This window comes from Aptenodytes patagonicus, chromosome 1 (genome assembly GCF_965638725.1).
Source record: "Aptenodytes patagonicus chromosome 1, bAptPat1.pri.cur, whole genome shotgun sequence".
NCBI lineage: Eukaryota > Metazoa > Chordata > Aves > Sphenisciformes > Spheniscidae > Aptenodytes > Aptenodytes patagonicus.
The window spans coordinates 59,053,817-59,186,505 of NC_134949.1; the positions used below are offsets into that span (position 1 = coordinate 59,053,817).

At 48.4% G+C, this 132,689-nt stretch overlaps 9 protein-coding genes across 20 annotated transcripts in view; 6 read left to right on the forward strand and 3 right to left on the reverse strand.

Annotated features, from left to right (window-relative positions):
• The window catches only part of SSTR3 (somatostatin receptor 3), a 5,778-nt gene extending 5,717 nt beyond the window's left edge, over positions 1-61 (forward strand). For both annotated transcript variants that reach the window (XM_076338231.1, XM_076338240.1), the window contains exon 2: positions 1-61. This exon is cut by the window's left edge and continues 2,158 nt beyond it. The gene's annotated coding sequence lies outside the window, so the exon portion shown is untranslated.
• A 9,987-nt stretch (positions 62-10,048) lies between these two features.
• On the forward strand, positions 10,049-13,662 carry C1QTNF6 (C1q and TNF related 6). Its single transcript, XM_076328729.1, has 3 exons — positions 10,049-10,073; positions 10,935-11,172; positions 12,806-13,662. Exons 2-3 carry the CDS (start codon positions 10,941-10,943, stop codon positions 13,351-13,353), a joined length of 780 nt encoding a protein of 259 aa, XP_076184844.1. The 5' UTR covers positions 10,049-10,073; positions 10,935-10,940; the 3' UTR covers positions 13,354-13,662.
• Positions 13,663-28,003: 14,341 nt separating this feature from the next.
• Positions 28,004-41,112, forward strand: IL2RB (interleukin 2 receptor subunit beta). The gene is made up of 10 exons (XM_076328730.1): positions 28,004-28,082; positions 29,360-29,457; positions 29,776-29,902; positions 30,987-31,092; positions 32,271-32,379; positions 33,377-33,525; positions 33,946-34,117; positions 35,936-36,032; positions 37,857-37,941; positions 39,314-41,112. The coding sequence occupies exons 2-10, from the start codon at positions 29,376-29,378 to the stop codon at positions 40,139-40,141; spliced, it is 1,755 nt and encodes a 584-aa protein (XP_076184845.1). The 5' UTR covers positions 28,004-28,082; positions 29,360-29,375; the 3' UTR covers positions 40,142-41,112.
• Positions 41,113-43,932: 2,820 nt separating this feature from the next.
• TMPRSS6 (transmembrane serine protease 6) lies at positions 43,933-65,798 on the forward strand. 7 transcript variants are annotated; one of them, XM_076338265.1, is made up of 19 exons: positions 43,933-44,366; positions 44,453-44,572; positions 46,223-46,379; positions 46,555-46,697; positions 46,895-46,962; positions 48,199-48,383; positions 51,137-51,178; positions 52,140-52,344; positions 52,700-52,836; positions 53,414-53,526; positions 54,006-54,115; positions 55,633-55,778; positions 56,751-56,849; positions 58,963-59,076; positions 59,366-59,482; positions 60,244-60,412; positions 62,274-62,545; positions 63,821-63,957; positions 64,668-65,798. In XM_076338265.1, exons 3-19 carry the CDS (start codon positions 46,232-46,234, stop codon positions 64,824-64,826), a joined length of 2,364 nt encoding a protein of 787 aa, XP_076194380.1. In that variant the 5' UTR covers positions 43,933-44,366; positions 44,453-44,572; positions 46,223-46,231; the 3' UTR covers positions 64,827-65,798. The 7 variants fall into 7 exon arrangements, with proteins under 7 accessions (XP_076194380.1, XP_076194386.1, XP_076194373.1 ...); XM_076338271.1 differs by having other exon boundaries at positions 43,933-44,070; XM_076338258.1 differs by having other exon boundaries at positions 43,933-44,661.
• A 384-nt stretch (positions 65,799-66,182) lies between these two features.
• On the reverse strand, positions 66,183-73,590 carry KCTD17 (potassium channel tetramerization domain containing 17). 3 transcript variants are annotated; one of them, XM_076338318.1, is made up of 7 exons: positions 73,378-73,590; positions 72,615-72,723; positions 70,755-70,846; positions 69,710-69,805; positions 69,212-69,337; positions 67,865-67,937; positions 66,183-66,934 (listed from the first exon to the last, which is right to left on the reverse strand). In XM_076338318.1, exons 1-6 carry the CDS (start codon positions 73,588-73,590, stop codon positions 67,887-67,889), a joined length of 687 nt encoding a protein of 228 aa, XP_076194433.1. In that variant the 3' UTR covers positions 66,183-66,934; positions 67,865-67,886. The 3 variants fall into 3 exon arrangements, with proteins under 3 accessions (XP_076194433.1, XP_076194424.1, XP_076194444.1); XM_076338309.1 differs by lacking the exon at positions 67,865-67,937 and adding an exon at positions 68,336-68,483; XM_076338329.1 differs by lacking the exon at positions 67,865-67,937.
• Positions 73,591-80,212: 6,622 nt separating this feature from the next.
• MPST (mercaptopyruvate sulfurtransferase) lies at positions 80,213-85,177 on the reverse strand. Of its 2 annotated transcripts, XM_076338352.1 has the most exons (4): positions 85,083-85,177; positions 84,574-84,647; positions 82,388-83,040; positions 80,213-81,226 (listed from the first exon to the last, which is right to left on the reverse strand). In XM_076338352.1, the coding sequence occupies exons 3-4, from the start codon at positions 82,980-82,982 to the stop codon at positions 80,928-80,930; spliced, it is 894 nt and encodes a 297-aa protein (XP_076194467.1). In that variant the 5' UTR covers positions 82,983-83,040; positions 84,574-84,647; positions 85,083-85,177; the 3' UTR covers positions 80,213-80,927. The 2 variants fall into 2 exon arrangements, with proteins under 2 accessions (XP_076194467.1, XP_076194458.1); XM_076338343.1 differs by lacking the exons at positions 84,574-84,647; positions 85,083-85,177 and adding an exon at positions 83,615-83,697.
• LOC143160571 (thiosulfate sulfurtransferase) lies at positions 83,816-92,474 on the forward strand. Of its 2 annotated transcripts, none has more exons than XM_076338364.1 (2): positions 83,816-84,440; positions 91,991-92,474. In XM_076338364.1, exons 1-2 carry the CDS (start codon positions 83,846-83,848, stop codon positions 92,287-92,289), a joined length of 894 nt encoding a protein of 297 aa, XP_076194479.1. In that variant the 5' UTR covers positions 83,816-83,845; the 3' UTR covers positions 92,290-92,474. The 2 variants fall into 2 exon arrangements, with proteins under 2 accessions (XP_076194479.1, XP_076194487.1); XM_076338372.1 differs by having other exon boundaries at positions 83,817-84,431.
• Positions 92,475-93,160: 686 nt separating this feature from the next.
• Positions 93,161-99,235, forward strand: CIMIP4 (ciliary microtubule inner protein 4). Its single transcript, XM_076328590.1, has 6 exons — positions 93,161-93,169; positions 95,358-95,433; positions 96,090-96,736; positions 97,244-97,391; positions 98,645-98,755; positions 98,965-99,235. The coding sequence occupies exons 1-6, from the start codon at positions 93,161-93,163 to the stop codon at positions 99,048-99,050; spliced, it is 1,077 nt and encodes a 358-aa protein (XP_076184705.1). The 3' UTR covers positions 99,051-99,235.
• A 6,855-nt stretch (positions 99,236-106,090) lies between these two features.
• LOC143155760 (cytokine receptor common subunit beta-like) lies at positions 106,091-121,032 on the reverse strand. Its single transcript, XM_076328731.1, is given in 13 exon segments — positions 106,091-106,256; positions 106,258-106,950; positions 108,613-108,710; positions 111,084-111,153; positions 111,443-111,533; positions 112,582-112,756; positions 112,860-113,005; positions 113,898-114,293; positions 114,390-114,561; positions 114,989-115,137; positions 115,725-115,891; positions 117,628-117,748; positions 120,945-121,032. Coding segments are annotated over 13 exon segments (2,532 nt in total).
• Positions 121,033-132,689: the final 11,657 nt, after the last annotated feature.

Below are 132,689 nucleotides of genomic sequence, written 5' to 3' on the forward strand. Positions count from 1 at the left end.
TTAGGGGAGGGGGGTGCTATAGATTTGGCTCTCCTGAGAATACACAATGTCTTTGAGATGAGTTGATCTCTGTGTGGAGTAACGTCTGGCTGGTACAGGAGACCAAGGCATGTATCAGTATGGGATGGGGGCAGGGAGCAGAGGGAGGTCGGGGGATCTCCAGTGCGTGAGAGCTATGATTGCAGGAGTCTGGGCAATACTAGGAACTGATTCGTCTTGTGGGAAATGGTAGAGTATTTGGCTCAGGAGGGAGAAGAAATTATGTGTCTGCATGTGTACAAAGGCGGTTGTATGCAAAAGTTTGATCACTGGACTGTATGTGTATGAGAATGGCTGAACAGGATCAGAGATCGAGGAGTCAGAGCTGGTGGGAGACGTGCGTGGGTTGGGCACTGATGCTAATCTGTGTGTGGCTGTGGGGTGTGTATAAATGTGTACAGATGTACATAAGGGGGTATGCATGTGCATAATTGTATACAAACACAGATGAGGAAGTGTGTTTATGTAATTGTGGGATGTTTAAGTGTAGATACGGTTGTGTAGGCATGCAAATATATATGGAAATGCGTGTGCACATGCTTGGGTAAGAGTGTGAGAGTATGTGTGTTACTGTGAGTATTGGATGGGTGCTTGCTTCTGTGCATCGGTTGTTGGAGGGAAGTTGTGGGTGGGCCCGTCTGAGTGTGCAGGCTAGAGGAGCAGCAATGTACAAGGGTGGGTGGGATGAAGGTCTCTCCACTTTGGCTTCATTCCTGCAGGCTCTGCTAAATGTCTGTCCCCACACCTTGAACTTCTCCATGAATGCTGTTGCTAAGCTACAGCCACCAAGAAGACTCTCATACCAGAGCTCTTGGTTATATCTGGGCACTTTTCTCCACAAATAATTTTGAGAAATGGGAAGGAGGGACCCACCAGGAGGAGACATGCCTCCCTGAGGTCAGGAGATGTTGGAGGAGGCAGTCTGTGGAGGGTCAGTGACAAGAGCTGGCTGGGTGATGGAAAGATGTCTCACAGGTCACTTGAGGGAAGGCATGAGATGTGAAGGGATGGCATGGGGTCAGGTGTGCTGGGACAGAAGGCAAAAGCCCTGGACTGGGAAGCAGAACAAGCTGCAGCACCTGAGGATGACGGGAACAGAACAGCTTTATGAGGAAGCAAGAGACAAGGTCACCCAAAGGCGATGTGAGAAGTGAAGGCCTGGCAGGCATCAGGGGAACTGCAGTGCAGGGCACCCGAGTTCGGGAAAGGACCGTTGCAGGGCGTCAGGTGAGGAGACGTGTCCTAGCCAGGCCAGAGAGCAGAGGAAGGGTGGGAAGGGACTGCAAACATGACCAAGCAAAAGACATTCAGCTGTGCTCTCAGCCACTGGTACAGCTGTCACCTCTCTATGGAGAAAGATTGTCTGTATGAATCCTCCATCCTCTTGTTTCCTCTTTGAGCCTGGGATGCTGGTGCCAAGCTGTCCATGCCCGTAGGCTCAGCCTCGGGAGCTGAGCTACCAGCGATACCACACAGCTATTGCTTAGCTCCTCTTACAGAGTGCGCTTGCTCCCCTGAGCGTGGGCAGTCAGACACCCAGGAGTGCAGGCTCCACTCATCGGGAAAAGAAAGTGCTTGGTAGCCAGTTTCTATCCTCTGCTACCTCTTCACATCTCCTCCTCCTTCCATCCATGCACCAGCTGCCCACACTGTGGGCCCCAGTGAGAAAAGCAGCCAAACTGTTCATGGGCATGGGATACACAGTCTGTTGGACTAAAAAAGCCTCTTTTTTTTTTTTTTTTGCCTGGGGAGCTCCCGCAGCATCCATTGGATGAAACACAATCAAGAAATCCTAGCAGAAAGAAGATGAACTGCCAAAGCTCCTGCCTCTATATGGGGCAACAAACAGTAGGAAGATTAAAAGGTCTGGCTACCAAGTGGTCAGATAGATGGACAACACAGCACTTTAAATGGGGGTCTGTGTTGCTCCTCTTGCAGTGAGGAGCAGGGCAAGATGAATGCTGGGCACCACTGGCACAGCAATCACTGCAGGACAGAGGAGAAATGGTATTAGCTGGGGACCATATAGCGCTGTTTATGGTTGATGACTAGGCACTGAAGAAGGCATGTGACAGTGAATGAGGACCTTGCAGGAGGCAGCTCAGATGGGTGGGGGGCAGATATAGGAAGGGTTTCCTTCTCCACAGAGTGGCTGCCCAGCTGCCATGGGGAGATGGGGGAGTTCCCTGGCTGCCAACATGCTTAACAGAGACACCCTCCTTCACCACTGAATTGAGCTGAGACTTCATTTCGCACGCCTTTGCAACTCCATCTGCTGCAAGTCACCACTCAAGAAACTCCACCAACTGGTTGGCTTCTTAAAATACCTATATCTCTGAAGAGCCCAAGCACTGCAATGCCAGCACCAAGCAAGTGCGCCAAGGAGACATCATTTTGATACGTGGAGTCTGAGCCCACTAGCAAGACAGCTCTGCAGGGGAGCCTGCTGGGGAAAAACCAAATGTGTTCCAGGGAGACCTGCAAAAAACTGGGGTTCTTTAGTTTAAACAGGAGTTTAAAAGAAAAGAGTTACAAGCATCATATTTTTCTGTCTTGTGTTTTCTTCTCCCCCCTACGCCACATCCTATTTTTCAGTGACAAATTGGGAAAAAAAATGGAGATGAACCAAAAATAAGACTGGAGGAGGGAAAAGAAAAGGTATTTTTTGTCCAAAATTAATGAGGAGAAAAGGAACGCTACAAAATTCTGCAAACTATCACCATTGATTAAAAGGCTGTTTTTCACAGGAACAGACATTTGGAATCACAGACGGTAACCTCACTGCCTCCTGACCCCTGCCTCTCTCCTCAGCTCTGCCTCCCTCCTGGTGAACCCCCAGCTTTTTCTGTGGTAATAGCATTAATCCGACTGCCCTTGTGATCCCTTTCCCTCTCCTGATGATGGTGCGGTTGACTCTGGACAACCCAGAGGCCACGGGGACCGTGCACAGTGGCTAAGTGAAATTCTGACCATGTTCAGGGGGATTTGTTCCAGTCAGATGTGGAAATGGATTTTTCTATTCTGGGTGCAGAGACACAGAGATAAGGGCTCCATCAAGCCCTGTGCTGCACAAAAGGTTTTATTCTTATCACGTAGAGATTGGAGCTGCAAGACTAGAAAGGGCCGCAATGATTTCAGCAGCATTGTGCAATGCCTTTTCCCAGCAAACATTTGATCATAGACGGGGTGTTAAAGACACGGCGAGCCCATTCTGCCAGCTGCTCAGGGAGTTCATATGCACACGTCAGAGTGCACAAGAGCAGATATAGAGGCATATGTATGTGATGTACATACATGCATACAAATGAGTATTCATGTGATTGCATGCCTGTATGTGTGGGTACACGTGACTGTGTGAATGTGTATAAATATATCTACATATTCATGTCTGTGGGTGCTTTGATTCAAGTATATCTATGTGTGCATGAGACCGTATGTGGCCACCCACACAGACGCACACATACCCAGACTTGCCGCACCTCTTGGCCTAAGCATGAACACAAGAACACAGCATACACACCTTCATACACACAGCCCAGGCATGAGCTAAAACTGGGAGGTGACAACTGGACCTTGCAAATGACCCTCCCCACACGTGGACCCACCATACCTGCACACCCAAGCACATTTCTGCCAGCCCAACCGTGGCCCGAGGCAGCTTCGGACCCACTCAGTGTGACCCTTTTGCTCTGCAGTGGATCTTCAGGAGAGAAACTGGAAGGGCAGTGAATGGCGATCGGGGAGGGGTTCCAGCGTGGAGAGGCGAGGGTGTGTTTCCAGGCTGTTACTAACAGCCCACGCTTAATGTCATTTGAAGCTGTTGTTAGGGAACTGCTGTATTTGTCATCAGCAGGGAAACACCGCAGCTCAGCTCAGGCAACAGCAAAACTGTCCAGGCCACGTTCTGCTTCAGCTGTTACACAGGACTGTGGAATAAGGGGGTGTGGGGAGGGGGCAGGAAGCAGTTAATCAGTTGTTGTAATAGGGTAGCCAGTAGATATAAGAGACAGGCAGATACAAGAGAGGGAAACACCCTTGAAAAGAAGATGTTCCTGGCTCTCCTGAGGATTCAGCAGAGAACTGAAATGCTTTATCTGCTCGAATGAGTGGAAAATATGCAAATATTTGCTCATGAAAACTTGGTGTTCTTTGCCTTCCCAAGCATAAAATATGCAAACGCCACACACAACGCAGCCGGCTCGCTCAGATCTCACACTTACACGTCATGCACAAACACACACACACACACGCACATACCCGGCGCGTCAATGCAGGCAGCTAAAGACACGTGCCCGGGCAGCAGCATGTCCTTCTATACATGACACACAGGGCCGTGTGGAAAGGAAATATGTATATATATATGCCTTGACTCACAAACCGTGCGCGCACGGGCTGTGCCCCATCACTGTTTCCTTCGGTGGTCTTTAACCGGAGCAGCTGCTAAGCTGCGGGCGGGAGTTCGCAGGGAGGAGGAAGGAACGTGAGCCCACCCCAGTTCCCCCGCCTGCCCTCGGCCACAGGTGCCACCCGCCGGCGGGACAAGCAGGCTGCCCGCCGTTTGCAGGCAGCCGGGCAGCGCCGGGCGGGAGGCGGCGGCGCGGGGCGCTGCGCGGCGCGTCCTGCAGGGGGGAGTCGGCAGCCGCCGTGCGGGGAAGGCGAGCGGGCAGCCGGGCGCGCTGCCGCCGAGCCCTGCCCGCTTGTCGCACAGCCGCTCTTTTCCCACCTGGAAACGTCTCGGGTTTGAGGCAGGACCGTGCCCGGCAGGGGTGCTGCGCGAACGGCTGGCCCCAGCACCCCCGCACGCCCCGCGGCGCGCGGACTGCGGGAACGAGGGATATTGTCGGGACTTTCGTCGGGACCCCTCTCCGACACTGCTCTCTTCTTGGAAATCCCATGCAGGTGTGTGGGCCTGGAGATCCATGCAGAACCCTCTGTTAGACCCTCAGAGGCATTGTAGCTACTGCAAGGCATCACGCAGTTTCAGCAGAGATCTGTTGCTGTGAAAAGCAGCAAACTTTACCGCATGGGTGTCAAACAACGCCTATGCCCTATGCCTTGAAGCCAGAGTGATGAACATGCTCGTGCTGGATCAAATGGCTAGACACCGTGGCAGGACTCTTGCCCTATTGACTGGTTTTAGGACCAGACTCAGACAGCGCTACCAAGCGATGGTGGAACCTCTCTGTTTCACCCCCGCCCCCGGTGTCACGGTGGTTCCCTTAGTGGGAAGTACTCATCACAGATCCAAGAGTTTCTGTGAGCTCTTAAACAAAAGCTTCTCCCCTCTTGCCACAAAGTGCTTGTTTCTTTGGTGAGAAAGCTCATGGGTACCTCTAAAGAAAATTTTCTTGTCCACCTTTCTCAGCACTCCTTGTGCGAGTTGAGAGGAGAAGACAGCACAGGGGTAGAAAATCCTGGGTCTACATAGGAGTGGATGGGAGGAGGAGGAGGAGGCATTCAGGTGCTGGGAAGGGCTCTAGGGAAGAGGCAGAGAAGCGGAAGGCAGCAGGCTCAGCTGAAGATTATTTTTAAGAACTAGTTCAAACAGGCTGCAATGTCACCTGCTGTCTCACATCCAGCCAAGCTGTAGGGCCTAGACGCTCACAAGGCAGCAAAGTCTTGCTGGTTGCAGTAGGGTTAGTGCTTGTAGTCACATGCCAGAGTTTGGGGTGGACACTGGCACAGTTTCTTGCCTCAGTGGTCTCACAGGCAGGTTCACAAGGTAGGGGTAGGAGATGGGACACTCAAGCTGGAAAAGCTAGCTATGGGGAGAGGGGCAGCCTGGATTGACGTGCCCTTAGCTGCAACACACCTCTGACTGACGCAGCTTGCCAGCCAGTCTCTGATACACCATTCAGCTGTGTCTGGCAGACATGCGGTGTCTCGGACTAGCTGTGGGGGCAGTGGGAAGTGGGAGACAAGCTCACCCTTTCATGCTCAGTGTCGGAGACTGCCAGGTCTAGCAACAGCTTTGCTGTAGTGATGACTACAGGTGAACGGCTCTTCCAGCTGCTCCTCAGCCACGTGGCGTATCAGCAATGCACAGCAAAAAACTGTAGCAGCTTTGCCAGGCCTTGATGTCTGTGTGAGACAGACCAGGCTGCCGAGCAGCCCACAGCAGAAATTCCTGCTGGTAGAAGTGCCCTCAAACAGCGACAGCCTGCAATAAAGCCAGGGAACGTGTCGTTCCTGGTTAGTCCAGGCCCCACATGGGCAGAAGTTACAAGAGAAATGTAGCCCCGCAGCTGATGTCCAACAGGCCTGCACATCCTCAGAGATGTACAGGATATTTTAAGCCAGTATTTTCATACTGTGTTGGTGCTCTTGGGTAACAAGGGCTGGCTGTTACACAAGCCTTGTGCACAGCCGTGGAGTCCACAGGCTGGAAAAGATTCATCTTCCCAACCCCCTCTGCAGCCTGGCCGGAGATGATCAGCGATCCCCACACAGCAGAAGGCCTGCTCCTGTTAGAGGGTAACCTGGGGGCACCCCAAAGTACCAAAGCTTAAAAACTCACTGCCACTTTCCTGTGTCTCATGTGTCCCCCTCCCCGTTTGCAGGCAGGAAAGGCAAACTGAAGGGACCCAGCCATGGTCGGGCAGTGATAGAGAGGGGGTGAGCGCAGAGCAGTGCTGCCCATCACTTCCCAGATCTTGAAACACGTGTGAGCTCTCTTTCCAAGGGTAGCAACGGCAGTAGCCAAAAGCCTGAACTTTGCTTCCAGAAGGAATTAGCTGTTGAGCAGAGCAATTTGTGATGCTGTGAGGGGTGGGTGGAAGGAGAGAGGGAGCGAGAGCCAAGCCTGACACGGGCCAGAGCAGGGGGGGGAGGCACTGACAAAGGCCTCGGAGGCAGGATGGAAAAGACAGTAATTACATAAGAGCACTTGGCGAGCATCTGGCTGGAGTCAGCTGGGCCCCGCCAGCCCTCCCTCCCCGTGCTGCTAACCAGGAGCAGCTGAGGATACGGATAACCCAGCACGGGACCCCTCCGTAGGGGAGCAGAGGTAAGAGGTCCTCCGCTTCCCCTCCCGGCTTTCGATGCTCTTGGAGAGTGGGGGCAGAGGGGTGGGGAAAGGGAAAGCAGCTGTGGTGGAGGAGAAGCAGCCCGGAAGGAGAAGAGAAGGGGTTGTTTCTCTGCCTCTTGGTGCAGATGATAACCTTTGCTCCAGAGGTTTTGGTGTGGGAGGAGCCGTGAAGGACGAGTGTGTGGGTGTTTGTGGGTGGATGCGAGTATGTGTGTATGTGTAACAGGGTAGGGGGTCCACATGTGCAGAAGGGGAGCTGAACTGCATACAGCGGGTGGAAAGGGGAGGAAACATCAAAGTCATTTCCTTACTTCCGTACCTGTGGTAGAGAGGATTAATAGGATGGAGGCAGTCCCTGGGAGACAGCCAGGCTTTATCCCCCTACTTTGCCCTTTTGGGGGGTTGCAGGAGAAGGGAGGAAATGTAGAAGGAGGATGAAGCAGCTGCTTTTGAGCAGGGATTGTTGCAGTCCAATCTGGCCAGAGCTTCCCTGGGCTGCCTCCAAGGCAGAGTGTGCGATGAGGGAGAGGGAAGATTGTTGAGCACACAAGGTGCCTTCAGGCTTGGGTTACACTTAAAAGCGTGGCTGGCACAGGGTTCTTGGATAGCATTCTCAAAACTCCTAACTTTGAGCACTTGGCCATACAAGCCAAAACCTCCTGCAAATGTGGCTGCCCTGCAAAATGTTGCTGGTACAGCCAGTTCCCTTCAGGGAGCAGGGCGATATTACCTTGGCAAAAGTGTCTTTACTGGCATAAACTGCTGCCCAGCTGGGCAATGCCACCAGTGCAAGGCTTTGTCTGCTGGCTCCCCGCGGGTCCCTGTTCAGTTCAGATGAGACATTAAATATAAAGTCCTGCTCACTGCCCACTGTGGGCTGTTCTTGCAGTTAGATGAGAAAAAGGCAAAGGCCCCAGCTGATGAGGTCCTCCACGAAGAATGTTTGCTTGGTTGTGAGCAACTCGGGAGTGCAGATGGAAACGAGGGCAATGGCCTTCCCTGCTACCTGTTCCCCTTGGAAAGGTAGAGGCGGACAGACATAAGGCAGAGAGCTGCAAAAGGGGGTAATGTCATGGTTGGAAATAAGCCAGGCAGGAAAACCTGAGGGAGTGAGCCACTTCAGTAGCTTTGATGGGACAGAGAGGAACTCTGCCTTTACTGTCAGTCTCTGAGTTTTCATGCACCCCAGAAAATTTATTGGCTTTCAACAATAATACTGTCAGCTGCTGAAATCCCCACTAGCAGCAGGTGGGAGTAGACAACACAACTGATCACAAAAACCTGCTTCTGTCAGCTGGCAAGGCTCCATTAGCAGGAAGTGTAGCCCTAACCCTTCCCCCTCTCGTTTTCCAAAAGGGGAAACTGAGGCACAGGCAGACGTGGGAGACTTGCGATGGGTCTCATTGCATGTCAGTGCTGGAGCCCAGCTAGGAACTCACGAACACAGCAGCGAATTTCTTGGTTCTCTTCCTGCCCCGGCTGGGAAGCATGTTTGCTCCATGTTCATTGAGCTCCAGGCTGACAGGCAGCCTAAGAATACGTCCAGGCCTCCCAGCCCCCCTTCCTCCCTTCCCCCCAGCTTGCAGCACATATTTTCCCAGAGTTTTCCGCTTGCTTCTCCAATGGTGCTGGGGTCCTGCCAAACGCCAGCCACTCTCTGGGAAGCGGGGCCTCCCATTCCCAAACCAAACAAATGGGAGAAGGAAAAAAAAGAAAAAGTCCAAGCACACGTAGACACACACAAAACCCTTTCCCCTTCAGAAACCTTGGAGCCTTCTCCAGCTTCTCTCGGAAACTGCAGGAGGCACAGTGCTGACTTGACACTTCTGGCCCCCGCAGAAGAGAGCTATTGCCCATCTTTCCTTCTGCCTCCCAAAGGTACATATGTGCACCCCCACCGGGTATAAGTTCTCAAATCCAGTTTTGCTGCAGGGTAGGAGCCCCCAAAATCCTCTTCCCAATCAATTCTGCAGTGTAAGAAAAATGTCCTGTCCCCCGCCCCCCGCACTCTTCCCCCCCAAAATGCCCTTCATTCCCAGGTTCTGGTACAGACACGTAGTGCTCACCCCAACAGCACAAGCATGTCAGCTTGGCGCCAGGCTGGGGCCAAAGATCACGGCCAGGGTTTGCTCCAGATCCTCAGCTTTGCTGGCAGGCAGCTCCCCACAGTGGGGCTGTGCTTCAGGCCAGGCACACCCCTCCCGTGCGAACTGCTCAGCCTGGGACCTGACCTGGGGACGTGACCGGGGTATGACACGCGTCAGAGTGCAAGGCCTGGGGCTCTGCCCAGGGAGAGGGGATGACCAGAGAGGGAAAAAACTGATGCTTCTCCCAGCTGGCAGATGAGCCTGCTAGAAATATCATGCCTGGGGCGAGAGGCCGCAGTGACATGCAAAAGAATCAATGCAGGAGAGAATGAAAGATGAAGTTTGGGGACTATGAGTGGGACAGGCACAGCTGAAGGGAGAGCATGGCCAGCCAAGTGAAGGGCTAATGCTTGGGATGAGGGACTAATGCAGGGGAGTGAGGGCAGAGTCCTCCACCATCCCACCTGAAAGAAAGTCTGTCTCTTGCACCGATGCACCCCACCTTGACCATCCTGAGATGCTCAGGGTGGGACACTGCCCTGCTGCCTATCCACCCTTTGCACAGGGTGCAATCTGTGCTGCCTGCATTTTGCTGACGAGGGCTAGGCTGTTTGGAAGCGAAAAGGCAGAGAAAAAACCCCCATATATAAGGAAAAGGCACTACATAGGAAAGAGTTAAAAGGCGCAGAAACCCAAGCCGGTTTGCAATGGAGAGCCCCAAAGCCAGGGAGGGAAAGGGAGGGAGAGGAGAGGGGAGGGAGCAGGTCCAAGCCCAGCTTGCGCACCCAGTCAGCACTCAGCAGTGCCTGTGCCAAGAGCCAGCTTTCTTAAAGCCATGGGCCCGGGGGCCGGCTTTGCAGGCGGAGGGGAGCCCGCGAGCAGGGGCTGGGAAGCACAGAGGGGAGTCCTCAGCCTCGGGGGTGAGCTGCCACGCTGCGCTGGGGTGCAGGCAGAGGGAAGGGGGGCAGAGGCTGGGAGAGGGGCTTTCTCAGCTTGTTTGCATGGCTGTCTTTCGTAAGCATATTTCTCTGCAGGCTGCCTGCTCCGAGCTTTGCTTCCTTCACCCTCTGCAGCGGAGCAGCTCCCCTCTGGTCTGTCTGCAAAGGCCTGGCACTGCCTGCTGCTCTCAGATGAGCCAGCCATCCCTTTGGGAAGGTGCTGGGGTTTGGCTGAGAACACAACTCAGCAGTGGTGGGAGGGCGCTGAGGCACTGAGAGGGATGGGATTTTGTGGGGGGAAGGAGGGGGCTGAAGTTAAGTTCCCAGCCTCTCTGCAGAGAGATGTGGGTCAGACTCTGGCTGGGACAGAAGGGTTTTTGGGTTAGACTCCCGTGAAGAGTTGATACCTAGTGACTGGAGGACTGGAGAAGTTTTTTACAGCCCTCCCCACAGATTCAGCAGCCTACCGGAGCATGCTTTTGCTGAAGGGGCTGTGTGGTTTGCCATGTCTCCTTCCTCTATCCCAGCCTGGGGACTGAATCTTCTAGTGGCTCCAGTGGTTTGCCTCATGAGGGTCAAGCCTTCTTCCAGGGTTAGCACCTAGTCTCCATTGGTCTGGGCAGAAGGGCGTGGGGCATCCTCTTTGGGCCATGCGGTTGCTACTCAGATTGCAGCCTTGAGCCTCCAGGGACTTCAAGCATGTAAACTGCCTCCACGGGACAATGCCATTTTGTCCCACCCCTGGCTCCAGCCACAGCAAGATGTTTTGTGGTGATCTCTGCTCCATCGCCTGGGTCCTCCCCTTCTTATACCTCACCCTGGTGCTTCCTCATATCTTCCCAGGTCACCATGGACATAATTTACCTGCGCACACCCCTGGCCTTCCTTCTTCTCCCTCTTGTTGTGCTTGGGGCACCCACTGATGAACCCAACCTCACAGAACCAGCCCCTGGTGCTTGCAAGCGCTGTTGTGACCCACTGGACTCTTCCACAGATGCCCCACCGCTCCCTCCCAGCCACCACCACTTGCCCTACCCTATGCCGGAGGTCCGTCCCTATATCAACATCACCATACTGAAGGGTAAGTGCCCATCTTGGCCCTGGGATGCCAAGGCCTGCTCAGGGACTGGTGCCACTGCAGTGGAGGTGACAGCTGGGTTGCTGGCATGCTGGTTATGCTAACAGACTGCCAGATGTCATCCTGAAGGGTATGTGCCCACACACACTGTGCCCAGGGTTTAGATGTTTTATGCTGTGATCAAGAGTGGCCTGGGGGGAGGGAAGTCAGTGCATATCCGTGCTGTGACCTCTGTGTCTCAGGATGCTGCCTGCTACCAGCTCTTCCTCCCTGTTAGCACAGGAGTGGCAGTGGCAGCCTCTTGCCAAGCTGGGAGGACACCTTCCTTGCCTCAGACTTCCAGAGTCCTGTAGTGCCTGAGGGAAGGAGCAGTCTCTATCCAGCTGCAAAATAAGCAAGCTTGGAGGGTAGGCATTGGCACTAGGGAAGGCTGTGGGGAAACCTTCTCCAGCTCCATGGGTCACATGCATTTTGGAGGGGGAGGAGGGCAAGAGGAGGCAGCAGCTATTTGCAAGCACCTCCAGGCTAACTGGCAGTGACCCCCAGTTTGTTCCACCCTGCTGTGGCTGGGTTGGCTAATGGGAAAATGCTCCCTAGTTTAGATCAGCTCCTCCCTTCAGGGCTCCCCTTTTAGCCTTTGCTGTGGGCAAAAGCCTGTTCCCAGCTGGATTCTGCTCTACTTGCTTATTGTTGCTCTGTGGTTCCTCTGGGCTAGCTGGGCAGATATTCCCTCTTCTCTGCCCAGCCTCGAAACAGCTGCAATCCATCAAAGCTCAGAAGTGTGTCTGGGGCAGATAGAGGCCTGGACTAGGGTGGGGTATTGCAGGGGGACCTGCAATACCATGCAGGGGATGGAGAGGAGGAAAAGAACAAGGCACAAATTTGGGATGCTGTCACTTGTGCTGGAGGCTGCTCTGACCCCCATCTCTTCTCTCTATACACAAAGTATGTTCTGGTGCTGCTCTCTCTCTGTATTGATGCCTGCCCAAGTGTGTGACAGGCAACACACAAACTCCAGAGTAGAACTGCAGTATTAATTATACAGGATGCCCAAAGGATGCCGGTATTGTCAAAGTACCAGCCCTCTAACTTGCACTGCACCATCCACCAAGTCCAGCTTGGATCTTTTCCCTCTGACCCACCTCATAGTCCCTCTCTAGTCATATTCTCCCACAGGCATTAGCACTTCTTCCCCTTCTCCAGCCTACAGCAAGAACAGTGTGCACACAACATGGATAATTGGGTCATAAGAGAGGTGTGTAGGAGGGCAGGGGCTGTGGTGGAGGTAAAGGAATGTGGAAGAGGAAGAAGGGGTCAAGAACCCCAGTGGCACTTTGCACTGCTGGGGTCCCTCTCAGGCTGAAGTCTCTTAGGGACAGGTGCTAGTGCCTCCAGCAAGGCTATATCATGTGGTGAGCAGGGAGTTCGTAAGAGAAGAGACCCCAGTCGCACCCAGAGCTCTGCTAGCTCCTTTCCCATGAAGTACAATGATATTGTGACCCTCAGGAGCATTTCTTCTTCTGGCATTGTCCCATCCTTGAGCAATCCTCTGCCTCCTCATTAGGCTTTCTCACTGCCACTTCCACCTCTCCCTCTGGTTTCACACAGGAGTTGTGTCCTCTGCTTCCTCTTGTAGGAGAGAAAGGAGACCGGGGAGAGCCTGGGATGCCAGGAAAATGGGGCAAGGAAGGACCACAAGGTGAGCGGGGTGCCCAGGGCCAGAAAGGCAGTAAAGGACAGATGGGCACAGCAGGAGACCCCTGCAAGCATCAGTATGCTGCATTCTCCGTCGGTCGCAAGAAAGCGCTGCACAGCAGCGAGGGCTTCCAGGTCTTGATCTTTGACACCGTCTTCGTCAACCTCTACAGCCACTTCGACATGTTCAATGGCAAATTCTACTGCTACGTAGGTGGACTTTACTATTTCAGCCTCAACGTCCACACCTGGAACTTCAAGGAGACCTACATGCACATCATGCACAATGAAGAAGAGGCAGTCATCTTGTATGCCCAACCCAGTGACCGCAGCATCATGCAGAGCCAGAGCCTCATGCTGGAGCTTCAGGAAAATGATGAGATCTGGGTGAGGCTCTACAAGCGGGAGCGGGAGAATGCCATTTACAGTGATGATGTTGATGTGTACATCACCTTCAACGGGTACCTGGTCAAGCCCAGCCTTGACTAACTGCCTCTCCTCCTCCTTGGGGCCTCTTAGGCCTTTTCCTTCTTCCTCTCTCTCTCTCTTTACTGCCCGCAACCACTGCAAATCACTTGGAAATGGGCCTGTCAAGTCTCAGGCACTGAGTGTGAAACTTGCCGCACTGGCTCCCACCTCACGCTCTCTTGTAGCCAGGCCTGTATGTGTCCACTTACAGTGTGACACTACCATCTCTCACCCCCTCACCTCATGACCCCAACTTAGGTTATTGGCTTCTTCCAAATCTGCCAGCGAACTGTGTCTGGCACTTAGGGTCCTAGAGCAGGAGGAAAGCTAAAATGCTGCTCCTGGGGATGTGTCCCTTCTTGGGGCTTCATACACAAAGGACTCCTGTAGAAAGGGCTAGAAAGTCCCCACTGCCCAGGTGCATCCTGGCTCCTCTCTGTCCCAACCAGACATGCCAGTTTTGCAGCCTGCAACATGGCCTTAATGTCACCTCTCACACCTGTAGTCTGGAGAGCGGACTGGGGTCTGATGGCCTCCTGTAGCACAAGGAAGGAGCGGTGAGAGACGATACTGTCTTTCCAAAAAGGGGACTGTTGGCCTTCTGAAGTATGTCATTGGCTTTCCTTAGATACCCTTCTGGGTCACAGAGTCCAGGTTGGCTGTGAAATCTAGGCCTGGTGGGATTGTCATCCTCTGTGCCAGCTCTAGCCCTTTGAAGAGATGAAGGGCCAGACACTCAGCCAGACCCTTCGGAGGCATTTGCTGTTGAATCAGTAGAGCCCAGCACTCTGTTCCCACTAGGGATCATAAGTACAGAACGAGAGAGACACAACCCTACCAAACCTCCCTCCCAAACCTCCCCTGGGGTGCTACTTGGTCTCAGTTCCCCAGCTGTGGGAAGCTAGTCCACACAGTGAACCCAAATCTGCTTTCTTCTTTGGCAGAGGTGCACCCATGCCCTTCCCTTGGTATCAGCAGTCATCCCTAACACTTGCTGATGTGAGGGGAGACTCAGGCCCTGGCTCCTGCGTGCCATTACGTTGTCCTCCTGAAGGTGGTTCTCCCACATTGGTATTGAGGGACTGCTGTTTCAGGACCTGAGCTGGAGGCTGTAAGGGCAATTGCAGTTAAATCAGTTCCAAACCTGGGCAGGTTGGCACCTCTTTGCCTCTGTGGTGGAAAAGAGACAGAGGTGAGACTACAGCACCTCGCCCCAGGGTTGAAAGCTTCCCTGCCACATGCTCTGTGCCCTTTTCTGGCAATCTCATCAGAGCGACTGAGAAAAGCATGTGGCTAAAACAAACCCTCACTCTTCTTGTCAGGTTGGAGATGTCGCAGTGGGAAAGGAACGCCAGCAGTAGGGTTTTCTAGTACCATTTGTACTGGTCTCACACTGCTCTCACTCCCATCCCTCTGGGATTGCTACAGTCCTGGGGGAGCAGGTGAGGCTGACTCAGCACTTTGGGAAACCTACTTCCACATGTTGTGATGCTCCTGTAAACAGCAGTGCCAAGAGTTGTCTCTTTCTTGAGTCTCAGGACAGGACAAGCAGGAGAAACTGTATTTCTCCTCTGCCCATCACTGATAGTGAAGTCTTCTGACTTATCTAGCTTCTGCGGTCTCATGATTAGCCATGGTGTCTGCCTACAGCACCTGGGACTACCAGAGCTCTCCCATAGGAGATACGCATCATTATACAGGACTAGGTCTGGTACACTCAGCCCAGGATGGCAAAGGCACAGGGACCCAGGCTAAATATTAAAAATGAGCTTGAGAGAATTGCAGGACATTTTCTCTCTTGCCCTGTTTACTTACCCTCCCTGCTTTGCTAAGGAAGCTGTACAGACTGGAATGAGTTTCGGGTACTTTCTGCCCTGGATCCTCCCCACCACTGTCACTGAGGCAATGGGTGTAAAAACATAGTTTCACTGAGGCAAAGCTGGGTTTTTCCCAGAGAAACATGTGATGATGGGATCATGGGAACTAAAGGAGACTGTGAGTTTCTTCCCCTCTCTTAGCAGGTCAAGCATGTGGAATTGCTCAGAGACAGGATTTCAGGCAGTAGAGAGGAAGCAGCATGCTGGAGGTGATGCTCAGGACCGAATCCCTTTCTCTCTTCCTCAACAGGGTGCAAACCCAGATATTGTCTATTTACAGTGTATAGTGCCCCTGTGTCTCCCTGAAGAGAAGCAAGCCTCTCTAACACTGAATATCTCCAGAAACAAGCTTCCTTCTTCCTCCTTTTCTATTTGATGTTTGAATGCCAGTGATAGGTCTCATGTACTACCCATGAGCAGCCAGATGGTGCCTGATGCACATGAGAGAGGAGGGCAGGGGGACCAAAGGGTATGTTTAACAGGCTTCTTGGTGCTAAACAAGGTGGCAATCCCTTGGTGCTAAATCTCATTTCAGGAGTATTGGGTGCTTTCTGGAAGGTGTAGTAGGCTGAGTTGTAATGTACTGTGGAATTAATGGTGCTTTATGTTACAAAACCAAACAAACTCCAAGAACTTTTGTATTTTTTTTTTTCCAGTAGTATTAAACTTTTTTCCCTGGTTGTTTTGCACTTAGATCTGCTTTTCCCTCCCAACCTCTTCCTTCTAGCTCTGTTTATTGCCAAATAGTGCAATAGAAAAGACACTGACCTGAAAGAGGTGAAAAATCTAACTCAGGTCTGAAACTTCCCTGGGCAATCCTTGGCAATCTTCTGTCTGTTTCCTTTGTGGAGAACCATAACTTTAAAGCTATTTACTACTTTGACACTTCTAATTACGACAACCCTCTCATCTCTGCTGGGAAAACTTTAAGCAAATTCAAGGTAGGATTCTTTGGAAATTACCAAAAAAACAGGACAACACAATGGGTTGTAGGATTAGGCTTCAAGTACTTAATTAATTCTATTGAGGAAGGCTGGGCTAATGCTGGACTTCTCTTAAGGGGGATCAGACCCTTTATCTTGTGGAATTTTTAGCACATCCTTCTGTCAGGTACTTAGTAAGCGTGTGTGTTTTCTGTTTTCCCTGTGGTGTTTCTCTTTTCTCTGCCAAGAGGTAAAAGCCAGGAAGTGCAGAGTAAGAGGGACATTAAACTGTTGACTAGACACTTGTGCTTGCTAACAATGGGGTGGGTGGCAGTTCCAGAGTTAAGCTGGACACACATTTTTGGAAGACTTGTGTGTGATGGGAAAGGCTTGAAGTTCAGGTCAGAGGTGGAAAGTCAAGTCGCGATTGCCCATAAAGTTGGGGAAAACAGGGAGACATGAGGGGGGCGTGGAGACTTGGAGGCTTGAATGGAAGATCTAGGAGCGATAGAGTCCTAAGGACAAGGAGATGCCTATCAAGGTCTCAGTACAGGTCAAAGAGGTAAGTGGGGATTTTTTTAGCATCTTTGGGGTTTGGACTGAGGGGACTCCTACTGAAGTGGAGGAATGGACAAGAAAACAAGAGGAGATGCCCTTATAGAACCTTCTGTTTTGACTTTAATTCATCTTCACATAGCTTCTCCTGTGGTTTGACATGTACCAGATGCTTTGTTTGGCAAGGGAGGGAAAACATAATCATACACATCCTTACAGGCCTCTTTGGTCCTGTGTCAGGCCCAGAGCTAGGGCTATATATATCCTAGTAAATGTGATATTCTGTCAGATCGGGAGCCCAGCCTTCTTCGGGTTTTTTATTTACTTCTGAGGAAGCAGATAGAAATGTGTCCTCAGGAAGTGCAGGGGTTGTGCTGGCCCCTTGAGGTGAGATGCTGGTAGATTGGAGGTGCCTTTATCACACTTACAAAAGGTGAGGAGTGAGGGAGGAGGGAGGAGCGGAAATGTGTAGCCAGACCTTCTAGAAAAGTTTTCTATGATTCATTCCTTCAGCCTGGCCAGTTGGAGAGGAAAGTGCCACCTAAAGAGACTTTTCAGCCAAATCCCTTGGGGCTAAGATGCATGCGTGACAAATGGAGTCTGTAGCTGGTGCCACCCATCACACCGTGGATGTCCGGCTGGGGACTTGCCACAGGTGAGGCTCAGCTCAGGCAAGGTGGACCCTGCAATGGTGTTGAAGGAACGAGGGGTAGACTGGGTCAGACCAGCCCTGCTGCCCTGCTAGTGGGTGCAGCCATGCCCTGATGGCCACAAGACCTCCAGTCACCTCATTCACCCCAGGGCTGCGTCCTTTTCCATTCAATGGGGCTGCCCTGTGGTATGTAAGCCTGGGGTTGGTGACAGCCAGCACCTCTCTCCTGGGCAAAGCAAGAATGATGCCCTGTAATGGGCAGCTACAGCACTACCCCTGGGGCCGTGCCTCTCTTTTCCCCTGAAAGACAGGTCCAAGCTCTGCTGCAAAGGGCTCTGCGGCCATGTCTCAAGCTTGTTCAAGGTATGTGCCAAGGGGTTGGCTCTTTAAACTGGCTTCCTGTGGGTTTGTGGTCTTGCAGGTATGAAAGGTGGGGGAGTGGGAGAGGAGGTAAAGGGCAGGATATGGTGCTGCCTCTGGGGAAGGAAGCGCATGTTGGGGCCAGCTCAGGAGAAGCTGAAGGCCCTGCAATCGCTCCTTGCCCTGTGATAGCTGTGGGAAAGGGGAAGAGAGAAGCAGGGCAAGAAAAGAGTATAAAAAGAGACCTGTGACCCTGCTGCAGGCACTCAGATGGACACAGGTGCACATGCCTGCACCCAAAGCGCCAGGGAGGGCAGGGGTGCAGCATGGCAGGACCTGGCTCTGCATCTCCCCTGACCCTTTGTCAAGGGTGGGCCCAGCAGATGCCAGCAGAGCACCCGCCTCACTCCATCCTGTGCATCACAGCTGGATGCCATCAATGGGTTGAACCTGTGTCAGATCCTCTATTTCTCACCCTCCCTTTCCCATTGCTGGCTGGGAGCTGCCGTTGGGCCCAGAGGGCTGGATGCAGACCCTGCCCGTGGCTGTGTGGGTGACAGGGCACAGCTGCATTGCCGAGGGCCATCATTCCACCGCCTCGCGTGGCATGGCCCTCCTCTGACCACAGTGGGAAAACTGGCATTTGCCGAGCCATGCCGGGCTTCAGAGGCCAGCTCGGTGCCGCGCTCTGCTATGACACCCACACATGTATGCAGACACATGTACCAGCCCCATATGGACATCTCTCACCTTCCTGCCAACGGAAACTGTTGCCCTTTGCAAGCCTGGCTCGCTCTGAAGATGCTATCAGGAGGTGGGTAGAGGGGGGCTGAGGCTCCAGGCCTCTTCAGTACAAGCACAGCTCCCTCATCTCATGACATGCCTCCCCCCTTGTCCCACAAGCCCGCTGTGATCTCTCTCCCCACAGTTATACCACGGTGAGTGCCAGAGCAGAAGGTTTAAATCAAAGGCTTCTGACAGTTTCTCAACGCACAGACCAGTCCCATCTCTTGAGTTTGTGTCACTTTTAACTCAAAAATGACCAGGGAATTATTGCAAAATCTCACCTTTCCCAGTCTCTGTTTGCAATGACTAAAATGGGAGGGAGCAGGATGGAGAGCTCTTGGCTTGGAGAAGCTAAGAAGAAGGGGCTCCCCATCGACCTGGGAAGGCTGGGAATCCAGCCTCGGGTGAGTGGGAGGTGGGGGGCTGGGTTGTTTCTTGACTCACTTTAACCTACTTGCATCCATGCCTTCAAGAAGTGAGGCTAACCTGCATCAACCTCAAAGCTGCTGAGGTGCCTCAACTGCCAGGGAGTCCAGGCAACGCAAACTGCAATGCACCTCTGAGGTGGGAGATGTGTCCAAGCCTCACTGGTTGCTACTGAGGACAGTTGCAATGCTTCAAAGTAGCCAGGGGAAGAAAATGCCCAGGGAGAGGAAGGGGGACAACAGGTCTCCTGTCTAACTGACTCACATCCTGTAGGCATCATTTTCACTGTTCTGGTCCCCTGCTCTAAAGTCCTGACCACTCTCCAGGTGTTTGATATAACAATGTCCTAGTGCAAAACTTGGGCAAACATCTTCCATGGGATGCCTAAGCCTCACTGCATTCTCCTGCTTGCCCCACACATGCTTTTCTGGGCTCATGGCATTCTCCCATTTGCCCCTACACACACTTTTTTTTCCCCTCATGTGTCCTCAATTCTTCCCCTGAAGTAGTGGAATGGAGCAGAGCACTAGAAAGGACTTTCCAGGCAACCAAGCCCTGTACCCTGCAGCCAGAGGCAGCAATTCAGCAGATCTTTTGGGCCAAGGGCCCACAAAACTACCATTACCACAGTCCAAAATGCCTCCCAAGCCCGTGTTTCACCTGACTCCCACTTCTCTCCATGTGGTATGCTGGTGGCATTGTTTGACTCTTTAGAAGACTTATGCAGGTTTTTACAATTGTACCACATTTCAAGCTTGGTCCTGCAAGGCTTTGAAATGTTTTTTTAAAATTCCATTTGTTCATGATATGTCAGAGTCTGAAGCACTCCCCTGACCCCAGGACAGGCTTGCTTCTCCTCCCCCATTCCTAACCCTGCCAGCTGTGGAGGCAGAACAGCTATGCCTTCATTGCAATGGCTAGACCAGGCAGGGACAGTGGTGTGTTGGGTCAGCCCATGACTCTCTTGTCCTGCAGGGTGGCAACCCAAGCTCTGGGGAAATGGAGAGAGGATCACTGCATTGCCTCGTCTTTGCTGCAGGGCTTTTTTTTTTTCTACTCCCCCCCCCCTCCTTTAAACTCCTGTACCAGCCCTCCTCACCATTGCGAAGCACTGTGCCGAGAGCTCTCTGAGTGCAAAGTGCAGGGGAAGCAGTGGGAGGGTCAGGTGAGGACTGAGAAGGGCGAGAGGAAAAGGTCAGTGACGCAAGCCCAAAGCGATGGCTCTCAGCTGAGCTGCTCTGCTGTTTGTCCGTGGTGCGCTATTTCTACTCAGCAACAATTCACACATCTGGGGACCACAACTCCTTCCACCACCCACGCTCTTCCTCCCCCCTCACGGGGGCTGAGGCAGGGGAGGGGGGAAGGAGGGAAAGATACTACACCAGGCTGCCAGCATAATTTCCAAGACCAAAGGTAAAAAAAAAACCTGAGCAGTCCTTTTCAACAGCCACCTTCCCTCTGGACACTGAGCATCTCTAATGAAGGAACCTGCTGCCTGCAAAGGAGGTGGGGAGAATAAGAAGAAAGGGGTGATCCTTTCTCTTGGGGTGCAGGGAAGGTCAGCACTGGGGAACTGTACTGACACCCTCGTCCTTGAAACATAAAAGCAACAGTGCAGGTTTCCCCTTAGAATTAAGGTCTCACCTGGGTAGACCATGGCTAAGGGAAGGGACCCTGGTGCCTGTGGGCACATGTTGTCCTTGGCCTGTTTCCAGGGTAAGCATTCAAGTGGAGCCAAGCGCTTGATCCTCTCTGTGTTTCCCCACTCAGCTGCAGCTGTGTGTGAGTGCACGTGTGTGTGTTTGTGTGCGTGAATGTGTGCACAGGTGCAGGCAGAGAGCATGCCCCCCGAGACCTTCTCCACAGCCTGCTCCCGACTGTGGGGCAAGGTACCCTGCCTAATATAGCCCTCCTAGCCCTGTGCTGGCTGTGAGGGCTGCAATTGCTCTTTTGAGCTGCAGGGAGAGGGAGGATGAAATTATGAACTGCTTCAATGCTCTGTGCCCTTCTCTGCTTCTCATGTGGGAGGTACTGGAGCAACAGGGAATGATATTCAAAAGGGCATTCCCCTCCTGTCCATGCATGCTGCTCTCAGGAACAGAAGATGAGGAAAGTGACACCCTGGTCTTGCCTTTCTCTCAAGGAACCAAGTCCCATTTCCCCTGGGACCTCCACATCCCGTTTTCCAAATACAGGCGCAGTCAATGGGGCAGATGTGGTGAAATGTGGCTTGGGCTTTGTGTTATAGCAACGAACCTGAAATATATCACTTGTAAAGGGCTCTGTGTTGCATCTCTCAAGGAGCACCTTCAGGCTCCTCAGACACCATAGTGGGGAAAATAGTAATTTCCACACTGCTTGTTTTTTCTCCAAGTGGTGGTCTTGCAGTGTTCACCAGGATCTGGTTAGTAGTCTCCAGTAACAAGCAGCCTTTCCTACTCCAGCCCCTGTAGCCAGAAACCGGGCTCTTCAGTTGTGTGCAGCCATACCCCAAAGCCTCATCAAGCTGCAGAGCCGCTCTGCTGCAGGCAGTTCACCTCAGAGGCGGGCTCCCTAGGAGGAAAAGTGCTCAGAGGAGCAAGCCCAGAGCTGAAACCCTGACAGAAGGTGGGCTCTCAAGCGGGATGAGGAGCCCTTTGGGCTGACTTATTTCATAAGGCGGTACCTCACTTGGAGTGAAGTGCCCTCAAGTCCTTGGGTCAGGTTGTGGACCTGACTTCACCTTTCCCTTCCATTCCTTCCATCCAGGCACACTGGTTGTGACCATTGCCTTTCTCATCATATCTTCTGCCTCCCAAGGTGGGGAAGAAAGAGTAAAGCACTCATGAGCAGTGATATTAGAGGGGAAAATGGGGGGGGGGGGCTGAACTTGGGAAACCACAGAGCAGGGAAAAAAATGGCTCTCCTGACTGAGCCCAGGGGAGAGACAGGAGCACTGAGCTGTGGGGAAGGCAGGCAGCTGCATCCAAACAAGTCATTTCTGTTCAGGCATTTTAATGACATGAAAGATAATAATTGCCATAGTCACAAATCAGTAACCCCTGGAAGGGCTTAAGGGGGAGCAGGGGGTTGGCCTTTGGATAAGCATGACATCATCAAGCATATTTTAAAACAAAATCAACAATCTAATTAACTCCCTTTCTAGAAACTGCTCAGGCACAGAGATGAAGAAAATGGAGAAGGAGCAAGGAGAGCTCTGAGCAGAATGCGGGTGGTTGTTGTAATGATTTTTTCCTCTAGAGAAGGAAGGGAAATGTGATTAAATTGGGAGCAAGCCTTGCTAATCAAAGCACCTGAGGGTTTATTCCCAAGAATCTCCTTGCAGTATCATGTCTTGCCTTTAAGGAATTTTGAATGTACAATAAATCTCTGAGTTCTTCTCAGTTTATTAGGTCTGGAAGCCATCATTGCTTCATATTAGGCTTGTCAAGCATTTGCACACAAGCTCCTCTAACTTTAAATAGAGATGTAACATTGGCAGGCTGCAAAACACAGCGGGGCTTTATCTTTCCAAGACCCCCCAGGTAACAAGGTAATAATTTCCCTCAAGGACGAGAGCAGTCGCTGGTGCTGAATAGCAAATCAGCCAACATTCAGCTCATTATCTTGCTCGGGCACAGATTTGGTGTAAGGCTGGTCTCTGAACCCAATGCTGCCCTCCTGTAGACCATATAACTTGCACAGGCGCTCCCTCTTCAATACAGGTCTGTGAGCAAGTTCAGGAGGCGCTCTGCTCGTTTATCTTCAGGATTCAATGCCAGGGGAACCCTCAGGGACTTGCATAGGCAGGTTTTAATAGTAAAAGTCAATAATGTCCCTACAGACCTGGGCAGTGGACACCTGTGTGTAATGCAGGATCTAGTGCCTGGTCTGCAAATCTCAGTTCTTGAAGAAGATGGGAAGATGTCCTTTATGCCCCTTTCTGTGCTGTGGAAATTGAGACACAGAGAGGATGTGAGAGCTGTACAAATACGTCAATAGTCCCATGGGTACACCACCTTCCTTCCAGTTCACACTGGTGAGTTTTCCATCGCAGGTGTGCCAGGCTAAGACCATCTGCATACACAGGTGCTGCGATTCAGCTGACAGAGATCACTTGCCACACTTCTTTGGCCCAAATGCGTGCTGTGCCTCACACACTATGTCCACAGGCTCAGACAAGGGCATAGGTACTGGCCTTCCTTCATGTGCTGACCCCAAGGGTACTGAGGAACACAGAGTGCCAGGCCCAGGGTGAGAGACCAGGTCTTCAATCAGTGTCTCTAGGGAGGGACTCCAGGTCCGAGCAGCCCTGCGGCACCACAAGCACCCGTCGGGGAGGCAGGTATCCACACCTAGGAGCTCTCTTAAGCCTTGAGCCTGCTGTGTGGGCTCCAGCCCTTCAAACCAAAGTCCTGACACTGTCTAGTTCTACCTAAACATAACGAGGAGCAGGGGCTCAGGCCCTGAGTGGAGGCATCTCGTGACTGTCCCGTGCTCATGCTCATGAGTTCATAGCTATGTGTTCACAGCCAGGCAGTCTAAGAGTGAAACTGCTCGAAAGTAGCATGCTTCCCCTCCCACCCTTGTTTCCCCAATTCTCTAGGCCTGTGGCCATCACTGGCACGGCGTGAAAGTGAACACCTCCTCCATCCCCTCCCACCTGTGGCCCCAGACTTGCCATGGGTGAGAGTGCCCACAAATGCCTCAGCTTCCTACCACTTTTATCCATGTTCTGCCATAGCCTGCAGGGCTAGGGAATCCCTACCTTTGAACATTTTGTGTATTTCTGTGTATATTTGATGTTTTCTGCTTTTATCAGGCTGATGTATCAGAACACTCTCTGTGGGACAGTAGTTGGAAGGGAAGAATCACAGGAATATCATCTGCTGTGTAGGTGGGCTTAATGCTTGCTGCCCGGCATGGTTACCCCATTGTGGTAGCTGATCCCAGAACTTAAACTCCATTGCTTAAATGCCTCTCCACTTAAACATGGTGATGGAGATTAACCTGAGGGCAGCGTTTAGCCTATAGCAGCAATATCCCTAGGGATGATGAAGCAGGAGGAAAAAAAACAGCTTGACTCTTTAATGTCGGCCCAAGGTTGCCATTTTGATACAAAGCAAAGCCTCCTTTAGACAGATAATGTGAACAAATTCAATAAAGAGCTCACTTATACGCTAAACAGTGGTTCCCCGTGGGGCCATTTTTACAGACTTTTTTCGGAGTAGAACCACAATTTAAGGGGAAAATAATGGCAGATGTAGAATAACATTGTAGTTTTGAGAAGCGCACGTATGTGAATGGCAGGAAATTCAATGTAAAGGTTATAGTTAAAACAACATTATTTGGAAAGTACCAAAAATAACCTACAGGGCGTCTAGAGATCTTCACAGTGTATCCTGTCAGGAAGCGAACTTTGGTGGCCATCAGGGCATCTCTGCCCTGATACCCTCACCTCCTGCTGGCTCTGCACCCTTTCCACTGCTCCACTCCAGAGCACCATGGGGACAGGACACCAAGATGGATCTACTGACCCCTCCACTGAGCTCACCCCTGGTGAGCTGGGTGGCTTGTAAACCACAGGCAAGGCATCCCAGTTAGCCTGGGACGCCAGTCCCAGCTGAGAGCCAGCAAAGTGAAGGGATGTGCCTAGCCTAACGACAGCTAATGAGTTGATGAATCGTGGGATAATTTGATACCACACAATACTTTTGCGCTTCACACTTCTTCACTCTCTCCATTCTCCTGTTCACCTCTGCCATTCTGCGGAGACTCTCAGTGGACACGCAACTGAAAATGAGAAGTTTCAGCAGCACTGCTCTTCTCTAATGAAAGCAGAGTGAGGGGAAAAAGATGAGCCTGTGTCTAAGCGTCTGCCCCAGCATTGAGGATTTTTAAAACTTACATTGCCCCTGAAACACCAATCTGGCCCAAACAACGCCTTTAACCAAAGCTCCGACACCACACTTTTACCTGCTGCTTTAACACTGAACAACAACGCTGACTAGTGAGTTCACCCGTCTCAGTCACCATTATGGGGACAGGAAGGTAATCACAAGAACACCTCGCATGTGTTGCTGACAATGTGGTTTTGTTTGGCTTCTCACATCACAAATGGCACCATTCCTAACAATGTCAGTGTAAAGGAGATAGATAAAAAGTGCCAGATTCTCAGTAGCACAACATCCTGGGCAATCAAGTCTAAAAACTGTGCTGACAGCAAGTGTATTTATCTGTATCAGATGGGGTCTGGACAAAATCATGGTATCATGCATGTGTAGGAAACCCTTTCTTACTTACGCCATGCAGTTGTTGCTTTAGTACATTTTAAACTGTGTTTCCAATGGAAATTAAACATACTGAGGCAGTCTGTGTCTCCAGGCATTGCTGTTTGGCTGTCTGTTAGCTGATCTGTCAGACCATTCCCCCTCTCTCCACAATTTTGGAAAAGTCAATCAATTCCAGTCACACTTGACAGAGGCATATCCCTTACTACTGTTAAGCAAAGGTGGCTGGATAGAGGAGAGCTGGCTCTCCATTAGGACCCTCATTGGGAAAGTCTTCAGTGTGACATCAGTCCTTACTAGATACCAAAAAAACTTCATGATAATCTACTGTAGACACCCAGATCTAGAAAAAAACAGTCTCCAGTGAATTGGCTGATCAGATAAATCCTTGTTTTCAGCTGTAGCAGCCGCTCATCTTCTCTAGGGACTAACTACATGTTAAGTTTTCCTTTTCCACTATTTCAGGTACCACAATGCACAACCAACCTCATCTGATTCTTACACAACAAAAAAAAGGAAAAAGGAAAAAAAAAGGGAATCAGTGAAGTTTTTTTTTCCTTGATAAACTGAACAATAAAAAATGGGTGCTTTGTGCTCTTGCTTTCCCAAAGTGATCTCTGCTCTGAAGGAAGGCACAGATTTCTCGGTCTGAAGGACAAAGACGAAAAATGATGGTTAGCATGAATACTCCATTGCAGCTGCAGAGCTGGTGATACCAAGAAGTTACTCACAGAGCACTTCATTTTTTCGGCCGAGGACTTCTGCACCAGAGTAAGCTGCATTCATTTTAAGAGTTCCTGGGAAAGGCGGCCTGTGCCCTGGTGATACATGCCATTACAGCTCCACCCTGGTGGGAGCCTCCAAGGTGCAACTACCACAGTCAGTGATTACCAGACCAGGAGAGCACGCAGCCCATCCTCTCCCCTGCTCCTCTTCAGCAGAGGCTGGCTGGTCAGATTCCCCAGTTACCCTCACATAGGGTGGCCATAACAGGAGTCTTCAGATGACTTGCAAGAGCATCCAAATTACAGCTCTCAGACTCCTGGTCCATGTCGTGTGTGGTGAGGAAAGAGGTGTTGCACTCCAGACCACTGGCTAAGTGAGTGCTTGATGCTGGATTAACTGCAATGCTCTCCCAGAAATGGCCATGAGGATCAACTGTTGCAACCTCCTTCAAAATTGCTCCACCCATGCCTTCAAATCACTGTTTTGCTCCAACACTATTTCTTTTTGAGGTCTAATATCTTCTGAGATCCAGCCTCTGGGCTGGGCTGCCTGTGACTAAAAGCTCACCCTCCTCCCACACCCTTTTTCCACTACCTGAAAGCAAGATCCCTTTGTTGTTAAAGGAGGCCTCATCCTCCAGGTTTATAGAGTCCTCAAAAGGGAACTGTCTGGAGACTTGAGATTAGCCTCTGGCAACTTTTGGTCAGCAAAACCTGCTCGCCGGACCTGAGCTTGGGCCTTGAGCTGCTCTAGGAGAGAAAGGTGAGGAGCACAGAGTGTGGTGACCAGTGTGTGTATAAAAGGAGATTCTCATCAACTGGCCCCACACCAGCGGCCATCTTCACGCAGCCCAGCCCAGACAGGAAATGTGATGTGCTGCACTTCAGAGAATTGTATCTGTGTATGGAAAAAGAGAGGTGTGCGGGGACACGTATGCATGTGCGTGCCTATCTGTGAACCGGGCAACCATCAGGCTGTGGATTTGCGTTTGTGCATCTCTCTTAGCTTGGGAGGCAAGGGCAATGTGTGCTGGGGAAGACATCTGCTTGTGGCAAAAGGATCTTCTAAAACTAAACGTTCCTGGCAAGGCCTGTGAGGGGTTATCCATCTGCAAAGGTGAGGGCACGTTAAGCTTTGGAAGAAGGTGGACATAATTTTTTGCATCCCTTCTGGCCTGTTGAATGGACAAGCCACGCCAAACAGGCACTGCAGCTACTGCAGGGCAGTGTTGCCTGTCTGGACTAGCTGCAAGGCTCAAGTCAGAGGGTATGATTCTTCTTTCTGTGGAGCGAGATGGGTGCTTGGCTGCGTAGGGAGGCCGCAGGATGGGTGTTTCTGTGGTGTCACACTGCCTGCAAGACTGAGGGTTGTGCCTCAAGCTTGCTCACACTCAACACTGCCCTTGTTCCACTCCCGCTCTGACCCAGGATGGATCCTCTGAAACTGGGGCACTGGTGGGGAGGCTGGTTTCGTTCTGGTGTTGCTTAGGTCAATGACTTGAGCTATTTTTCACAAAGTGGTCCATGGTATTTCTACTGCAGATTGACTCCTATCACTGGTTTCAGAGTGATCTGTGCACGTGTGCAGACCCTGAGAGCGATATGAGTGGTCTGTCTGGGTGTCTGAAAGAGGAAGCTATGGGTCTCTTGCCTGTGTCCCAAGAGGACAGGTCCTTCTCTCTCTCTCTTTTGCTTCCCAGCAATAGTTACAAACTGGTCCCAGTATATCTGAGCACTGCAAGCTAACACCTGATCCCTCCACCCTTGTTTCTGCACCTATTGCTTTACCAGCAGGAAGTAGGACGTGGTTTGGGGCTTTTTATTCTCGGCCTCGCTAGCCTTTTCGATACTTCAGGGCCTCGTCTCAGTCTGACAAGGCAAGCAAGCGGCAGCTTCCTGTGCAAAGGTGAGAGGGAGAAGACAGAGAGAGACCGCGCACATAGGAGAGGAACGGCTCCGCAGCAGAACTGCCGGGCTGGAGGCACCTCTGTCACTCTAGCAGCGATGGCGGATGTCTGGACATGCACTGAACTAGGATATCTCTCTCCATCCCTCTCCCTTTCTTCCCTCCCCATTCCTCTCACTGTTTGACGTCCAGCACCTGCTTCCATCCAACCTCGCGACCTGGTCCTCGGGGACTCCCTTCGTCTGGACTGCCGGGTGCCTGGAGCTGGAAGGTAAAGGGGGCAATGCCAGCTCTCTCCCACATGGGGGTGGCTGATCTGAAAAGTGTCTTGGAAGGAGTTTCGGTCTGACAAACTGAATCTCGCCGTTGGGGAGGACTGAGCATGTATTTATCTCTCTGTCTCTCCACAGTCCTCGCAAATCATACCCCACATCTCACAACCACACCACTTTCTTTCTTCCTCTCTCTTTCTCTCCCCTTTGTCTGTTAATGCGTTGTCGTTATGTTTTTCTTCCTCTGAACCTAATCTTTTATCACAATGGGAATTGATATTATGCCTCATGCCAGCCCTTTATAAACCCTCTCTTCCCACTCCCCTGGCAGTCCCAGCAGGGTCCAGCAGGACCCTGTCTTGCTCAGCTCTGCCTGGGCTCCAGGCTTACTGAGAGGTGAGGGTGGTCCCTTCTCCTGTGGGCAGAGGCAGAACTCGAGTGGGTGTCCAGGTGGATGGGGAGAGGGGCAGGATTGGATGAGAAGCCCATAAGCGCAGTCTGTCTAATATGGAGCATGGCTGTACAGGCTTTGCAAGACAAGGAGTCTCCCTGGGTGCCATGGGTGCATGAGGGGTGCTGCAGAGTTTCCTAATTACAAAGCCCAAATTTTCTGCTACACCTAAAAGCATGGCTCCTTCCAAGATAGTGCAGGGTCTACTTGGCAAGGATGGTGCATGGTTTGTGCGTGACTATGTAATATTTTGTGACACGGTAAAGCCTTAACTTTCCAGAACTTGGTAAACTCCTTCTTCGCCTTGATTTCTTCCGCTGTCACAAACAAGCCATTCAAAATCTACCTCCTAAGCCATGAGCTTTGCAGCTAACTTTTGTCAGTTGCAGCCAGAGACCCCTCTTACTCAGCAAGCATCTAGTTATTTCAGCCCTAAGGCTTACCAAAAAAAGAAGCTCTTCAAAGCACAAGCCATGCGCAACCAAGGCAGCACTCTCTACCTGAGTCAGCAAGCAGCCTGAAACAACACACACGGACTGCTGTGTACTCACACACACATTTCCAGAAGGCATTACTCTTGCAAACAGCCTATCTGTGCTGCACTGCAAACGGTTTCAGTGCTGAGCAAAGCACCCAAGGCAGGAAAACAATGAGGTGCTGAGGGAAAAGCACAGACTCCGAAGTGGAAGGGGTATGAATTTCTGAGCCTGCAATATTGGCACTGGCTTTGAGCCCTGCCCTAGGACAGTGGTTGCCTGCTGTGAGATGACGTCTTCCTAATTTGCATTGCTGAGCTACGCTGGGGGGGCATCTTCTCTCTTTCAGTGTGTCACCAGTACAGATGAAGCCCTCTTTGCTGCTTCTGTGTCACCTCTGGCTGTTCAGCCTCACGCCTCTCTCGCTGGGTTCAGACTCTCCACAAGGTGAGAAGTGATTCCCCTTCACCCGTGCCACCTGGGTGGGCAGGGAGGGGGGTCAGCCGGAGGAGTGTGTGTGCCATGGTGTGTTGCTGTGCAATGCTCGTGTTGTGACATACAGCCAGAGGAGACTGCAATAGTTAAAAGTCTCTTATGAGCATATCAACCTCCAAGGATGTAGAGAAGTGAGTGGCTCTGCCTTTCTTACTTGGAGACAGTTTTCCAGCAGAGGAGTCAGTCTGTAGTTTGGGATGGGGCGATGGTTAATGCCAAACATCATTGCTAATTCAGCCACGTTGTTGTCCATCTCTTCTCTGCTGGCAGGCGCCTCCAGCCTAACTTGTTGGTATGACTCGCGGGCAGCTCTCTTCTGCGACTGGAACCCAGGCAGGGACCTGGTTGAAGCACCATGTCAGCTGGAGATTTTATCGAAGTTAGCTTTTTGTGACAGGTGGGTGACTGGAGAGGCTGATGAAAACCAATGCTTTGAATGAAAAGTGTCCTGAAAAGTTTACTACTTAACAAAAATGTAGGCTCCCGCTCCTCAGACCACGTGTAGTGGAGTCACAGAGCCGAGGTGCTTTGTCTTGAACTCTGTCTCTAACCCCACGTGGGCTGAGATGCTGGGCACTGCTCAGTGTTTGTCATCTGACAGTCCCAAACTGTCTAGCACAGCCCATCTTCCAGCTCCATAGCTCTGTCTGTGCTTCATTTTCAAAAAAATCCCTCTTCCTTGGTAGCCACCCTCTGGACTGAAAGGCATTTTCAATGTAAAAGGATGATGTATAGAGGTGGGGGTGGAGGAGGGTGTAATTAAAGTTGTACAGGGGCCATTTGCCCATCACCAGGATGAGCTGGGATGTTGCACCCTGAGTAACAATAAATGAAGGAAAATATTGTTCACCTTATCTTCCCTGGCCCTTTCATCTCTCTCAGTTCATGATGTTTTCCTCTCCCACACTTCTCCCTGGGGGTGGGTGTGTGTCCAGCCACACTTGTCAGAGCAGAAGAGAGGTCATGGCGTAGTGCTGCCAAGTGTGACGTACGGTCCTGTCTGACTGGGACGTGACCTGGTTCAGAAAATACATCTCACTCAGTATCTGAGACCCTACAGGACTGTCAGTGGCTTGAAGGAGACCTGCAAGCCCTAGAGGGGCTGAAACAGGCACCTGTCTTCCAGGGCCATGTTAGCACAGTTGTGGGCAGCAGGTGTGTTTGGGCTCTGCATGCCCTCTGATATCAACAGAAAGCAGAGAAGGTAAGCAAGAGGGTTTTGTGAAGACTTGGAAACTGGAAACCTACTCTCATCTTTGGCTTGAAATAACTGGGATGCATTGACTCTCCATGTGCCAGCACATAAAATTTGTCTGTGTGATGCAGTGGGGAGAGAAAGTGGGATTACATCCTTGCTATAACCTGTTCAGTAAATATGGTAAGATGCAAAATGCTTTGAAAGGCCTTTAGCGTTACATAAAGTTTGACTAAATACAAAACAGCCTCCCCAGCTCACTGGAGTTCTCTTGCTTAAAACCCAGGTTATTTCCCTTACCTGAAAAATTCAAGGAGCACTGTGAATTACCCAAGGCGGAACACATGACAGGACTGAGAAGATGCATCAAGACCTTCAGCAAAAACAGTAATGTGAGTAATTCATCTGGGATGTCCTGGCTAATGACAAGGTGGAAAGGATTTGTATGTGGATTTTGGGTATATAAATGGTGTGACACCCAGGAGCAGTATAGAAAGCCCAAACCTAATCCCTGACTCCAGTTCTGCGGTTGGGCTTGAAGTTTTTTGTTGTTGATAATGCATCACCCTCGTGGGTTCCCCTGCTGGGAAGATTGGCTTCATTGTGAGCTGGGCCATGCTGTCCTGACACATACAGAAGAGTTGCAGGACAGACAGATCACATGCAGTGTCCCATGTCTCAATTACCTGGGTCTGGCCCTAATCCCTTTCTCTGTGGAGGGATGAACATCACCACCAGCTCTGAGGTCACCTCTTGACCCCATTTGCCTTGAAAAGGTCAGTACCCTTTTCCAGATCACTAGCTACTGTGAAGCCTGGTTAGATGTGTCAAATGCAAGACGCAACAGCAACACATCACTGGAGCTAATGGTGATGCAAATCCTCTAGCTATTATTCTTTATTTAAATCAGTCTTTTTAAGACTCATTATGTACTTTAGTCATATCCAGAATTACTGTAGTCCTTGTGTTTTCAGAAAAAAACCCACCCAAATAAGAGCTAGTTCTCTTTACTGATAAAGTCACAACCAGTTCTAATGACAGACAAGCTTTCTTACATTTGCACATGATGTGCAAAGACAAATTGCAGGGTTGGTAAACAGCTCCAAAATCTTTTCTTTCTAATCAAGCTAATTTCCCTATTGCTTATTTAATACTGTATGATGTATGTCACCCTTTAGTATCATTGCATTTCAAGAGTAATATTTAATACTAATGTCAGCTCGATCTTACCAATAAACACAAAATGTTTTCGTAAAAATATTTTTTCTCAATAAATGTCACTCATAGAAAGTAACCTTTTTCCTGCTTAGTCAGCACATACAGCAATCCTAGCGAACTAGCATATCACAATATTTTGTGCCCTTCTCGCCAATGAACAAAAAAAATCCAACTACATCAAGTATAAATCTTTGGTTCCTCACTGACCACTGAGGCTTATGCCTTTCAGCCACAAATATAATCCATATTTATTGTCAAGTATTCCTAAACCTCTTATACATAGGCAATGCTTAGAAATATGAATGCTTATTGATGAGGCTTCAGTGTCACTAATGGTAAATTTTCCTTGCAGACTCAATGCTTCACCACTGCAGACCGTCTTACCATGTCTGTCCATTGCCAGATTGGAGAGAATAGGTCTATACCTGTGCAAATAGAAGATTTCAGTCCACTTGCAAATAGTGAGTAGTCATCTGTCTTGCAGTCTCTGAAGCTTTCCCACGAAATGATAGCTAATTTCTCTTCCCCATCCACCCCTATGCAACACCCATAGCTGACTTTAGACTTGTCTCTTTTCCTTGTCCCCTGCTACTGCTAGCACAGATGAACGACATTGACTCCCGCCACTTGCACCTCTAACGTGCAATGTCATACCAGCCACTTCCTGTCCTGTCCTGTATCTGGGACACTGTTGAATGGGAGAGCTTTGCACTAGGAGTTCTGGCTTCAAACAGGCAATGACAGCTCCGCTGACCTCCTGAAAAATGCATGCTGCAAGAAGGAGGGAAAGTCTTGCTGCTCTTCCCCTGCCCCTCTTACCAGATATGTGCTTCCACCCTCCTTTAAGCCAGCTTTGGCGTGCATCAGCCTTTGCTGAAAGGATTCAACTCACTAATCCAGCAGAAAAGCATCTGCTTGGGTCATGTTTTTCCTGGATGTGTGAGTGTACCTGGCTCAAGGAGAGGTCCAATAGAGCTGCTGCAAGGTGAGGCATAGGAAGGCATGGCTGGAGGGGGTTGGGAAGGATCAGCCCAGACAGACTGTGTAACTCCATCCTCTGTGGCTGTAGCTCTCTGAAAGAGCAGCTGGGAAGCAGCTGTCACCCCAACCATGCTCCTTTCCTGTCTGTACAATTGCCTTGTGGATCACCCCTATAAGATAGGATGCATGGCCACGTGTGATTGATTGCACTGACTGCAGGGGCCACTCTCACAGGCTCACAGGAGGAGCTGCCTTTAACGTAGTCCAGAGACAGCAGGCCTTTTGCCTTCAGTGACAGTGGGGAAGAAGGAGGAACAGAGAGGGGGAACTAACTCACTAACAATCTCACGTGGCGTGGCTGGCTGGAGTCTGCGAGCACAGCCAAGACACCAACCCTGCAGCAATGGGGTTTGCGGTGGAGCCCTGTTATGGACAGACAGTGTGGAGGTATCAGCCCTGCTCCTTCTCTCTTTCCAGTAAAGCTGAGGCCTCCGGGAAATCTTCAGCTGGTTAGCAAAACTGAAAACACCTACAACTTAACATGGACCCTGAATATTTCCTCTCACTATTTGGATGGGGAGCGGGAATACCAAGTGCGGTACCGAACCACGAGTCAGTCCTGGGAGGTGAGTACGGAGTGAGGCACTAGGACCTGTCACCATACGAATCCTGGTCTTCTTTACATCACCCAGGACTTGCTCCTGGGCCCCCCCTCAGGACAAAACCTGTTTTGGTGAAGCTGGAGAGCGGATGACACCTCCCACCCTCTTATCTGTGTCACCTGCTGCCAGTGTTTGGTGATGACAGGGAGGCAGACGGGAATCCTATTTTACTTAGTGTTGTCACAAAGAAATCCAGATAGCTCCAGGACAGACCTGAAAGGGATGAAAAAAGCAAAGCAAAGCAGACTTGTCCTCCACGGTGAACAAGCAGTGCACAAGATGTAGGGATCTGAGACAGGTCCTCTCTGAGGGCCTTGGAAGAGATGGGTACGTGAGGCTGTAAGCCAGGGTGTTGATCATGCTCTAATTTTCCCTTACTCCCAGGAGGCCAGGAACTTCACCATTGTGCAGGACCAGATGTGGGTGGTGTTTGAGAGCCTCTCCCCTGATTTGAAATACGAGGCAGCTGTCCGTGCAAGGCCAAGTGCCTCAAGTACCTGCAAAGGCGTGTGGAGCGACTGGAGTGAGACGACACTGTGGAGGACACATGCTGACCGTAAGGCTCAGAGTCAGGCAGTCTGGCTTGGAGGGGAAAAAGGGGACTCAGGGAAAACAAAGTAAAAGGGCGAAGCAGGCTGAGAAGCTGGAGGAAGATGGGTAGGGAAGATGGTGTTAATCAAAGAGCAATAGAAAGGTCGGAAATGATCTGTCCCTCCTAATCTGTTAGGTCAGGCTGGCTCAACAGGGCTTAAGGGCAAAGACCCCCTGACCCCAAAAGAGCCCCTCTGACTTCCAGAAGCCAGGCAAAATCCACAAGATGTAAATCAAGAGCTGCTTCCCCAGATGTCTGATGTCTGACCTGCAGAAGCAGTGGCCAGGACTGGCATTTTCCCAGGTGCTGTTGTGACCTAGGAACATAAATCCAGCTTTATAAAATGGCCCAGTTCATTGGAATAATTGATCAGTGAAATACAGTGAAACAGAGCACTCAGCTCTTGAACCAAAGGAGACCTGAGCCTAGGAAGCAAAGTCTCACGGAGAATGAGAGAGTCTTACATGCATGTAAGTCCCTTCCAAAAATGTCTGCTGAGACTTGCATCAGTCATTACCATGAACCACAGCACAGAGGACACCTCCAGCCCTGAAAATAGTGCCCTGAGCAAGTCTCTTCAGTGAGTCATTGGCTGTGGTCTCTAATTTCTTTTCCAAAAAATAAGCAGATAGAGGTTATTCCTTCTCATGTCACCCCCACTCTGCCCCTGCTCAGCCCCTCCCTGTTGTGCCTGGTGCTGGTATAAACAGAGGAGCTATGTTTAGAAAGGGCACTGTGTTGCTGTGGCGATCAAATTTTGACAGTGTGTGATGTCAATGAATAGGATACAGCTGCAACCAGTTGTCATAGCAACCAAGACCCAAAGATAACCAGGGTACCAGAGGCAGAGGAGACAAAGTGATCTGAGTAGCATCTCAAGGACAGGCAAAGAAAGAATGTCCTAAAAATGTCTCCTCCTTATTTTATTTTTCTCTGCTCCCTCACAACTACTCCAGAGGAGCTCTGCAGGCCTAGACCAAGGGGTACTAGGGATGGAGGGAGATGGGGGTGGCAGACAGAGGAGACAGGCACCAGAATAGCAAGATGAAGCAAAAGCACACTGAGGAGATGTGTGTGAAAGAGACAGATTAAGAAAGATTTGAGGTAATGCCAGACAAGCCTGAGGAGTGCTGGCAGCGCTGGCAATGTGGGAACTCAGTCTCTTCCTCCTAAACCTACAATCCAAGTACCAAAATCATCATGTGGTGGAAAGCTGTAACCCTCCTAGCCTCCTAAAGCTTCCCTACACCTCTCCAAAGAAAGAAGCCAGCCCCTTGACCTCTAGCTTTCTCCATCCTTGGTCCTCCTGTCTTCTCAAAGACCCATGAACCCCATGACTCTATCTCCCCCACTGACTGATAATGGTTTTTCAAGTGCCCAACCTCACTTATGCTGATTTTAGGCTTCCTTGCTTTCCTTTGCAACAAAACAGACAGGTTGATGGACACTTCAACCAGTAGACTGTGGCACCTCATCTGTGGCAACCCCCAGCTGTGGTGCTGTTATGAACAGGGAGTTCAAGCTGTTCAGCACGAATTATCTATTAAGCCATGCCAAGTAGACTCTGAAACCCATCTCAGCTCAAAGGCATCCTACACAACACAGCAGAACTCATTTATCTGACCTGTATATTATAATTTTATAAAATATTATATATTATATAAAATTATAATAAAGGCCCACTTTGATCAGCTTGAACAGCCATGGAAGGGATGCAGCTCCTCCCTCCAGAATCCTGGCTAAATTTTCACAGCAACTCCCTCGTTCTCTCTCAACTTGCAGAAACATCCCAGCCGGTCTTGCCAGCTTTTATAGTGAGCACTTGCATCTTCGTGATCATTGGGACTGCCTTCCTTATTAACTTACGGACCCTGAAATGGTAAATGAAAATCAAGTTTTCCTCTCTGTTCCTCTCCTGTATGTTGTGTGTCTTCTCAAAACCAGGGTTATTTTTCACTTGGCATTACTCACGATAGAGAGTGACTTAAAAATATGGTTTATAGCCCAACTTTTTGAAGCTGACATTTGTCTGGGGACATATATCGCCACCCAAGATGATGTGGTTTCACCACCGTCATCGTACTGTGCTACGCTCCTGTGACCTGGTGCCGTGCCCTGGCTGAATTAAAAACAGCTGCCTCAGCACTTCTGTTGCCCACGGGTTAGAGTGCTGTCCCCTGGAAGGGATGCACCAAAATTGCCTCTTAAAAAGCAGGTCAGTGGGTTGAGCATTCCCTCAGTAGAGAGGACCAAGCAAGCCTAGATACCGCTACCTTCTCACTTACTTAAACGCTACAGCAAGAGCTCAGACAGGATGTAGTGACATTTGCTCTGTAGGCAAAAATCCTGAGTGAGGAGTACAATTCTTCCTCTCCCTGGTCTGTGCAGTCCTGAAGTGTCTCATCACATGCTGTTAAACATCTACATGATGCTTTAAAGGTCTCTTTGCCAGCACTTCTACCCAAACGCTGCTTTTATTAAGGACTGAAAGTGTCTCACAAGGTTACTCCGTGCAATAATACGGAGAGTGACCTGTCAACATGGCGAGGTTAGAAATGGCCTCATGTTTTCTCATCTCAGGACAGGGACAGAGAAGCAGGGTGCTGATGTTCATGGCAGGGAGCAGGGATAAATGTTCTCAGGGGCTGGGATGGCTTCTCTGCAAGGAAAGAAGGAGAAGCATACTGAAGGAAGATGGATACTGAGAAAGTCATTGGTCACTGTGTTTTACCTTGAATCATAACACAAAGATGAGGAAGTGTTAGCTATATGGCACAGAGAGAGATAAAAAGGCCTCCTTTCTCCACAGAATATAATTAACATGGGGGAATTGGATAGAGGATAATGCTGAGGTAAGATCCAAGGAAGGATTAGACATGCACGAATAAAAATAGCATCTGCAGCGTTGTAAGGTAGTTTATATGCAAGAACTAGAAAATTCTGACGCTTCAGAGCGTACACTGATTGCCTCCAGAGGTCAGGAGGGTCTTTCCTCAGAGCATCCCACAGCAAAGCTTCAGCAAAGAGCTGACAGGATCAGCCAACATCTCTGAGGGACTGAGGAGCAGATTAGATTACTTCATGCTGCCTCAGGTTGACAACACACTGGTTCCAATAAAGTAGAGGCCACTGGGTGGACACAAGGCATGCTCAGATGGCTTGCACAGCCAGCGTGTCCTAGCTATACCATGCAGTGTTCTGCTAACAGGACAGACAGTGGTGGCACAGCTTTGCCGGTGATGGTCCCATTCAGGTTATGTGGTTCTCTGAGTCACTGTGGTGACAGTAAAGCAAAGAGGGGGCAACTCACAGCAGCTGGACCTTGGAAACAAGGGAGACCTTCCTAGCTTGTCATCAGGGCAGGAAGGGAGGGGGGCAGGTGGAGAGGTTAAGGTGACCAGCCAAGACAGGGAAGAAACCAGTGAACTGTTGGTTGGTTGTGCTTCCCCAGGGAAAAGGATGAGGGGAGTGTATTTTCCAATGCCAGGCCTAATTGCCTCATCTCCATATCTCTCATCCCCCAGCTACTGCATTTCAGGCCACTCAAGAGCAAGGCCAGCCCTCAGGCTTGTTCTTACTTTACCTCTCCCCATGCCAGGGTAGTACCCATGAGCTGCGATGCTCTCTCCTACCCCCACCACAGTGCCAGATCGGTCAGGATCAGGCCCTGCTTCATTCCTCCTTCTCATTTTCTTTTCTCAAGGTTTAAGAAGATCCTGAAGATTCACATCCCAGACCCCGAGAAGTTCTTTCCCCCACTCGTTTCAGTTCACGGAGGTGACATTCAGGTATGGGACTGGGGACAGAGCCAAGTGGTTATGAGGGAGAAATAAGGGAAGCTGCACATGCCCAGGACAGACACCCAGTTGTTGGACCTACATGTGCACACACGACACATGTGCCTGTAGCACCAGCTGCCGGGTTCTCCCCTCAAATTTTATTTTCTGACCTTCTAAAACTTGACACTCGGCTGAGGCATCTCTAATTACAGAACCGAGAAACGGCAAACCACACAAACCTCAGCACTCTGCTCCGCTGACGGGGAGCCTGAGAGAAAACAAGGGACCTGTGAGAGGGAGCTTGGCCTCTCAGATCCCCTGGCATCCCACTTCGGTCCCTCCCTGCCTGCCCTAGGCTGCCCAGCTCTTCCCCAGATTTCCTGCTGTGATCCCCTCCTCCTGGCTGTGAGCCTTTCCTCTGCTCCTAATGTGAATTGCCATCACGCTGAATGGCACTTAGCTGTTTTCTGCATTCTTGTTGTCTCTTTCCCTTCTTTCTCCACCCCCACTTTCTCCCTTCCCCTAATCCCTCCATGAGTATGGGCAGCTGCAGGAAGACAATTATTCTGTGCAGTATTAAAGGGAGTGTCAGATGCAAGAGGTGGGAGGTGATCCCAAGGGGCATCTCACTTTAAGAAGAGTGGAAACAAACTGCAGAGGGTCCAGAGGACAGCAAAGCTTTGGAAAAGCCCAAGTGCAAAAAGCCTTAGAAAGCTTAAACTACAGGGGACGAGTGCAGAGTGGGGGGGGGGGCGGGGGCGTGCAGCAGGCACTGAAGACACTTTCTCAGTGCAGAAAGAACTAGAAAAATTGGCTTTACTGGCCACAAAGGCAATGAAGTTAGATGTTATCAAAACCAGTTTATTTTTAAGGATAATGATGCACTGCAGGATGTCACTCACGGTGAATGTGGAAATCTAGGCATAAGGGGCCTGGAAGAGCACTTTAGACAAGAAATCTGCATAGGGCCATGTAGATGTATCAGAAGCTGGTTCAGCACCTAGGAACAGATTGCATGAGATGCATCCCAGTACTGCTTTTCATGTTTCCACCTTCACTTCATCTTATGGTCTTGTAATTTTTTTTCTTCCTTTCGCTTTAATCCTCCATCCTTCATTCCCCCCCTTCCAGAAATCTCGAAACATAGGCTTGCAAGATCTGCTCTTGATTTCAAAGTGACAGAAAGATATACTTTATCTGAAAATCCTACAGATGAGACATCATGAATGTGAATTTCCCTCTTCACCACCTCTGGCAACTCTTGCTTGGACAGAGAAAAGGTCACTTGATTGCTGTAGGCGCTCAGAAGAAATCTTTGGTTCCTCACTGAGTGTTATACTTTGGGCGTAACAGTCTCTCTCCTGTGTTTCTTCCCCATCAGAAATGGCTCTCCTCCCCGTTCTCCACATCTTCCTACTGTGTGAACAGCACAACCCCAGAGATCTCCATGCTCGAGGTGATGCAGAAGAATGACCAGGAATCCCAGTTTCTACTTTCCAAGGGAACCCTGACTCCTGATCCTCCCTTAGAAACCAGTGGGCACTCTGTATCCAGCTGCTTCACCAACCAAGGCTACTTCTTCTTCCACCTTCCCAACTCCTTTGAGATCGAGCCCTGTCAGGTCTACTTCACCTATGAGCCTTTCACCCAGGAGGGCAGTGGCAGTGAGGATGGCGAGTCTTACCATGCTCTCCCCTACCCAGACCTCTGCACAGTGGCAGAGGACATGCCTGTGTTGTCCCACAACTTCTTTCACTGTATCAAGGCAACCCAGGGCTTCCAAAACAGCTCCTTCATGGAAGAGACAGAAGGTGAAGCCCAGCAGGCCATGGCTATTTCTGGGGCTCTTCAGTCAAGTGAAGGCATCCCACCAACAGCAGTTCTGAAACAGGATGAGAAGGTGATGGACAAAGCAGCTTTACAACCTGCTGAGGCCCTGTGCCAGCTGGACACCCACTTTCCTGACCCACCGGATCTGCATGACAGTGATACTATCAATGTAACGGAGGGGAGTGGGAAGGCAGGCCTTCCGATTGACCCCTGTACACCAGCAGCACATGCTACCTCTTCTTTCTCTCAGCCTCCACCTCTAAGGCAAACCCAGGATGAGGATCCATGCAGAACAGCCTTCTCCAGCCAGGTCCCAAACACTGGTGCCTACCTTTCTCTGAGGGACCTCCAAAGCCAGTACAGACATTGCTCTGACTAGGATCTGCCTGGAGGAAACCCACAGGTGGGAAAGGCCGCCTCTGCAGGGAAGGCTAGATGGACAGTTTTTCTATTCAGGACATGAACATGACTTCAGCATCAAACCCATCGGGACTGTTCTTTAATGAGGCTGGAGAACACTCTAGAGGGCTACAAAACCAGAAAACAGATAGGATGGACAAGGTGTAAATTCATGGATGGCTACATGGGTAGCACTAGTTCCCAAGGTAAAGCGTTAGTGAAACAGACCACTGGAAATGAGAGGACATTTTGCATGGATAACTGGGCTAGTGGACAGTAAAGCAACACATGGAGAATGATAAAGGCACATTGAAGCTGTTCAGTGGCTACACAGCTAATGGAGATGTAGGAGCCTTATTCTTAGGCATACAGGCCAACAAGGACTCACCTTCATAACTGAACCTGTTTCTCTGTTATTACTGGATCCAATGGCATAGAAACCCCTTCCCACACTGGTCAAGTGCCAACCCGAACCTCGCCAGCTTGTTTTTTCCTTCCCAGCTCCCAGCAGGAGGCTGTGCCAGCAATTCCATGCTCTGCATATTGGTGTAAAATAGCACTCAGCTTTGAGGCTGAGCAGACACATGGTCCATTTGCCTTGTCCCAGCCTAAAAACCTCTAATGGGAGGGAGAAGTGCCTGAAGAGGTGGATATGAGATTTTGTACAAGGGACAATAGCACTGCCGGTCAGTGCTGGGGCCAATGATGAAATGGATGAAGACATCTCCTCCTGACTGACCAAGGGTGTAATTTTTTCTGTGATGTCCCCACTTCAGGTTTTAATCAGAGATTACATTCTGAGCTACTCGGTCCAGCTATAGACTCAAGTCTCTAAGGTCAGCTCAGAGCCAAAACTGTGTCAGCTGTCTAAGCAGTGCAGTGTAAAAGAAAACCCCATTACTGGGTTAAAAATACTGGGGAAATCCCCCCCCCCCTTTCTTTCCCCAGGTCTGATGATGGCAGTAAAAAGAACGCACACAATTTCCCATTCTTGCTGCAATATTTTTCATGAAATCGAAAGCCTCTCTGCCTTGCTGGCAAAATACAGTTATTTGACTACGATAAGCTGATTGCAGAATAGTTCATCCCACATCCTGTATTAGTGGAAAACATTGCAACGGTGCTGCCCATTCCTTCCATTGCTCAAGGGAAACCATTGCCTAATTAGCAGCAAAGATGTGGTGAATGAGCCCAGAAAACTAACCCACGAATCAACACCTTTGCTGAAAAGAAAACCTCAATCCACTCACAAAGAATGGGGATAGCAAAGACTACTTTTTTTTTCTTTTTCCCCTGCATTTGCTGATCTGGGTTGAGAAAAAGCAGCACACCGCAGAAGAAAAGTGGCAAGGCAAAGGAAGACAAGGTGTTCTGGTTACATCCATCCCTGCATTCAATATTATACTGTCTGTCTGCTTTCTTGCCGTATTTCCGGACTATTCAGCAGTGGGAAAATACCAGCCCTGTGCTAGAGATCTTTCTTCTAAGAGTTTTTATATCAAAAAGGTCAAGGATATTGAACTTGTTGGTACTTCTGTCACCCCTGTGAGTATCACCCAGAACTAATTCTTCCCTACCTCTGTCTGTACAAGCGTCAAGACTCCCCTTTGTCCTGGTCCCGCACTGTTACCTGACCTTGCATTGTGCAGCCTGAATGTTATTATGAGTCCCAGATATGGGGTCACCCACTGGCTTGGATTTCACCTCAAAAGAGCTGCTTAAAGGAGTTGAGCCTGCCTGCAGCTGAGAGGCTGGGGGAGCTACACCTCTCATGAGCTTCTTCACCACTTGCATCAAGACATGGACTGTTCTGTTGTCTCCAGGAGACAGCAGATGAAGAAGACCCCACAGCTTCCCAGATAAAGAAGCACAAGGCTTGCCCAGCTGTTTGCTGTACTTTGAGAATCTTCCCAGATAGACTTCAAAAAGAGACACTGAATCCCTTGCCCCTGGTGCACAATTTGCGATCTTACATGGGCCAAGGATCCTAGTTGTACTGATAGCTATCCTGTCCCAATGTAGATCTTCATAAGCTTCTCAATTATTCTTGCTGCTAAGATGAGTATGAAAGAAAAACTTTGCCTCTTTGTAAATAAAAAAATATTAAGGAATCTACATTTTTTTTCTGTCCTTTGGGGTGGGATGAAAGGATTAACAGCTTTTCTAAATAGGAGACTAGGCAAAGCTTTGCTCAGACTAATATACCTTTAGCCCTCCTTCCTACTCCCTTCCCCGAGGGACTCAGCTACCTAAAACAGAAAGCAGAGTTGGAAGTGATCCTGCTGCAAGCCCCTGAGGACCATCCTGCTGGCTCGGTATTTTTCCCCCTCTTGTGAAAATGCTGACAGCTTTCGAGCTGGCAAGCTGTTGGCACTGCATTCACAGCCACGCTGGGTGTGAATGTGTGACACACGGCAGCAGGAAGTGCTCAACATCAGATCTGGTGATAACCGGACTTTTCTTCCAGGAAGGCAAGATCATGTGGTCTCGTATGTGAGTAACCCAGGTTGTGAATACCAAAGGCATAACACTCTCAGTGATACGGGGCCCTTTCTCTGCTGGGTCCCCAAGACCTCTTTGGAAATGTCACATGGGGAGCGGTCCCCTCTCAAGCTGATGTGAACGCACAGTGTGTGGTTCACAAAACCACAGAAAGATGCTACAACGGTGTCCATCAGTACCAGAGGCAAACCAAAGCTGAACGCTAGCATTGCGTGGAAAATACTGAGCTAACAACCACAGACATGAGTCCTCTCTTTATCTTAAGCCCAGAGACAGCAAAGATAGCTGCCATATCTCTCATCTCCCTCTTTCCAAGATACCTTGTTCATAAATAGGCAACATCACTCTCAGCCTCCTCCCACACCCCTTCCTTTTTTTTACTGTGGAGAAGTGGAAAGTAAAGGGTACTTGCAGCAAAGGAATTCCTCTGAAGTCAAATCTGATCAAGGTTTTGGGTCCTTGGTTGATTCAAAAGCCTGCGGTGATAGATGTGGTATGCTTGCTTAGATAGATCAGATTGAGATTCTATATTTTTTGTTCTGCTGAAAACACCAGAGAAGGAAGATGCTTCTTTCCAGGAAAGATGGATACAAAAAGTAAGGTCTCTGGCATCGGGAAATACCCTCAGCTGGGTTCTGACCCACTGCAGCAAGCCCTCATAGCGTAAGCTTGGGAAAGCCATATACATATATATGTATGCCTAAAGATGCAGCTAGACCCCAGTTATCTGGGGAAATTTTGGCTGAAAGTAACTTTTAAAAGTGAAATCTGATCTCTTAAATCTCTCAGGCAGTTCTGAAAGCATTTCTTATTGTTATTGCATGCCTCAGTTTCCCATATGTACAGCAATGAGCTAGTTGGGATAACCACACTGACACATTTGCAGTCAAACACTGCAGCTTTTCATCCACATGTATCGTTTATCTACTAGAATCCACCACGAGCCAACTACAGTAATGGCTTTTGGTCTTCATGCAGTCCCAGACTAAACCTGAACCAGTGGCAGAGCTGAAAACAGCTATCCCTGCCCAGCTGCCAAAATGAGCCCAAATGAGCCCTGGCCCAAATGAGCTCAGCCCCAGGTCAATGCCACTGGCTGGAGCTCAGCCCCGGGTCAAGAGTCGTCCATGTCAATCCCCCCCCGCCCCCAATTATTGACAGAATAACTCTGTTTACCCTGCTCTAGCTGGAGCGTGGTTGCTTTTTGTGAAAAACAAAGGGGCGTGTACAGACCTGCGGGGCTGTAAGCAGAAGGTGGTGCAGGCAAGGTAGGTGAGGAGGACCTGGGGCTAGAAGAAAAGCAGATGCTGCCGGGAGGAGTGAGTTGTGGTGCAACGGAGTGCGGGGAGGCCGGCATCAGGAGACTGGGCAGCAGGAAGCACAAGAAGACCAGAGGGAGTCTTGCAGGTGGGGACTGAGAGACACTGTGCTTTGCTTTCATCTGCATGACCACTGTGGCAACCGGACCCGCTGCCTACTGCCATCTTCCCTCCTTCAAGCGATCTACACCTGCCAGCCAGCGTCTGCTCCATTTCTGTGCTGGGGAGAACACACCCTGCATTTTGCCTCTCTCTCCAATGGGACCAAGGAGAGTAGCTAAGAAATACATCAGTTGCTCAGCAACTTCTTGTCCCCCGAGGAGGACAACATAAGCTATCTATCTGCACCAGCCTCCTGGGTTGTTGTTCTCTGCACAGCTGCAGGTGCTCCTACCCTGACTTCTTCCAGGCTTCCCCTGCTCAGGCTGCAGATCTTCTCCCCTTGCAAGCCTCCAAAACCTCCATTTCAGGAAAGAAGAAAGCCATTGCACGGGTGTGCTGACCCATCACAGCAGGACGGTGCAGGACAAAGGCCGAGCTGAAGGGACATGGCATCAGATTATTGATCGCTGAGGAGACCTTGAGCTTGGGTAAATAGATGTCCCCCCTCCATGCGTGTGTGAGCTGGCTTGCGTAGGGGGTGTGGGCCAGGCCCCACAGGCAGCAGCAGGTTTCAAAGGTAGGTCTGCAGCTCTGGGGGAAACCCCGGTGCCTACCATCAAATCTTCTAATAAAGAGGCTCTTCTGCTGCTGCTTCCTGCCCTCCTCCCCCCCCCCCCTCTGTCTGCGGTTCTTTGCTTGTGCCTGCTGTTTCTGAAGGGATGCTTTGATAGTGGAGAAGTGCCCTTGCTCTCCTGGACCACCCAGCCTGGTTCACTGGGGAGGAGATCCTCCCCAGGGGTTGCACAGAAAGGTGGCTCACGAGAAGCAAGGGAGGGCAGTCTGTGCTGGGCCTCTTTGTACCGCGTGCCTGTCTGGAAGGGTGCATCACAGCAAGCAGATGTGCGGCTGATTGTCCGAGTGCCAATGTTCACCAAGCTGGGTTTAATGTTTCAGAGTGAGTTAGCTGGCGCTTACATTCTGCCAGCATGTTTCTGTGTTGCAAGGCAGCCGGGAGGGCTCAGGGCTCAGTAACTGGGGGAAAGCAAGGAGACCGAGAAGATCACTCACCCCTATCACGTGAACGCTCCAGGGTATCCACACAGGCTAAAATGGGCGTGAGGCCAACCATCTCTTCCCACATCTGCAACAAGTCCCTCCTGTGCATTCATGCCTGCACGGTCACACACACCACTGGGCACAAAGACGACTCAGACATGTAGACATGGCACAGGCATTCCCCAAGACCTCTGTGCCCTGCCACACGGAGGCATTCACATCCCTTTCCTCTCCAGCCACAAAAACACAGAAAGCCTTTGGGGGCAGCTGTGCACTGGGTGATGGCAGAGGAAAGGAGAAAGAAGGCGGGTGAGATAGATAACCAAGATTAATGTGGCTCTCTTGGGCAACGGCATTTCTTACCCTCAGGGTCTGGGGCTGACAGAAGGGGTGCTGGTCAGGACGAAGGAAAAGAAGTAGCCTGGGGTAGACAAGAGGCAAAGGAAGCCAGAAGCTGTCCTGTGGCACAAGCAGAGGGTGGTAGAGGGCTGAATATTGTTCAGGTGCTCTCTCCTCACTAGCTCAGCTAGTGAGTCAGTGCCAGGATGGGCTTAGCTCTGGGACACATGTTCTGGTTGGAATGGCAAGGTTTGCTTACTTTTAGGGACCGAGAGCAAAATGGCACAGCAGGCAAAGTGCAGCTTCAGGCTCCCAGGCTGGGCTGTTGTGTGCAACTTCTGTGTGCATTTGAGGTCACAGATTTTCTTTTGCATTGATTTCTAGGTCAATAAAATACCAGTTTTAAAACCATTCCCACCTTGGGAGGACAACACTTTTGCCTCTGGAGAAATTCATTATTGTACTGATTTGTGGTTTTGGCAGAAGCAAAACCCAAGGAATGCCTTTGAAAATTGAGGGATTACCCAGGAGCCATAGACATGACAGCGTCCTGGAAGCCTGTCTCCCACTGAATTAGGAGTTTTACTCACATTTGCATTGAGCAAAGTCTTTGATGGTTAGCACACAGATCTCTTGGGGCTATAGATCTTGGGAGAAGAGCACAGAGATGGCAGAGCACCTCCAGAGACAGATGTAAAGGGATACAGAAAACCCAGCCTGACCATGGTGTGCTGTGTCACTAGGTGCCCCTGATGGAGGCCAAGGAACAGGAGGAAGATGCCAACTCCCTTTCAAAGGACGAATCAGAGACTAACTCACGTGACTGCCTCCGCTATGTGCCCCTCGGGGTAGCCTTTCTTTTGCTGTCTGGAGCTGCTGCAGCAACCTGGTATTTCCTAGGTAAAAATTCAACATGTTTTGTCCCCATGCAGGAGGTGGATGGGGTGTAGTCAAGGCAATGCCCAGCCCAGAGCACATTAGTGACTCTGGGTGATCTTTACAGGCTCATACATAGGGGTAAACCCCTCTTTCCTACATATCAGCAAGGTAATCCAGTAGTGTCTTCTGTTGGCAGACTACAGACCGTGGCACCTGGAACCGGCCATCCTGCAGTTTTACTCTGGCAGCCTCCAGGTCCTCAATCGCCAATACTCCCCGGACCTTGGGCAGGTGGAGTCCAGAGCCTTCTGGCTGGAGTCAGCTAAGCTCCAGAAGATGGTGAGGGCAATTTCATGTCCGGAGCTGACTGCCCTGAGGCAGTTCAGTGAGTAGAAAGACAAATGGGTCAGGTATCCCCATCCAAGAGACAGACTTGGTGGGTCTGTACAGCAAGAGGGATGAAATATAGGGTTGGCCATAGGTCCTCTTCCACTGTAACACTGCGCGATAGTTATCAGATGACATTCTTGTTGCAGCTGAAGGAACTGATTCGTGCCACAGAGCTGGGTCGGTACTACAACTCGAGCACAGTGTATGCCTTTGGGTGAGTAGCACCCAGAGCATTTTTGCTTGTTCATGAGTGAAAGCTTCCAGTCAATTGTACTCCGGTTTCACTGAAATCTGGCCATGATAAACTGCTGCAGTCCCCATCATGAGCTCTAGGCTAGGCTGGGCAGTCCAGATCCAGAACTGTTCCAGCATGACAGAGCTGGGGATATTTTGATGTTCATGTTCATCTGAGGTCATGATGAAAAGCCAAAACTGAGAAATTTTTCAGAGGCAAAAGTTCAAGAGAGGAAAAAAATTGACTGGAAAGAACTGAAAAAAAATCTGGGCTTGGCATTCTCAGTAGAAACTAAGCAGCTGGAAATTAATTTCTCTAATTCAAGAAAGTCATTTTGTGGCCTGGTTCTAGGCACCAGAAGGGAGAGGCCAGAATGCACCATGGAAAAGGTATTCCAGCCAAGAAGCATGGTCCACCTGGGAATAGGGTAACAGTGGAATGGGACATATGTGGTGCTACAGCTTTGCAGGTCATCACAGTAGATAAGAAAGCAGGAATAACTTCCAAACTGACGTATACATTTGCTTCTGATTTTTTTTTCCATGGAAAACTACACCCCTAAATTTGTCCTTCAGCTAAGGAAAATTCCAATTTTGGTGCAACTCCATTTTCAACTGGGCAAAGAAAAGTTTCACTTGAAATTCTTCCTCTAGCCTTTTACTGAACAAAGGTTTGTTTCAACATCTCTTCCCCCTCCCCCAGCCAATTTTCTCTGCCAGCTGGTTGAACAGAGCTTTCTCAAGTCAGTCTCCTGCAGCTTGAGCCTGCCCAGCATTAATGGCTTGTGGTAAGGTACTGAGTCATAAATCATCCACTTGTCACCACTGGGAGGTGAGACAATGAAGTCTTGAGTGTTTCTTTTCAACCCCTGGTCAGTAGTAACCAAAGGTCATTTCTACCTGAAATGAGACTACTCATTAGACCGGTCTTGATTAATTATCACATTAATTTGTCCACTTTTGGTCATCACTAAAGCCAGATGGCATAAAATGGCTTCTTCCCCAAGAGGACTGAGCATTAACTAGCACCATGGACATAGCAGCTCTCCTGCCCCACTCAGCGTGGTTCCTCTGGGTCACAGCAGCGAGCTGGAAAGTCCATACAGATATGTCTGATTTGTGGAAAAACAGTGGGGGGTTTAATCTCTGGGGTTTGCCTCTCCAGTGATTCTGGAGAGGAAGAGAGAGGATATTTAACATGCTATTTCTCTGTTAGGGAGGGGGCTCTGACCTTCTTCTTCTGGTTTGCCCTCCAAATCCCTGAGAATCAGCAGAAGGAGGTGACTGCTGAGAGGGTAAACACAATGCTCCACCAAGAGCTCTCCACCAGCTTCAACAGCTCGGGCAGCCTGTCGTACCAGATGGAGTACAGGGTCAACCCAGACTCGCTGGTTCTGCTGGGTAAGTACCAGCTGCTCAGCTGTGGCCTGAGCAGTCAGAAATGCTCCAAGATTTATAAGGTGCTGAAGGGAGGTTAGGAGAAAAGGCCAGGAGTCACTCCTGAAGGGGATAGGGGAAACCTGAAGAGGATAGGGAAAAAGTGAGGATCAGGAGATACAATTACATGTATTTCTTCCTGATAGAGGAGAACTGAAGTTTGATAAAAAAAGCATCCTTCCTTTGAACGATTAAAGATTATTGGAGATACAACTGACCATGACCAGCTAGGTAACTTTTTTTTTTTCTCTCCCATCAGCTTTGGCTTCTGTGGAGTAAGATCTTACACAGGTCATGACTTTGATCAGCTCAGCTCAAAAATAGCAAGCAATTAGGTTTCCTACTTTCCTTTGGGAGATTATTCCAGGCTACTTGATTGAGAGAAGAACAAAGGCAACGTACCTGAGTCACCACTAGTCTTCCTCTGAGACAAAGCACTGTTGCCACTTCAGTTCTTAACATATGATTTTAAGGATTATTTATTGTTGCCCACAATGAAGATCACAGCCTGTTTAAAAAGCCACCCCTACAGAACTGCTCTGAAATAGGTGTTAGGTAAAGGACTAGGGTTGTCTCTATATTCAATACATCCAAGTCCAATGGAATTTGTATTTGGTCTTTATAACAAGAGTTAACTTCTCAGCCTGATCTGATCCCTTTTAAAGAGCCCCAAACCTCATAGGTTTTAAAATACATTGTGTTTCTTCTCTTCCCTTGGGACTCTCATTTCCAAGTTTCCTCTTCCCATGAAATGTTACATCTCCAAGTTTTTTTCCCCAAACATGTTATCTTGCATTTTTCTAAGGTGAATCTTATTTTAATACACCCCACCCATATTTTCTTTAACTTTTCCCTCCACATCTCAATTGTTTTGGGGGCCATTTTTTTGGTGTCCCCAAAGAAAATTTGATTTCCTCAAAATGATTTTCACTCCCTCATCCAGACCATCGTGTTACGATCTTATTCTGAAGCTGCATTAGCATCTCATGAAGACATCTCCTCCTGCAGTTACCATTAGTCACTTACTTCTACTTATGATTTGTTTCCGGCATACCAGACCTCATGCTCAGCCAACTTAAATTAACTTTCTTAAGAAAGACATCATAAGATAATATGCTAAATGCTTCCAAGTCAGCCCATCTAGCATTTTTCTTTATTTACTCACTTCATAATGTAACTCATAAACAAATAAAAATGATGGTGCCATTCTTTTAGCAGTTCCCATTTCCCTCTTATTTCCTTCGCATCTGTTTCACTGTTTTATTCATTTCAGCAGACCACACTTCTTTCTATTTTGGGACTAACACACCAGTTGTAGTTTCTCCAGCTCCTTCTGCTTTCCCTAGTCCTTTCTGCCTCCCCCTCCAATCAGAAGCGCGGTCTAGCAACTAAGACAAAAGCCAGAAACCTCTTATACTGCTGGGCCAGGGTGACCTCAAGCCAGTGACTTAACCTCTGGCTTCATTTGCTCTGTAAAATTGGAGTGAAAAAATAGCTAGCTAATAGCAAGTCATTAGCACTTCATTGCTTTCCAACAGACTCATTTGCTGACCTGCTTAGCTCTAAACATTAAGTCTCACTGCAGCCTGCCTTAAGACACAGATCTGCAAACCACTGACTAGCGCAGGAACCTCTCTAACGCTTTATTTTTACTAACAGCTACACTCACCCCAGGGCACTAGCCTCCCCTTTCCCCCAAAGAGTTTCAGAACTTCCTTCTCCTTACAGGAACTCAGTTTTATTACCTTCAGATAAAAGAGTACTTAATATCAGCTCAGCATACATCCTTCCCTACAGCACATGAGCTTCTCTAGGAGCCTGCCTTATGCCTGCAGGATCATTTTTTCCACAACACTTGTTTTTGCCATGACAAAACTGCTCAGCTCTCCCCACAGAATTGCAAGCTCTGCTTAGGAGCTACAAAAGACCAAAGCCCTGACCTAGGCAAGCCCCCAACAGCAATTCTCACACCCAATTGACCTCATGGTGCCTTTTATTTTGGCAATTATTCCCAGTAGCACCTGATCTCTGGCCGCTCCCAGTTCAGCTGGGAGGCTGGAGCAAAGCCCAGCTCTCCTAAAAGCATTGTCCACCCTATGACTGTGTTTTGCACAGATTTGTAGTCCTTGCTGGTATCTTCCTCTGCATCTGCCTTCTCCAGAGGTGGACACTATAAGGATGTTGAGTAGCTCATCAACCAGCGGTCATCAAAAGAGACCTCTTTCCTGACCTTCAGCAACTCCCATGCTTTTCAGTGGGGGTTATTTGAACTGGGAGAGCAGGGGAGGGGTGAGCAGATGGTGAAGGCTCTGGGAAATGGGGCTGTGCCCTGTGGTGTGGCTGGCAGGGGAGGGGGATGGCTGCCTGAAGCAATGCCCAGCCTTCCTGGGAAGGGGAAGAGGTCCTGGAATCGCATACAAAAATAAGCAAGGAAAAAAGGCAGAGAAAAGCCTGTGGTGGGCTGGAAAGCATGAATTGGGGCTCTTTGATTTGGGGCAGAGGCCAGAGAGATTTCCCAGAGAGATGGGGTGGGGAAGGCATGACTGAAACAGGTCCCTGAGGGCAGACAGACAAGTACCTAGAGGATGCCCCATGCCAAAGTTGTAAGTGAGCCATTTACATAGGGAGGAAGGGAGTCATCACCTGCCATGCTAGCATTCAGATACTATCAGTTTATCCTTTTGTTTATCTTCCTTTATATATTTCCTTTCTAACAGAATCCAGTGTGAAAGACATAGTAGTGCTGAAATCCACTCTGGGTAGGCTATCTTTTCCTTTCCTTTCGAGTTTGTGACTTTATGGGAGGGATTTTTACAGGGGACAGAAAGCTTGTTGGCTTCCTGGAGTTGTAAATCCTGAGAAGGGGAGATGAGAACAGTAACGAGGGAGCACCAGTGCTGCTGCTTGACCAGAGCCAAACTACATGATGCAGCTACATGCTGGACTGCTCTGAGCATCCTGACACCTCTGCCCCAGTAGCACACCGCTGTGCAGAGATACCAGCTCCCAGGGGCAGTGCAGACACCTTAGTAACGTCTTGTCCCTGTCCTGATGAGTTCTGTCAAATAGCTTGGTGTACTGGCACAATGGTGCTAATTCCAGGCCCCATGAAAACCTACTGAGTGGGGTGGGGGTTTCCTGCATGGTTCTCTACTGGATGTGGTGTCAGTCATTTAGGAGTCTGTTGTCCTAACAGTGTTTCAAGGTCCTTTTAGTAGTTTCAGACAGTGTTGTAAGTGCTGTGGCTGGTAGCTTGCATCAGATATGCTATTAGAAACTCACCTTTAAGCTGACTTTTAATCAAAAATCCTGGTCTGGAAGCCTGCTGAAACCTGGAAATCAGATGAGGGGATGTAAAGCCAGGAAGAATATGGGGGTAAGAGGAGAAAGAGGTGAAAAAGAAAACTAAGCCAGTGGAAGATAACTGTGTTGTGCTGATATTTAAAGCCTGAGGCAGTATTGGCTCTACCAAGGGAGAGGGGAGAGTTCTTATGGAGAGAAACTGGGGCACTGGTACGAGGGGACTGGTGCCACTGCAACATATCTAAAAGTAACTGAGATCACTGGGATGAGTCACCCCCACCCCAAAACAGGGCTCACGCTGATATCCCAAGTGACAGTCCTATATCTTAATCTCCATTACAGTAACTCCTAAGCCCCCTTTGCCTCCGTTTACATCACCCTGAGGTTTACATCCCTGTATCTTTCCCCTGGATTCAGGTTGCTACAGGTACAGCTATGTCCAGGAGGATGACGTCCTAAGGCTGGAGGGCCCTGACTACCTGGCCTCCAGTTGTCTTTGGCACCTCCACAGCCTCAAGGGCTACATGATCAAGCTACGCCTGGAGTGGACTCTCCCAGACTGCAGGGACCGCCTGGCTATGTATGACGCAGCCGGGCCCCTGGAGAAACACCTCATCACCTCGTAGGTAGCTCCTGAGCAGGGTGAGCACGGCAGGGAAGCCGGGCAGGATGGCACGACACACCACAGCAGGGGAAGGTGTTAGACTACATCAGAGGAAATTCTCTTTGATGCAGAACCTGCCTCTCGCTGATCAGCTGAAGTCACTGATGTGGGATGTCACACAGCCAGCCGTGCAGTCTGAGAGATTACAGCAGCACGAGCTGTCTCTCTGCTGGCCCTTTATTTGATTCAGTTAGTGCCTCACAGCAGGCGTGTGCTGTGGATAACATAGACCTCCATTGTCTCTCTTTCTTGTTCTTCTCTTTCGTTTGTTTGTTGCTTGTTTCACTCCCATCCCAAATCTCTTTCCCCTCAGGATCTACGGCTGCAGCCGGCAGGAGCCTGTTGTGGAAGTCCTTTCATCAGGCCCTGTCATGTCCATTGTGTGGAAGAAAGCCATGTACAGCTACTATGACCCCTTCATCCTCTCAGCGCAGGCGGTGCCCCTCAAAGGTGAGAAAGGCTGGAGGAGGAGGGGCATAGATACAGGAAGGAGACAGGTTGTCTCCTCCAACATCACCGCTCCTAGAGGTGTTCCATCCCCATGAGGGGCAGAATTCACTCTAGATTGCAAGGGTAGAGATGGTCAGTAAAAAGCAGGTTAGATGTTGCTCCCTCACCTGGACTCATACATTAGCATCTGGCTCAAGTCTTTACAGTTCGGGCTCTGGCAAGCAGAGCTTGAGTGATCATGATACTTCAGGAGCAAGCCCAAGCTCTCATGCATGGACAGACCAGATGTGGCCTGGACATCACATCCAGACGCACTTGCAGATGAATGTCAATTCAATATAAGAGTCTAAAGCAGCAATATACATTACCATTACCCTTCTCTGAACAAGAGGAGGAGGCTAAAAGTCTTGCCAGGTGGAAATGGCCCTTTGAGGGGTGATGGTGGAACATCCCAGTTACCTTTAGCATCAGGTCTTAGAGCCCCTTTTCTCCCCTCCTACAATGGGATGAGTACATGGCATCCCCAGGCTGAGGTTGAGCTGACAGGTAGCAGGGCTTTGAATGTCTGCATTTACAGCCTGCGAAGTGAATATAACCCTGCGGGAAGGCCTGGAGCAGCAGGGGAAGATCGGCACCCCATACTACCCCAGTTACTACTCACCCAACACGCAGTGCACCTGGCACATGACGGTAAGAGCCAGCTCCCACAAGAGCATCCACCCCGTCCCTGAAACCCACACTGCAGTCCCCACATTAGGGGGGAGTACAGACAGTGGTCTCAGTCAGACCATCATGAGAAACAAGCAGAGGGTGGCAGCCTGCCTAGCCTCCACGTAATGTGTGTTTCTGAAGGGGAAAGAGTCTAATATTGCATGCTGGAGCAGAGATGCCATAGCTGAGGAGGAATCTGAAATCTGGTCTGCACAGAAGTTCTTCAAGGCAGAACCAGATTGCAAGAAATTGCTAGGAATTACCATGCTTTGAGACCAGCATCAGAGCCACCCTGGGCTGTGGCATGGCCCCAGTTTAGGTGGTGTTTCCTTCTGTCTTGCAATGTGTGAATTGGCAGCTCTCCCCTTCACATCTACCCTGCTCATTTCTGTCATATGGAGTGGGCTGCAGCACTCATAGGAGCCATCTCACTCTTCTCTGGATCCCCTTGCCTGCAGGTCCCATCCCTCAACTATGGGGTCACCCTGTGGTTCGACGCCTACGCACTCAGCAGACAGAAGCATGACCTGCCCTGTACCCAGGGCCAGTGGATAATTCAGAACAGAAGGTGTGTGCTGGGGTCCTGGTTTCTGTCTCTCACTTCCCACCTGGGATTAAACTGGTGTTAAACCTCTGCAGGTTCCCTGCTCACTTCAGCCACCAGGTCTGAGGAAGGAGAGCCCATCACCGCACTCAGCAGCCACTGTTTGTGCTGGTACCTCTTGCTTGCCTACTTCTCTTTCAGCCTCTCTTGTTCACAGGTTCCCCAGTAAGCACATTTCTTACACATTTGCTTTGAGCTACCAGCCTGCCTTCTCTGTCTTGCTGCTGCTTGCATCAGGCTTCCTAGTTTTCTCCTGTGTGTGTAACCTTGGTGTCCTCCCACGTCTCCTGTGTTTGCAAATCTGCCTGTCACCACCTCCGCAATATTATCTGCGTGTGCCATTGCCTCGCATCCACCTCTGTAAAGATCTTCCGCCTAGCTCCATATCCTCCTGCTTTGACTACAGCCACTTCCCCTTGCGGGACTTCCCAAAATCATCATCCATACGCAGCTAGGGCTGCTGCCCACCACTGCCCAGGTGCAAAGGACCAAAAGCTGCTATGCTCCCATCTCCTCAAAGCAGGCTCCGAGCTGGATAGCTTTTGTTTTTCCTCCCACTTACTGCAAAATTGCCCCTTTCCCTCCAAAACCTCCCCCAGCCCGTCTCATTAATTTCCTCTCCCCTGCTCCTGTGGGGGTTACTTCTTTTCTTCTGAAGGGTCTGGTCCAGAAGCTACGTTCCCCTGGCTTGGGATTTTCACTTTTTCTCTCCCTGCTCTCCTCTCCTAAACTGTCAGTGCCACAGTTTCTACAACATGGCTTCTTTGGGAAGATAAATGTAAGAACTGAATTGCTTTGTGTGGCCTGAATTCAGCACTTGCCAAGAAAGTGGGAAATGTCCAAAGATAGTAGGGTCACTCTGGACTCGCACATGGCCTGAGGGCAGAACTGGGTCACCATATCCATAGGCTGTTGTCATCCTGTTCGTCAGGCCTAATTTTGCCCTGTTGCCCCCAGTTATTCAGTGCTGAATATCATGGCCATTCCAGTTTTTTCCCCTCTCTCTGCTTCAGTTTCCACCACAGCATTCATGTGTGGTGGTGTTTTCATAGAATCATATAATCATAGGATAATTTGGGTTGGATTATCTCTGTGGCTTCCTCACCTCACTTCTTCAGCCATTTTGGGGGAGCCCCTAGGTCAGTTATGCTGCCTTGCACCCAGAGAGGACCCCTTGTTTCACCAGGGTTACTCCCTCCTCATCCTGGCCTTGCTTAGTCACCAAGATATGACCAGGCAGAGCAAGATCCAATGTCAGCTCTCCTGTATGTTGACAGGGCATGGGTTTAAATCGCAGCCTTTTCCCATTGATCCTTCATAATCTTGTGACATATTGAAGGCATTTTGCCTTCCTGGCTTCCCACACACACCCACTCTGCGTGGTCCCCTTTGCACCCCAGCCCCACCGAAACCCCTTGCCCCACTTTGTTGTTGTCTCCTCCCTCCCTGCCCGGGACATCCCCTCTGTGTTTGCCCCTCAGGTTGTGTGGCCTACGGACTTTGCAAGCCTATGCTGAGCGGATCCCAGTCACATCCTCAGCTGACATCTCCATCACCTTCACCTCGCAGATCTCCTTAACTGGCCCTGGCGTACAGGCAGCTTACAGCCTGTACAACCTATCTGACCGTAAGTTCAGGCTCCTCCTTGCTCCTTAGTGGGGTGGCGGGGGGGTCCCAGCTGGCTACCAGCAGCCCTTGTGCACTTGACTTGTGTTAGGAGAAACAGAAGACACATCCCGTGAGCCCTAGGTGCCATCTGCCCTTCAGGCACATGCTCACAAATGTGGTGATGCACACACCCCTGGTCTACCAAAAAGAAGAGGCATTTATGTGCAAAGCTGCTTCTGCACATGTGGCCCTGCCTCATGTTGCCAGAGCATCCATGCGCTGCAGCCCAGCTTCAGAGAGTTGCCTGCAGGCTCGCCCCTGTGCCCCCATCACGGACTGGCCTTGGGAATTCAGTGGGAGACTGTCTCTGACTTGAAGCGACTTTTATTTCAATTATAAGGGCTCTTAGAGAGAGCAGTTTCCTGCTCACTTTGGAATCCGTGCAAGTGAGAGACAAATAAAACCGCACACAAATATGCATACGCACATATGCAAATGCACACCCACCATTGTCTTTCCAAGGTTTCTCCATCTCCCTCCTAAAGGGTGCCTGTAATGCATACCAGTCCCTGAATACATGAACCTGCCAACACGTCTAACACCAACCCCTTCAAGGCTCTGATCAAGTTTTAATAACAACTCCAAAGAACCTATTTCAGCTTTTCCACAGCATTCAGGAGTCATGAAACAGTGCCAAACCAGAGGTATAGCATGCCAGGCGGGTGATTGTCTTGGCTCTTGCCCATTGATACAACGGGAAGCAGGGAAAAAGCCCTCCTTCCCCTGGTGCATAGCCTGGCTCCATTTGCCCCTGTTCAGAGCAGAAGATGGGGCAGATTTTGGGGAGCGCAGCAAGTGCCGCCACATGCTGCTGCAGCACACGTGTGGTCAGGAAGGTGTGCAGCTCCACACTCTGCTTTCAAGCCACGGTGCTCTGCTGCAAGGAGGTTTCCAGTCACTGAGGACTAACTACTCTCTGGTGGTTTCACAGCCTGTCCCGGGGAGTTCCTGTGTTCGGTGAACGGCTTGTGCGTCCCAGCCTGTGACGGGATCAAAGATTGCCCCAATGGGCTGGATGAGAGAAATTGTGGTGAGTGATTTCTTCTCCCTGTTGGTCCCTGATCTCAGCAGGACACAGCCCCTTGCTTCTCCAAAGGTAGGGAGAGATGGGGAGGATTCAGTTGGCCTAGGTACAGCCTCGTACCTCCCCTGCAGGAGCTTAAACCTCTGCATCCATAAAAGCCTCATCCCACTGCCAGGTGGCTTCAGCCTGCTCGGGAAGGAGCAGGCTCCTGTGCCACCACACAGTCTTCCTGGGAAAAACCCCTGATACCCATGCACCAAAAGCTCCAGGCAGCCTGAAAGAAGGCCCCTGCCCAGGCTGTCCCCCACTTTGTCCTGCTTTCCCCCACCCAGGCCCGACGATCAACCTCAGCCCTGGCCTACAGCCCCCTCTGCTGTCACACCACTCAGCATCCCCCCTCCCAATCCTCTCACCTTGCCCACACCTCCCCAAGCCCACCTGCTGCCCTGCTTTCTCCCCCCAGGCCATTCGTGACACTTGATCTGTACAGATCCTCACCCAGTTTGGGAGCATCTAAAAGTTCTCAATCAGCCATCAGCTCTTTGTGCCAACAGCAATTAGTGCTGATGCAGACACTGTCTCCAGTATCCCAGGAGTCCTGCAAAGCCCCATTCTCATTGGAACAGCTATTCAGGCTCAGACATCACACCTAATTCTTCTGTTCTCCCATCCCTGGTGTGAGTGGGGGGGCTCATCACGCTGCTGTCACCACTAATTTTTCATAAGTTGTCTCCTACAGCTTTTTTTTCACAGACAGAAAGATCCCTGAACCACTGGAGACAGTGGCCAATTCTGAAAGATTCAGAGGAAGGTATAGAAAAGTCTGAAGTAAAAGGAAGGAGAAATCTTTCTCAAAGAAGTTTTAATTCAGTGCTGGAAGTGTGGGAGTTCTCACAGGATCGCTGAGGTTGGGCTTTGTATTGTCTGCAGTCTTGCTGACAGTGCACTCTGTCCCATCATCCAGCTGTCTGACATCAGGGCTTGCTTGCTTCCCTCAAGCAGACAAGGATACATATGCATCCTTATGAATATCTTATCCTTTCTTGAATCCTGTTAGCTTCTTGGACCTAGGGATATCTTGTGTCATTCGGTTCCACAGGTTAACACAGACCAAGACTGAACAAAAAAAGTATTTGTTTCTCAGTGTTTTCAAACACATCTTTGTATTTGAAAAAGAAAATAGAAACATTGTGATTTCCTTCCTTTCTTACAGTCTTGCCGCTGTTGCATCCTTGCTTATTCACTCCATGTCTGTATGGAACAGTCCCTGTCTTTAAAATCAATGTTCACATTGCCTGAGACCTCCAGTCATCTGGAAGCCTCACACTAATTACTGAAGAAATTGTAGTCATTGCAGTAAGAAAATGCCCGGGAGGTACTGGCCCATCATGCTTGGTGTTGCACATAGATACACACAAACACAGGACAAGAGGACAGTTCCTGCTATGAAAATGTATGATCAGAAGTCAAACGCTGTGATGGGTAGGCACCTTAGGCCCATCTCCATTCTGAGCAGCTATCAGAGCTCATGGACATCAAGGAATCCATCATTGTTCAGGACTCGCCTATCAGAGAGCAAGGGGAGCAGCTGCTCTGTAGGGGAAGGTGACCCATGAACTGAGGGTGACGGCAAGGCAGGAGGAACAGTGACCTCACCAGACAGGATGCAGTCCTACAGAACTTGAACAAGGCAAGCAGATCAGGTCTGATGATGGTAACCTGGAGTCAACCAGGAGTCCAGTGACCGCAAGACAAGTCCATAGTGATGAGGCAGGTCCGAGGCCAAGCCAAGAAGCCAAGGAAAGTTAAGTCAGCATCAGCAAGGTATAAGACAGGGTGCAGGCATACCTACAACATAGATCAGGCAAAGACCAATAGCAAGGACCTCAGATTAAATGCAGCTCCTGAGCAAAAGGGGACCAGGGTCCTGCTCTTCATGGCAGTCTGTTTCAAGACGACACAGTTGCACTATACCAGAGCTGGTCTTAAGCACAGGCTGCCAAATCCTTATGAGGTGGGGGAAGAGGCTGGGGAGCCTACTGGTGCACTTAGGGCCCTGACCTCACACCTGATGCCTTGTCTGGTGTGCCTAATTCCCACACACTTCCCTCCCACGCAGTGTGCCCTGCAAAGTTCCAGTGCCGCGAGGACAGCACTTGCATCGAGTTCAGCAGGGTCTGCAATCAGCAGCTGGACTGTGTCAACGGGAGCGATGAGGAGCAGTGCAATGAAGGTAGGGAGGGGACGGTGCTGGGCTGACAAATACCTTCCCCTATGCTTGAGCCAAGGCTGTTGGTAGTGTACTTCCCTCTTATGAGGTAAGGGCACCAGCTGGGAATTAACATGCCCAACTTGCTCACGTTTGCTCTGTAGCTGACCAAGCTTGCCCAGGAAATTCCCTGTCATCATTTACAGAGTTTCCCCAAGCTCTCTGTTGCCTTTTTTCCCCCACTCAAAGGACTTCAGGCTGTGTTTGCAACCTGCTGCCCTCCCTCAGCTCTGGCTCCCCTTCCTTTTCACAGGGGTCCCCTGTGGGCCTTTCACCTACCGCTGTGAAGATGGGACCTGTGTGAAGAAACCCAACCCCTTGTGTGACACCATTGCAGACTGCAAGGACCTGTCTGATGAGAAGTGCTGTGGTGAGGAAATGCTCGGTCGCACGTCAGCCAGGCAGCTTCAGGATGCCGTGTAGCTGCAAGTCGCCTCCTTTTCCCCCCACCACCTGAGCATAAGCACCCACCCTCCCTTGTTCCACCACCTTCTCCCTACCCCAGCCCCACGGCAGCAGTGCCACTGCTCCATCCTGCAGTGGCAGTGGCAGCAGCAATGAGCCAGCTCTCTGTGCTGAGCTGCCAGGAGGCGTTGTCTGCTCTTTGGACAGCTGGTCCCCATCTCCTTCAGGCAGAGGCATCAGGCCAGATGCCTCATAGGCCAGGTCCTACCCACAGGCTGCCTGTTGGAGCACTGTGCTGGCTCGTGTGAAGTAATGCCATTCTACAAGGCTCCAGCCAGGGAAATCACCCGTGACTGCATGGTCACTGGCAGGGAGAGAGCTTGTGTTTTGATTTCCCTGCTTGGTATTTCTGGAGCCTGGGTGGGCAGCGAAAGGGAACGGCTGCGAACGTTCCCCGACAGGACAGCAGGTAGCACAGACTGCATGCTGCCCCGAAGGCATCCCCAGGCTGCAGCTGGAAGTGGGGTAAGGCTGTGTGGGGGCATGCACTTGGAGGGAGTGCTCGCTAGACCTGTCCTGGACAGTACATAAAGCATCTGCTGGCTGGGTAAGGCAAGGGATTAGAGGTCAAACTCCTCAGTCAGTTAAGTAAGAAAGGAAGGGCAGGCACAGTATATCATGTTCCCTTCCTCCCCTGAAGTACCTGCTGTGTCTCCTCCTCCTCAGACTGTGGGCTGCAAGCCCCCCTCAGCAGGATCGTGGGTGGTGCGAATTCTGTGGAAGGGGAATGGCCGTGGCAGGCCAGCCTCCAAGTTCGGGGGCGCCACATTTGCGGGGGAACACTCATTGCTGACCGCTGGGTGGTCTCAGCTGCGCACTGCTTCCAGGATGAGAGGTAAATGGAGAGGGGAGGGTGCTGGACAGGAGAAGGATTTGCATTGCTCTCCATGTCACACATGATGGGAAGATTGTCCAGCTTGTGAAGATGTCACAGGGCAGCTACACCCTTCATCTGGCACCCGTGCCATGCTTCCCCATGGCTTGGAGCTGGAGAAAGGGGTATGGATACACGCACTGGTATGTGGGCGTGCATGCAGGGGAAAAAAAGAGCGGTGCTGGGATTCACAGAGCAGCTTTGAGAGGGCAATGGTAGTGGAAGACACTTCACAGCTCCACCTTTGCTTTGGCTCTGGCTTGTCCCCATGCTGTCACAACCATGGAGGCATCAGCATGTGCTAGGGTGGGGCCAGGATAGCACTACCTGCAGAGGATGCTGTTTGGGTTCCATGCTGCCCAGCTCCAGGGCCTGCCCTTTCAGGAGGAAGCACGGCCTCTCCCCCCGTTCTTTCCACCCAGTGTACGTACCACAACAGCGGCAGTAACATACAGATCAGGGGGGTTCATACATTCTTTTAAACAGGGAAGAAGTGAGGAGGAGGAAGGTCCACAGCTGTGCTGGGTGGGGGAAGGAGTGTGCACCCTCAGGCACAGCCTCCACCTCCTCCAAACTCCCCTTTTCCTCTACCAGTGAGCCGGTGGGGATCCCCTACATCCTCAGCTACTACTGAACTTTCCCGGCTGCCCTTCCCTCCTGATGCCATGTGAGCTCGGGGAGGAGGAGCTGCTGGTCATCCTCGGTATGGTGACACCAGCCTTGGTAGGACTGGCACTGCTTTGCGGTTGTGCTTCTCACCTCACCCTGCTCCTGCCATGCTCCTACCCGTGTCCTACAACCCCACAAGGAAGCCCACCAGCACTGGGAGCAAGCCTTTCAAGTGGTGCATGCGGGCTGGAGTGTCCCAGTGCAGGATGGATGGAGCTAGCACAGCCCTATCAGATGGCATATGTGTGTGCCTGTCAGGGAGAGAATTTAAGTGGTGCGAGAGATAAGAAGTAGGGGAAAAAAAGAGGAGCAGAAGAACAGCAGCAGCCTGGGGTGGGCCATGCTATGGGCAGCACTCTGTGCAGACAATAGGCTGGAAGTGAGTCCTGAAGGGGAGTTTGGAGCAAGAGAGTTGGTCAAACCAAACCAGGGAGTTTTTCACACCCAGAGAGGCAGTGTGAGAGAAAATGGCACATGTAAGGCAAAAGGTGGACAGGACTCTGAGTCCAAAACCAGCTCTCTTCCTGCTTCCTCCTGCTCTGGTCCAGGACGAGGTCCCCTCTGCTTCTCACCCTCCTGCTGGAGACAGGATCTCCCTTGGCTGTTAGCTCTTAGCTGTTCTGTTCTCAGAGGTGTCACTTTGTTAGGCTGTCCCCAGCTTTAGCCCCTGCTTCTGTAGAGGGCTGACATGCCTTTTAATGCCCTCACCTCTAAGCTGCTTTTCTCGCTTCACTCCCTCTTGGCAGTTTCTCGGAGCTTGCTCCCCTCCTTCTCCTTGCAGTTTTGCTTCACCAGCTCAGTTCTTGCTCTCTGCCCTATCATAGTCACTTGCACACGACCAGCCCCACTTGCTTGTCTGATCTACATACACCTTTTAGCCTGCTTTGCTAAGGAAAACAAGCAAATATGAGCAAGTTGCCTGTGTGTATGAGTGTCTGCCCAAAGTTGGTCCCGCTGTACAGGCACGTCAAGGCATCAAAGAGGTGTCCCACCTAGTTTCTTGAAATCAGTAGCCAAATAACAAAAGCAGCCTCTCTGAGGGAGATGATCATCCATATCAGAGACTCCTCAAAAGACTGTGACAGAAGCAGCCAGGCTCTGCCCATCCTTCTCTGTTCACGTGATGAGTTATATTCTCTGCTGCATCCTACAGACTGGCCTCCACGTCCATCTGGACTGTTTACTTGGGTAAATATTTGCAAAATGCCACCAGCCACACAGAGGTGTCCTTCAAGGTGATCCGCCTCTTCCTTCACCCTTATTACGAGGAGGACAGCCATGATTATGATGTGGCCCTGCTCCAGCTGGACCATCCTGTGATCATCTCACCCTTAATCCAGCCCATCTGCTTGCCTGCTCCTTCTCACCTCTTTGAGCCTGGCCTTCATTGCTGGATCACTGGCTGGGGAGCCCTCAAGGAAGGCGGTAGGTGCAAGGTCTTTGCTGGTGGCCTACTGTAGCAGAGCCAAGGTGGAAACAGAGGTTCAGATGTGGGGTAGGCAGAATAGACTTCTGTTCACCCCAAAGCATTATGCCTCCTTCACGCCCTTTGATTTTGGGTAACAGGTTGGCCAAAGTTACCTGTTGAGTGCCTTGAAACCTCATTCAAAGAGGCAGGCATGAGAGGCTGGTAAGCTATATGGGGACAACGTGTTCCTTCATCCAAAGACTAGAATAGGCCTTCAGGAATTAGGGGTCTGACCAGGGGCTATTCAGCCATGGTCACAGCATGGAGTAGTCCCAGTCCCAAAGCCCAACCACATGCCTACACAGACATGTGGGTTCCTGTTGGGTCATTCCCCAGGGACAGAGCCTGACCAGAGAGAATAGAGATGAAAAACTGCTCTTCATCAAACCAGGACTGGGTCTCCTGGGCACACCTGTCCGCAGCCCCTTGCAGCAATATTTCCCCCATGCCAAGGACCCTAGGACCTGGATCCCCCCAGCAACACCTGCACTAGTAAATGCAATAGGAGCAGTGCAGGGTCTGAGTGCTGTCCCCCGAGGATCACACTGTATAATTGTCAGCATGTGCCCTGGTACCATTTTGGCCACACAGTGCCCGCACACTGCTGGGGGACAGCATGGGCCAAGACCTGTTCCCATGGGGTGGTATCGATGAGTCCATTCTGTTTTGTAAGGAAGAGTTTAGCTGTATGGGCATGACCCCTTGTGTTGCCTCCCCATAGAGCCAACAGACAGGTCCAGGCTGTTCTCTAGTAGTGCATGGCACAGGAATATAGATGTGCTCACCCAGGTCAGCTTAGTGCCTTCACTCACACTCACACACTTGCTCCAGTTGCTTCCTAAATGGAAACACTCATAGGTCTATCCAGAAGTGGACACTTCTGGTTTGCATACTTAGCTGGAAGAACTCAACAACCATTTCAATGAGAAGCAAATCCAAAACTCCTAACATCTCAGAGGTTTCCCCAAACCAGAATCCCCCTTCTCCCAAAAGCTGAAGTACCCACAACATATCCCTGTAGGGAAAGGGACTGCAGAGGAATGTTATTCCTTCCATGCAGGTGAATTGCTCTGCTGAAAATCAGGGACTGTGATGCCAGTGGAGAGCAGAACAGTAATTCAGATGGCAGCTTTCAGCATGCAGTGAGATGGGCATGGGCTGGGGGATCACAATAAATGGTGGGAAGTTCCACCATTGCTCACCTGCACTGCTTTTGGTGCTCTACCCCTCAGGGCACATCAGCAATGTTCTGCAGAAGGTGGATGTGCAGCTCATCCAGCAGGACATCTGCAGCGAGGCCTATCACTACATGATTTCTCCCAGGATGCTGTGTGCTGGGTACCACAAGGGCAAGAAAGATGCCTGCCAGGTGACAGAGGAGTTGTGGGATCAGGGTTGACTACCAGAGGTGGGGTGTGTCCCAAGTCTCCCAAATGTACTCCATAGCCTGAAACAAGGGTGAAAAGACCATAAAATGCCTGACTTCCCCAACCCTTCCTCTGGTCTAAGTGGCCAACAACAGCTCTGAGGACCACTTCTTCACAGCATCTTTGCGTTAGACAGGATCCAAATACACTTAAACTTCTCCTTTTCTCATTTCAGCCCACTCTACACTCTTTACCTCCCACTTCCAAATCTACATCAGCCTCTTCCCCCCTCAGCCTCATTAGCATCTGTCACACACAGTAACTTGTCTGTTCCTTCATTACTATCAATCTCAAGGAATTCCTCTGTCTCCCATCCCTCTGGGTATCCAGTTAAATTCCACCAGCTTCCTTGCTCTCCATATATTTGGAAATGCCACACGGAGCAGAAGGAAAAAATAGAGCTGTCAGCTTCTTGGGAGCTGGCTAAGGGGGAGGAATTTGCATTGATGAAGGAATGCAACAATAGGTTGGATGTTTGCACTGGAGATTGTTTTTGACATCTGCCTAAGGTACAAGGGATGTTGCAGATGTCCCAGGCATGAGTTGAGGGGATACAGGAATCTGCATACAGAGGGACTCAAAGCTAGTGTAATCATCCAGCAGGAGAAGCTGGTGGATCACCATCAACCCATTTTTCTTTCCCTTTCTCTAGGGCGATTCTGGAGGTCCGCTGGCTTGCAAGGAACCCAGTGGCAGGTGGTTTCTGGCTGGTTTGGTCAGCTGGGGAATGGGATGCGCACGTCCAAATCACTATGGAGTATACACCAGGATCACTCAAGTGCTGGGCTGGATGAACCAAACCATGAGCTGAGAAAAGTGCATCTCTGCCTTCTCCACATCAGACCTACACTCACATGGCACTTATTCCTGATCTTGCTCACTTGCCTCTCAGAGAGAGTTTCTGTGTGGGATGTTGTCAGACCCAGGATGCTCTTCTGAGCAGGGTAAAAGAAGCCTGCACTGGGGATTGTAGAAAAAAGCAGGCAGACCCTCTTCCCCCTCAGTGCTTCCCAGGGAGCATCCCAAGGTGTTTTTAGGCCATCCATCCAAAAGAGTTGGCAGCGGGGGCGGGGGGCGGGGAGGGGATGGACACGATACACAGCAACGGTCCCAAGTTGGTGGTTTCTGAGAAAAGGAATAAGGGGAGTTGAACTTTCCATGAACCATGTGATTCAGCCACAATCTTATGCTGGAACATTTGCTGAAAGAAAATGTGACTGATGTAGTTAGAGATTCCAGTAACTGTGAAATCAATCTGCCTCCCTCTTCCTTCCTGCTGCTCATCCTTCTTCCCCCTTCCCCTCCCATCACTCCTCCTCTTCCATCTCCCTAATTGCTTCTTTTCTTAGCTGGCGGGTGCTGTTCAGTGTGCTGTTCAGCTCAGCCAGGCAACTCTTCACGTCTCACTGACTCCCAGGCACGAGTCCAGCATCACACCCCCAAGCGTGTGTCCTGCCTCCCTGCTGGAGCAGCACCCAGCCTCCACTGCTGCACTTGGACTCCCTCAGGCAAAGGCCCCGGCCCCTCAGCAAAAACATTGGAGCAGCCTCCCATCCCCTTCTCTCAGACCTTCTAAATACCTTTAACATAAGGGCATCTCAACTGCTTCCATCTCCTAAGTCAGATAATCCAGGAGGTGAAGGAGAAGGCTTAAGGGCACAATGTTTAAACAGTGACTGCTATGGGTTTGATTCTTTTACCAAAGATATATATATGTGTGTATGTATATATATACACAATGGGCCACTCTCTGGAATTAGAAATAACATTAATTTGAGGGTTTTTTTGGTTCTAGTTTGCCTTACTCTGTTAAAAATTATCCTCCAATCCTGGCACTGGCAACTGGCAAAAGTTTCCACACCCCTGCCCTCCCTCTCAGCTGTGTCCCAGGCGCAGTGGGGTCAATACGCTAGCTAGGTAGGTGGTCCTCGCTTATTGTCATGATTTAGGGGTGCAGATACCAATAAGCAAACCTGCTCTGTAGCCCAGCTGCCCGCAGTGGGGATGCAGCACAGATGCAGTGGGAAGTACCTCCAGCCCCCAGAAGACAGGCACAGCACAAGCAGCTTCTGGTGGCTCCGGGTGATGAATCCAAACCCCTCTTCTCCAGCTCCCACCCCCTTCTACCAGCACCAAATTTCTGCCACTTGAAATGAGAGGCGGCAAGGAGGAACAGATTGTGAATTTTATTCAGGAATTACAGCCTGGGGTCCTCAGACAGAGCAGTAAAGCAAATGCCCTGCTCCCCAAGGCAGGGATCTCCTCGTGCTAGCAGACATGACACCAGGTGCCAGCATGTTCCCGGTACCCGGGAACCTCTCTCGCCCGTCTCCTCCTCACCCTGCCAACACAGGGCTGCTTTGGGGGACAGAGAGGGAGGCGCCAAGGAGCGTGATACCCAGCACAGGGGCACCCCGTGAGCAGCGCAGGTGGCCCAGAAAAGGGCAGTGGCTCTGCATTTGCCCTCTGGCCACAAGCCCAGACCAGCTGCCTTCAACAGTGAAAGGGTGAGGACTGGTCCTACAGCAGCTGCCACCACCTCAGGGCCCCAGTCGCATCCAGGGTGTTCAGGAAGGGACCGCAGGCTGCAGTGGCTGATCACTGATGTGCCCAGCAGGGGCCACTGTGACATTAAGGAAAGCCAGCCTGCTAGGCATGGGAGGGGCCGTGGGCTCCAGCCCCTGCAGCAGCCCAGGGGCTCCTTGGAGCATCCGCCCTCCTCCAGGGCTGAGGCTCAGGCCTCCGAAGTGAGTTTGTAAAAAAGAACGGCTGCATGTGAAGAGTGAAGGGGGCTGGGGGTGTCACTGTGGGGCGAGGGGCTGCCGTACACTGCAGTACAAAAATAAATATATAAACAAGAAATGAAAAGGCTGGAGTGGAGTGTCGGGATCACATCCTCAGACCTCTGGCTTGTAACAGCTAGAGAAGGTGAGAGAAAGAGAGAAACAAAATCAATGGCAGGAAAAAAAAGCAATTGAGCATGGAGGGGAGAGTGAGAAACAGGAAAAGGGAAATGACAGAGGAAATGATAACAGAAGAAAAAGAGAAGAGATGAGGAGTGAGGGTGGGAGAACAGAGAAAAAGGAAGGAAAAGTCCGCGTGGTTAACATACACTGACTTTTAAGAGAATAACACTCAGGTCCCACAGCCACGGACAAGAAGGGTCTCGAACAGAGGGAGAGAGAAATGTCAGCCAGCTAACAAGTGCCCTCCACCAGGACGGAGAGTGGCACTGAGCACCTCTGGTTTAACAAGAGCCCCACACTTTTCTGGTATGAGAGGGGAATCCTCCTTCTAAAGCTTTCTGTACCCAGCCCCACGCACGCTGGCCAGGCAGCCTCCCTGAGCAGGAGGCAGAGCACAGAGGCTCATTTCACACACAGCTGCAAGAACATCTGGAGTGGGGATCGGCCGCTTCCGCTCTGCCTTCGCCACCCTCTCCCACTGCGCTCTCACCCTGGCAGAGGCGGTGGGGGAAAAGCCCAGGGAAGTGAAAGCAGGGAGGGGAAAATAACAGGCTGCCTTCTGCAAACTGCTCTCGGGCTGGCAGGCAAAGGAGCTGTGGATGGCAGTCTGGAGAAGTGATCTGGCATGCGTGTCAAGCAGACACATGGCAGACCTTCCCCCCTTCCCCGTGCCACCCCTGCCTGCTTTGCATTCATTTCCACCCCTCCTCATTTCTCCCAGCTGCACTCTCCCTTCTGCTGCCAGAGCCTCTGGTCCGGAGCCGTAGGGTCTGCTTGGCAGGTAAAGGCACACATAGGATGAGAATGGGAAAAGCCACCTTAGGGATGAGTCAACCTCCCCTCCCTCCTTCCCCTCCCCAAGCTCTACAAACCGGGGCCATACCCACAAGAGGGAAGTGAGTCACTCATGCAGAGCTCAGGCTGGCAGGAGCAGAGAGTACAGACAGGTAACGTACCTGCAGAGGAGGAAAAGTGAGGAGCAGAGAGAGACAGGGCCCCAGGGAAGGGACCACTCTGAGCCCTGGGGCGCAAAGAGAGCAGAGGGAAGGATGCTGGAGGCTGGGGAGTGGGGCAGGGTAGGAGGTAGGTGACAGTGCTGGGATGGACACAGAGGGGAGCAGGAGGGAGGGTCCGGAGGAAGAAAGAGTTTAGTGCAATCCCAAATAGATGGACAGTCTGCAAATAAAAATATAACCGTAAATAAACCGAACAGTTTAAAATACAAAGCAGCAGCCACAGCAACAGCTCTCCCCTGTCAGCTTTATCTCCAGAGAGACTCCTGCTCCTGGAGAGGACTGCCCCCACACCCCACACCTGCCCTAGTCCTTCCCTGCTGCTAGCTGTGAGCTCTCACCAGAAAGGTGGACGGGTCTATGCTTGGGGGGTTATTTTTATCATTTTCCTCAAGGATTTGCTGCACCTTTCTCCTCTGCTTCTGCTTCTGCCTCTGCCTCCTCCTCCTCCACCTCCTGCTCTTCCTCCTCCAGGTCCTCCTCTGTGCTCTGTGGCCCAGCATGCAGGACAAAGGGAAGAAAGAGTGGAGATACTTGCAAGATGAGCCATGGCAGTTCTTTCTGACACACAAGGGAATAAAGCAATGGTCATGACACTGGAATAAAAAGGGACCTTTCCCCGTGGCCAAGACAGCTCTGGATCAGGGAGCAGAGAGACTTGTCTTCCTCTGGAGCATCATGTCAGGGCTATCTAACCCCCTTACAAGTGCTGTGATCCCACTGCCCAACAACTGCTATCAATCACTAGTGCTCCTTCCTGTATCCTAGGTGTCTACAGGATGTCATGCACTGCCACACGTTTCTGTCCTTTCCTCAAAAGGAGAGCAGGTGATCTCCTGCCCCTTAGGCTGGGACTCAGCAAAAGGAAAGAGAACGCTGCAAAACCTTCAGGGAAATCACACCCTAGAGGCAGAGTGAAACACACAGCATGGTCATGAGGGAGGCATGAAGGGGATGTTAGAGTAGCATGAGAAGTGCCAGGGTCACTTGCTAAAGCCATTTGCCACACACAGCTGAACACCACCACTCTCAACACACGCACTCCTCCTTTTGGGCAATGGGTATAATGCCACGGTGCTGAACACCAGGACAAGCCCCTGTATTTCACCACTGAGGAGCCCCACAGTCACAGTGGAGAGAGGAAAAAAAGAGGGAGCAAACAAGAGCGAAGGATCTCATAGGCAACGGGAGCAGGGCCATAGCAAAGTTGGTCTCACCTTGGCTTTGTGGCTGGGCTCAGAGCTCAGGCCACTGGGGGAGTTGTACAGCTCTTTGGAGACCACGCACAGGAACTCTGTCTGATCCTCATTCCCGTAGTTATAGGATGAGCCAATGTTCACAAGCTAGAAAAGACAAGAGCAAGAATCACAAACACATGTTACTGCAAACATCCACTCCACCTGTGGAGCAAGGCAGAAAGCCCACCATGCAGCATGGAGTCCAATCCGTACCCCTAATAGAAAAGCCTCATAACTAAGCTCAGGAGGCAGCACAGAGAACCAGGAGAGGAGTCAGCCAGGATGCAAAACAGCTTAATCTCACACAGTATCCTCTGAACCTCTAGAGTAGGGGCAAGAGAGAGCCAGTGTGACAGCACCATCAATGAGTGACCCAATATTCTCAGAGGGAAGGTGCCTTGCCTGGGGACTGTATGGTATCCATGATCTTTTCCCCAAAAGACAACTCCTTCCCACTCTCCTCTACCTTCTCCATACCTGCTCAAAGCGCCATCCATCCGACATAGTGGAAACCATCTGAGTGAGCTCCTCTTCCTGGCACTGTAGCACGCGGTAGACATGCTTAGGAGGCACCTGACAGCAAAATTGCAGAGCATGTTGACAACATTCAGATGCTAAAGGCTGTTGCTCTCCTGCAGAATGAAGTGGTAGTACCCTCCTGGACAGACCTGACCTCTTCCCCATGTCCCAGGTTAAAGGGGAGTGGAAACCACAACCCAACTTTCTACTATGCTGCCATGGGGAGCAACAACAACGGTATCTTTTCTGGAGAGGAGGGACTGAGCTGAGTGCTTCTTGCATTGTCCCCAGAAGATACTGGTCTCTTTCAATGGGGAGTTTGCATTTGTCGTTACAAAGTCATTTATGCAAATGCCACAAATGCTGATGGGGTTTTGGGAGCACAAAGCGACTGTGTTGCTGGAGGCTTACAACCTGAGGCAGACATGATGAAAAGTGAGATATCAGCCAACACTCCCAGAAGACAGATTTTAAAAGGTTATTGGCCAAGACAAGGTGTGATTGTGCCACAGGATTGATTCCTTGTGCCTCACTGTCTGCATTTAACTCTTCCACAGACATCTCTTCACCTGTTCCCTCCGGGTTTCTCTACAGGTATCCCCATGCTCTTCACTGTGATTACACTCCCAGGACACCCCACACCAGAGCCCTCCTCCCCACGACACCTTCGCTCTCCTCATAAACATTCTTCCATATCCCACAGCAACCAGCTGCCTTCTTCCAAAAGCTAGAGGAGCTGATCTGGTTTCAGGGGCTACATCCAGCATTGCTTCTGGGGATGCAAAACAAGCCTGTAACTTGTTTATTGTAACAAAAATAGTGGTAGCCTGTCCCCTGCAAGATTTTGCTGTGTAGACATTAGCACACAAACTCTAATTAGTTGCTTCTTTCCATTCCTTGCTGCTTCTCCCAAGTCTGCTCTCCCTCTAGACTCACCTCTCCCTTTCCACATTCCCTCCTTTGCCCACACCACTCTATCTTTCCTTGCCATTTCTCTCCATACCTGAGTTACTGTGTAGTTCTTCTCCTCCAGTCGATCCTTGATTATTCGGATTAAAGGACCAATGTTATAAAACTCGGCTTCTTCTAGGACCCCTGAGAAAGAAAGACAGAAGGACCACAAAAACAGAGTTAACAGCCTGTCTTTGTTTTTTGCCTTGCAAAAGATCCATTCTGAGCTTCCCAAGGTCCATAGGGAGAAATGACACTGCAGCCTCACTTTTTACAGGCTTCTGTTGCTTGAAACTCTTACTGCAGAGAATTGAACCCTGGCTCTCTGCATTGCATTTCTAATGCTCACCCCGATTTCCTTATGCTGCCTGCCACTACAGAAACAGGCACTGCCGGTGAAGGCTTGTGCCGAGGACTGCTAATACCTTTCCCAGATAACTGGCCAAGGAGAATAAATGTAGGCTCCAGCCTCTCTCAGTGACCGCTAGTTATCATCTTGTTCAGGCCCTCTTCTTAAGGCAGAGAACCACAACTTGTTCTGACCTTGTCACCAAAAGACCCTAGAAAATCCCAACTTTCCGCCTGGGCCAGCTGGAGTTGCACCCACCTTGCAGCCCCATATGACTTCAGATGATCTTTGGCTCTCTCCCTTGTGCTTCACCTCAAAGCAGGTAAACAGAGAAGTGTTTTGGTTTTTTTCTCTATGGTGTCTGTATCCATCACCTCTCCTGAGACTCACCTGTTTGCTAACAGGCCTTCAGGGAAAGGGAGGTGGGTTCCCAGAGCAAGGCGGCTAGGAGCCAACACTCGCATGTCCCCAGGGCAGTACACAGACAATGCAGGTGGGGAGATTGATCCTTCACTACCTGACACACTCATACCTCTTCTGAGTCCCTCATTCAGCCGTGAATCGTCTAATGGGTTAGTTTTATGCCAGCCTGAGTGTCTGCAGCAGGAACAAAAGGCAATGTTAAGCTATGAACAGGACTCCTGTTTATGCTTCAGATTTGATGTTAAAACCTGTGGATGAACTCTGTCTGACTCAGATTTACAAGAAATGTCAAGTAGGAAATACCTCAGAATTGCATTTATTAAAATTCTTTACCATTGCTTAGACATATTTTTGGAATTATAACTCATAAGACGATTCTGAAGAAAACTTTCCATGCATTAGGTAAAAATATGTAAGAGAGAGGGGCAAGAAGACTAATAAACATGCAGAAACTGTGCTTGGCAAGGGCTGGACAGCACAGCCTGTCTTTGGAATTGGCTCCTTGTTAGACTCCAGCATCCAAAAAATAACGAGGCATTGGGGACTGCTGGCTGGTTACACTGTGATGTTACTGAGTTATCCTATTGGACCCCCCCGTCAACCTCAAATGAGGGATTGGTTTGTCTGGCTTGCTCCACTGGAATTGCTGCAGTCCACAACCCATCAGAGCACTAGTAGCATACATTGCATATCACTGATTAATGATGGTCTTTATTACAGTCAGCAGAAGAGATGAGCTTGGTTTTGTTTGGTCTTCTGGGTGTTCATTCCTAATTAGAAACACTCAGTCATTAACAGAAAACTCAGTCACAGAGCCTGGTTAAAAGTGGATCAGGAACAAGTAAAAAATGGTTTATTGATGCTGAGAGATCTTGCCTACTTCTGTCTTGGTGACATCTCTGCTGAACGAACAGTCATGAAGCCACAACACTTGTAGGATGCCTTCCTCACCTACTCCGAACCCCTTTAGTAGAGGAAACATCGGTATGCTTTCCAAGACCCGCAGGGATAGCCCTCTCAAATCCCCACACATCAACCTCCAGAAGGAGAATGAGAGACAACAAGGTCGACAACAAGTCCTACTGTGTCCTGTCTACAGCAGCGATGTTAAATGGGAAGTTTCTGAGCTCCAAGACTCACCCTCTTCAGCCATATCTTTATCCAGGACCAGCTTCCCATGACGGAGGAAATTCAGGATGGGTCCAAAGTAAGTGGGGTCCCGGTCTATTAGGTATGCACCAGTCTCATCCTAGCAACAGAGATAGACCACGAGGAGAAAAACTCCATGGGGAACTTGTAACCAACCCTCAAAAGGTTGGTTCAACCCTCAAAAGCTCCAGACTATACAAAATATACAAAGAAAATACAAACCTAAGCAAAAATGTCCACTATTTCTAAGACTCCTTGGAAACCATGGGCCCCTGAGAGTCCCTAGCCAAGTCAGCCCAGCTTGGATTTTAACTCCTGTATTGGTATGCTCAGCGTGCCCACCTCAGCATGGACCAACCCAGCTGAGAAAGCCAAAAAAATAGGCCTCAGCCTCCTTCTGCAACTGTGCGTACAGGCCTGGTGTGAGAGAGCAGAGAGCCCCCATATAGGGGACAAGGCTGAGTCAGGCTGGGAGGTAGAGCCAGGGGATGTGGGGTGATAGAGAGGCGGGAGAGCAGGGGCAGAGGGGAAATGGCCTCTCTTTTCCCCAACTCAGGAAGACAGGTGCCAGGCTACAACACAGCAAGGTGGGATCCGGCAAGGGGAAATCCCTCCCGGGAGAGCGGGGAGAAAGAGCAGGCATTTTTCACTCGGTTACTCCTGCAGCTGTCGGGGTCTGGCTCCATCCCTGCATCCCTCCAGCCCTCCGCATGCTCAGTGGGGCACAGTGTGGGAGGCAACCCAGCTGCCTTACCCGGTCTGACTGCAGCTCCTCGCCCTGGCACAAGCGACACAGGAAAGATTTCTGCTCCCGACACAGGGTCTGCCTGGTGGTGAGGAAGACAGTGCCCCCCACATTGAGCCTCACCCACTTGGACTGCATGCCAGCGGGTGGCAGGATGTCCCAGGTGCAGCGTAGCCCCACGGCGCCCTGCATCTCCTCCCCGCCCTCCATCCTCATCCTCATCCTCATCCCCCCCCCCCCCCCCGCCCCCGGCGTGCGGTAACTGCCGCAGGTGCTGCCTGCCGGAGAATGCTGGGATCTGTAGTTTATCTGCCTCTCCTCCCGCAGCAGCTGTGTTTCTTGGGGGCCAGAGTCCTCCCTGTGACCGCCAAGGGAGTCCTGAGGGGAGGAAGGATGCTCTGTGCTGGAGGTTATCGCTGCGGCTATTAGGGGTGGGCAAAACCACAGCTCCACAGCGCTGACGCGCCCTGGCTTTTCCCCTGTTCCCGTTTTCACCAACCAAGGGCCAGCCACCACTTCGGAGGTGCAGGGTGCTATGCAAAAATCGTCGGCGTTTATTTCCATAGACATCCTCTCTGGCTCATTAAAAGGTTCTGGGAACTGTAGTTTGCAGGGACATGCACAAAAGGGTGCTGGGAACTGTAGTTTTCCCAGCCCGCTGTCCCTGCTGTAATGAAGGGGGCTGCACTGTACTACATGACCCCAGCCCTGCGGGGGTAGTCTGCTGGCTTCCAGTCCTGGTTCTTGCCTGCAAGCTTCCTCAGAGTCAGGAAGAACAACCTGCTCCCTGGCAGTCAGCAGATAAAGCTCATCAGCACTGTACTCCACAGCTTTCCCGTCAGGAGATCCATTACCCCAGGCTTACAGCTCAGTGCTGCATCAGTTGCCACGCTGTTCTTGCTGCAAAATGTGCAGACTGTTGCCTTCTTGATAACATATGTAGGGACATTTCTGGGAACTGTATCCTGGATCTGCGTGAAGTGCTGGCAGGGGGCAGAAATAATTTCTCTTCCACCTCGGAAAAGTCGCTGACTCAGCAACCCCCCCTCCAGTGCTGTCCTACCAGCACAAACCATGCCAGATAGAGACCCCCTGCGTCCTTCCCCTGTACTCCTGCCATCCCTGTTTGTGTCTGGGCAACAGAGAGCTCAGATTTTAACTTAGCTCTGTGTGGAGTTTTACCTCTGCCCCAGGCACACATCACCCACTGAGGCCGATGTGCCAATCCTGCCGTACCGAATCTAGCCTTCCCTCTGCCACTCGCTCCTGCCAGGCCGAGCCTGGAGCTCAGCAACTCATGCCCCATGGGACTCTGTTCAAATGCACTCCTTGGCATGGACACAACCTGAACGAGCTCTCTCTCCAGCAGCTCTGCTTTTCCCACTCCCACCTAAGCACAGCCATGCTTGCCAGTAGCTCGAGCATATTAAGAATGGAAAGGCTGATGTTTCACCCGAATGTGGCCCAAAGCCTTCCTTCACCTAAGCAACTTTCTGGCTCTTCCTTGCCAGAGCAATGCAGCACTGCAGAGACAGCGTGGTGCCTTGCAGACACTTAATTGTTCTTGCACCTAGATCTTTGCATCTTTTGAGGTGGGGGTTTATTGGAGGAAGAGGATGGATAAAGAGAAAAATTATGTTTTACTCTTTCTTATATTCCTTTTCTTTTAGTCCTTCCCTCTTCTTCTACTTACAGATCACTCCCTTTTATCATTACAGGCTGTGAAGGCAGCATCACCCTTCCCCCAAATCACCCAGGACTTCCTTCACAAAGACTGTGTAAGTGTGTACTTTGCTCCTTCTGTGGAGGAGCGCAAAGGGGAGGAGGGGAAGAGAGGGTAACACAGAAAAGGTTTCAAGATTGCTGACCTCCAGCTAATTTAAGCACAGGAACAATTCAGCTTCTGCAGGTTGTAAATTCAAATAACTCTAGATCCCCTTTAATTTATATCAGGAGCTGGCCAGCACCAGAGTGACCAATAATAGGGAGAGGATGAAAAATTACTTTTGCCTACCTGTATGGAGCAGACTTTGGCCCAAATTAGTGCCCAGCCCTTGGACCAGTCTCCACTGAGCAGTGGTGGGCATCAAAGATGCTCAGACTAACACTGACCTGAGCTGAAGCATCATACAGTGCAACACAGCTCTGGGCTGTGGGACTGTTGCCCTCCTACTTCTGTCTCTGAGTCAAACCATGGCAAACCTGAGAGCTCTGCCCTGCACTCTGGTGTACAAGGGATGCAGGACCCTGTCTGTGCTGGCCGCAGCTCCAGCAGAGAATTAGGGTGAGGACTGTGGCTCTCTGATATGAATGCAGTAGTTGGGTGGCAGCCTATAGCCCCTTATCTGCCCCTCCAAGAAATCTTGCCCTGCCTTAGTTTTCTTCCTTCTTCTATCAAGGGTTCACCCTGTCTCCCTTTCCTCCTCTCACAGCCCCTCAGAATCTTGCTCCTTTTTAGGTCAAACCTCTTGTTTTCGACGCCTTCTTCCCCAAGCTCTCCCATGCCAATGCTGCTCCCAGGTCAGGAATAGTCTGTATTCAGAGCACACCTTCTTCCATCAATACCAGCCTCCATCTGTGGCCAGCACTTCAAGTCTTGCTCACCCCAGGGCCATGGTGTGAAAGGTTAGTTGGTAAATCTAAAGAGGTATACTATAAGTAAGGGAAGAGGTCAAGGTACACCACTCCCATCCCCAGAGCCTGCTTTTCTGCAACATACAGCACAAATTTTACTGGAAAACCCCCAGGCCAGGGCATTCCCCATAGTACATGAAAATGCTCTTTAAGAAGAAATCAGTCCGGGGTGAGTTACCAACTGAAATGCTATGATGAGTCAGTGGTGTGGGCTAAATACAGGCCTGATTTGCACACCGTCACCAGATATAGTTCTGAGATGCAACTAGCATGCCCGCGTTAAGGTCCATTAAAATTAAACAATAGAACAGAGGAGAAATAAATTTAAGTAACCCAATAGCTGTTCCTCCTGCTTTGATGATAACTATATATAAAACACATGCACAGAAACAGAGAGACAGCAGCAAGCAAGAGCTTACACAGGGCAGTGTGACTCTGTAACGCCGTACAGCCCTGCTGAGTACCCAGTTGATCATGGGGACAATTGCACAGATAGACTGGGGGAAGGAAAAGCTGGGCAGCCACAGGGTAGATAGGTGATGGCAAGAGCTGAGGAAAACAGAGCAGGGGGTAAACTGAGAGTTTCTCGGTTCAGCAGCCAGCAGGCCAAACCTGCAGAAAGCTACACACACTGCAGCACTCTGCACATACGTTGCAGCCTGACGAGTCAGCTGGGTACATGGCGTTCGATGCATCACTGACACTGCAGAGCTGCTCTTAGGGAATTGTTGCATTGTGGAGCATCAATGGGAGCAGGGATCACTGTGTGTTGGCACAGACAGTGTCACCACTCTGGCAGGCTGGGAACACACGTCTGGGATTAAACTTGTGTGATCATTTAGTTAATGAATACACTGTGGCATGAGGCACTGGAGAAGAAACCATCTCCTCTCTCTTCTCTATAGGAAGTGGGGAGGGGAGGACAAGTAATGCTCTGACATTTGCCATTAAGCCAACAGTGAACTGGGAAAAGAAAACTCCCTACACTGGACTTGGGGGAGGGAGGAAGGCAGTTCACTCGTAGCCAAAAGAGCCCAGCTTGACCACCAGCTGAGCCAGGCATATCGGAGCTGGAAAAGAAAGGTCCCATGGCATGCAGGTGAGCTAATCTTTCTCCAGCTCCTTGTGCTTCATGTGGTCTGTGACCAATGTACCTGCATTCAAAATAGTGTGTAAAGTCTGTGTGTGTGTGTGTGCATCACGTAGCACCTCTGCTGGAAGAGGGCTAGGAGGAGGAGAGAAAAGAGTCACTTAGCACGTGGTTGTGAGCTGGGACCAGGACAGACAGGAGGAACAAGAAAAGCGTCTGCAGGTAATGATGATTACCATTGCTCGTGCAGTGGTTGTTAGTGGGAAGGGACAGCAGTGCTGGCAGAAGAAGGGCTGATTTGGGAAAGTTTGCAGGGGAACAAAAGGTTCGCTGGGAAATGAAGTGTGAAATAGTGCAACCTGACTGCTAGGCAGCGGTAGGGAAGGAAGAGGAAGGCAGGAGACAAAGGAGACATATGAGGAACAAGGGACTGTGGGATTACTGTTGGAGAATCATTGACCAGACTTTTTCACAGAGTCCAAAACTGCTTCAGGACAAAGTATTACGGAGAGTAAAATACACCAATAAACCAATAAAGAGTTTACATGCTGGCCTGGGATTCTCAAATTTATATAGAGAGCTGTAAAAGCTCCAGTCTTAAGTTAGCCACAGGTCAATGTGACCCTATTCCTACATCAGGGCTGTTCCCAGTGCTTTGCCTGCAGCGTGAGAACAGATCTCAGCTAAAAGGAGGGAGAATATCAGAAGACACTCTTGGACAGTTTTTTGAGATATGATGTAACAGGCCATACCCCAGAAAGACAAAATATCTTATTGTGGGGAGGAAGTTCTCCATTTCTTCTCTGTGGGGAAATCAAGGCAAAGCTAAGCATCTGGTAAAAGATTTGCCAAAAGCTGGGAAACTGAAGAACCGCTGAGATTTTGTGGTTCAAAACCCAGCCAGAAGAAGGGCAGTTAAGTACTGCCAACCTTGGCACACATACCAGAGTGGTGGAAGAGCCCTGCTGGATGTCATCGAGCCACACAGTCAAAATATAGAGAATGGGAGAAGGAAATCTTTCACTCAGTTTGTGATCTCCAGGTGGATGGTTGGGCTGCACCAGACACCTCCCTGTGACACACGGGACAGAGAAAAGCAGCTCAGTCTCAAGAGGAAGCAGAGAGATTCCCACTGACCCCAGGGACTGCTGGGGTCAGTGGGAAAAAAGGAACACAGCGCTTAAGCTGCATTGCCGAATGTTCTGGAAAGACAAGACCAAAAGCCAGCCCCCTGCATCCATTGGAAATGACTAACAAAGTCTGAAAGAGTATGTCAATTTTCTCTCCAATAACTAAATTTTTCTGGAGAAACAGAGCAGGCACAGCACTCCTGTTTGTACATAGGGGCCTGGCCACATATTGACAAAAGCAGCCCAACCTCTCAGCCACACCCAGGGTATTAAATCTTAATGACCCACCCCGTGAAAGCCTCTTAGCTTGGCTGATGGTGAGAGAAGCTAGAAATCCTGAACTAAAAAGATGTCACAAGCCAGATCCTGCTGTAAGATCCCATAGTAGAAAACACTGTACAAATATCTTTAAGTTAAAGCGTCTTAAAAAGCAACACCCCTGTTGCTCAGATTAGGAGGCCCCTCCACAGAGAGTTTAAGCAACGCTTGCTGTTCCCAGCCAGTCACCCCAGCCAGTGCTTATCCTTTTGTTTTCACATCAACACCATACTTCAGCTTAAAAAGTTTTAGGTTTTTTTAATGCCCTCAGTTACAGACTGCAATCAGATGTCCTGGATGACATGCTGACTAGTTCTTCCTTTCCCCTGCAGGAAACAGTTGCTAGAAAATTAACCCACTTGGGATTAAGGAAGGTGTTGCTACCAGCCTTTAAAAACACAGTGATTACCTGGGTCGGGCAATTCATAAAGCATGAGAGTAGGAAACCTTTCCCTACCAGAAAGGAGAAGAAAATTAATTAAACCATCAATTAGATCCAGAACCGAAAGTCTTAACAATTTGCAGAGCATGCTGTAACCTGCAAAGGAAGCCCTTTTGGGAAGTCTAAGCCCAAAGAACTAAACGGAAGCTGGCAAATATAAAGGTTTATTGTTTTATCCAGATCTGTGTCTTGCACCGCCTACTAAAGGGTCAATCATTTCAGACCCCTGTGCACTCTGTATGCTCAGCACTTGCTGTAAGGCCAGCCCCAAGTCCCTGAAGAGCTAGGCTGTTAGACTGTTAGTAGGGAAATTGAATGCTTTCAGTCACTGGAAACAGGTGGAAAGAAGGGTCAGGCTGTATGTGTGGGTGGAGAGGACAGAGGAAGAAATCATCTGGACAGTGAAACTCTAGCTCCACAGGAGGTGAGCAGAAATGGAGCTTGTGTCCATGCAAGCCAAGCCCAGGAAGAAGCCAGGGCTGCAGCCAACAGAGGCCAAAGGAAATGCAAAGAATAAACACTCTCCAATAGGAAAGGATCCAGCCTTTGTATTTAGTGCCGAGGAGGGGACCCTGCAAATCTGTGACCGTAAGCATCCATAGCATCCCCTAGAAAGGATGACCCCATTATCCTGATGTCCACAGGTATCTGTTGCTGCAAGCCCAAGAGCAGAACCTGCCTCATTAACTTTCTAAGTTACCAGTGGGCCAGAATAGGTGCAGGCTTTCTTTTTTTTTTTAGAAGAGAAAATCCTAGAAGAGAACAAATTCTTGAACATTGTCAGGGATACCTGGGAGGATTTCAACTCTCAGATATAGGACAATGGTCTTGAGGAAAAATACGTGCCATTGTGGGCTATTCCTCTGTAGGTCTCAGTTCCCCTAAGTTTTTTAAGATTACATAGTAAGTCTCATAGAAAGAATGGAAACACCCATGCAGTCCAATTTTCACCATGTGAGCTGACATCCAGTCTCTGAAGAACAGAGCTGTGACTGACATGGAGTTTTAGGCCAAAAAGCAAATGGACAAGGACTGGAAGGAGGAAGATGGTGAAAATTCCCAAGAGAGAGGCATGCCATTGTATTTCCTAGGCCAAAGAGCTTGTTGAGGCTAAGAGACATAGTTCTACTCATGGAGAGAAGGAAACATCTCATTTGAATCAAGACAAAGGGATCCCATAAAAATAGTTCCTGAAAAGGAATCACCCAAGCAACACTCGCATAAGTTCCATTCAGCAGAAAGACCTTGAAACACGTTTATTTACCCTTTTTTAATCTCAGAATCTTTTATTTTTCCCAAGGGGGATTTTGGACCATGGGGGTACAAAACTGGCTAAGTACACATTGCAGTTAGAGTCCAAGTGCAAGAAGAAGTGCTGTAGACTAAGAAATCCAAATCAAGTCTCTAACCTAAGTGCCAACCTGGAAGCCATATTTGCTCCTTTAACAGCTATGTCTTTCCCCGAAGTTTTGCACTCAAAATGGCCATAAAGTGCACGGATGGCTTCTAGGACAGAGGCAGAGAGCAGGATCATGAGGCACAGTTATACAAGTATGACCATCCTGTGAGTGAACATGGTGGAATGTCCCGAGTCATGAGCTTGGCTTGACTCAATTACTTCCCCATGCTGCCACCAGCACTCTCTCCCTTCCATCAGTAAAAAGGTCACAGAATCACAGAACGGCTGAGGTTGGAAGTGACCTTGGGAGGACATCTGGTTCACCCTACCTGCTCAAGCAGGGTCACCTAGAGCTGGCTGCCCAGCTCATCTTTATGTTCTGAAGCAGCAGCAGTAGGCTAAGGAGAAAGTGCCAAAGCACCATGTGCCTGTACTTGTTACCCAACACCTTCACCTCAAGACACTTAACCAGGAATGCTAAACCCATCTTTTCCAAATCCTGTTTCAAGGCAAATTATCAGCACAAGTGGGAGACGAAGCAGCTTATTACACTGTCTTCCCCTTTCCCTCAGAAATAATGTTTTCCGGCTGTGCCCGCATGTACCATTCCACCCAGGCCCCATCATATACCGCGACATCTGGTTTGCCACAGAGGTATGCCCCCAGAGCCACGTGGCAGGCAGTGACACCAGAGCCACACGTGGCTACCATCGGCTTTAAGAGGTCCACCTTCTTCTCCTGGAACAGACTGCGGATCTGCTCAGGGGTCTTCTCTAAGCCAGACTCTGTGAGGAAATCGGTGAAGGGGATGTTCATCGATCCAGGGACATGACCAGGCTCAATTCCTGGAGGAAAAGCAATACAGATAGGAATTAACCTCTATTGTCTGCGATAAATCCATTGCAAAACCCGTTCTCTGTTTCACTGGGAGGAATATTTATTGTTTAGTGTATTTTGTTAAAACAAATACATTTATTTTTGTTAAACTTTGCTTTACTAGATTACTAATTACTCAGTGTCCTGGTTTTGGCAAGGATAGAGCTAATTTCCTTCCTAGTAGCTGGTACAATGCTGTGTTTTGGATTTAGGATGAGAACAATGTTGATAACGCACCGATGTTTTAGTTGTTGCTAAGCAGTGCTTACACCAGTCAAGGACTTTTCAGCTTCCCATGCTCTACCGACTGAGAAGGCTGGAGGTGCACAAGAAGCTGGGAGGGGGCACAACCAAGACAGCTGACCCAAACTGGCCGAAGGGATATTCCATACCATGTGACGTCATGCTCAGTACATGAACTGGGGGAAAGCTGGCCGGGGGGGCCACTGCTCAGGGACTGGCTGGGCATCGGTCGGTGGGTGGTGAGCAACTGCATTGTGCATCACTTGTTTTGTATATTATTATTATTATTATTTTATTTCAATTATTAAACTGTTTTTATCTCAACCCACGAGTTTTCTCACTTCTACTCTTTGAATTCTCTCCCCCTTCTCACCGGGTGGGGGGGAGTGAGCAAGTGGCTGTGTGGTGCTCAGTTGCCAACTGAGGTTAAACCATGACACTCAGGAAGGATGGCTCTAATCTTCAGGTTACCACATGGACACAATCCTGTCAAGTTCTGTTCTTCCTCCCAGTTCCCCCCACATCTTCCCCACATCAGAGCAACCCACTCTGATGAGGCACTGACTGAAGCACCTCCACAGGCCCTTCTGAGGGGAAGAGTAGCACCAGTACATGAAGAGACCAATATCTTTGAGGTATATGAAAGCTACGTTCCTCACCCCAGTGCCCCTCAGGAGAAAAAAAATACACAGCTTCCCTACTCCTGAATTTTCAAAGAGCAGCACTTGCTAGTTAAAAGGAGAGGAGGACAGGTGGATACACTGCTTCAAGTCCCATCCCATAAAGGACAACCACATTTCCCTTCATTACCTCTACAGGGGTCAAACTCATGGGCACCTTAAATGAAGCCCCTTTTTATTATGCCAGTATCTCAGGAGGCACATTACCATCTCGGGGCTCTGGCTCTACTCCCCGGAACCGTCCTGCAGCGCGTGCATCCACTAGTTGGAAGCGGTGGGAATCCAAGTTATCTAAGACGTCCTCATACGTTTTCACCAGTGACTTCTCCAAGGAGGCGTGGAACTCGGAGGGAGCTACCTGGCTTTTCCCAGAGCTCAGCGCATTCCCTTCTCGCTGCCAGTTCTTCAGGCCACCATCCAGAAGGGAGACAGCTTCATGTCCGAAGGCCCGGAACATCCACCACACCCGGGGCGCTGAGAAGAGACCTTGGTCGCTGCCATCATACACCACAACATGGGAATCATTCCCCACACCCAGCTTCCCCACATACTCAGCAAAGTCATCAGCCTTGGGCAGCATATGATCGTAAGGTGAAGTACGGTCGCTGCAATGGTCAATGTCAAAGAAAACTGCACCAGGGATATGGCGCTCCTCAAATTCCCGCTTTGGGTCACGCTTCATCTTCGGCAAATACCAGGATGCATCCACAATTCTCAAGGCCAGACCAGCTTGCTGGGACTTGATGGCTTCTGAAAGCCATTTTGCAGACACCAGAGCACGGTAGAGGAGTTGTTGCGACATTTCTCCTGAGTCCTGGCTGAGATTACCCGATTCCTGGGGTCTGCCTGAATCCACCTGACTGCACAAGGAAGAAAGTCGCAAATTAGAGGCCAGCCTTACAAAAAGAGACTGGACAAAGATGCATTTTGGGACCAAAGACCTGTGTCTGCGCTGAGGTGCTGGCTAAGCCTACAGTGAGAGGTTTGAAATGCTCCAGCCCTGAAAATAAAAGTTTCACAGAGCTCAGCCCAAACCCTGCCCCGAGCGGGACAGCCATGGCACAGTCCTGCCCTGCGCCCAGCCCCCCGTAGCCCACCTGGCCCCTCCACCTCCAGCGACCACCAGCCAGCACTGACAGCAGCAAGAGGGGAGAGAGCCAGCCCCAGGGACCCTGAGCGGAAGGGACCGAGTGCCCCGGGGTGAGGCATGGCCCCACGACGAGGAGGGCTCTGCCCCACCGCTCTCACCGCCCCGCAGCCCATCTCCAGCCGAGGCCTTACCGGGGCCCTGGCGCCCCTCACGCAGGCTGGACCACCGCTGCCTCCCCCTGCGACCCCTCCCGCCCCGGATACCCCCAGCCCCGGCGGGGCCGCGGTTCCCTCCGCGCAGCAGCGGAGGAAGGAGCGGGGCCGGCCCGCCACGCCGCCCCGTACCTCCGTGGTGGGCCTCAGCCGAGCAGCACCCGCCCTCAGTACCCGCCAGCCATGGCCGCCGCCGGGGGACGGGAGCCCCCCTCCCAGCGGGCCGGTCCATGGCGGTGCCGCCCGCCTCCGCACCGCCCCCTCGGGCCGCGCCTCCCGGCCCGCGTCCCCCCGCCGCCGCCATTTTGTGTGTGTGTGTGTGTACCCACCGGCGGCGCCCCCTCCCGGCCTCGGCCCTCCGAGATGGCGCCGAACGTGCTCGGCAGGGCGCTGGTCACCGCCAAATGGCTCTCGGAGGCCGTGCGGGCCGGGCGGGTGGGGACGAGCCTGCGGGTACTGGACGCCTCCTGGTACCCGCCGCAGAAACGAAACGCCCGGCAGGAATTCAAGGAGAGGCACATCCCCGGGGCGTCCTTCTTTGACATTGAGGAGTGCCGGGACCAGTCCTCCCCCTACGACTTTATGCTGCCCAGTGAGTCCCACTTTGCCGACTACGTGGGGCGCCTGGGGGTCAGCAATGACACCCACGTGGTGGTGTATGACGGGGACGAGCTGGGCACCTTCTACGCCCCCCGCGCCTGGTGGATGTTCCGGGCCTTCGGGCACAAGGAGGTCTCCGTGCTGAACGGCGGCTTCAACAACTGGGTGAAGGAGGGCCACCCCGTCACAGCAGAGGTCAGCCAGCCCGCCCCGGCTGTCTTTAAGGCCAAGCTGAACACGACCCTGCTGAAGACCTTCGAGGAGATGATGCAGAATGTGGGGTCCCTGCGGTTCCAGGTGGTGGATTCCCGCCCCGAGGGCCGGTTCCGGGGGACCGAACTGGACCAAGGTAATGGAGGTAGGAACGACACCTGCCCCCTGCGCCAGAGCGGGATGAGTGTCGATACTAGTCCAGGTGTAACAATTCCTTCCAGCCAGCAAACAGATTTTCCTAATGCACTGGCATGCCTCAGCCTAACTCGCTGATTTACCTTAAGGGATCCGCAATTGAGCATTCGAATCCCAGTGCCCTCACAGAATGCTTTTCTTGTAGTTGGTTGTAAAGCTGCAGGAGGAAATAGCAGAAAAGGTCTCCAGTCAGTTGGCTCCAGGATCTCCCATCCCACACCCTGCAGAAGTTAATCAGACAGAATGCAAACACAGGAGGTGTGAGCTCTCCAGAGTTTGTTCAGGGTCCTATCTAACACTAGCAGACACACAGAAACTATCAGCATTCATACAGGTACCTCTCACCATAATGAATGCACCAGCAAAAGCCCAGGTTTTAGGCAATACAGTAACCCAAGGGACATTTTTGTTCTTGCTCTGGTTCCCAGCAAATAAGAGAACTTGCTTGAGCTGATCTTTGTCCTTTTGCTCTCTGCCATTAAATCTAACAAGCTTAAGTAAGAAAAGCCCCAAACCCTTCCCGAAGGTATGGGCTGTCAACCTCTCTCTTTTGAATGCCCCAAGTAACAGGACCAAAAATTGATTTTGTTACCTCAGTCAAACACTGGACACGTAAGCAGCAGGGGTGAGAGAAGTCCTGTGCAGTGGGGACAGCTGGTACAGCAATGTGCCTGGAATGAAATTCAAGTTGGTTGTTAAAGGAGGCCCTTACTGTGTAATTTAAGCCTTGGTATATCCCAGAATAACCTCTCCTCCAAAAGGGAATCACAGAAATGGTTTAAAAAGAAATGCAGGATTTCAAAAACAATGCACAGAAAAGCTCAGCAACAGTTGTTGGGTCTGAGTCGAAATCCACGCTGCAGGAGTGGGTGTGCAGTAGGCTTCTGCAGTCCTGAGGCAGTGCTGTACTGCTGCCTTGCAGGTTGGTTGTCATTCTGTTCTGGCTGTTTTCTTATGTGTGTGCTGCTGTACAGCTATTGAGTGTGACACCGTGTCCTGAAATAAATTCCCACATCTGAACCTCAGGAGCATTTGGCTGTAAATGTCTCTGTACACGTGGTTCGCATAAGTGTCTACAGTGAACCCCCCCAAACACACTCGACCTGTGCAAGACAATGCAGAAGGTGAGAGGGGTAACGGGAGTGACAGAGGAGGCTGTTGCAGGGAGAGAGGGGGAGTTAAACTTATCACTCATTCTGTTTCTTCGCCTACTGCAGCCCGTCAAAGTGAAGGTTGAATTTTAACCTCAAGACATGAATAAAACGCTCCTCGCTGGGAGCTGGTGGATTTCGCATTCTCTTTCCCAAAGTGGGAGTTGTCACCAGGTGACAAATACTGCAGTCCGTGACAGCATCTTGAAAACAGATTTTTCCTTTGAAATGAGTCAGCATGGAACAGTTTATTTGTGGTGGTCCAGTTTTGCTTCCCACAGCAGATCCAACAGGATAAGCACTCCAGCTGCAGCTGCTCATTCCACAGGAGCTTGACAGCCTTCTGAACCAGGCTACAGCCAGCAGTGGGTAAAAGGCAGCACTAACACCTAACAGAGCAATTTGAAATCAATGCTGATTAACTACAGAGGTCATCCAATCAGGGAGGGGAAACGTTGCCTGCAATTTAGAGAAGAAGAATGGTCTTGAGGTTAAGGAACTTGCTGCATTCTCAGGTGATTTCAGTTTAATTATTGCCTCAGCTCTTGACTTTCTAATTAAGTCAATTAATCTCTCCAGTTCCATGAACTCCATCTCTAGAAGAGGCTAATTTCAGCTGACTCTTTTGCCTCTTTAGTTTTTCAGTTCCTTGTGGTAAGAATTAGTTTTCCCTGTTTTATTTTTATGCAGCAGCTACCTTGCTGGGATTTGGACCTCTGTAGCGTTTAAGATAAGCCATAATATGTGGCTAATTTTTAGTTGCTGGGAGAGGTTTACCCAGGTTGCCAGGGTGGAGAAAAATGGACAGCGTTCCTATAAGCCAGGTCTCATAGGTCTTAAATGCAGATATTGCTTTGGATGAAAAAGCTTGGATGTTCATGCATGGTGTACAGCATAAGCCCATCAGATGTGCAGCCCTGACCTATGCACTGAGTGGTTAAAGGTGTCCCTGCACAGTGCTGTGTTTCTGGAGGAACTAGCAATTCAGGCCTGCTCGCTAGCTGTGATTCAGCAGTGGCCCAACCAGGTTCTGCAAGGTCCTGTTTACTCAGGCACTGTAGGGTGCAGGTCTATGGAACCAGCCTGAACTGACAATCCCAAGCAATCCAAGGGCAGATGATAAAAATAATTACATGATGGTTATCAGTGCTGACTCTCTCTGAGCATTGGGCACTGAAAACTGAGGAACAAGAATTACAGCTGAAGAAATGCATACAGAAAAGTTGTGAATTTCTGAATTCTTTTGCAGACACCTGAGAACGGGGGAAAGTTGCCACACAAGAAATCCATCACCTAAAAAAAGAAAGCAAACCCAAAATCATTTCATGAGCTTCCAACTATTTTTCTTCTCATTCTCAGCCCTTGGGTAGTCCTTGTCTCCCTTGCACATACACAACTCTTAAGGTTTTGCCCATTTTCCCAGCTCTCAGTCCTCCCTGCCCCAAATATAAAGCTTTTGCTCAACTTGAATGTTCAGTGGTGGTGGGAGTGAGAATGAAATGTTGCTGCTTCTTCCTCTCTTCTCCAAGTGGAGTCTGCAGCTGGGCGTGGACTTTGACCATGAAGTAATACTCAAGGCACAACATGGAGAGTGAGAGACTTTGATAAAGTCTGTCTCAACCCACAGGAACCTAGAAACCAAAGCTGTCCATTCACATGACGAGGTTGACAAACATCACCTGCAGAATTAGCACCATGGCCCTGCTGGTTCTTAGAGTTGACTCTTCTGGCTGTATACGCACACAGTATTTTGACATTGGTGGCAAAGGCCTATTGATCTGACTGCGAGGACTGTCAGGGAGCTGGCCAGGACCAAGCTTGAAATGTTCCTTCCAATGAGTTCACGGTAGATTAGGTGAGATGACTAATAGTCCCTTCCGAGGCATACAATTTGAATGGAAGAGAGAGATAAAAAAGGAGGCAACAGAGGAGGCGTTTGGAAAGGAACAGCTGTCTGCAGCCAGCCAGCTCCAAGACCATGGGGAGTTAAATGTGGACAAGGCACATCTTTTATCTTTTTGACATTAAGAAATTCCATCTGGAGCTTTCATCGCAAAGGGAAAGGCTAGAGAGAAGGGCCTGTAGTCATAGCTAGATAAATAGCCAACAAAAAACCACATATTTAAGCAGAGAATCTTAACAGATGTGGAAAAGGGGATTAAGCAGTGAAGAAGATAATATATTACAGGTTACAAATTATGAGGGAGGATTGCCAGAAGCCAAGCTGAGTGAGACTTGGCAAAAGGAATTAAAACAAATAACAAAAACTGCTGGAGCAAAGTGAATAAAAAGAGAACAAGGAGAGAAAGAGTAAATAGGGTTGCTATGCAGTTAGCAGGGGTTCCAGATGAAAGATTATTTGTGTACAGCCTCAGAATTATACTGAGTCTATGCTACTTTTTTTTTTTCTTCTGAGGATAAGTCTGCACAGTAGGGGGAGGGGTAGCAAGAAGAAGGGGAGAGAAGCAAAAATGATCATTTCTAAAGAGGGAGTATAACCAAAAGATATCCATGTGCTCAGATTTGTGAGGCAGATGATCACCATCCCAAATATGTGTCAAAAATCAGTCGTGTGACATTACAACTCCATGAGGCAAGAATTTAATAAATTTAATCAGAGCATGGTTCTGTAGGACAGAAACACTAGCAAAGTTTGTGTTTGTATTTAGGATAGGAGGTACAGCACAACCTAGGCAGCTGTTGATCTATTATCGTAACATGGATAGACTGGAAGGCTTTCAAAAAACTCTTCAAGAAAAATCATTTGAAATGAAGGCAAAATTGAATAAAATACCTTGGTAAACTTTCACTACACCTAAGGGCTCTATTTCCTTGCCAACAGAATTGATTTGCCAGATAAGAGAAATGGGAACGTGCATGCGTGGAAGTTATGTCTGATCTTTTCTTCCAGCCACTGGAAGCACCTACGAGGTAGACTTGTTCCATTTGGACTTCATTAATACTTTTCACGTAATATTAGAGGGACAATTATTAGTTCAATGTGAGAAGAGGGCAAATAGCACAAGTACTGTTAGATGCCCAAGAAACTGACTGAAAGGAAGATAAGGGAGATAAGAATAGCTTGTGCTGAAAGCAGATCTGTGGGGCTGGAAGTTGCTAGCATGGTCCAATCATTATACTTCTATGTTTATTTCATATTTTTTTGAATCATTGAGGCACTGAAAACAGGGAGTTGCTACTAGAATGTGCTGCCGGCACAGCCTTGGGAAGGTTTAAATGATCACATGGGGCGTATTATGTGAGGTACCACCTGCAGTGATAGAAGTGACAGGAAATATAACACTACAGAGGGCAAGGTTGGATGCTTAGTAGCCCGAAACACGTAATTGCTTATGTTTCTGTTACAAGCTGAAGACCCACATTTGGAAGCAATAGAAGAAGATAAGACTTGGATGAATTAGTTGGGTGCAAGAACCTCAGATGCGATTTGGCCTTGACAACAGCAATTATTAACCTCCTGTCTACCAATCGAGATGCTAGGAAATGCCACTTCCTTTTCCAGAAGCCTGGCAGTCACCTAGAACTGTTTCTAGGGTGGCCAAGGCAGTGAAAAGTGTATCTAACGAGCCCTTACTGGGTTCAGGCTAAGGGCATGAGGCTGTTGGGAGTGCTGAGTGCTCGCTGTCAGTATGTTGGAGCAACAGCAGAAAGGGAGAAAAACTATTTCAGCTGCAGGGCAATGTTAGCTCAAGGATAAATGGTGTATGGACTGACTGTGATGAATTTAACGTTGGAAATGAACATTCCTCTTCACATGAGCAAGGAGGTGCCTCAGCGGGAAGTTTCATGGCAAGAATCCAAACTGGTTCTGAGATGGGTGCTTTTATGAGAGGGAGCCTATAAAGTGATCACTGTAGTAGCTGGGAGCCAGGCTCTGTAATCCTAGGGCTCCTTCCTGGAGTTTCTAAGGGTGACTGTGTGAATCTGGCGTGGAGTATGCTCTGTGTCATGTGAGGCAGGAGCAGATGTATCCTCTTCCCTGTTCAGATCCCAGCTGCATCCAGCCTTGCCTTCCAGTCCTGTGTTTCTCTGCTCTTGTCCTAGCAGAGAGAGAGCTGATAACACTTCCTCAACCACTCAAGAGCACTTCTTAGGCAGTCCAAGGGATTGTGGTTCTGCAATGTCAGCTCTTTCTTTAAGCTGAACACCCACATACATGAGTAAATGCAGTTTCTATAGAATTCCCCATCTTTCACTCGCAGAGTGCAAACACTGGTCTCTGACTCCAACAGACTTGAATCTCTGGAGCAAGGAAGTCTCCCTATAGATCAGAGTAAAAAATGCTCTAAAATGAGACTTGGAAGTGTTGTTTAAGGGCGGTGAGTGTATGTCACGGCAGTCTCCAATAAGAGAGGGGTACAAACCTACCTATTTTAAGATGTGTGAACAGTCTAGAAAAGCGATCATGACCATGGGACCTGTGACACCTAAAAACTGAATCGGTGGCCCAGCAAGCTTCTTTGAGCAAGAGCTTGGCCTTCTAGTTCAGCCCCCAGGACTTCTTGATCTCAGTACACTTCCCAGTGCCCTAGGATGTGTGAGACTGCTGTTCTGCAGCTCACAGACTTGTCTGTATTGGGGTGATCACCAGTAGTGCAGCAGAGCCCTGCAGAAATCCCTTGCCAAAGGACAGGGTGAGGACCATTGACTCTCTGGGAAAGTGGTAGCTTAACCCAGGCATGTAACTCTCTCCAGTAAGCAGCTCTGCAGTCTGAGAACTACAAACAAGGTTTTCTCACACTCATCTCACACTGATTTTTTGTATTATTTTTATTTCCCTTCTGTCACACAGACACTATTAATGAGCATGGGGTTTGCAGATCTCTGTACTGAAGTGATGAACTGTTGTTTTCTGGAACTGGAAAAAATGTGGTGAAAGCATCAGTCCAGAACACTGTCTTTTTTTTTTTTTTTAAATGTTAGTCCCTCCAGAAGTCAGCAGTTTTTCTCCCAACTTCTCCCTGTAATGCTAAACAGTTCTGAAGGATGCGTGAGGTGACTAGTAGGCAACAGTGCCAGATTTCTAAGGCAGGGGGTATGAATCAAGAGACAAAGAGGGTCCATCTGGAACAGGGAGGGATCTTGTGAAGCTGACTCAGGGCAGCTTTGGTTGTCTCACTCTTTGTCCAGCAGAGCAAAAATCCTCTCCTCAATACCCTGCCAAAACCCTGTTTTCCCCTTATGACATATCTCATCATGTCATGACATCACTGATGAAACTGCAGTGTCATTATGATGTGTGATGTCAGTCTCTGACTAGGTATACTTTAATCATTTGACTCTGACAAAGGTTCCCTGCCCCAACATCTCCCATCTCCTGAGATCAGTTACCCTGATGACTTAGGCAAGTGGAAAGCTGTTAGTGAAACAGATTACTATTTATGTGACTTTCCCAGGGCTGTCTCATTAGAAGTTCAAACCTAGCAAGAAACCCTTAAATGCATTTTCAGTGTAATATATAATGTTTCCTGCTCCAATGAGGGTTGATCCAAAGCCTCTCAAAGTCAGTGGAAAAGCTTCCATTGAGTGTAATGGACTTTGATTAAGCCTATAGTGACAGAGTTTGAATTTCAAGGGTGTGATGAAAATCTTATCCATCATATTTTTATATCTGATTCTCTCTAAAGACCTTGTTCTTGAGATGCAACTTTCAACTTGCCTGAAGTGGTCAGTTATACCAATAGAAAAACAGAACCCATGCTGATTTCATCCATGGAGTGGACAAAAAGTGGTACAAAATCTAATCTCAATTCTCTGATCCTATTGCCCTGGGATAGCTGCCTCAGCAGTAATGTGGCTGACTTTAAGGTTGCTTTACTTTTCTGAAATATGACTTTAAGGTGACACGGGAATAAACTGTGAACAGATAACTACTTTCACAAATTCCACATACAAGCCACACTTCCTGCTTCTGAAAGCTGTGTCACTACACACTGCTCGCATACTTGGGGAAGGTGAGAAATGCACTGCTGCATTTCTCTTTACACAGATCCCCTTAATGGCTTTGTTAGGATCTTTTCTGTGGTGGTTCTTTGATTCTTGTCACATCTAGGGCTTCTTCAGATTCCTACCTCATTGCTTTCAGGGGGGAAGTAGTTTGCTAAATATTCTGGAAGTTTTGACTTCAGCAAAGTTGAATGATCTTTGTTCTCCTCTTTTTAGCCCAATACTGCTTTGCATCTTCATCATCACCTGAAACAAATGAGTATCTTGGAGAGAGTGGGAGTATCTGCAGTGATGTCTCTTTAATGTCTCTTTTGTAGGTATCTTTCAAAACCTACGTTAATGTCTCCTTGCTCATGTTTCCTTTTCTTGTTCACTCTTGCAGGGCTGGAATCTGGTCACATCCCTGGTGCTGTGAACATACCTTTCCACTCATTCCTAACAGAAACTGGCCATGAGAAGAGTATTGAGGAGATCCAACAAATATTCCATGAGAAGAAAGTGGATCTCTCAAAGCCACTGACAGCCACGTGCCGCAAAGGTGTCACGGCATGTCACATTGCCTTGGCAGCCTACCTGTGTGGCAAGCGTGATGTGGCTGTTTATGATGGTTCCTGGTCAGAGTGGTTCCACCGTGCCCCGCCTCACTACAAGGTCTCTGAGTTGAAGCGCAACAAGGCCTAGAGGGAGAGTTGTTTCTTGGGCAATGAGATCTAGCAGCTGTCTCCAGCCCAGGGTACAGGGAAAGGGAGGAGGTGGAAGTAAAGAAAAAACATGCTGATTTACATTTTGCCAATTTTTCTAAGAAAGATCAGTAGATTTCTATCGATCAGGTTTCTCACAATGAATAAAATCTATTTCTAAGATGATGCATCTGTGAATATTTCTAATTCTTCTCTGTTGCCTGTGACCTGTTTGTGCTGGGGGGGAGAAGCAGCTTTGCAACATGAAGGAGAGTTGCACTCTTCCCTGGAGACTTGCAGAAATTCCAGTGGCCTGGTGAGAGCTCAGGTCTATGGTGGAGCAGAATGGATGAAAAGTCCGGGGCTAAAATAGAGCACTGGGTGCTGGACACAGGAGGGCCAAACTGTGGTTCGGTCATTGACTCAATGTAAGACCTTTTGCCAGCCCACCATCTCCCCTTCTCTACTGTGGAAAACAGGGGCACCTTCCCCTTCCTTTCTGATGGGGATCAGTGAGCTCATGTGAAGCATTTGGAGACGCTAGAAGATCCAGTTCTGCTGAAATACAGTCTTGTTGATTATCGTGACTGTGCTATGAAAGTCTGCAAGAAATCCTATGTATGTGATGAGAACTTCTGGGCACAGGTGTTTCATGAGACATGAGCCTCCTTGTTTGTTTTCTCAATCAGCCAGGATGACCCTGATCTCTGCCATGTTTCTTCTGGTTCCCATGGAGACCACAGCTCATAGATAGAGAGAGGGTTGTTCCCTAGCAACTGTCTCTGCTCTTCAGCCTTCGTCCCACCTCCATACCTGGACTTCAGCAGGACCTGCCTGCTTGTACAAATCACTGTGGCACCACATCAGGGATCATGTACCAGGTGAGAGAGGTAGTTATGGAAGAGGCTTTGCCTCTTGTTAAATCCTGGATCTTTTCTTTTTTTAAAAAAAAAAAAAAAAAAAAAGATAAAAGATCCAATGTCATTTTGACATCCATGGGGCTTCTCAGGTCTGGAAAGTCACTGAAATCTCCTCAATTTTGGAGGCCCGGCCAGATGTAGAAGGCATATGAGACCATTCTTGACCACATCTGGTGGCTGGTGAGAATGGCATACCAATGCCTGCGCCTGTCTGAGGAGGTTAATTTTCTGCCTAGGGAAGATGGCTCCCTTGGTGGCTGCATGTCAGGAAAGTCAGAGTGTTAGGCTATGCTAAACATACACTTTTGGGGTTTTTTTAATTCAGAAAGAAAGATCGAGGTTTAATCATTTTTAGCTCTTTGATCAAGATACATCTTTTCTGGTATGTCATCTGTTGTTCCTCACAAAATTGGCTTAGCAAAGGAATAAGTAGACATAGTTCTGTGGCTTCTGTTATCCAGGAGGATGGTCACATGGCCTTAAAGTCCTTCTTGGCATCAAGATGTAGGAGTCTCAGAGTGGTGCTTTGATTTTGGACCTTCAGGCTCAGAAGTAAAATGAACAATAAGTAATAACACCATATACAGTTACAAACTAGAAAGTAGGAACAATTGCAGGCTTCGGCGTCATTTTGTCCAGGAGGAACTGGGGAAATGAAAGTTATCAATGAACGGGATTTGGGAAATGAGCCCATTGCCTCATTGCACAGAAATTCTGCTTCATTGGAAGAAGTGGGAGAGGAGGAATTTCTACAACAGCAGGCTGGAAAGTTCTTTCCACTGAATATAGTAATAATAACAAACAAACATGTTTTTGTCTTAAGTAGGAGGTGGGAGTTAACATAGAGTTTATTTAGCAGCACAGATTCCTGCACTTTGATCATGTGTATATGTTTGGCTCTTCTTTAAAAAGAATGAAAAGCGATACAGGAAAGAAGCAGATCCTGCCCTGTGAGCCAGGACTGGCTTCCTCTCTTCATCTCTTGTGGCCCTGTTCTTTTTGTGGGAGAGGTTGTGTCTCTTAATACATTTGCAGAGCACACAGCAGTGGCTCCTGGAGTCTGATTGATACAGTAGCTTCAGCTTCAGGATCCCAATATTGTACCAGACATGCTGCTGCAAAGTACTGGCACAGTGTAAAACACAAGCTGCTGGTTCACATCAGCCCTGGCGAGTTAATTTTGAAGCAGTAGGCTTCCTGCCCCGTCAGCAATCGTGTCTTCATTCCAATAACTCGCCTCAAGAGCAGAAGGTAAGCATATATGTCATGTCATGAGCTAATTTGACAAATGCAAGCATATATCCCTACCTGATCCAGATCCCATTTGTACTGCTGCTAGTGCCAGCAGGCTCACAATTACCATATTCACCACTGTGGGCCATGGCTTCAGTTGTAACCTATCACAGGTTTCACCTGGGCTAAGCCTGTAGGGTCCTGCTGGGATGAGGAACACAGACCATTAGCAGGACACAACTGAGGGTTACACAGACATTCCCTCTGCAGGAAAGACATGAGCTTCCTCCTAGTGCAGGAGGCAGTTTGTAAAGACTGGGTGTTGGATCAATCACATCAGCAGGACTAGCAAAGCAAAATGGGATAGTCTGTGCCAGAATCAGGGAAGAAGCCCTGTCTCCAGCTTGTCTCCCTTCCTTTGCATAGCCAGCACCGCACAGGCATTTTATGTTTATCACCTCCTCTCCCCGTTTTTCTGCCCTTACTTTAATGCACCAAAGGAAGGAAATGTTGTAATTGTACAACACAACAGGTCTGACATCTCTAAGTGCTTCAGAATAAAAAAAGAGATTTTCACTGAGCTTTTTTTCTGTTTTGGCTTGTGTCTGCACCACTGCCTGTGAAAACTCTTGCAACTCAGTATTCCCCAGAGGCACTGCTTGGCCATGTCCTGGGCAGGCTGTCCCATGTGAGCTGTTAATGTGAAATCCTGCAGGACTTCTGTGCTTTTTTAATCTGAGAGGATCATGGATTGTAGGACCAACCATGCAGGCAGGCAGGGACAGCTCTATCTCGATCTGGGAAGGCTTATAATACATTTTTGTGAGAATAATCTATGTCATCAAAAGATGAGCAGGGCCACCATCCCCATCCTTCCCGTCTCTAAGCCTGACACAGCTTTTGTTTCTCTTCCAAGAATGTGGTAGAGGTTCCAGCTTCCCCTACACCTGATGTGGCAGAAAGTGACTCTGTGCTGGCGAACAGTACTTTAGGTAAGCAAGATGGCAGAGAAGCTGTCCCTCCTTCAGAGCTTGCTTTGCAGTACAGCTTGTGAGGCTGTGTGTCATTCCCTCCCTCCCTTCATGCCATCCAGATTTGCATTACCTCTGTGAGAGAAAACTACTTGGACAGGGATCCCATGTGCCATGGGCTGATGGGTTAAAATCCTCCCACCCTGAGCGTGTCTTCCTCCACTGGTGGACTTGTCTCAGTACCTTCCTGCACAAATAAGCCACTGCTGTGCTGTAAACTCATCAGCAAATACCGATGAGCCACAGAGACAATAAGTACGTGTTGACGAGTGTGAGAGTGATCATGGGTTGGAGGGGTCCCTACACGTAAGAAAACACAGACCTTTGTGTGCATGTTTGACCACAGGATTTTTACTTCCACACTTCTGTGCATGTTCATCTCTCAAGAGCATTTAAGTCTCCTCAAGGAACCTTCACCTGGTTCAGCAGGAAGATTGGTATAACGCTGCTGGGTTGTTGGTATTTTCTCTTTTCTTTCCCTCTTTGAGACTTTTACTGTTTCTTTTCTTATCTGACAATGACACAATGACATGTGTGGTTGTTTCCAGATCCATTTATGGTACCATCTGTCATCGAAACAGTATCAAATTCATTGAGCTATTATTTTTGTCTTTAAGTGGAACCTGAGAAAGGGAAAAAGGAGTGTCTTCCAGAAGGCCTATGTCCCAGCAGACAGAGAACATCCCAAAGGAGCTCCAGCAGAGCCTCCTGGAACATCTCCAAGGGCCCAGTGGCTCAGGGAACAGCAAAGAACTCCACATCTATTAAATCCCAGGCATCTCCTTCTGCAAAGGGTGTTCAGACTAAAAGACAGAGAAAACAGAGTCTCCAGGCTCAAACTCCCTCCACGCAGGGTCTTCATTCAAGAAGATTTGAAGAGGAAAGGGAAGATACTTCTGCCACCAAAGAACCAACAGCGGGGCATGAGCCAAGAGGGAGGAACAGCACTTACCGCCTGTCTGCAATATCCAGGCAGAGGGAGGCAGAGGGCACCAAATCCGCCTCATATGCCAAAGAACCAGTAGCAAGCCAGTGCCAAACACTGGGGTCTAGAGAGCCTGGATCTTCCTGGAAGACCATCAAAGCCAGCTATGAAAAAGCCAAGGAGACCTGCAGCAGATTAAGTGCCAAAGAGTCCTTAGCATCGTTAGGGCCAGATATGAAAGCAGAATGGAAGCTCCTTCTGGAGAAGAGGAACAGCTTGATCCATGCTAACAGCAAATATAAATTTGCCAGTGCAGTTGAACTTACCAGCGATGAAGAGGTATTGGAGGAAGCCATTTCATGTCTCCTTTGTGGCAGGTTGAAGGCTGTTTTTATGGTGTAGTAGGGGGCTGAGTGGGTGGGATATTAGCAGTTTCTAGAAGATGTGTAGAGGGATGGATTTGGGCTTCACACTAAGGGGCAGCGACACATTCTACAGACAGCCTTTCCCATCTCTTTTTTAATTTTGTTTTTCCACCCCCCTTTCATTTATAAAGTTCCTGTAGCCAGGCAGAGTCCCAACTCAGCAAGGCAAAACAATGTGGTACCAGGACCCGGTCCAGGGCCCAACACCATCATCACTTTCTAATTCCCTTCTTTTTTACCAGTCCCAGTTGTCCTATGCAATTACAATGCCTACAGAAGCCGCTGAGGAAGACTCAAGGACAGATCCAGGTCCCAGGGATTAGTCACAGCTCAAAGACCTATGCAGGGGTGGAAATGCCAGGAGTTTGCTGCACTTAGGGAACGTGGGCTGACAGTGGTTCCTTGTTGTTCGTGTTTTCAGGAACGGCGAGCTCTGTGCAAGGCAGCATTAATCATGGGACAGAAAAGACTCAGCGACCGTACTGAAATGCTAAACAGCTCCCTGAACTCTACATCTTTTGCTGATTGCAACCAGCTGGGCTTTAACCTGAGGTCAAATATCTTCCAAGGTGAGGGGACACACATACCTATGCCTGACCTTCAAGCTGGTTCCATCCACACTTTGCCTGGCCTCAGGGCAGCCACACTGCTTTGGGTAGAGATCTGACTGTAGGTGACCCTCACTTTCCCCTCTTATTCCTTCTATCCACAGTCATTGCTTTTCCAGGCTGCAGTGCTTGAGGAAATGAAAGCTAGAGCCTCCCTTTCTATGTATTCTATCCCTTTCTTTTCTCTTCTTTCACTCTTTTTTTCCCAGGGTGTGAAAAGTGAAGGTGTATCATGACCCCTGTCCTCCATGTTCAGAGCTGTCCAAATGGACACCATCTGCAATTCAATATCCCCTGTCATCTCCAGTCCCAAGTTACCTCCAGCTCCAATACTGACATTATTTCTCTTCAAGATCTTTAGAGATGTGGGGCTTTGAAATGTCTTCCCCAAACCTCTGTTTCCAAGGTCCCCAGGGATCCCTCCATCTAAACAAACCTTGGGCACTAAGCATTCGTCCCATTCTTGTTACCATCATATGCAAGAAACTCTGAAATAATTGTCTCTCACTTCAGTTTCTCATGTACCAGCATGAGACAGATTTCTTTTCCTTATACAGTACGTTCCATCACAAGATCTTGCTAGGTATTAAAGACTGCATTGTCCTGGGTTTGTACAGTCACACAGAAAGGAAGGACATCTTTCCCCAGGGAGCTCAAAATTGTTATTATCAAGGAAAGGGTACAATAAAAAGGAAGGTGAATAAGAAAGGATGAAAGTTTAAAATAAAGCCCCCTCAAATGGCTGAAAGTCAAGAGGGGATAAAAAAAGAAGTCACAGTCTGGAACTGTTTGTTAAGTATCGTAGCAGAAAAGGAGCTCAGGAAGGCTTGGAGTGGTAAGACGGTGCTTTTTGTGGAGCTGTGCTGCTGAATAGGAGTCATCTCACATGAATGAGGGGATTTGACAGGAGGTAAGTGGGGATTTGACTAAAGAAAGGGCACTGGTATACAAATAAAGATGATACCTTGTGGCACCCTCTGCATGTGTTTCATACTTGAGGATGAAAAGCAGATAAATTGGCAAACACAAGCTCCCTCCTAGGTGATGATGAAGCTATTGATTCAGCACCTAGCCACACACCTGATCAAAGGTATTGCAGTCAACACATGCCTTTTCTTGAGCCCTTGAAAGTGCTGGTGTTGCTCCCCTGGTCAATTCCAGGACTGCAGTAGGGTGATCTCTGCGTATGGTTCCTTATTTGCTGTTCCTTGCAGGTGGCCCACTGGAAAGCCGAAGCTTGATGAAAGATTCCTACACCCCTGATATAATTCAGAAGGCAGTCAGGGATCCCAAGAATTGGCACGGAAGGAGGACTGATGAGCTAGGTATGGCTTCTGTCAGGAAAAGTACATTGCTGAATTACTGAGATGGGTGCTGCTTCTGCTGAAGACAATGGATGGGTTTGGGCAAAGGTGCGGGGGGACTAGAAATTTGCATTTTCACAAGAGAGGAGCTCTACAGCTAGAAAAATCCTCGAGGGATAATAGCATTAGAAGGGAAGCTGTAACTGAACTATGATTTGCCTTCTTTACAGGGAAATGGCATCAGAAAAATGCCCTAAATCTTAACCTGCAGAAAGCGTTGGAGGACAAACATGGGAAGAAAAAAGGCAAGCCTTAGAAGATGAAGGTTGAGGATTGGAGAGCATTCAGTGAGGGATCTTTTTCCTCAGCCATCTAATAAACCTCCATCTAAGCACGAACCCATTGCTTGCTAGTTGTCAACAAAAGATTTGTTGCTGGTGCTCTCTTCCCCTCTCAATTAGGGTGTCTTTGGGGAGAGCAATGCAAGATAAATCTGAATGTGAATACAAAAAAAATGACTTTGTTGGTCACTGGTAAGGTGGGCCTGATTAGTGTGTGAGGCACACACCCTTGCAGAGGGATGTGGTGGTGAGAGGAGGCCGTATAGAAATTCATCTGCTAAGCACATAAGGTGGAGTAGGACCTGTGAGCGGTGTAAGAGTGCAACGGCGGGGGGGGGGGTGCGTGTGTGTGCAAACTCATGTTTGCCAGAAGATTCATGATACTTCGACAGCTGCCCCAGCAATCCAGACAGAAGTACAAAGAATGCACTGGGAATGAACCAGGGTTGCCCAAGGACCTGAATGCTGCCTACCTCTACCCACACTGAAGGCTGTAAAACTCTCACACAGGGAAGTTTCAGAGCTGTATGTACATAGCAGCTAGACACACCAAGCAAAGAACCAGCTCCCTAGTGATGCTTCCGAGGTGAATTCAGGCTCTCTTGCCAGAAAGGCACCAAACAGTGTCCCCTCAATAACCTGGGCACAACTCCGTATGATTGGCACCAGATGCCTACATGGGGTAGGAAAGGAGGGTTCTCTGCCCGCCACTCTGGTTTTGTTGTTGTATCTGCCATCTGGAGGATTTCAGGGAAAGCTCTTACCCTGGCAGGGAGCAGCAGTAATGTGCAAAAACAAACGGAAACTCACCTGAGAAGAGGAGGCATCAGGGTGTTCACTAAAGCCCACAGTATTTGCAGGCCAAGGCAATGCAAAAAAACCCGGCTTATCACACCTAAAGGGAACAGGAAAGCTGCAAGAAGCCCCAGGTCTTCTCCAATCTACAAATCACCCCACAATGTGAATGGACCCTTACTGAAGCTCTCATAAGCCATACTCACCCCTGTCAGCCCTTTCCTTAACTCAAAGATAAACCTCTCTCAGAGAGAAGCACACGCACCCACCATACAGTCTGCATAATCTGAAGTTCAGAGAGTGTATCTGGACAGTAACCAAGGACCACCCATGGTCTTGAATGATGGAGGACATGCAGGGTCTTTAGGGCTTCCCGATGTGTTTTTCTCACAGTATTTAATGGCCCTTATTGCAGGATCCTGCCTTCCAGCTCCAAAGCATAGCGGTTTGGTGCAGCAATCACAAAGTACGTGTCTGGGAATAGCGATGCCCTGATCTTTCCCATCTGGTCCCAACTTTCACGATTTTAAAAGATTGATGCTTTGCTCCCTGATATGAACTGTTTTGGGGCAGAGTTAAGATTGTTATTTCACCCTTCATCGACTGGGGATTAGATAACGGTATGCTGACTTCACATAAGTAGTGAAGGAGGTTAAAATGTAACTAATGTTAATCAAGTGATAATCATTTTCCACCAGCAATAATTAACCATTTGCAATTCAGATGTTTCCAGGTACGTGTCCAAGTCTTTCAAATTAAGGAGACTGGCCAAATGGCAGCTTGTAGAAACCTCCCTGTGGGTTCTCCTTGTGCATCAGTACCAAGTGGCTCTTATCTGAGCACACACCACTCTGGCTTCAGCTGAACAGCGCAGCTCTGTCGGAACACCCTGTTCTCTGTGTTGCATCCAGCACTGATGACCAACGTGACTCCAAGTACATAATAAATGCTGTCTTCTGAGACCACAGCAAGTCCTAATCCAGAAAACATGGAGCTGAACAGAAATCTACTGCCACTGGAGTACTGAAAGCAGACAGTTCCAGGTACAGTTAGCTAATACACACACAAGCCATAACATGTGGGCTGAATCAGCATACAGATTTACAGATCTATTTCTAATGTCTATTAGAAGTAGACATAAGGGCAGGCAGACTGCAGAACTGTGGTACAGCTTGGAGCAAATGCCCTTTGCTACCCATGAAAGGCTCATGAAGAGACTGGATCAGAAGGGAAACGGTCTGAAAGGTCTTGTTGGTGCACCACTACACTCTGCCACGAACTGTGCTGCTCACCTCCCGCAGTGGAGTAAAGTCACTTTGTACACTTTTTACAAATCAAAATATTTTTATGAGCACTTAAATAGTACAAAATAATTGTCATTGTATAATGCACTCAAATGGGTGACAGCTGTTTGATGCCAAATGAACATACCTGTGGCAATCCCCCTTCATCATCTTTGCTTTGCCAAATGTTACAGCTCAGCCAGGGGCAAACACTTTCTGATGGGTGACACGTTGAAAGCTGCAGAGGTAACTGAGATACAGCTTTCAACGAGACAGCACAGCTACTGGGAGCAATCAATACCTGAAGTCTCTGAGTGCTGAACAGACTAATTTAGCCAGAACCTTGGCAAGGAGCATTACCCTGTGTGGCACTCTGTGTTGACTAGAGCGCTTTGGGTACCCAAACATGCGTATTTAAAGCCAGCTTTGGAATCTCCAAATAGCGTGTCAGATGAAGTTAGACAAGAACAGGGCTGAAATAAGTGCTCACTGCAGCTGAAATCTCCCTTCTACCCATTCCTCTGCTCTCAGCAATTCATTCCTTCTTGCTTTTTTTGTGCCGGTGCTGACACTTCCCTGCCCACACTCTGAACTGATTCAACTTGATAAAACAACAGAAAATCAATACAGAAGAAAAGAGCAAAGTTAACAGGTTAACAAATTAAATTTTCTAAGCAAAGGACCTTGTTGCAGGCAAGGCAATGAGTGATGAGGTATGCAGATGTTGGGGAAGAGGAGTGGAAAGGGAGTGGAGGGGCAGATGGCCTTTCACTGCCTTTTTTGTGCAGTGAGAAATTAGTTGGCGTCCACTCTGTAGTCTCACTGAACTCAGCACTTTGCAACATAAATAGCCTGTATTAAAGTGATTTTACAAGGTCTGATCATTGGGTGGCAGCTCTGAGCCAATGTTTTTATCTGACAGGGCAGAACTTGGAAAAAAATGGGTTCTTCTCTGGTTTAGCTAAACCATTCACCAAAATAGCTATTTAAGAACTGTTTCAGTCATCTATAAACAGTCAATGCACTTGAAAAATAGATAATCATACTATAGCAATTTGAAATAGAAGAGACCAATTACATCCACGCTTTTGCAGCACTCTCCTCATACCTTCTAGCATTTCTTGCAGAAATGGATATTTCCCAGTTCAGGCTCATGCATCCCTGCAGTTAAGGCACAGATCATTCTGCAGGATATCGCTTTTAATAAAAATTTCCTGTTCTCCAGCCAATCTTTTTTTCTTTTCATTTAACCCTCTGACTTCTGCCTATCTTGTGCTATCCTGAACAATTCCAACCTTTGGTATCTCCACTGCAAATGATTTTGAAGGGCTTATTAAAGAAACGGTAACAACTGTAAGAACGGGAGATAGTCACTGCAAGAACTCTTATCAGAGTCTTCAGCCTCCTATTAAAATCAATCCTTTAGGCTGTAAAGCTTGCACTGAAATAAAACTTAAATTCAGAGCTACATCTATCCTGAGGTAAGCCCAGTATTCCTAAAAGAATGGAGTACTTACTGCTGATCCTGCCTATAATGGGATAAAAGAGAAATCCAGCGCTGCTTGAAATGGCTAGAGATCGCAACAAAGAGGGAGCAAGTGAATTGACTTCAGTGGATTTCACTCTTGCGCACTGGAGTTGAAATACAATTGTGTCTTAAGTTTGAAAGTATTTAAACCACTGTTATCCATCAAGAGACAATAGTGTTTTGAGGGTTAGGAATTACCTGTGGTGTTCCCCTTGACAGTGGTAGAGCAAAGGAGCCATGGAGCAAGAAAGTAAAAAAAACCCCAAAACCCAAACAGTATTTTCCTCAGGGTTCTCTTTGGGTTTTGTTTGTCACAGACTCCTCTCTGAGGATCTGAAATGTTGAGGGGGCAGTGTGGGACTGCAGACAGAACCAAAGCTTCATGGGCTGAAGCTGCCAAGAGCAGCGACCCAGTATCAGAGGTGGGATCACCACACTTGGAAACAGTAAGAGAGGTTTAAGAGCAACATCTCCTTACAGGTGGACAATGGACTCTCTCAGCTCTGGGCAAAACAGGGGAATGGGCTACATTACCAAGAAGCTTTCAGGTTGCATTGCTGATTTTAGTAAACAGGCCTACCAGTGTTTATGCTGAGTTACCATTTTATCCCTTTTAATAAAATTCCTTTTCTTTTAAATCCTTGGATTCATTGCTCTTGAGCAGGAAAACTGATTATCCAAGTTCATTATAGAATCATAGAATCATAGAATCATTAAGGTTGGAAAAGACCTCTAAGATCATCGAGTCCAACCGTCAGCCCAACACCACCACCCACTAAACCATGTCCCTAAGTGCCTCATCTACACGTCTTTTAAATACCTCCAGGGATGGGGACTCCACCACTTCCCTGGGCAGCCTCTTCCAATGTTTAACCACTCTTTCAGTAAAGAAATTTTTCCTCACGTCCAATCTAAACCTCCCCTGGCGCAACTTGAGGCCATTTCCTCTCGTCCTATCGCTAGTTACTTGGGAGAAGAGACTGACACCCACCTCGCTACAACCTCCTTTCAGGTAGTTGTAGAGAGCGATGAGGTCTCCCCTCAGCCTCCTTTTCTCCAGGCTAAACAACCCCAGTTCCCTCAGCCGCTCCTCATCAGACTTGTTCTCCAGACCCTTCACCACCTTCGTTGCCCTTCTCTGGACACACTCTAACACCTCAATGTCCTTCTTGTAGTGAGGGGCCCAAACCTGAACACAGTATTCGAGGTGCGGCCTCACCAGTGCCGAGTACAGGGGCACAATCACTTCCCTACTCTTGCTGGCCACACTATTTCTGATACAGGCCAGGATGCCATTGGCCTTCTTGGCCACCTGGGCACACTGCCGGCTCATGTTCAGCCAGCTGTCGACCAGCACCCCCAGGTCCTTTTCTGACAGGCAGCTTTCCAGCCACTCTTCCCCAAGCCTGTAGCGCTGCATGGGGTTGTTGTGACCCAAGTGCAGGACCCAGCACTTGGCCTTCTTGAACCTCATACAGTTGGCCTCGGCCCATCGATCCAGCCTGTCCAGGTCCCTCTGCAAAGCCTTCCTACCCTCGAGCAGATCAACACTCCCGCCCAACTTAGTGTCATCTGCAAACTTACTGAGGGTAAAGTGCCCTTACTTATGTGCCCAAGCAAAATCGTTTTCTTTTCCTATAACCTGAGAGCCTTGAACTGAAATTGATTACCTATTTTTAGAAAGGAGCCCTAGATAAATCTGGCTTCTTCCCCTGCCAATCACACCTATCAGGGGAATGTGAGCCTATCTAAATGCAGGTACATGGAAATTATGGCCTGTCCCTTTTACCAAATACATTAATATAACTAAGAAAGGCATAGGGCTGCGTGATATCTTTCACCATGTTGGACTAGAAGCTAGAGAGGAGAGGTAGCATTTGTGGAAAGAAAATGGGATTATAATGGTGTCATTTTTCAAATTTTTGTCTTGGTTATCTAAGACCCCCACAACTCCAGCAGGCTTTTCTGAATCTCAAAGCTGGCTGCTTTCCTTTCCTCAACAGCTTTCTTTAGTATTCTGAAGATCTGAATCACCTCAATATTCTGTGCATTGTCTTCCTTGCCACTGATGGATCCCCCATCATGCGCAGGCTATCTGATCATTTTAATGGATTTCCAAAACTATTTACTTGGTGCTGTGTGTTGACCCTGGCTGGATGCCAGGTGCCCACCAGGCTGCTCTATCCCTCCCCCTCCTCAACTGGACAGGGGGAGAAAAATATGACAAAAGGCTCATGTGTTGAGATAAGGACAGGGAGATCACTCAGCAATTAACTGTCACAGGCAAAACAGACTCGACTCGGGGAAATTAATTTAATTTATTGCCAATCAAATCAGAGTAGGATAATGAGACATAAACCCCAAATCTTAAAACACCTTTGCCGCACCCCTCCCTTCTTCCCAGGCTCAACTTCACTCCCGATTTTCTCTACCTCCACCCCCTGCGTGGTGCAGGGGGACAGGGAATGGGGGTTGCGGTCAGTTCATCACAGATTGTCTCTGCTGCTCCTTCCTCCTCACGTTCTTCCCCTGCTCCAGTGTGGGATCGCACCCATGGGAGACAGTTCTTCATGAACTTCTCCAACGTGGGTCCTTCCCACGGGCTGCAGTTCTTCACAGACTGCTCTAGCGTGGGTCCTTTCCATGGGGCACAGTCCTTCAGGAAGAGACTGCTCCAGCGTGGGTTCCCCACAGGGTCACAGGTCCTGCCAGAAGACCTGCTCCAGCATAGGCTCCTCTCCACAGGGCCACAGGTCCTGGCAGGAACCTGCTCCAGCGTGGGCTCTCCACAGGGTCACAGCCTCCTTTGGGACACATCCACCTGCTCCAGCATGCGGTCCTCCACAGTCCTCCACCATGGACCTCCATGGGCTGCAGGGGGACAGCCTGCCTTACCATGGTCTTCACCAGGGGCTGCAGGGGAATCTCTGCTCCAGCGCCTGGAGCACCTCCTCCCCCTCATTCTTCACTGACCTTGGTGTCTGCAGAGTTGTTTCACATATTCTCACTCCTCTCTCCCAGCTACTGTTGCACAGCAGTTTTTACCCTTTCTTAAATATCTTATCACAGAGGTGCTACCACTGTCGCTGATGGGCTCAGCTTTGGCCAGCGGCGGGTCTGTCTTGGAGCTAGCTGGAACTGGCTCTGTTGGACACGGGGGAAGCTTCTGGCATCTTCTCACAGAAGCCACCCCTGTAGCCTCCCTGCTACCAAAACCTTGCCACACAAACCCAATACACTTGGGGATCTTTCTGACTCATCTGCACCTTCTTACTCCCTACTTACGTTAGTTAAGAGTACTTACGTTACTTCCTGCCCATAATGGAGGAAAACTGTTATGGTGCTGCCAGGATTTAATATGACTACATAGTTCTCCAACACAGGTTCTTTGGGAAAAAAGCACCCCTTTTCAAAAAATATGTAAGGACATTTTTGTGGGTTCTGAATGTCCATGGACACCTCAAGGGTCTCCAAATGCATCCAGGTGCAATTCAGGAGACGAGGTTGGTGCTTGATGTGAAACTGAGACCATGACACCAGTTTTTCCAGGAGAAAACTCATGGCAAGAGTGGTCACTGGGGGTCCTGTGAGTCACAAGGCAACTCCACGGCAGTGACAAGTGGCGGATGGGGGGAGTCGACAGCTGATGGCAGTAACAGGCTCTCTGTGGTGACGTACTCCAAGGAGCACTGCTGAGGAGACGTGATACAGCTAAGAGCCTTTGGAGATTTCTGCTCTTCTGTTCTCACATTCGTGCCTTTCCCACAGGCTGGTGGGGCCGGTGAGACTTCTTTCTCATTGTCGAGGTGCTGCATCATATCCTTCTGCTCTGGGAGCAGGAAGGGCTGTGGAGGACCTGCTCCTGGCTGTCCTTGCCTCTGTGGAGCCTGGGGACAGTCTTCCTTTGGGAGGGTCACATACTGAAGGGAAACTGATTTCTCACAGACTCCCACTGGGTCCACTGCCAGGGTCCGATGCATATCAGGCTGGGAGGACACCATTGGGCTGTACAAGTATGGACCATTGAAAGCAAAGCAAGTCTGGAAAGCAGTACTTGCACGAGCAGCACTCTTGCATGGAAGTCTGGCAGGCAGGCAGGATGGACCAGCAGTTTGATTCAATGGGCAGACAAGTGCGGACAATGAAAGTGAGGTTTTATGTGGCACTCCAGAAGTCTGACAGCAGTTTTGTGGAGCCAGTGTTGCATGGGAAAACTGCACTCTTTTTGCCTCAGCTCCATGGAACTCTGCTGGACTCTTAGTTGTCCTGCTCAGGTGAAAAAACACAGGACTTAGCTGCTATTGACAGCTATCTGACAGCTCTCTGACAGCTCTCTAAGGTGATAACTGCATATAAACAGGAGATGCTCTAAGGGGGTACACTGTCTTCCAGGAAACCAGAAGGAACCTTTGGCCATCTCTCTTGCACATTCCTTAGAAGATGCAAGCCTCAGACTTTTCTGTGCCACAGCAAGAGATCAACTGTCTACCACCAACTTTTCTCAATGCCAAGATATGCAAGCACAAATCAGCTTTTGAGAAAAGCTATGTTTTTGTTGTAAATAAAACAGAGCTGGGGACCATTCTTTGGCCCTCCGGTAAAATGGCATAGACTGGCTGTGCCCATACTGTATAGCCATGGTAGTCTTCTGGGTCTCCCACAGTGTCTCTGCAGTCTAAAACACAGCTAAGGCTTTGTGTCTGTTTTTGCAGTTCGAAGTGTATGACATAGCATGACTGCTGTGTTACAGCTGTATTCATGGTGTGAAACAGGATGTGTGTTGCATGGCCTGGGTGCAAAGCCTGCTAGAATACTGTTGAAGGACACCAAACACAGCCTAACCTGGTACAGTCGTGTCCATGTTGCCCACTGGGAATGGTTGCTGCCCTGTGCTATCTCCCAAACTGTGCCAGGATGTTGTCTTGGAGAGCACTAGTTGGCACAAGCCAAACCATGGCAGGGAGAGTGCTGACAACAAAGCAGTGCAAGCAGTTACAAGGCAATGCTTGATACTACATCTTGGCCCTGATTTATTTAGCAGTATAGGCTCAGACAATGTGACTGCTAGCATCAGCATTTATGCAGTTCTTGAGCTTTCAGTGATACTTTGCAGTTACTTCTTCAAAATAAAGGGCCCGTCTCTTACAAGCACTGAACGTGAAGCTAGACAAAGGGAGAAGACAAAGATTTCAAAGAACTAACAAGCATAATCCATCTTTCCTTCACATGACTTCTTACAAAATTATGTATTAAGAAGAGCTGACCCTCTCTCTTAAGAGGCAGATAATTATCATGAAACCCACGGGTCAATTTAATTTGTGTCAGCTGACTGCACTGCAACCTAGGCTAGTTTCCTGGACAGAGCACTATGGTCACCTCCCTGCTCCATCTTTGAAGACCTGACAGGAATTTGAGGCTGTATGGACAATTTGGAGCTATTTCTGATCAGCTGCAAACTGGCCGGGACCACTGCAGCTCTTCTTTGTTCACATTCCACTTTCAAAGTCAGACTTTGCTTCAAGGAGCAGAAAGTATATCATTTCTAGAGGATGAAGGGGTAAGGGAATATTTGTATTTTTGTGAGAGGGAGGTTGTGTTCAGGCGGGCTGGGAGGAATTCAGCCAACAAGATTTCCACCCTATTAGGTCAATGCCTTTTATTCAAACCTATTTCCAAAGGAAATGCAGAGGAAGAAAGGGAGCAGGTTTCTATCCTCAGACTTCCAGCCAGGGAAGTCAAGGTCTGCAGCTGCAGCAATTCGTTACAATTTCCATAGATGTTTGGAAGGTGTACACAGACTTAGGAGATACACAAGTGACAATGCTTTGTCCTCCCCATCGCAATGGGTGATATCCATGCACAGACTGCTCTTACCCCACGGTTAGTAAGGAACCTTTCAAGAAAGGAGTAGGGAGCGGGCTGCTTACTCACCCATCCAGAATTTTAAGACAGTTAATCTGCTCCACCTCCTCCAAAGTGTTTTGCCCATTGAAGCACACCTGTCTGGCTGGCCGTTGGCTGACAGCTTCCTGAAGAGAGAAAATGAAGACTGTAACACTTCTGAGGAAAGAGAGATCACATTAAGGTCAGGAAGAGCCAGGAGCCATGCGCACAAGAACGCTAGTAGCAAACTTTTGTCCCAACAACCTTGCTGTTCTCATTTTTAGTGCCATGCTGTTTCCCCACCTAAACACAGTAGAAACATTGCTACAGGCAATCTTTAATAGATTGATGCAGGTTAAAAAACTGTCAATCTGAAAGTATTCCTGGCACCTTCATACCCTTTGATCTGTTCTAACATCTTCTATCAGCTTTTCACCTCTTCGTCCTTGCTTAAATCTGCAGATCCTCTTCACATTTCAACCTTCATTCTCTAGCCAGAACAAGCTGAGATCTGTTTCTCTTTGATCTTCAAGTCACAATGGATGGTAATGTGGAAGCTGTGGCTACGAAGTATGTCCTGTCCTCCAGAAGACTATTCCTTCACTTCCACGTTGTCTATCCCTGACCTATCTTTATGCAGCATAGGAGTCAGGGGCTGCTGCAGCTGCAGGTTCCTGTCACAATAAACTTCAAAGCAGCTGTGTTGTGCAATGCCTACTCTGATTCCTGCAGCAGCACATGAGGACACTCTGGGCAGCATTTCACCTATAGAGCTAAAATGACTGTCCTTCTGTGCTGACTGACCAGAGAAACAGAACTGCTGAGATATTTACAAAGTTTAGGCTAAGGGAATTTGCTACAGGGATGAAAACTCTCAAAAACACAAGACTAACAGAGAGCACTTGTGGATGGAGAGCTGGGTATGAGATAGGTTACAAAGCTACTGTGATGCTTTTTAGAGTAGTGGATGGCCTTGTACTGGTGTTGATTATTGTGCGTGGACAGAAAAAGAAGTTGAAGAAGTCTGTCAACAGCCAAATTAATCAGAAGGGACTTTAGAACAATGACTGATCTGCAAGGGGGATTTAGCAGAGCCTGCAAAACATGCAGATATGCGTCATGTAAAGCAGTCTGGTGTACCACACTTCCCCTATGTCAACTGCTGACTGGATGCATGCCTGAGAGACATTGCTTGCTGACTAAATAAGGGGCTGAGAAATACTGGGTGCCAAATGAACAGTTAGCTGAGGACCATGACAACCCACCATGTGCAGCACCTTCAGGAGCAATGCTAAGACCAGGCTTTCCACTTAAGGTGAAAATATAAAATGGGATGAAAGGACCTGCAAGGTAGGGGGTGAGGCTGATAGAGAAGACAGGGGTGGAAAGCTAAAAATGTTGCAATTGGAGAAGTAACTGTTAAGTTAACCTTTGTAAAGGCCACTCTTCCCTGGAGTCGTGCATCACTGACTTGCACTGCAGGGAGCTAGAAATTATGTAGAAGTCATTTAGCTTAAGTAGAAGATAAAACACAGTGGCAAAAATAGCATGAACTCTCTGTCTGTAGAATGGAGATTAGCAGCATTGCCTTAAGGAGATAGAGAAATTAGAGAAGTGAGATCAAATACAAATCCAACGGTTCCAGGAGAGACTTGCAGATAGATAAGGCTGTGGAATTACGATAGTGAGAAACTGAAACACGCAAGAGTCAGCTCCAGGAAGGAACCTAGCCACTGTTTTCATAAAACTCCAAGTATGCTCCATGCAGTGCCTCTTTTGGTGATATCCACCTACTAGGATATAATTTCTTTGGATCACAAGATCTGCATGGCCCTTGCAGATGAAATCAGGAAACGGGTGAGGGAGAGAGATGGAAGAAAAAAGAAGCCACTTACTTTTAAAAATGCCTCCAAAGATACCACTGTGCAAATTATACATTTCCTTTTCTTTGCCCTCTCCTTTCTTACATGGAGGAAAATGTCCATGTCCAGGAAGAAGAGCATGTAGGAGGAAATATATCTCCCACAGTATGAAGTCAACCTCCAGCGACTGCAGAGGAGTATACAAGGAGGTAATCATGCAAAGACTATAGAAGGTAGCATAGTAGAGAGTCAGGCAACATCCTGAGCAGGAACAGAGAAAGGTCAATTCCATCTACGGACAACAGGTTTCATGTATGAGGAGTCTGGGAGCATTTTGAAGGCAAGGGATGGCAAAACTGGCCAGATGCATCAGAGGGGAGAGTCGGTTTTATTTTTCAGCTCTCAGGTCCTGGATACTAAGGTAGGAAAACAGGCAGAAGACCAAAGTCTGTAGTGAAGGGTTTCATGAGGCTCAGCCAGGCTCCATAATCCACCTGGACAGGACAGCAGTCTGTTCAGTGACAGTCCAGACACTGAGTTGGCAGCTCCCCCTCAATCAGGCAGCCCAACACACCCCTCCCTTCTGTCTTTTCACCCTGGAATAACTCCATGTTGTACTCCTCCAGGAGCACTCTTCAAGCTACAGTTCCCTCTTACCCCTAGGTAGCTCTGGATCAGGAGACTCTTGCTGGGGTTCGGAATCTTTTCCTCCCACATTTGCTTCTTCCTGCAACAGCAAGACAGAGTTTTCAAGATTTGCTTCTCAATGTGGCTGCAACCAGAAAAGGCTGTACCCCGTACACCGTGCTGCTCTGCACAGCGAGGCGCCACCAAGGCCCTGGAATGTCGCCACACAACTCTCACCCTTGCACAGACATGCACAAGGCTGCCCATTGCACACCAAGGCTCATCTCCACATAGACCTCTCTCCCATGGGGGACAAGCAGTGCCTCAGTCTCTAGGCCACCCACGCGGCCAACACGCTGCTAAATCTCCTAGTCACAACGCAAGCCTACCTGAGGAAATACTTATAGCTGCAATAAGCAACTATTAGCAAAGCGATGATGAGAACTGGGAGCATCACTGGGAGAACCACTGGTGGCAGAACTGAAACAGAGAAAAGAGAAATAGGTATCCACCTGCAGAGCGGCTGCTTCCCGTAACAGGTTTTTCACTCTGGTCACTCTTCATGCAAGCAGATCAGGGAAAGGTAGGTGGCATGTCACGGGATGGGATCAAGAGGCCTTCAAACTGTTGGGATACCCTCCAAAGTCGGAGAGACCAAACGTGGCCTGAACAGCTTACTGACCAAAGGAGTTCATCGTTTCCTTCACCGATTCTTTTTCACTTTTTACTGACATCAGAGTGAACACTTTATGCTAATAAAAAGATGGTTAGGTACCCTACTCCACCATGAACAATAGGCATGCCTTCAGGCATCTTAGGTCTGCCTTACTCTGCACCGTCCTGAAGAGATGGGGTCTTTCTAAGAAAGAGCTTCCTCTGCTGATGGCCATAACTGATCATCAGCTACATACCTATTTCTTCCTGAGTACACTCATCAGAATCTGCCTACTGTCTTACCACTGCAAGCTTCCTCAGGACAAATCATATAAGATCATATTACTTTGGGCACAAGACCATATGATAGCAGACATTCTGCCTCTGAGTCCAGGAACAGCAAAAACGTGTAAAGGTTCCTATCTCCAGTAGACTCTACTGTGTGTTTTATGCAACCCTATAGGCACTCTGCAAATATAAAAGACTGATGGCTTATATTCTGTCTTCTTGCAGTCTCGGGCTCTTCAGTCCCTGATGGCAGAATGGACTACTGGAATCAGGAAACAAGGATGATCTTTTGGGCAGGATCTCTGCTTGATTCTTCATGTGAAAACCTTTACGCTTGGTTGTACTCACCTTGTGAAGGGAAGTAGGAAGAAGCTTAACAGGTCATTCCTGCTCACCTCCTTCATTAGCATTGCTGCTGTACTGCAAGGTCGCAGACAGGACAGCTACCTACCTTGTTGAGCGACGCCAGCTAGCTCATGGCTGGACCAAATTTCAACCCCAGCTGGGAGAGTGTATTTATCTATAGAGGCATTTCAGCCATCAAGAGTCCACAAAATCTTACAGAACTAGCCTGCGTGAAAAGTACCATTCTCAGTCTTCCAGCTGAACTCCTCACTCCACTCACTCCAAGGCCCCTCATAATCCAGAGGCATATTCACCCTTGCACGCATTTTCCCCGTATATTCTGTAGATGATGCCAACATCTGCAGGGTGAAGATGAACGGAGGTTCATCATTGCTGATATTTAACTTCTGGAGAGTCTAGGGAGAAGAAAGAAGCACACGTGATGAAGGTGAGAGGAACCGTCCTTCCCATTTGCCCAGCAAAGAGAAATCCAGGACTCCTGCACTTTCTAAGGCTTACCTTTCCGTATTGGTTGTTTTTCCAGTACTCGACTTGGTATCTCTGTTTTATGAAGCCATACTGAAAAGTGTGTTTTATCCACCTCAGTTCATACTCTTGGCTCTCTGTCACTGTTACTGACACATTTGCAGGCGGCAGCACCTTAACTGGAACACACGGAATGTCTCAGAGTACTAATCAACATACTGGTCCAGCACTCCCTTTCACCACTGTGAGTAGTTTCCAGAGACTGAAAACAATGTTGGTTTATGCAATGTTAAGAAGTCTCAGCTTTTTAACACTTCTTAATCCCCCGCATCTTCATGTTCTAGTCAAATACAATAAACCAGCAGACCATTAAATAACAGAAAATCCATATCCATTGATATTGACAGCACTCCCTGTGTACAGAAAAGCCGTAAAGCAATATTTGAACCGGTCCACCACATTTCCAGAGATTGTCAGCTCTCTTGGAGCTACTACCTGATAGTTTCACCCACTGCAGGAGCTCTCCCAGCTTTAGCCTGTGAAAAGCAGCACCAGTACCTCCAGATACATGCAGGCAGAGATGATCCACCTGGCGCACCTCACTCAGCAGAGGAGTCCTACCTCATCCAGTGCTCCGGGGGCCACTGCACAAACCCACAAGAGCTCCAGTGGCTTCTTGAGACATCACATAGTGACACACTCCCCACAAACACCTCTCACCACAGCTCCCTGTCACCTGGGACACCCGTGAAGGTCAATCACGGAGAAGTCAGCAGGGTGACAGTCGCTCACTGAGGAGCTCTGGGTCACAACCCACATTTCTGCACAGCAGTTTCCACCGCTGCCACCTTCCTCCGAGTTAACAAGTGCCACTGAGGAACTCCACACCCACAAGCCACCTCTCCCAGACCTCTGACCTGACACCACATCCAGTTCCTTTCTTCATCAGTCCCGGACTCTTCCTCTTCCCACACGCTTTTCCTCACCACCGCCGTCCTCAGCCCCACTTGCCCAGACAGGCATCTCTCCAAGAAACAACCAGGAGAAGCAAGAAACAACACAGCAACTCACTGTTCTTGTAGGCTTCAATCACTTTCTCCTCCATCTTGGCTCGGACAGACACATGGTACCGACTCTGACGACTGGAGTTGCTAACAGGGATCTCACAGCTCTGGACCACATAGGGGATGTGGGTCAAAGCCTTCTCGTGCACAGGAGAGCACTCCTCTTCTCTGAGGGGAGAAAAAGAGGTTGAGCTGAGGCCAGGGGGAATGGGACAGAGCAGAAACTCCGTGGGAGAGGCACAGGCACGCTGCCATGGGCAGAGCACGTACGCTGATGCCCGAGTGGCCCTGAAGAACAAGCCAAAGACGACAGAGGTGATGATCGCTTTCTTCACTTCCCAGCTGCATGTCAGACGATCTGCACCATTGAAGAGGCAGCGAAGGTTCCTGGGCTGAAGGCCACCTTCAGAGAAGACAAGAGCAAGCTCAGTGACAGGAAAGGTCTGCCTTCGCAGCCAGCGCTTCCACCCCTGCAGGGCACCACTCCGTCCCACGCTACCTTCAGGGGTCTCCCACGACACCTCCGTGCTCCACTCGCTGTACGGCCCAGAGAAGCCACTGGCCTGCCCCGGTCTGGCTCGCACACGGGCAACGTAGCTGCTCCCTGGGACAAGGTCCTCGTGGCTGAGATGGCAACGTGTGGTGTTGGAGAGCAAGAGCGAGGCAGCTTTCTGTTGTTGGGGGAAAGGTGGGAGAGCGCGGAGGGAGAAAATTGGGGAGTTGGGGATATGCACACTTCAAAACTAAAAAAAAAAAAAGAAAGTGCATCCTCCTGGAAGGGGAAGCAGCTTCAAAGGTATTTTGCCATTTTCCCACATGAACACGCAGGCTCCTGTTGGAACGTGCTTTAATTCCGTTTGGGAGGGATTCAGGGCAAAATCATTTGCATTCAATTCAGGACAAATGGTATTTCACTGGGCAAGTCACTTGCAAACAGAAAGAGAGCCCCTTCCGCCTGACCTGCAACAACATTTGTTGCATCTCCTCATAGTGCCTGAGAACGGAAAGGCCATTTATTTGCACAGCTTTTACCGCAGGCTGTCAACCACCCAAAAAGGTGCAGCCCAAACCAGGGCAGCCCAGCTCCTCTGCTCTTACCTCCCAGGACTCCCACTCCCGCTTGTAAGTGACTTCATACTCCAGTGCATTGCCCAGCCCTTGGCTTCCATCAGCTGCTTTCCAGGTCAGCAAGAAGTCTCCCGATGTCATCAAGCTGACTGAGAGGTTTTGAGGTGGGAGGGTCTGAACTGGAAGGTGAAGGTACAACCCATGGGATGAGATAGTGAGGACAGGGACAGGAAGAGGGGAAGAAAAAGCCTAGCTGATGTTCTCTGAGTGACAGAATCTGGATATTTAACACTTTCCTTGGATTGCTACAAATAATCCATGATTCTTTTTCACCCCAAAGTACAAACTCTACAAGATCTGGGAATTACGTTAAGGAATAGAAGAGTAAAGTAGGGAGAGCAGTGCTGTTGTGCAGCTTCACAACAACTTTGTGAAAGGATATGCTGTAGTACATGTAGAGCATGGTGCTGAAACAGAAGGCTTTTTTGATATCTTCCCCCAATCCCAATCAAGACACTGGTTATCTGGCAGACCTACCCCCATATTTTCCATTGTAGTCATTTAAGGTGGACTCATTTTTGTCTATCCCAAATGCACTGAATTTGAATATGGTAGTATGGCCTTATAGCCATTTAACTTCACTCTTGCTTACGTTTCAGGTTAAGGGCTGACCTAAGTATCTTTTTAGGATTAGATATTCAATACATTAATCTGAAAAACTTCTAAATACTCAAGAATAGAGACAAGACTTAGTGGTTCTCTTTACCATTCTGAAACAAGTAGACTTTTAGCTCTGCATGCAGTGTCAGGTCAAATTTGAAATTGTAGTTTCTTTGATCATATCCGTGTCGGTGGCACACCCAGTGCATTGTGAAGTTTTGGCAGTCAGCATGGTTTTCACCTTTGTGGAACCTGCTGGTCATTTCTTTGGTCCTGGTTACACAGAAAAAAGCATGACTATCTGAATAGGATGCTGCTAGATGACCCAAACTGTAGTTTCTGAAACCTTCCCCACATGCTATTTTATTCTGTTTCTAAATCAATGTTTATCACCACATTATGTTGGCATATTCCTGTAGTTCATTAAGTGACATGAATAAATTTTCTAATATCAAGCACATCTGCTTTATTCTCTCTTCCTTTCCTCAAAGGAAGAGGCACTCACAATAACTGTCTTGGGTTGGTAGGTGTTTGGGCCCTGAGCACAACCTCTTTCACTGCCCCCCCAAGGGGTTTGGCTACCCATGCTCAAGGCTGTCTAAGATGGAATCAGCCTGACTGAGGGCGTCCCCACCTTCACTCAAAAGCTGCTTTTAATTTCAGGCCCTTGCCTTTGGTCCTTGCCTGAGCTATGACGTAGCCATATCTGTGCCTGGTGATACACGTTGCTGATTGTGATTTGTGGAATTGACTTCCTAGCTTGACCTTAAGCCTGGCTGCTGGATAGGGACTTCCTTGGGGATCTGGACTGATGGTTGATCCTCGTCACTCTCACTGTTCTGTTTTTCTTGTTACTGTGGGATTATGCCATTGTCAATGAGGTCAATGTCTTGCTGTCACCCTCTGCTCCTACCTCACCTTCCCTTAGCAAGCAAAGCTTGTTGCTTCTATAACAGTAGGGTTGGCAGTTTACATGTGTACATCTGTATGTTATGCTATGCTTACACTAGAGAAGTCAAAGAAGGTAAGCCAAAGAAACGCAGCTAGCAGTTGGGACAGAAGTTTTGTGAGGACCATGGGACTGCAGTCCTCCTACAAAAAAAACCTATTTCCATGCAGACTGTGGAGCCCTTTGTGCCACAGAAACATTTCTGCGGTTTGTAGACTTCAATCCACAGCAAACTGCTAACATTTGGAATGTAATTCAATACTGTAGAGACTGTAAGGAGCACCTTCTCCATTGACTTCAAGAGCTGTCAGGTCAACTCATGAATCCTAGAGCTCTTTCTCAAAAATAAAACCAAGATAACTTCTTCCTATTCTTATTTCATATGTTTTCTTCCTGCCCTCCAATCTCTCTGCTGTTTACTCCTCCATCTCCTGCTTCTACTATTACTCTTTTTTCTCCTTCCCCTATCTCTTGCTTCTTCTTTGTCCCCTCCTCTCCCTCATACTCTCCAGTTTGACTGTTCTGTATTTTTCTTGAAAGGAAGCAGAAGTAGCAAAAAGATAGTGCAAGACGTAGCCTAGTATCTCTGAGAGGAAACCCGATGAGTCAAACAAACATGCACAACTTCTGTTTTTCTCACAGTTTCTTTTGCAGAAATTATTTCAACACAGCTATGCTCTTACTGGCATAAGGAAGAAGAAGCCTTCATTGCCATTCTGATTAGTTATTATCACCACTGCATCTAGTGTAGCACATCCTTCTCCACTCAGATGCAATAATTAACATGGCCTGCCATATTTTGTGCATGTGTTCTCACAGCAAAAGCAGGGTAGAGTGATTGAAAATACAATGAAAATGACTTGATTAGCATGCTCTTCTTCCTGTTCTTCTTCATCCTGTACAGATCCAACTTTCTCCCTAGCCTGGACATAACACTGGTGTCTGCAAGCTGGATGCTATGCTAGCTGCAAGCCCAGTCCACAGTCGTTTTGCCCAGCTCCATCTCTTAGGTTCAGCAGCCAAGCCCCTTTTGACCCTTCACAGAACACCAGCCAGACACTTACTTTTCATGTTCAGAGTCACATTCAGGAATTGATGAGCTTCTGAACATTCCATCCATGTGCACGTTGTAAGAGATATGTAGTCATTATAACACTGTAGGGTCTGCCTTGGGATGCTCTCTGTAAAAAGGAAACAATCAGAAGAGGGATGGGGCTAAAGGAGGTAGTGGGAAATGATAAAATGAACACAAGCTCTGCTACTGTGCTGGAGAAGGCAGAGACAGAGAAGTGAGGAGCTGTGTGATGAGATCTGCTGGGAATATCCCCTATGTTGTTCAGTTCCTATTGCATGGATTTCACAAATAAAATTTGGCCTTTCGTCGGAAAGCCTGAAGGCAAGAAGTCTCCAGCAGCAGCTGCTGCTCTTAGAGTAGGCTGGACTGTCATTATGTTGGCATTTATCAGAATTTTATCGTGAAGCTTAGGACTGAGAAAGCCTCAACTTTTTGACTCTGCTTGTTTGTAAATCAAAATGATCATGCAAGAAAAGTAAGATTCTGGTCTACAACCTGTGAAGAAAAGTTGGAATTGTTTTGTAATAGGTAAAATTAATTTTCAAGAAATATTCTAATTCAAAAGATGAGTCCAAAGGGTTAAGCTCGGTGTTTTTAAGCCTCATTGGACTTCATGCCTTTGAAGCAAAAGGGCCTTGTAACACTGGCTAAAAACTCAAACACATCTTCCTCTTTCTGTTCCCCACCCCTAGACAGGAATCACAGCCATTCTGATACAGTGAACTATGATCTAAGACTTCAGATTGTACCTCTGTTTCTCTTCCTGAACTGCAGAGACCTGATGCTCCGTGAAACTCCAACACAGATGGAAAGATGGTCAAGCGTCAGTATAACACAGAAAGCCTAAAAGAGCAGCTCTTCTCAATGAGAAGCCTATTGTCTCCTATGAATGATCTTTTGATATTCCCAGTAGGAGGAAATGAGAGTACCAAGACCAACTGGGCAATGCTGAATGGGGATTTATTTAGCTGAGCACTCACATCAGCACCAGTGTCCTAGGATCAGCATAATTCTGAGTCCTGGTAAATCCCTGCATAGTTTTGCAATAAACGAGGGTCCAAGCTGAATGGGAGGACCTCCAGGACCTAGGCAATGTAGTGTTGACTTTCATAACCCTTAATGACAGAAAGAATCTGGGAGACATACAGAAAAACAACTTCTAAGAACATAATTATAGATTTTTAAAAAGCCAAACAAATGCTCTCACCAATTCACTGCTCTTCTAGCAGTCAAGAGATGTCTCAGTAGAAAGGCAGTAAGTGCAAGGTATGAGTGAGTGTCCTGGTTTCGGCAGGGATAGAGTTAATTTCCTTTCTAGTAGCTGGTACAGTGTTTTGGATTTAGGATGAGAACAAAGTTGATAATGCACCGGTGTTTTAGTTGTTGCTACGTAGTGCTTACACTAGCCAAGGACTTTTCAGCTTCCCATGCTCTACTGACTGAGAAGGCTGGAGGTGCACAAGAAGCTGGGAGGGGGCACAGCCAAACTGGCCAAAGGGACATTCCATACCATGTGACGTCATGCTCAGTATATGAACTGGGGAAAGCTGGCCGGGGGGGCCGCTGCTCGGGGACTGGCTGGGCATCGGTCGGCGGGTGGTGAGCAATTGTACTGTGCATCACTTGTTTTGTGTATTATTATTATTATCATATTATTATTATCATTTTATTTCAATTATTAAACTGTTTTTATCTCAACCCACGAGTTTTTTCTAACTTGTGCTCTTCCAATTCTCTCCCCCATCCCACCGGGTGGGGGGGAGTGAGCGAGCGGCTGCGTGGTACTTAGTTGCCGACTGAAATTAAACCACGACAGTGAGTGATTTATTGTTTAAGGCAAAAACCCAGATGCCTCGTTAAGCAGGACATTCAGCTTTGCCTTTCTGGGTTGTTGTTGTGGTGGTGAATACATTCACGTGCCCACCGAATAAGCCCACTTGCCTTAGCAAGAGTAATGCCTCTAGGAAGTCATATGCAAAAGTGAGAGACGCCCACTCTGGTTAGCTACAATGACATTCAAGTCACAGAAAGCAAAAAGCTTCCTGACAAGGAAAACATATTTAAGAAATCTAGCGGCTGAAAAATTTGTGTCCCTCTATCAGTAAACAAACATACCTCATAGGCAGATTTGCAGAGAACCTGCTTTTCCTTTTCCTTTTATGAAAAAGTTCTGTGCAAGGAGGAGCTGTGTCTGTGTTGAGGAAAGGTCACTGTTAACCTGGGAAAATGAATGTGCCCTTCCCTGAGAATTCAAACTCCAAGAACAGGCGCTGGAGTTGTCTGTGCTATGATGGGAACCACTGACCCAGGGTCAGCTTGGTTGAGAGCTCTTTTTTTCAGAAACAGCAGCCAAGAGATGGCGAGGAATGATTTTTGCCATTCCTAGCAAGCCTAGGGCAGCTGATGCCTAATCTTGCAAGAAGCACCTGTGCCCAAGCCAAGTCACTTTCAGGTCCAAAAAGTGAAATATGCTGCAAAGACAAGGTTGTTTCAGTCATCATAGGGTTATTGCTTGAGAGACCACAGAGTCCATGGCATTCAGTACTGTGAATCACATGTCAGGCAAGGGAGCATAATCCTCCCAAGTACCAGTGATACATGCCTATCTTTGGAAAAATAGGTGTGCAATGGGTACATTTTTCAATACCTTTTATTTCAATACCTTTTTTTCAATACCGCAGAGCCTCCAATGCTTATGAGTAATGACTAAGTTCCTCACTCGCACAGGTGCTGTGCCTCTGCTCTGCCAGCTGTGTTATCAACCGGCTCTCAGCTCCCTGTCTCTTAGGGAGCAGCCAAGCCCTCGCTCTAACTCTGAAGAGGAGAGTATCACTTGGAGGCAGGACAAGTCAACAGACGTAACAAAGAGACAACTATTGTTGAGGAAAAGAGGCAGGTTGGAAAAAAGTTTTCTTTCGGTATAAACCAAAACGATATCTAACAATGGGACAGGCAAAGTCACAGCTCATACTCGTAATAGTCAGGCCTACTCAGATGTGAAACTTCATGACTAGTCAATTTAAGTAAATATACTAACAGGCTTTGAACATTGTCTAGCCCATCAAGTTTGGGGTCTTGCCCAAATACCATTCACAATTCTGCCATTGGCATTCATCTGGAGTGTTCGGTATAGCCCTGGTAACTACATATGTGTAGTATTACCAGGACACTCAAAAGTGTCCTCTTTCTGCACCAAGATGAAAGCAGAAAATAAAGGGAGCATGGAGAAATATCAAGCTAAAATAAAAGGAACAATAATAGAAAAGAAAGGAAAAAATAGAGGCAAAGAGTCTGAAACTCACCTCGAATATTTCCAACCCCCAAAACCAAGCATGGAGCCAGAAGAAGACTGATGAGCTCTCTCATCTTTACACCTTTGCACACAAGCATGGTCTTGTCAGGCAACAACTCCCTCTATCACTGGCTGGTCTTCCTCAAATGCATGCTCAACAGCCACTGTCCTTCCTTCTTTGTCACCGGTTGTAGCTGAAAGCAAAACTCATGTGGTTAGCTGGGAGAGTCTTGGGCCTTCTGTTGGCCCCAAACCACCTCTTCCATCAACACTGACATGATCTCTCAGAGTGGCTTCGTATAATATAATTTATTAAGGGTAAAACTTTCTGCCTCTTGGCCAGAGGGCAAGGACAAAGCTTTCTGTTTGGAACTAATGATAGGATTTTCCACCTCCTTCCTTCACCTTGGGAGTAAGAAATAACCCCTAAGTTATGAGAAGGAATTAATTATCTGTGTTGATTCACCCGTCTGATCCATACAAAGTACATCCTGCTGTTCTGTTGAATCATGAACCTGTCCAAAAAGAAACAGTTCCTTGCCTCTCTTACCACTCCTACTCACAAAAAAAGTCCTTCTGGTGAACTGAGAGATCCAGTCCTCCTATTTCTTCACTTTAAGACCTGATTCACAGGGCTTTTAAGTCCTTGTTTGTTTGAGGAGAGAGGGCTCCTTGCCAATTCCTTCCCCACAGTAACAACACATTTGCCTTACTTGAATGCTGAGTGGTCTTCAAGCCAGGTGCTTCACAGCAAGTGGTTATTTGACTTTCTTATTTATCACTCACATGGAGTCAGTGCAAATGCAACTGCCAGTGGGACACTCACAGCCTTACCCCTTCAAATAAGCCTATGCTCTATTTACCTTTGAGTTGTGCTGTTGTAGTCTTCAGCACGAGACGCATGTTTGACTTGTTCTCTCTGACCTTCCTGTTTATAGCTTAGGTCCACTAACTCGGTTCTTGATCAGCTATCATACAATTAAGAGGAAGAGGAAAGGAAGTACTTCTCACTGTTATATTTTTCTTAAACAATTTCCAAGAAATGTGACTAATTTTTCCACAAATAAGATGTAGTGGTCTCTTAACAGAGGCTGAACTTTGCTGCTTGTTCTCTTTTCTGTTGATCTGCACTCAAAACCTGTCCTTTAAATCAGCATTCTCCTTGTGTGCAATGTTTTCTGAAAGGGAGATTCATTGCCATCAAGTTAAACGTTCATTAAATAAAACATTAGTCTACATTGTGAATGTTGTCTTAAAGACAGATTGCTGTTGCTAAGCTGACCTGTATAAAACTGTCTCCATCCAAATAGTAGCACTAGAAGTGTGGATTCTGCCTAAAGCAAAACCATGCTGTTAAGGGATTAAAATTCAAGCCACACTCTGCTTACATATTTTCATTTAAGTGATAATATCACTCTGCATCAGTAGAAGCGAGGAAAATACACTCAAATGGAAACAGTGTAATTTAACATACATTCTTTTTAATCTTAGGGAAAAAAGGAAGGGGAATGGTAGCATCTAAAGAAGTAAGAGGCAGTGAAGTTTCTTACTGCTTTCTTTAACCTAGACTGCAGTGTCTGTGAAGAGACTGCTATAGTTTTAGGCAGTACCTTTATCAACCGAAAGTACCAGAGTTTAGGCAACTTCAGATTACATCCTCGGCAGCAAACACAATTTCTTATGAATCAGTGGCAGCTGAAAGTGCATTAGAAAAATTTTTAATGAGCTAGAAGAAAAGCAGAGTAAGCCAAAGAGAGGAAGAAGAAGGGAAAGCTACTTGGCAATAATTTTCAGGACATGCTGTAAAAGTGAGCGTTGCACACAGTGTATGGATATGACCTTGAGAATGGAGACTTTTTGTCTTCGCAGTCCCCAAAGGGTACACATGCTCTCTCCTTCTCTTCACGCTTCTTTCACAGATAAAAAAGAGGTGTAAGCTTATCCCTTCAGTTTCTTCTTAACAGGCAGAAGAATTATCCCACTTACATGCAGAGACCTCAGTGGAGAAAAATGAGGATTGGTAGTGAATACCCATGCACTATGTCTCTTGAAACTTCAGTCATTCGTAAGTAACTGCTTTCTCTTCTTTTCGTGCTTGTTAAGCACACTCACACTGCGTGTGATTCCAAGCAATACCCTGTTACTCCTCTCACTTAACTTACTCCAATTAGGTTTTTGCATCCCTAAACATGAAGGATCTACCTATCAGAAGGATTGCTTCTGCAATAGAGCAATGCTTGGTGAAGATGAGATTAAAGTTCCCTTGGATGGAACTGAGGCATGCCTCTTCAGCCAAGCTGCTACAGTAACTTGAGCTTGCACGGAGTGTGTCTGAGTCAGTGATAGTAAATTCACCATGCTAGTCTCATAGCAGAGTCTGACACCATCAGTTAGCTTGTTAATTTGCATAGAAATCACTGTGCCAAGACATACCTATGCTACAGAGGCCTGAAAAGCTTTGGCTTCGGAAAGCTGAAAGGCAACTTCCTCTAGATAATCAGGCTGTGAAGTGATGCCTTTCTTTCTAAAGGCCTCACAAAGGGAATTAGCTGGCATATTAATTCCCTATCTAAAGTGAAATTCAGTGACAACCTTTAGCAGCAATTTAGGGTAGAGATTCAAGAAAACTCTTCTGGCAAAAACACCAGGCATAAATCCCTGGATTTCTCCTGTTCTTTTTGCTGAGCCCCAGTGAAAGCAACCTTCACGGTTATATATAAAAAGCAGTGAACAGATTGCCATAAATTCAGTGGTAATCTCTTCAGGACTACTGGGATGGGCACTTCAACCAGGAAGACTTTAATTAATCCTTTCAGAAAACCCAGGATTGTGACTTGACAAGACACCAAAAGGCCATTTACTAGTCAGTTAAAGTCTTATAACTCAATGTAACTTGACTAAATGGATGGACAAGTCAAGCCTTTCAGCTCCAAGACAGGACATGAAGAAGCCAATTCATTCTTCAGACACTGTGTGGGTCTTGTCATATCTGTATAGGCCATCCATTGTCTCTCTTGCACTCAAGGGAAGTTCTCTCTGGCATGTGATGGCACAGATTGATATCACAATAGCCAGGTATCCCTGGGTGGGCCGAGTGGATCTGCTGAGTCTGGTCTTCACCTCCAGGACAAGGTGACCCCCCAAAAAGTGATCCTGGGTGACATGAACGCTAGCTAACACTGTGCCATGAGTTACTCAACAGGTACCATGTAAAGCAAGGGCTGATGGGTGTCTTAAGTGGGGTGAGATCCCTTCAGGAGCAGAAAAAGTAAAATACCTCCTTCATTTCTAAAAAAATTTAACAAGATCATGACCAAGTAAATAAAAACATGGACAAACATTTTACTAGAAAAGACCCATGCAGTTGAAAAGATGGCACATACCACGAGGAATCTAGACATTCTCTTAGTAAGCGCTAGGAAAGACCCAAAGGTTATGGCCCATATGCACACCACCAACAAAGAAACAGCAGGCGAGAGGTCCTGAAAGCAAAGTTTAAACCAGGAGGCTAAAAATGCAGACCTACGTGGTAGCATTCTTCAATGGTCCTAGTTTTATACACTGTGTCAGAAAACAGAAGCTCAGTCATGATTGATTAAACTGTGTAGGGAAAAGGGGATTATATTTATTAGTATCTGGTAAATTTTTGAAGCAGATTAAGTTTATATAAGATGGGTTCCAACTAATCAAAACAGAATCAGTGCTGCTGACATTTAAGATTAAAAATGCTATGAGGCAATTTTAAAACGAAAACCAAGGAAATCATGCCAGGTGTGGAAAGTAAATTGTTCAGATTGATATATCTGTGTAGTCTGAAATAACAGAAAGCCTATGACTTAGAAAAATGAATAGAATAAAAGGTAAGAAAAAAGCAAATAAAACCAATATTCCAGGTAAGCAGAGCATATAAAAATATGCAACTAGATCAAGACAAAAGCTCAAATATGTCTACACAAATACTGCAATTTTAAAATATTCTTTAAATGGCAGAACCATTAGCGAATGCCTTTTTTAAAAACAAAACAAAACAAAACACAATGTAATAGGCATTATGGAAGTTTGATGAAAAGAAGATATTTAGTAGAACACTAGTATGAGAATATACATTTTGTACAAGAAGAGTAGTTTGCATTTACACATTAATGCTAAAGAAAGTATAATGTCAAACAGAGTATGTGTCAACAGTTGTGTTGTACTGCAGAATTTCAATGGCTGCAGAATTTCATTCCACACTAAAAGGAACAGTATGCTGTTAGTGCTATGCTATCAATGACCTGACCAAAAGGAGGTGAGTGAAACGCTAAAGATGACCAGAGAGCCTGCAGGGCAGATGAACAGCAACAATGGGACAGTCCAATCATACTAGACTAGGTAAACATCACAGTGAACCATGATGAGGCTATGTCTGCACTGGTAGACTAAACCAGGACAAGGCAAAGGTTTGAGCTCTGGAATGAGATCATAGACTCCGCTCAATTGTTAGTGAACTCTTTGACATGGCTTTTGTCCATGTGAATGAGCAAGCCAAGGACAGTTTCCAACATGCAGTGTGAAAGAGGCCACCTTCTACTGTTGGGGAAAGAGCTTGGGTACAGAAATCTTCCATGACTGCTCCATGTCAATTGCTCTTACAGCCAGAAATGGACCTTGGTCTACTTTATTTGCTAGTATGGATCTAGTCACAGATTCTACATTTTTAGCCACTATAAATGATTGCTTCTTGGAGCTATTTGTGAAAGCACTCACAAGAAAAGAAACAAACTGATTTAGTCCTGAATAATATACAAGACTTACTGTATGTATTACTCATGTACTTATTTAGTACAAGTTGAAACAATGAAAGACACTAGTTTACTACAATAAAGTTTTAAGGGCATACATAAAAATAACAAGACTGGCAAAAATAAGCCCAAGAAGCTGTTAAAAGGGTCAAATGTTTGCAGTGCCAAAGGGGCTGTTCAAAGAATCTTTTAAAAACTCAAAAGTGAACTTGGGCCTTTTGCAAGTCTACCCACACTATAAAGGTAGGGTTATTGTAGCCTTAATGTTCTGAAAAAGTAAATGAGGCAAGACATATAGAGAAAAATGATAACTTATAATGACCTTTTCCAACTAAATCTTTCAGTTTAATAAAACATAATTACTTTCTTTACAAGCCTTGCATAACCTACATTCTTACTCAATTGCTTTCTTGTAATAAAATCTGTAAAGGAACTTAAAAATTCAATTGCCGAACAAGTAATTGTAGTAATTGTAGTAAATAATCAAAGGCTTTAACAGGCCTGGTATCAGAGAAAAAGAAGTACCAAATGCGAGTTTTTGAGGAGTACTCAGAGAAGAATCCAGGGAACTACTGACTAATCAGGCGGGCTTTTGTACAGGATAGGTGATACAATCTATAATGAAAATTAGAAATAGTAGAGAGAAATGTTCTGGGGAAGAGTTAACATAGCTTTTGTAGAGAGTAGTCATGCCTCATAAAACTAGTCGAGTTCTCGGAAGAATTCCAGGAGCAAACAGATACAGGGTTATCCAATTAGTGTATTATACCTAGATGTTCCAAGAAACTAAGAGATAAAAGGAAGGTTCTCATGTAGACTAAAGTCAGTTAAAGACAAAACAAATGAGGGAAACTAACGGTTAGTTTTCATATTGGAGGAAAGCTTTAAGTGAGTTCTCCCAGGAATTTATAATCTTCAACGTAATTATAAATGATCTGGAAGACTGAGTGATGAGAGATCTCTCACCTGAGAGATCTGGGTGACTGAGAAAGACAAAATTTTATCTAGGGTACTCCAATCTAACAGTGATGGAGAAAACGCTAAGTTATTAGGTATAAATGGGGTATGAAATCAGAATCATAGAACCGTATAATCACAGAATGGGTTGGGTTGGAAGGGTCCAACCCCTCTGCCATGGGCAGGGACATCTTTCACTAGATCAGCTTGCTCAAAGCCCTCTCCAACGTGACTTTGAACACTTCCAGTGATGGGGCAGCCACAACTTCCCTGGGCAACCAGTTTCCGTGTCTCGCCACTCTCATTGTAAAAAATTTCTTCCTTATATCCAATCTAAACCTACCCTCTTTCAGTTTAAAAACATTGCCCCTTGCCCTGTTACTACAGGCTCTGGCAAAAAGTCTTTCTCCGTCTTTCTTATAAGACCCCTTTATATACTGAAAGGCCGCAATAAGGTGTCCCTGGAGCCTTCTCTTCTCCAGGCTCAACAATCCCAACTCTCTGAGCCTTTCTTCGTAGGAGAGGTGTTCCAGCCCCCTGATCATTTTCATGGCCCTTCTCTGGACCTGCTCTAACAGGTCACTGTCTTTCTTGTACTGGGGACCCCAGAACTGGATGCAGTACTCCAGGTGGGCTCTCATGAGAGCAGAGTAGTTGGGAAGAATCACCTCCCTTGACCTGCTGGCCACGCTTCTTTTGATGCAGCCCAGGATATGATTGGCTTTCTGGGTGGCAAGCTCATATTGCTGGCTCATATCTAATTTTTCATCGACCATTATCCCCAAGTCTTTCTCTGCAGGGCTGCTCTCAATCAATTAATCAATTCAGTGTTAATAAATACATAGAAATTCATGTGACAAAAAATAATTCTAACTATACAACAAGATCAAAGAACCTGTGAGAGCAGACAAATAGTAATGGGAGAGTCCAATTATCACAGACTGGCTAAATAACATGTTTCTTGAATACCATATTGAGTTCTTGTCATCTCATCTCTGAAGCAATACTGTAGAATACTCTGCAGAAACAGAAAAGGTACAGAAGTGTTACCAGAAATATGGGATCTATAGGAAGAGAGACTAATTGCTATGGGATTCTTCAGCTTGGATAAAGAAACAACCAAGAGATGATTTGACAGAAGTTCATAGCATCTCAAACAGGAGATGGTGAATAAGTTTATCAATTCTCCTAGAACAAGAACAAAGGAGTAACTTACCATGCAACTGGTACAAAATTAGTCCAGGAAAATGTGGTTGGGTTTTTTTTTTTAATGTTATAATGTTTATAAACAAATTGACTAATGCTTTACTATCAGACATTATGAAACCAAAAATTAAGTGGTTTTAGAAAGGCATTAGTTGAATCTCTAAAGGCTGGAGCCGTTAAGTACATATTATCTACAACAGCTTAGATTTAACCTCCAACTCAGGAAGGCTCTGGGTCAGATACCAGGTAAATATATCAGTTAAGGATTTAATTATTTACTGTATACTTTCCCATGTTTACTACACCCTGGATTTAAGCATCTAGTGTAAATATCAGCAGAGACAGAATACTGGGCAAGATGGAATGACTGTTTAGACCCAGTGTGTTAGTCTTATGTTCCTATGTTACAGTCTCTGCTGCAAGTAGAAGGGAAGAGTGTCTTTAGATGCTGAAACAGCATCATGAATCCATCATGAATCTGCAGTGAATAAAATAAACTCGAAAATATGCATCAACATCCTATGTACTTCTGAATGCAGCAGTAGGACAAACAGGTTAGAAGTACACTACAAGGCTACAGTAGATGCAAAAGTACTCATCTCAAAAGTTTGCAATGTATGTGCATGCTGTGAACAAAGAGCTGGAAAATTTTTAAAAAGAGAATAGGAAAAGCCATCCAATTGTTTCAGATAGCTTTACATCTACTTTTCTAGACAAACAAATTAGCCTTCAACAGCGAGGGCCATATGCTCCTCTACCAACAAACTGGAAAGGACACAATGAATCTACAAAGCTTTTGACCTGTTGAGCAAGTTTGCAGAGGAGTCTGGGTCCACCCACCTAACGCCATGGTGAAACATCCATCATGTAGTATGAGGAGTTGTTAGGATCAAGGTTGGAGCATACAGAATCCTGGCAGCCACTCAGAAGGACTTAAAAAGGGCCAAAACAGGCATGAAGTCATTGTGCTACTTATTCCCCACATACAGAACATGACATGCAGGGTTTCTTTTCATGGAAATTTCAGCTCTGTAGTGAGAGCAGAGGGAGCATGTAGGGAGTGAGGAGAAGAGGCAGAGATCATTCATTGGAGTTGTATGGGAATAAGATTGTGTGTACAAATGTGTTTGACAAGAAACTACACAAGGGCTGGCAGGATGGGTTTGGTTTGTGTTGGCTTACTCTGCAGAGATACAGGATTCTCAGAAATTTTCCAGCTATTGTTCCTTGAGGCCTTGGAGGGCTTTCCACTGCAGGCTTCCTTTTCTAGCAAACCATTCAGCCTCATTTTCCTTTCTTACATAAAAGACAGCCCCCAGGCTAGCAGAAACAGAACAACAGACTAGTTCAGCGTGGATCTTAATTAGAACTGTTGAGGTCACAGTATACTTACTACCCTAATCTCACGCAAATTCAGGTAATATATTTCTGGTTGAGGAAGATTATGATAAGGGAATAATAAACTGATTACTTCAGAGCAATGAAGAGAAAATTGCCTGCTGTTAAAACACAGGCAGAATCTTTGATGTTTGAGCATACTGTAAGGAAAGGGTTGCAATGATTTCATAACGGTATATTCAATGTAAATAGAGAGTTGTAAAATGTGATTTACAGTATTAATTGAGATGCCTACCTCTCCTTTTTTGACCATATAGGAAACATTGGTGAATCATCACTCAGATATACAGGCTGAGGGGCTGGAACTACTTAGTGGGAAGCCCTACACAGAGGAGCATGTCATAGCTGGCTCCTGAATCATCAGAATGATGATTCCTCTCCTGCATATCAGTAGCTAGCACTGAGGAAGGTAGCAGCAACATCCTTTTGCATAGTAACTTTGTGGCTCAAGATAGTGATCAGGAAGTTGAAGACCTGGGACTCACAACAGCTCCTAAGTCTTGAATCACCAGGCTACAGGATTGTAAAATGCTTTTTACCACCCCCACTGCAGCTGGACCTCATGCAGAAAGGAATGGAAGATTCATAGGATCAGCAACAGACGAAGTTTGTGGAAGCTTTGATTCTGTAACCCAGGAAGAAGTGGACACCTGCTTCCAATGTTCATTACATATTTTATTTAATGATGCTTAGGTGGATATTGAACGAGTCCCTAGAGCAGAAACTCATTCTGCCCTAAAACAATCATTATAGTTGCAAAAGAAAACCACTGTTCAGCTCCCTTAGCCTGACAATAGCATGTTACTCTGCAAGTTCCAGGCTCCTGAGGTGATCTTCAGATCATAATATCTGCTCTGAGGGGTCATATCAAATGTTTGTGTATCTATAAACCCTGTCTCCAAAAGCAGCCTCTGCAAATGCCCAGTGAAGTGCAGAAGGACAGGAGGAACAGATAGCTCTTGGAGTACTGATCACAATGCAAATGGGCTTCATCCAAAAGCCACTGAGTTGAATAAAAGTTCTCCCAGTTGCTATTCTTCTTGGTTATTAAAACCACAGCAATTCAAGGCCCAGCAAGGTGATGCATATCTAAGATGTTGTTGTGGTTTAACCCAGCAGGCAGCTAAACACCACACAGCCATTCGCTCACTCCCCCCCTCAGTGGGATGGGGGAGAGAATCAGAGAGAAAAAAGAAAAGTAAAATTCATGGGTTGAGATAAAGACAGTTTAATAGGACAGAAAAGGAAGGGGACATAATAATAATAATAATAATAATAATAATAATAATAATGATAAAAGAATATAGAAAATAAGTGATGCACAATGCAATTGCTCACCACCCGCCAACCAATGCCCAGCCAGTTCCTGAGCAGCGGTCGCTGCCCCCTGGCCAACTCCCCCCAGTTTATGTACTGAGCATGACGTCACACGGTATGGAATATCCCTTTGGCCAGTTTGGGTCAGCTGTCCCGGCTGTGCCCCCTCCCAACTTCTCGCTGGCAGGGCATGAGAAGCTGAAAAGTCCTTGACTAGTGTAAGCACTGCTTAGCAACAACTAAAACATCGTTGCGTTATCAACTTTGTTCTCATCCTAAATCCAAAACACAGCACTGTACCAGCTACTAGGAAGGAAATTAACTCTATCCCTGCCGAAACCAGGACAGATGTGAATCCAGATGCCAAATTTGCATATGAATTTGAACATGCTTAGATAGAGCACAATAATACAGCCTGGAAGAAATTGTTTGTGCTACTCATAAAAGGCCAAAGAAGAGACTAACAAAAAAATCCATTGATTAGGAAAGGACTAAATTGAAAATCCCTTAAAGTGTTCATCAATATTCTCTATCAGAGGCTGCAACTGCCTGCCTTTTGCTGTCAAGAACACCAAACTGAATTTGCACACCTTTCAGATTTAAAATGGTATTTATAAGGATTTAAATTCTGAAAAAAACAAAACATTTCACTGCAATTTCTGAATCAGCACTGTCCCATTAACCCAGCAGGAGGAATCAGCTGGCACAAACACAAAACTCCTTCTCATTATCTTTTTGTCACCGAGAGGCTACCAAGCCTTGTACAGTCCACTGACTATTATCTACTGCTGCTGTTTCACGTGGGCACCAGGGACACAGCCAGGAGCAGTCTGAGGACTATCAAGAAGGACTACAGAGCCCTGGGGGCGGCAGTAAGGGACTCGGGAGTGCAGGTAGGTTTTTTTCATCAATCCTCCCGGTCAAAGGGAAGGGGTTTGAAAGGGCCAGTCGAATCTGGCAAGTCAACAAATGGTTACGGGACTGGTGCCACAGCCAGGCGTTCAACTACTCAGACCATGGGACTCGCTTTGAGAAACCTGGTCTACTGGGGGCTGACAGGGTCCATCTGTCAGAGAAGGGGAAGAGCATCTTCAGTCATGGGCTTGCCAAGCTGGTGAAGAGGGCTTTAAACTAAAGTTGCCGGGGGAGGGGAACCTCAATCCATCCCACTCCTACCAGTTTGATGCCAGGGCCAGCGATAGATGCCCAGAGCCTGGAGAAGGAACACAGGTCAGCAGGAGAGCGCCTGAAGAGCCGCACAAAGGAACTCCAGCCAGCAAGACAGCTTCATCGGGGGCCCAACTTAAATGCCTCTGTGCAAACGCACGTAGCATGGGGAATAAACAAGAGGAGTTAGAGACGTGCGCACGCCTGCAGGGCTACGACCTTATTGGCATTGTGGAGACGTGGTGGGATGGCTCCTATGATTGGAGTGTTGGGATGGAGGGATACAGGCTCTTTAGGAAGGACAGGCAGGGGAGACGAGGAGGGGGTGTCACCCTCTATGTCAATGACCGGCTGGAGTGCATGGAGCTCTGCCTGGGGATGGATGAGGAGCTGACCAAGAGCTTGTGGGTCAGGATTAAAGGGAAGGCAGGGACAGGTGGGGGTCTGCTACAGGCCACCTGACCAGGAAGACCAAGCGGATGAGGCCCTCTATAGACAGATAGGAGCAGCCTCACGCTCACAAGCCCTGGTCCTCATGGGGGACTTCAACCACCCCGATATCTGTTGGAGGGACAACACGGCAGGGCATAAGCAATCAAAGAGGTTCCTAGAATGCATTGATGACAAATTCCTTCTCCAAGTGGTAGAGGAGCCAACAAGGAGAGGTGCTATGCTGGACCTCATTCTCACCAACAAGGGGTGGCTGGTGGGGAATGTGAAACTCAAGGGCAGCCTGGGCTGCAGTGACCACAAAATGGTGGAGTTCCAGATCCTTAGGGCACCGAGGAGGGCGCACAGCAAGCTCACTACCCTGGCCTTCAGGAGAGCAGACTCTGGCCTCTTCACGGATCTGCTTGGCAGAGTACCATGGGACAAAGCCCTGGAGGGAAGAGGGGCCCAAGAAAGCTGGGTAATATTCAAGGATCACC

Excerpts from the sequence above, each read along its gene's own strand:
- C1QTNF6 (XM_076328729.1), top strand. The coding sequence starts at position 10,941 with ATGGACATAATTTACCTGCGCACACCCCTGGCCTTCCTTCTTCTCCCT. Across the intron at positions 11,173-12,805 it reads CAACATCACCATACTGAAGG|GAGAGAAAGGAGACCGGGGA; the intron begins GTAAGTGCCCAT and ends TTCCTCTTGTAG.
- KCTD17 (XM_076338309.1), bottom strand. The coding sequence starts at position 73,590 with ATGAGGATGAGGATGGAGGGCGGGGAGGAGATGCAGGGCGCCGTGGGG. Across the intron at positions 72,724-73,377 it reads AGGAGCTGCAGTCAGACCGG|GATGAGACTGGTGCATACCT; the intron begins GTAAGGCAGCTG and ends CTCTGTTGCTAG. Across the intron at positions 69,338-69,709 it reads ATGGATGGCGCTTTGAGCAG|CTTGTGAACATTGGCTCATC; the intron begins GTATGGAGAAGG and ends TGTCTTTTCTAG.
- TMPRSS6 (XM_076338258.1), top strand. The coding sequence starts at position 46,232 with ATGGAGGCCAAGGAACAGGAGGAAGATGCCAACTCCCTTTCAAAGGAC. Across the intron at positions 53,527-54,005 it reads AGTGCACCTGGCACATGACG|GTCCCATCCCTCAACTATGG; the intron begins GTAAGAGCCAGC and ends CCTTGCCTGCAG. Across the intron at positions 60,413-62,273 it reads CACTGCTTCCAGGATGAGAG|ACTGGCCTCCACGTCCATCT; the intron begins GTAAATGGAGAG and ends TGCATCCTACAG.
- MPST (XM_076338352.1), bottom strand. The coding sequence starts at position 82,982 with ATGTCGCAACAACTCCTCTACCGTGCTCTGGTGTCTGCAAAATGGCTT. Across the intron at positions 81,227-82,387 it reads AGAGCCAGAGCCCCGAGATG|GAATTGAGCCTGGTCATGTC; the intron begins GTAATGTGCCTC and ends CTTTTCCTCCAG.
- IL2RB (XM_076328730.1), top strand. The coding sequence starts at position 29,376 with ATGAAGCCCTCTTTGCTGCTTCTGTGTCACCTCTGGCTGTTCAGCCTC. Across the intron at positions 33,526-33,945 it reads CCACGAGTCAGTCCTGGGAG|GAGGCCAGGAACTTCACCAT; the intron begins GTGAGTACGGAG and ends CCTTACTCCCAG. Across the intron at positions 37,942-39,313 it reads TTCACGGAGGTGACATTCAG|AAATGGCTCTCCTCCCCGTT; the intron begins GTATGGGACTGG and ends CTTCCCCATCAG.
- CIMIP4 (XM_076328590.1), top strand. Across the intron at positions 96,737-97,243 it reads AACTTACCAGCGATGAAGAG|GAACGGCGAGCTCTGTGCAA; the intron begins GTATTGGAGGAA and ends TCGTGTTTTCAG. Across the intron at positions 97,392-98,644 it reads GAGGTCAAATATCTTCCAAG|GTGGCCCACTGGAAAGCCGA; the intron begins GTGAGGGGACAC and ends TGTTCCTTGCAG.
- LOC143160571 (XM_076338364.1), top strand. The coding sequence starts at position 83,846 with ATGGCGCCGAACGTGCTCGGCAGGGCGCTGGTCACCGCCAAATGGCTC. Across the intron at positions 84,441-91,990 it reads ACTGGACCAAGGTAATGGAG|GGCTGGAATCTGGTCACATC; the intron begins GTAGGAACGACA and ends TCACTCTTGCAG.